The 144,179-nt window shown below is 33.0% G+C and overlaps 2 protein-coding genes, 3 long non-coding RNA genes, 1 other non-coding gene and 1 pseudogene across 6 annotated transcripts; 3 read left to right on the top strand and 4 right to left on the bottom strand.

Moving 5' to 3' along the window:
* Nucleotides 1-25,798: 25,798 nt before the first annotated feature.
* On the top strand, nt 25,799-25,904 carry LOC128042173 (small nucleolar RNA R71). The gene has a single exon (XR_008197379.1). It is a non-coding gene; the product is annotated as a small nucleolar RNA R71 (small nucleolar RNA).
* Nucleotides 25,905-43,618: 17,714 nt separating this feature from the next.
* Nucleotides 43,619-49,043, bottom strand: LOC128041694 (acetyl-coenzyme A carboxylase carboxyl transferase subunit beta, chloroplastic-like; annotated as a pseudogene).
* Nucleotides 49,044-58,509: 9,466 nt separating this feature from the next.
* LOC105774383 (deSI-like protein At4g17486) lies at nt 58,510-60,868 on the top strand. The gene is made up of 3 exons (XM_012596871.2): nt 58,510-58,948; nt 59,282-59,569; nt 60,392-60,868. Exons 1-3 carry the CDS (start codon nt 58,810-58,812, stop codon nt 60,649-60,651), a joined length of 687 nt encoding a protein of 228 aa, XP_012452325.1. The 5' UTR covers nt 58,510-58,809; the 3' UTR covers nt 60,652-60,868.
* A 2,006-nt stretch (nt 60,869-62,874) lies between these two features.
* Nucleotides 62,875-65,834, top strand: LOC128041654 (uncharacterized). Its single transcript, XR_008196593.1, has 2 exons — nt 62,875-63,013; nt 65,419-65,834. It is a non-coding gene; the product is annotated as an uncharacterized LOC128041654 (long non-coding RNA).
* Nucleotides 65,835-95,954: 30,120 nt separating this feature from the next.
* LOC128041642 (uncharacterized) lies at nt 95,955-97,046 on the bottom strand. The gene is made up of 2 exons (XR_008196561.1): nt 96,974-97,046; nt 95,955-96,680 (listed from the first exon to the last, which is right to left on the bottom strand). It is a non-coding gene; the product is annotated as an uncharacterized LOC128041642 (long non-coding RNA).
* Nucleotides 97,047-106,345: 9,299 nt separating this feature from the next.
* LOC105774694 (uncharacterized) lies at nt 106,346-107,756 on the bottom strand. The gene is made up of 2 exons (XR_001127505.2): nt 107,292-107,756; nt 106,346-107,197 (listed from the first exon to the last, which is right to left on the bottom strand). It is a non-coding gene; the product is annotated as an uncharacterized LOC105774694 (long non-coding RNA).
* Nucleotides 107,757-110,470: 2,714 nt separating this feature from the next.
* LOC105774237 (uncharacterized) lies at nt 110,471-111,994 on the bottom strand. The gene has a single exon (XM_012596645.2). The coding sequence runs from the start codon at nt 111,890-111,892 to the stop codon at nt 110,819-110,821; it is 1,074 nt and encodes a 357-aa protein (XP_012452099.1). The 5' UTR covers nt 111,893-111,994; the 3' UTR covers nt 110,471-110,818.
* Between the last annotated feature and the right edge of the window lie 32,185 nt (nt 111,995-144,179).

Here is a 144,179-nt window from a genome sequence, read left to right as displayed (position 1 = left end):
CAACATTGAAACATGTAACCCTAATGATATGTCATTTGTATCTGATATATTCCTAAGGTTCAAATGGGACTGGATAATCGTCAAAATGTTGTTGGATTCTCATCATTTCAATACATGATATATATATGTAACGCCCCAAAATGTTAATTTTGGGTATTGTGAATGTGTGACACAAACATCTGTCACCTTTAGTGGTTATGTGTTCTGGGAGTGTTTGGGAGGTCCCAAGTTCAAGCCATGCCTTTGGCGAAATTTTGGAATTTTTTTGATTAAAGCCTTATCCTTGTTCAGTGGGCTTAAGTTTAATTATTTGTAAAACCATATCAGAATGATCCTGCTGGTTCAAGTGGTAAGGAAGTTGGAGTGTTGGATGTTCTGTGTTTGAATCTCTGTGCGAGTGAGAATGTTAATCTTTTTACTCGGTTTCCTAGAAGAGTTGTGCAGAAGATGGATTCTGAGTAGTGGATTGTTAGTAGGTAGTTAATAGAGAGAAGATAGGGGAGTTGGGATTTGGGGAGTTATCAGGATTATTTTTGTTTTTATTATTATTATTTTATTTTTTTCAAAATTAATTTCTCTCTCTTTCTCTCCAAAGTTTTGATGTCGACTTTCTTCTTCACTTTTCTTCTTCGATTTTTTGCGGCTTCCTGTTGGATTTTTCAGAGTCAATCATCACTCTTGTGTTTGTGGCCCTTTTTCATCTGGTAAGTGATCTCTTTTGGCCTTCTTCCGTTGATCTAGGGTCTAGCGACATTAGTTTATGGTAGTTAATCAATGTATCATGTGTTTATAAGAAGATGAAGGTGTTGGGGTTTCCCAGTCGGCGCTTTAAATGTGTGAATTAACGTTGCTCGATCTAAGGTAAGATTTTAGTCGATTTAAGTGGGTTGTCTATCACTTTTGGTTCAGTTTAATGTCGTTCTAAGTCTATAATTCCGGGTTTTTTTGGTCAATTTTTTGTATTGGATTGCTTGGGAGTGTTTTTGTAACAAAACAATACTAGGTGTCTACCCAAAACAAAAAAATAAAGGATTCGATGAAAAGCTGAAATTGCTTGCTATTTGGACAGCAGCAGTAGGGTAGTAACTTTGAAAAATCACCATAAACTGTGGAAAATGAATTAGAGGATGAGATAAATATGGGATTAAATATATTTGAGTCTAGTTTCTCATAGAAGAAACAAAGTAAGCAAAAGAATTTCATATTATGAGAAATTTGAATTTTAGTGAGATAGGGTCAGAATGATTTTAGAATCCCCTGTCCTGACTTTAGAAAATTATTAAACATTGTATAAAAATAATTATAGGTTATAATTTATATGTTAAAAATCCTAAATGAGTTTATTTTCAAGAGAAATAAACAAGAACATCATTTGAGTTCTGTACGAGAAGATAATTAATTTTTAGTGCGGAAAGGTTGAAACTGTTAGACAGCAGAAAAGGGAAAATTTAAAGAATAAACAATACTTATTGGCTAAACCAAAAATTATGGAAATTTTATTGTAAGAAGATATGTGAGTCTAGTTTCAGGGAACTTTTACGGATCTTAATTCGAAATTTTGTATCTTAAGATACAAATAATTTAGTAATAATGACTCAAGTAGACAACTTTGAAGGATCATATAAGTAAATAGTGGAGACACATATGAATAATTATCTAGCACGGGTTACAATAAAATGGATCACGAGGCTAAGGCCAACTTGGGCTATGTACGCCACATGGGCGTGTGGGCCCACAAGGGCGAACATCATGGGCTTATAGGCCCATTTTCACTGTTTGACTGATAAGGTTGCACGGGTCGCGCAAGTCGACTGTGAACCTACTGTAGGGTTAGTAAGCTTACCTAGACCCCCAATTGACTGAAATGACTGTATGACTGATATGATTAAGCCTGATGATGTCCCACTGATTTGATACTATATGCCCTTTACATGCATGATATTATGCTATAGCATGTCATATCTGTATATTGCATTGCATTGGGTTGGGGGATTATAATGTTCGGAGGAAGTGTACTGAAAGGCCTCGAGCCTAATTTAGTGGCAGCTCTGCTGCAAACTACTGTCTAGTGTCGCATTCAGTACTACTTGGAGGGGAGAGATGGTATCCTCACATAAAGTGTAGGGTTGGACGGAGATGGTGTGTACAGGCTGGATGGGTAGGATTTTTGTGACTGCATACTGCTACTGATACTGTGATGGGCTAAAGCCCTACTGTATGACTATTTTTTTTACTGAGATGGGCTAAGGCCCAAACTGGATTGATACTGATACTGAAAAGGACTTAAGCCCAAACTGTGATTATCTGTTTACTGTCTGTTCATTTGTTTGGGGATTACACACTGAGTTTACGTAAACTCACCCCTTCTATTTAATTTATATAGGTAATCCCAGATTTAGGCAGATCGGTGTGGCGGAGGACTCAGTGGTGGCCACACGACTTCTTTTACACTGTTTAATACCTATTTATAATTTTACTTTTATTTGAGAGTATTTTGCTGTAATTATGGCCTTTACGAATTTTGGTTTAAATTTGGTTTTATACGGTTTTATGATTTAAATCTGCTAGTGTTAGGTAAAACTTGGGTTTTCAAATGAAATTAATGTTTTATCAAAAATACCACGAATACTCAAACTGTTTAAAAGCTTCCGTAATAAGAAAACATTTGAAATTGAATAACGATTTGTAAATGAATAATGTTTTGAAAACAAATGACACGATTTGAAGTTAACATAAGATAATAAAAAAATGGTTAAATAGAAAAGAGGATTTAGTGACAACATATTTTTTCAAAAAGCACTACCATGTGACATCGTCAGATTCGGCCATAACGTCTAGGTCGGGTTTGGGGTGTTACATTTAGTGGTATCAAAGCCAGGTTGCAAAAATTGACTGTGGATGTGGGTTTTTAAGACGTGATTTCTGAGAACTGATGTCTAAATGTTTTTACTGAAAGTGTGGTACACCGAGTCTCCGGCGCCGATCCTGTAAGTTTTCTGAAACTTTGAATTGTTTAAACTAAAACTAAAACTGTCTTTGATAGTATATCCTGAAACTGTTATAGGTAGTATATACTGAGGCTACTATAGATAGACTATACTGAAAACACTTAAAATAGTGTACACTGAGACTGTAGTAAAAGTGACAGACATTGATTCACATTGCGATGGATGAAACAAACTTTACACTTCTGATACTGTTTTCATAAAATATCTATTAATAAATACTGGAACTGTAAACTGATGCATAAAACTATTAATACCGATAAAACACAATTAGACAAGGAGTACCAGAGGTACTTGCGGGCGGAGTACTAGAGGCCAAGGTAAAGGCTGTACAGGGGCTCGAGCTGAGTCCTCGTCATCGGGCAGTCTACCAAATTTGGATATGAGTGAGACGCCAGTGTCGCTTGCTACTGATATTGGGTCTCAAATGGGACTGGATAATCATCGAAACGTCTTTGGATTCTCATCATTTCAGTACATGGTATATATGTAACGCCCCAAAATTTTAATTTTGGGTATTGTGAATGTGTGACACAAACATCTGTCACCTTTAGTGGTTATGTGTTCTGGGAGTGTTTGGGAGGTCCCAAGTTCAAGCCATTCCTTTGGCAAAATTTTGGAATTTTTTTCTAATTAAAGCCTTATCCTTGTTCAGTGGGCTTAAGTTTAATTATCTGTAAAACCATATCAGAATGAGCCTGTTGGTTCAAGTGGTAAGGGAGTTGGAGTGTTGGAGGTTCTGTGTTTGAATCTCTGCACGAGCGAGAATGTTAGTCTTTTTACTCGGTTTCCTAGAAGAGTTGTGCAGAAGATGGATTCTGAGTAGTGGATTGTTAGTGGGTAGTTAATTGAGAGAAGATAGGGGAGTTGGGATTTAGAGAGTTATCAAGATTGTTTTTATTTTTTATTATTATTTTATTCCTTTCAAAATTCATTTCTCTCTCTTTCTCTCTAAAATTATGACGTCGACTTTCTTCTTCACTTTTCTTCTTCAATTTTTAGCAGCTTTCTGTTGGATTTTTTGTAGTCAATCATCGCTCTTGCGTTTGTGGCCCTTTTTCATCTGGTAAGTGATCTCTTTTGGCCTTTTGTAGCACCCCGAATTTTGGGCCAAGAAGAAATAGGTTTTGAACAAGGGAACAATTAGGAGACTGTACATAAATATTTAGTTGTGCAAGGAAGTGATACAAATTGCTTGTTTGCTTCAATGGCTAAGTGATTTTGGTGTGTGTGACAGTGTTCGAGAAGCCTGGGTTCAAGTCTTGGCTTTTGAAGAATTTTTACTTTTGCTTTTAAATGAATCTGGACATTGGCATATAGGCCTTATAAATAATAGTGCTTGTTTTATGACACAAAAATAGCTTGTGGTCTAGTGGCAAGGTGGCGTGTTGCATAACTGAGAGGTCTGAGGTTCAAGTCTTGGGTTGTGCAATAGAGTATTTATCTTGCTGCTTGAGCTTTGTAGGTAGTGAAGTTGGACTGAAACACAGCTAAGGGGATTTTGAATGGAATTTGAATAGAATTGTTGGGGGAGTTGAAGAGAAATCGGTGGAGTGGTTCAAGGAGGGATAAGGGGAGAGATTTTAGGAGAAAATCAAGGGAAGTGAGGGGAGAGGAGATGTGTGCCTAGTGTGGACTTTGTTACTTAGGAAATTCGGCCAGAGGGGTACACTGCTCATTTTGGTATACCCTTCAGTTTGGTTTTGTGTATGCTTTCCCTCTTTTTGCCTTTGGTGCCGGATTTTTGAAGAGATTTCGTGTACCTCTCGGGTTTGTTGGTGTATTTTTCTGCTCCTTTTATTTTTTCTTCTTTGCTTTTTGCCGAATAGTTTTTGGTTCCCCTCTGCCGAATTCTGCTTCTTTCTTCCCCTCTTCTTTTTATTGCTTCTTTTCACTTCTCCACTTTTTCCAGACCTTTACCGAATTGTGTTGAAGTGGTTTCGTGTTGCATCTTATGTTTAAATCGCTCTTCTTTCTCAACCCCTTTTTTCACAACTGCTTGTTGAATATTGCCTTTCTCTCCTCTTCATCTCCTCCATTTTTGTTTCGGCTTGACAACTATTCTATGACGGTTCGATTTCCTCGAGGAGTAAAAGTGTAGCAAGTTATATTAAAATCGTTGAAACCTTTTTCTCATCATTCGGTCAAGGAAAGTATGTAGTCTAGCATTCTAAGTGTTGGCCGAGTGCTTTCTGTGGTTCCGTGTGTTGTCATGTCTGGATTTAAACCACATGAATAAACAATCTTGTTTAATAATCCATTTGCAATGCAGATATCTGTCAAAGAGATTGTAGTCAACCTTCGTCAGTGGTATAAGTGGGATAAGCCACTTTTGACAGTCGAGGCAAGTATTAATTTAGTGTTGGTTAAGGGTGTAAAAGAGGGAGATTAACCCTATTGTTTAGCGACTAATGAAAGCCTTGTATGAATGTAGGTTTTGGGTGCTCATGGATCTTGATACGTTTTCACAATCAGGTGTGTAAACACCCTATTGCAATCGTAGAACGGCAAAAAGCCAAAAAGCCAAAAATACAGCGTTTAAGACCACACAGGCGTACGATCGCTCGTGTTGTAAGCCCAACCCGCGAAACATGGGCGATGGACTGTAGAGGCCTCCATGAGCTTTTTCATCGGCTTAGGTCGTAATGGGCCACGTTGGGCCCAAATGGGCAGTGTGGGCTCAAAGGGCTTGTGGGCCTCACACGGATGAAATCCATGAATTGTGGCAAATATTGGACTAGATCATATAGATCCCATAGCCGTGGCAAATTCTGTGCTAAACGGGTCGGCCGAACGTGTAGGCCTACTTGGGCCAAAAAATGGGCCTTGGGCTCGTTTACACTATTTGACCATTTAGGTTACCTGAGTCGCTCGAGGCGACTACGAACCTTTTAAGAGGTTAATAAATGACTAAAATACCCCCATAGGTTAAATGATCAAAATACCCTCATAGGGTAAAATGACCGAAATACCCCTAGGATAAATTAATTGAAACACCCTCATAGGGTAAAATGATCAAAATACCCCTATAGGGTAAAATGACTAAAATACCCCTATAGGATAAAATGACTTAAATACCCTCATAGGGTAAAATAACTGTTATACCCTTAGGAGATGAAATGACAGATATGACCTTATGTTATGTATAACTGATTTGTTCTATGATATGTATGACTATGATTAAGTATGACATTCTGCATCACATATGATTTATGACATGACATACCACATGGGGTTGGGATACTGTTATGGAGGAAGTATATCTTTATCGGCTATTTTGTTGTGGATATCACATCGCGGCTTTGCTACTGCGATTGGTGTGTTGGCTGGGTGGGTCGATTTTATCCACACATGGTGCGCTGGTCGTACAGAAAGGTGTGTTGGCTGGATTGGGATGGGTTGCATTATTGCATCAGATCGATATTGTATCGGGCTAAGGCCCACATTGTTATCAGATTGGGCTAAGGTCCACACTGCATCTTTATCTTGAATAGGGCTCGTGCCCTGCATCGCTGCTTGTTGTATCTTGATTGGTGATAGGGATTACACATCGAGTTTTATAAACTCACCCCTCTGTTTAACTGTACAGGTAATCCTCAACCATAGGCGATATGGTGCTGCGAGGGACTCGAAGGTGGCCACTCAACTGCAGCTGTTTTACACTTGTGTTTATTTTAAATTTAAAGTTTGTGTTGGGTTTTGTTTATGTAATAAGGTCATTTATGTTCGTTTAAATTTTTTATTGGGCTTTTTCTTACTTATTTTAAACTGCTAGTTTAGGAGAAGACGAATTCTCAAAATAATTACTATTTTCAAAAATACGAAATCTAAACATTAGAGTTTTCAAAAACTTCTGCGATTTTAGATCAACCTTTTATAACAATAGTAGATAATAAGGCAAACGTTTTGACTAGATGATTTGTTAAATAATAATAAAGGGGTTTTTAAACTAAGAAGCGGATTTTTACCAACAAGTCCTATTTTCGAAAGACACTTTGATGTGGCACGCCAGATTCGACCATAACGTCTGGGACGAGTTTGGGGTGTTACACCTTTTTCCTTTGATTTGGGGTCTAGCAACGTCAGTTTATGGTAGTTATTCGATGTATCCTGTGCTTATGAGAAGATCAAGGTGCTAGGGTTTCCCAGTTAGCGCTTTAAACGTGCGGATTAACGTTGCTTGATCTAAGGTAAGATTTTAGTCGATTTAAGTGGGTTGTCCATCACTTTTGGTTCGGTTTAATGTCATTCTAAGTGTTTAATTCTGGTTTTTTTGGCCAATTTTAGGTATTGGAGTGCTCGGGAGTGTTTTTACAACGAAACAAAACCAGGTGTCTACCCGAAACACAAAAATAAGGGTTTCGGCGAAAAGCTAAAATTGCTTGCTGTTTGGACAGTAGCAGTAGGCTAAATTTGAAAAATCACCATAAATTGTGGAAAATGAATTAGAGGGTGAGAAAAATATGGGATTAAATATATTGAGTCTAGTTTCTCATAGAAGAAACAAAGTAAGCAAAAGAATTTCATATTATGAGATATTTTAATTTTAGCGAGATAGGGTCAGAATGATTTTAGAATCCCCTGTCCTAAATTTGGAAAATTATTAAACATTTTGTAAAAATAATTATGGGTTATAATTTATATGTTAAAAATCTTGAATGAGTTTATTTTCAAGAGAAACAAACGAGAACATTATCCGAGTTCTGTACGAGAAGATACTTAATTTTTAGTGAAGAAAGGTCGAAACTATTAGATAGCAGAACAGGGGAACTTTAAAGAATAAACTGTACTTATTGGCTAAACCAAAAATTCTTAAAATTTTATGGTAAGAAGATATGTGAGTCTAGTTTCAGAAAAATTTTACGGATCCTAATTCGAAATTCTGTATCTTAAGATACAAATAATTTAGTAATAATGACTGAAGTAGACAACTTTGAAGGATCATATAAGTAAATAGTGGAGACACATATGAATAATTATCTAGCACGGGTTACAATAAAATGGATCATGAGGCCAAGGCTAATTTGGGCCATGTGGGCCACACGGGCGTGGGGCCCACACGGGCGAACATCATGGGCTTGTAGGCCCATTTTCACTATTTGACTGATAAGGTTGCACGGGTCGCCCAAGTCGACTATGAACCTACTGTAGGGTCGGTAAGCTTCCCTAGACCCCTAATTGACTGAAATGACTGTATGACTGATATGATTAAGCCTGATGATGTCCTACTGATTTGATACTGTATGCCCTGTTTACATGTATGATATTATGTTATAGCATGTCATATCTGTATATTGCATTGCATTGGGTTGGGAGATTATAATGTTTGGAGGAAGTGTACTGAAAGGCCTCGAGCCTAATTTAGTAGCAGCTCAGCTGCAAACTACTGTCTAGTGCCGCATTCAGCACTACTTGGAGTGGAGGGATGGGTGGGTTGATTATATCCCCACATGGAGTGTAGGGTTGGATGGAGATGGTGAGTAGAGGCTGGATGGGCAGGATTTTTTGGACTGCATATCTGTTACTGCTACTGATACTGTGATGGGCTAAAGCCCTACTGCATGATTGTTTTTGTACTGAGATGGGCTAAGGCCCAAACAGGACTAATACTGATATTGAAAATGGCTTAAGCCCAAATTGTGATTATCTGTTTACTGTCTGTTCATTTGTATGGGGATTATACACTGAGTTTACATAAACTCACCCCTTCTGTTTAATCTGTACAGATAATCCACAGATTTAGGCGAATCGGTGTGGCAGAGGACTTAGTGGTGGCCACACGACTTTTTTTACACTGTTTAATTCCTATTTATAATTTTACTTTTATTTGGGAGTATTTTGCTTTAATTATGGCCTTTACAGATTTTGGTTTAAATTTGGTTTTTATGCGGTTTTATGATTTAAATTTGCTAGTGTTAGGTAAAACTTGGGTTTTCAAATGAAATTAATGTTTTATCAAAAATACTACGAATACGTAAACTATTTAAAAGCTTCCACAATAAGAAAACATTTTGAAATTGAATAACGATTTGTAAATGAATAATGTTTTGAAAACGAATGACACGATTTGAAGTTAACATAAGATAATAAAAAAATGGTTAAATAGAAATGAGGATTTAGCGATGACATATTTTTTAGAAAAACACTACCATGTGACATTGTCAGATTCGGTCATAACGTCTAGGTCGGGTTTAGGGTGTTACAATATAGCACAATTCATAAATGTCAAAATAACATCGCAATGTTAATTAAACATACAAACTTACCTCGATTACAAAGATGTCGAAATAATACTAACTAATCCGAGGCTTTAGCTTTTCCTCGATCTAGATCCGTACGAGGTTTATCTTGATCTAAATAAGCAAATTCAATCCATTTATTATTCCTACCATTCAATCCAATCGAAAATTCATACTTTTGCAAATTTACACTTTTGCCTCTAATATTTAAACTTCTTTATAGTTTAGTCCTTAAGCTCATAAATTGACATTTATGCAAATTCATCCACTTTTTATGCTAGCCAAATTACGTAAGGACTTATAAAACCTCATACAATTCAACATTTCATAAATTTATCATGTTATTTTACTACTTTTACAACTAAGTCCCTAAATGATTAGTCGTTGGGTTAGCTAGATTAAGCTACAACGACCCCGAAAACATAAAAATCATTAAAAACAAACTCAAAATCACTTACATGCAAGGTAATCAAATGACCGAAGTTTTTAGACCCTAACTATGGCTTCTTTCTTCTTTAATTTCGGCAGTAGATGGCAATTAGGAAGATGACACTTTTGTTTTTATTATTTTAACATTAACTTATTAATTGAATTACTTAATTAACCTTATATTTTAACATAAAAATCATCTAATTTATGCTCATGATTTAATGAATGAATCTATGCATGAATGGTTTAAATAAATACATATTTGGTAAGTTTAAGTTTACGTTATACGAGCTTACTAAGCACTAATTACTTGTATTAGTTATTTTCTTTCCTTGTAAACCATCATAAATCTTGGTCGGCTGGAAGAAGGTCAGAGCATTCACACTATGCATTCTTCAACTCAGTAGAATTTTAATCATTTTCAAGTTGGGTTATGAATGGCATGTACTAGGAGCTTTTAAGTTATTTTTTTATGATAATGTTGTTCAAACTTTGGTTTAAGCATACTTGTGGATGTGTAGCTATCAATTGTTTTGCCTTGTATATGTCCAAATAAGCGTCTTTGGTTATTTGGTATATGTTTAATGGAAGTGGTTGAGATATGGTAAGATGTATGTGAATGGAATGGATGAAATGGTATGTTTGGCATGTGTATAAGGTGAGAGCTTGTGATCTTTGAATATGAATTTAGTTTGGTGTATGAAATGTGATGCCAGCGAGGGCATATTGGTTAGGCACTGAGGTTGAATGTGTAGGTATGTTTTAAGCATGTTTGAAGGTGTTTTGAAGGTGTGAAATTGGTTTGGCTTCGTACCCACAGGGATTGTGAAAGAAAATATTTATGAAATACAACTTTAAAAATTTTGGTGAAGGAAAAATATGTTGATCTGAATAAGTGTTTATAAAAACTAAAAATTAATTAAGTAAATTAACTAAGAAAAAGGAAAAGTAAAAATTCTAATGCGCGATTTTTAAAAAAAAAAGACGAGTTTTAATCAATATGACATAAATGTGTTAGATCAATTACAATCCTTAACTTAGAATTACTAAACCCATGTTCATGTTGTTATGAATAATTTCACGGCAACTTGGTATTTTGTTAACTAATGCACATACATACTCACTAAATCAATTAATCTCTTGAGCATATTCCAATGTTAATTAAAACAATTAATCAATTTTCACAAGCAAGTATAAGATTAAGTGAAGTAACAACATATTCCTATATTGAAACAATTTAATCACAATAATCTTACAAGTTATGCAAGGCTAATGTATCGTTTAATACCATCGCTAATTTAACCTTCAACTACCTTAGAAGATTAAACATGCACCAATTAAATATTGTTTCAATTAATTAGAATTTCAATACGATTAATAATTAATTCATTCGTTACCTTACAATAGTAATGGAAGTATAACGTAAGCATGGTTTTATTTAATTGAACAATCTACCAATGCCTAATAACAACACAAACATGATCTTAGGAATTTAAACGAACAAAATAAAATCAATGTAACACGAATTAAATTTAAGTCATTTTAATTAAATCAAGAATAACAACACAACAAATATTCATGTTCATAATCACAATATAAATAAGAAAAATTAAAGAGAAGGGAACTAGGAAACAAATCCTGGTGTTTCTCTAAAGCCAGACTAGTGCGTTCCTCTTCTTCTCTACACATTCTGTCGATTCAATGCCCTCACAAACACTTGAATATTTCTACACCAAAGGGGATGCAATCTCTCTTTTAAGAGTGGAAATCGACAAGGGAAGAGGACCAAGGAAATGAGAAAAAAATGAAGAAAATAGAAGAGAGAAATGAAGAGATGTGTGTGAAATGAGTTGTGTCAAATGAAGAAGGGAAGAGGGGTATTTATAGGTGAGAATGGATGCTAAAAATGGCAAATAATTATTAGTCACTCCCTTTCCCTTGGTCGGTCATGCTTGGTGCAAGTTTGAGTGATTCATACTTGCTATTTTTAGCTAGGGGCTAAAAATAGAAGGCACGAAAGGAGGAGGGGTTTGAACAGAAATAAGGTGAACTTCGAGGTATGTTTTGAAATTAATAAAATTAGATAAATAATCTAATTGGGTCAGCTTATATGGATAGTTTGGGCCTCCAAATCCCCTGCTGGATCAGTCCTCTTCTTAACACAATTTGGGCCCTTTTCTTTTTTAGACTTATAATTAATTTTTAACCCAATTAATGTTGGACCAAAATTAATTATAAGATATATTCAATACATATTTTTAGACTGTCCACGGCTAGAAAATCATTTAGTCATACTCTTGTTTCACTTGATGCAAAAATTGCCACAACGATTCAAGCCTCTCGAGGTGATTGCCGAACTGATTTTCACCCTTTGTACAAAACCATTGAAAATAAACCAAGTTTGTATAAATTTATTATAAAAATAATTAAAATTAAATATGTTAATAATTTAAGTGCAAATTAATTATTTTATAATTAAAGTATGAATTTCAAAAAAAAATTACTACGAAACTGCACGAATTAGAGCTCAAAAGATGTTAAAAAGTCTATATATTTTTGTGTTTCTACACCCCAAGCTTAATTCATTGCTCGTCCCGAGTAATGCATAGATGTTAAAGAGAAATTTCTTGGAATCACCATTGAAATAAAATCTTTAGAACACATTTCCCCCACAACTATGAGTTTAGTATAATTATGCTCAAGAGCAAGATTTTTGAAATTATGCAACTCAAGTATACATATTGTTCGAATTATTCTCAATCATTACCATGATAGAAAGAATAGACTAAATGTTTTCTCAATAAAGATATGCTAATTTTTACCAATTAATTTTTATTCCCTTACTTAAAACTAAACTGCAATCACTAAGTTTAATTTATGCCTTCATATGTTGAACTTAGCAATTTCTCTCTACTAATGTAGGCAACACAGAAATCTGAATCGAAAGGTCTTTTAAATAGGTTGTAACATGGCTAGGCTAGGGGCAGGTAAAAGATAGATAAATTTAAGCTAGAAAAAACCTAGACTAAGCTTGCATTGGAACTTCGGAATAAATACCTTCAAATACACCAATTCACTTTGCATTTAAGTTCACACATGCTCTTTGTACGTCTATTTCTTTTGAGTACATATGCTCTTTCTTTCTTTCTTTCTTTCTTTCTCTCTTTCTTTTCGAGCATATTATTATATCTATTGCAATTTTTTGAGCATTTGAGACTTTTTTTCAACTCCCCCAAACTTATTTTCAGAGAATATTCTGGATAGACTAAGTCTAGTGTTTGAGACAATTTAGAGAAAATTATAAGAGAAGGGATGGCTTAATATTGCAATGGTTCAAATAAAATCACGCCATATAGTCTCAAAGTTGGGTTTCAAGGGATAAATATTCATTAAGGTTGGCTTGAAAGGCTCAAATGGTCCAAACAAAATTTTTCCTAAGCCATTTTCAAAATTTCATGCTTTCTAGGATTTCACCTCAAGAAATTACTAAGTCAATTCTAGAGACTTAAACTTTCATGCATGCCTAGCTCACCTAAAGAATTAAAAATTTTATGGTATGATTTACAAACTTTATTAAGAGTAACATTTATGTCATAGTTCAGCTAACATAGCAATTATTGAGAGAATAGAACTTTATTTATACTAGAGTTTAACATAATTAACAAAAATTCAAATTTTTGAACAAAATAGAACTTAATCATAATTATAAGAATAATGTATTATGAAAAAAAATTCTCAATTTTTGGTCCCCCCACTTAAGATGAACAATGTCTCCATTGTTAAAACAATAGAGAGAATGAAAATATAGAAGTGAATAGATACTGTACACCAGGTAGGGCCTAAGGAAAAGGAGGTGAGTTAAGTTTGACTCTTTAAATACCAAGTTTTTCCAAAGTAAATCCAATCCTAGGCATGTACATATCTATTGCCACACTTCTTATTTTGCATTTTTTTCAATTTTATTGATGATTTTCACCTCTTATTTTATTATGCGATAAATAAAATCCTAAAAGAACCTAATCCTAAAAAAATTTTAAATATAAGAAATAAAATAAAGTAAAGATCCTCCATTTTGTTTACTTGCAGACCCTTAGAATCTAACTCAACTTTTGCTCCATTGTCCTTTTTTTGGCTTGAATCGCCTCGTTCCCTCTTCGACATTGGAGTCCATGATTCAAATATAAAATCTGGAAACTTAAGCACAAAAATAAACGGGTCATGAAATATTTTCGTAAAAGCGCTTCTTATTGAGTCGTCCCATATTTTTTAATTATCTCCAATAAGTTTGTTGCTGTCATTGCATATGTTGCATTATGTCCATCAACTTTGATAGCTCATTAGGAAGATCTGGGTGAGACGAATGAGTTCTATACGTTGAGGTAGCCATGTCAAGTTCGGTTATTGGTTCAGTTGGTTCTATCTCATCAGAGATTTCAACAGGTTGCATTGGTTTGATCACTGTAGGATCTTCTTCTTCTTCTTCTTCTTCAGGATCCTCACTCGATTCAACTCGTTGCTGTAGAAAAAAATTTCCTGCTACACGAAAGAGGTCCCAATCTGTGATTGCGCCTTGGCTATACCCTATTTTCCTTATGTTTGCAAGAATTTTAGCTTTCAAGTACAAAACTGTTATCGTAAAGGGAAAGTATACTAGACCAGAACATCTAGCGGCGCAATTTCAAATTTCTCTCAGAATGATTTTTCTCACATCAATGGTCTTTATTGTCATAATTGAGTATAGCAAAACCATTCGTTCTACTGAAATTGTAGTCTCATGTGAAATAGGCATAAGGCTGAACCGAATGAAATAAAACCATACATTCTCTAATGGCGTCAAATATTCTCTGTGACAAGTGTAACTCTCATGCTTTGACACAATCCATTTAGAACCCGACACTGTAAGTTCCTCGAGAATTTCTTACAATTTTTCGACCTCAATATTTTTCATATTTCATCATCTTCAAAATCAGGTAAATCAAAGAATTCCTTAATAGTGTTTTAGTTTATTGGTACCTTGATTCCTCGGACAAAAACTTCTGTTAATTTGCTTGAGGACAAATTTGTGTAAAATTCATGGACTAGCTCTTCATCTGCAATTGATTTTTTCTCACAAAACATTTCTCAATTTAAAGCTTTAGCAACTTGTTGAATGCTCGTCATGAAATTAGTATAGTTGCTTTCTTCCAATGTAAAACCTTTTTTTGGGAGAATTTGTTGATTTTTCAAAATACTATCGTATCTTGCTTTAGCTTCTTCACTGTAGAATTTGTTTTGTAATTCTTCAACTTGGACAGAAGCACAAGTTCTTTTGTGAGGCATGATTTGACCTGAACATCACAAAAGATGGAAACAAATAACATTTTCCCAAAAATTTAATTAGCACAAAATATTAACAATTCAATAAATTGAAAAGTTAAAAAATTAGATCAATTTAAAATTTAGGAGAAATTTTTTCTTAACACTTTTGTAAAAATTAAATAAAAAGAGCATGGAGCTAAAAGTGTCGGTTTAGCGATGGTTGGAGGGTGAGTACTTGGTGACTGGATGATTGTGGCTAGTTGCGATGGTGGCGTGGTACAAAGGGTTGTACGGTTAGTGTGTGTGATGCAAGGGTGCGCACGAGCTAGAGGCAAGAAGTAGCAGTGGCGCGCAAGTGCTACTGTGCTGGAAGCATCGGTGATGGCACTCTAGGACTTGCGTGTGCGAGCAACAGGGTGCACAAGGGAGCGATGGTGGCTGTTGGGTGTGCGGCTGCTGGTAGGTGCTGTGGGTAGTTGCTGATAATGGTAGATGGGGGTTGTGACACTAGGTAGTTTGGAAGATAGATGGGGTTAAAGGTGATGGAAGAAAAAGGTGTATGGAAAGGTGGTATTTAAAGTGTGAGTTTGGAGGTGTTTAACTTAAACTATTAGAAGTAATAATAATAAAATACTATAAATCCTAATCTTATTTAGGGGCAATAACAATTAATATATAATATAAAGTATATTAATATACTACTTGGTATTATCTTATTTATTAGAAATAAAAATTTTATATAAAATAGTGATAAAATATTAAAAATTCTAATCTTGTATAAGGTTAATAACAATTAATATATATTATATAAAATATATTTATATATTAGTTGTTAACATCTTAAAAATAAAAATTAAAACCTTTATTTTATTTGTTTTAAATTTTTTACAAAAGAAGACAATTAATTTCAATATTTACAAACAAGACAATAAATTATTGCAAATAATTCAATTAAGTATATGGACTTGAAGATAATTTGAAAATTGAGTTGCAAACTAAAGCTTGAATCAAAATTGACCCTTTTATTTGAAAAATTAAAAATTTATTTTGTTACTTAGGAAATACTTTCTTGCAAGATTATGTTGGAATAAATTCTCAGGAAAGATTGGATAGGTCACAAGTGGTCCCCCTTAAGTTCTAATCTCCTAGACAGAATTTATTTTAACATACTAATCTAAAAAATATAGCATAAGTCATTTATTTAAAAGAAAAATATAAAATTAAGTATATGTTAAAATGAACGAGGTTTTATCCCGCTCAATTTTATCTTACAATAATGTTTCAAGCATTGAGCGTTAACTTTGAAATTACCTCCCTTACCGTGAAGTTCAACAACCCCGTATAGGAAGACTTGATGAATAGTGAATAGACCAGACCAACATGATTTTAACTTACCTGGAAAAAACCTTAAACTGGAATTGAACAACAAGACTTGCTGAGCAGCTTCAAATTCTCGAACTCGAATGTTCTTGTCATGCCATCTTTTTAATCTTTCTTTGAATAATTTGGCATTTTCATATGAGGAAATTCAGAATTCTTCTAACTCATTAAGTTGAAGCATCTGTTTCTCTTTTGCAAGTTTAAGATCCAAGTTTAGCTGTTGGAAAGCCCAATAAGCTTTATGTTCTAACCCAAGGGAAAATGACATGCTTTCCCAAAAACCAATCGATAGGAAGGCATCCCTAAAGGTTTTTTGTATGTTGTTAAATAGGCCCAAAAAGCGACATCCAGTATTTTGCACCAATCTCATTGGTCTGGAAAAACTACCTTCTCGAGTATACCTTTTATTTCTTTGTTCGCCAATTCAGCTTGCCCATTCACTTGTGGATAGTAAGTTATAGCAACCTTGTGCTTCACTCCATGTCTATCAAGCAACCATTTCAACCATTTGTTCATAAAATGGGACTCCTCATCACTGTTGATAGCCATAGGAGTTCCAAACCTTGTGAACACATGTTTCTGCAAAAACTTCATTACAACCTTGGTATCGTTCGTCGGGTATGCCTTGGCCTCAACCCACTTAGATATGTAGTCTACTGCTACCAATATATATTTGTAACCAAAATAAGGAGGGAACAGACTGAGAAAGTCAATACCCAAATTATCGAATAATTCTGTAATGGCCATGTTTTGATTTGGAGCTAGGTACAGTAATGGACAAGGTCAAAAAATAGTGGAGAAATTTTGAAATTTACTAAATAGGGATTTTTAGTATTAAATTAGGAAGTATTTAGACCCGATAGGAGATTAGAAAATATTTCTGAGATAGAAAAGATTTAAATAAAAGCTTGGACTAAATTTAAAGAGTGTAAAATTATTGTGGTGTAAATAGGAATTTAGAAAGTTAGGAGATACATAATTGTAGTAGAACAGAAGAAAGGATTAAAAGAAATTTAACCAAGTGAAGTTGAGTCATCCTAGAAATTATAAAAGATGAATTGGGATAAAATGGTAAATAGCTAAATAGATATTTTAAGGTGTAATGATGATGGGTAAAAGTGTAAAGATGGATGGCTTGAGGACTTATTAGCAAATTGACCATTTAATAAAAAGGTGAGATATTTTTAATGGAAATGTGTAGAAAAGTGGAGGAAAGATGAAAGATCTCATCTTTTCCCAACTTACCAAACCGTCACTCACCCCCCAAATCCATCCAACTTTTCTTTTATTTCCTTTCATGTCCTTCCTCCATTGTTGAACCATCCAAGCTTCAAACCTTTATTTTTCTTTGAAATTTCTTTAGTAAAAGCTAAAAAGAAGACTAGTGACCAAGTTTATTTCATTAGGAAACTTCCATAGATGGGTTAAAAGAGAGAAATACATAAGTTAGGGTTTTGGGTTTTCAAAAAGTTAAAGTAAGAATGATGAAAATTCTCATAACATACATGTTTATTTTAATAATCTAGCATAGAAAAGTTATTTGATTTTAGTTTTAACTTATAAATGTTATATGTTATTATGAAATTGAAGAAAAGAGAAGAAGTTTGAGGACAAAAGTGAAGAGAAAGGAAAAAAGTCGCCAATGAGTAAAAGAGAAGAAAACTCATCATCCAAATTTTGGTTGTAAGTACTTCAAGTAGTAATTTTGTTTAAGTTATTTTAATTAAATAATTATGTTAATTAAGTAGTTTAATTACTAAATTAATGATATCATAATAAGAATTTAGTAGGGTAAGTAATGTAAATGTTATGAATTTTGACTTTAGTGTACCATTATATGACGTATTGTGGTGATAATGAACAAGGACTAAATTGAAAGAAATTAAAATATGTTATGATATTATGAATATGTGGAAAGTGAGTTTAGATGAAGTGATGTAAAAATTATAGTGTTGTATGTAGTAAAAATGAAGAGAATTTACAAGTTTTAGTGTTATTATTGTATAGGGATTAAATCGTGAAAAATACAAAGTTATATTATTTTTTGTCATGTTAATGAATAAAAAAAAGATTTAATAAAAATAAAAGTCCATGCAGACGAGCCCCAAACTATTGGGATATTGATGGCATGCCATTAAGAAAAATTAGCGCGCTTATCGTATTATTTTGCACATTGGTGCTTATTGCTGTAAAAATTTGCACTTTGATGCTTATTGTTATTAATTTGCACTTTGGTGCTTATCATTATTTGCACTTTGTGCTTAGTGATATATGATATGCATTAACAATGCATTATTGATTTATTTCCATATATCCTAAGTGTTCAGCTAGTCTACATTGAGGTATAGTGTCTAATTTGATTATTACCAATTAATGGGTTACGGTAAGTAATGGTAAGTGTGATTTTTAAGAAAAATGTATTAAACATTAGGGACTAAATTTATGTGAATTATATGTCTATAAAATGAATATAATTTTATTTTATATTATTATTAGTAAATTTTAAAAATCTTGAAGTACTTACTAAGTCTTCACAGACTTATCGCGTTAATTCTCTAATGTGTACTTGAAGTAGAATCCGTTGAGCTAATATCAAGGTCGTGTGCATCCCATCTCATCACCACTCCAACAGGCAAGGTTGTATGAATGAATTTTGGGGTTAGTATGGCATGTACATAGGTTCTTGGTATAGGTGAATGTTAGATGGACTAAAATGCAAACTTTGGAAACCTTGTTATTTTGGTGATCTAATGGCATATTTTGTCAGCTTTTGAAAGGAATTTATAATAGCTTAACATATGCATGCATATATGATGTTATTATATAGATTTTGTGGGGAATTTTCATGAGTTTGAGGGTAATTGAATTGGTTTGGAAGTGTTTGAATGTTTTGAATTAGTGCAATGGGATCTTTAGCAAATTTTCCAACTATTTTTGTGTCATCATAACCCAAGGTATCAATACCTGAGGAAAAGGTATTGATACCTTAACCCAAAAATCAATTGTTTTTTAGAAACATAGAGCAATTTTGGTATTGTTTTTGAGGTGGGTATCAATATAAGCCTAGGTATCGATACCTAGGCCTAAGGTATTGATACCTTCATCAAAACTTGAAATTTTGGAGTTCCAGAATGCTATTTTGGTATCGATTTTGTGCAGTAGTATAGATACCTTGCATAAAATATCGATACCTTTTGTTTAAGTATCGATATTTTGTCCTTGTTTTGTGTAAAAACTATTTTTAAATCATTTCCAATCACAAACGAACATTTGTTAATAACCCCGGATGTTTATATTAATACTTTTTTGATCAAATAAGTTAACACACTATGAATGATTGAATTATACAATGTCTAGCCAAAACCGCTTTGGCACCAAATATAGTAGTATTATACCGAGTCCATAAAGTCAGACCGGGTATAGGGGTCTTATAAATTCTACCTCAATGATGTTTGTTCAGGTATCTCATTTTTGTTGGTGATGTTTCCAAACCTCTAGCATCGATCACAACTCTTTACATAGGCATACATATCTTTAAATAGAGTTAGCTAAAAGAATCTAGCTTGCAATACCCTTGTTGTAGTACGTGAACCTCCAAAGTGTTCCCCACTTGGAGCTGTGTGACAATGATATAAAATTCTATGTACCTCATTTTCTACCATGCATCTCTTGATTATTTGATCTACGTACCTTTTTGAACAAATACGGCTCTTCCTAGAAATAGTACTTCATATCGTGAAGAAACCTTTTCCTTTGCTGATACGTCTTATCAATTGGCATCGAACCACAAGCTAAATAGTTAGCAAAATTAGCAAACCAATGGATGTTATGGACGTGATTTACCTTAAGTATTTGTTCATCCGGGAATGTCTACTTGATGGATACAAGAGATGAAGTTCCTTCTTGTGGCTCCAACCTGGATAAGTGATCTACTACTTAGTTTTCTACACCTTTTATTATCTTGAACTTCTAGATCAAACTCTTGGAGTAGAAGTACCCATCAAATTAACCTCGGCTTGGCATCTTTTTTGGCAAGTAAATATTTAATTGCCAAAAGTAAAAACAAGATAAGATTGAAACTTGTCAAAAGCAAAAACAATAGCAAGTAACTCTTTCTCTGTTAACGTATAATTTAGTTGAGCTCCCGTCAAAGTCTGACTTGCATAGTAGATGGGATGAGAAACCTTGTTCCTTCGCTGACCCATCACAACTCCTATTCCAAAGTCATTTGTGTCACACATTAACTCAAGTGGCAAATCCCAATTCGGTGTGACAATAATTTGTGTCGAAACTAACCGATTCTTCAGATCATTAAAAGCTTTCAAAAATTCTTCATCAAATTTTAATGTTGTGTCCTCTAATAATTTTCAAAAGGTTTAGAAATTTTGGAGCAGTCTTTAATGAATCTTCGATAGAATCTGGCATGTCCCAAAAAGCTCCTAACACCCTTTACAGATGTTGGAGGTGGGATTTTCTCAATAACATCCACCTTTGCTTTATCTACCTCGATTCCTTGTCTCGTTATTCGATGCCCTAAAATAATACATTCTCGTACCATGAAATGACACTTTTCCCAGTTGAGTACTAGGTTTGTTTCTTCGCACCGCCTTAGTACCATGGCAAGATTGGCTAAGCAATCATCGTAAGTGTCTCCAAACACTGAAAAATCATCCATGAAAACTTCCAAAAACTTTTCCACCATGTTAGTAAAAATAGTCATCATACACCTTTGAAATGTAGTAGGTGCATTACATAGACCAAATGGCATGCGTCTAAATTTGAACGTACCGTACGAGCATGTGAATGTTATTTTGTGTTGATCCTCCGATGTTATTGTGATCTGATTGTACCCTGAGTACCCATCTAGAAAACAGTAATAGTCTTGCCCTACGAGTCTATCCAGCATTTGATCCAAGAACGGTAAAGGAAAGTGATCTTTCCTAGTCGCCTTGTTCAACTTTTGGTAACCTATACAAATTATCCAACCCGTAATCGTTCTGTTCGGTATCAACTTGTTATTTTTGTTCTCTAGGGCCTTAATACCTTCTTTCTTTGGCATGCATTGGACCTAACTTACCCATGAACTATCTGAGATAGGGTAAATTATACCTGCATCTAACCACTTAATGATTTCTTTCTTTACCACATCTTTCATAATGGGGTTCAGTCTCCATTGTCCATTAATCGTCCCTTTCTCGCCATCTTCTAAGATGATTTTGTGCATGCATACAAATCGACTAATACCACGAATATTGGTTATGATCCATCCGATAGCCTTCTTGAATTGTTTCAGCATTAAAATAAGTTTTTTTTCCTGTTCTTTAGTTAGCTGGGCTAAAATAATCACAGATAAAGTAGAGGCGTTACCTAAATAAACATATTTTAAATGTGAAGGAAGTACCTTAAGTTCTAATTTTGATGGTACCTCGATTGACGCTTTTGGTTGAACATAATCTCCGCTTTCTAATTCCAAAGATTAAAAATGGGATCGCGAATTAAATCCCTTCTGGTTAGCTCCTAACAAAGTTACGTATTCTTCCCCTTCTTCATCATTTGGAGGGTCTGACATCAAAACTTCTTCCAATGGGTCCTCAACAGAGTTGAGTTCCCATTCCACGGCTAATTATTCTAACTCAGATACTGTAGAAAAATTATCAACTGTGTCAGGAAATCGCATAGATTTAAAAACATTATACATTACCTGATTATCCTGAACACACATGGTAAGCTCGTCCTTCTACATATCAATAAGGGTCATTTCAGTTGTTAGGAAAGGCCTTTCTAGAATGACTGGTACCTCTTTATCTACTTCAAAGTCTAAGATATTTATCTACTTCAAAGTCTAAGATAACAAAGTTAGCAAGGAAATAAATTTGTCTACACATACCAATACATCCTCGACTTTTCCTTCTAGATGTGCTAAGAATCGATCTGCTAACTGAAGTGTGACTTTAGTAGGTCTAACCTCACCTATCCTTAAATTTTTTAATAATGACATGGGCATCAAGTTGACACTTGCACCCAAATCACATATTGCCTTACCACAATAAAATGCTCAAATGTTGCAAGGTATGATAAAACATCCAAGGTCCATCGTTGGGGGTAGTTTATTTTGTAGATATGCACTGCATTGCTTCGTCAGAGCTACCGTCTCAAATTCTCCAAGTCTCTATTTCTTGTACAGGATATCCTTAATGAATTTGATGTAGTTCAGTATTTGCTGAAGTGCTTCTACCAATGGGATGTTGATATGAAGTTGCTTGAGTACATCTAAGAACTTCTTGAACCAAAAGAGGCCATCCCTCGATTTGAGTTTAGAATTTGGAAATTCCTGACAAGTAAATTGGTTTAGTTTAGTGGTCAAGTGTTCTGGGTATGTGTGTAAGGTTCCGGGTTCAAATCCTGTTTCTGGAAATTTTATCATTTTGCTTAAACCCTTACCTTTGAATGTTGGTTTATAAGTTAAACTCAGTCAATTAATGTCAAGAATGAGCCTATTGGTTCACTAGTTAAGCTTCTGTATTCTATTTGGTCCTATGTTTGAATCACGACCTGTGCATTAGGGAATGTTTTATTTTTGCATTTCAACGGGTGGTAGTTTGTCGGTTGGTTATTTAAAACCTTCCAGACACCTCCGGTGAAGTTTCTGCATCTTTTTGCTCTTTTCTTTTCCTGCCATATTTCTTCTATCATTCATTCTCGATACTTAGTCCTTCGTTTTGGTTTCTTCTTTTCAAAGTGATAGTTCCTTTTGTTATGTTACGTCGCACTGATTCTGTACGAGATCTGACTAATTTTTCTAGTTTAATTCGTTGGTAGGGATGGGAATTCATCCTTGTTCCTCCTGCATCGAGTCCGTATCAGGTGGGTGTCAAAACCCCTATTTTTTACATTTTCAGTCGTTAGAAAATGGGACTGTCAACACCACACGGTCAGGGACATGGGCGTGTGCCCAGATCGTGTAACTCACTGTTTATGATTTAGAACCACATGGGCAGACGACATGGGCATGTGTCCAGGCCGTGTGGTATATGAATAGGATTCAAATCTTATTTTCGATGTTGTGAGTGTTGCCCAACACGAGCACTGACTTCCACAATGTATTTATAATCTGAATTTGATAGTAAGAGGACTATCTGATACTCTAATACTGATATATGAATGATATATGCGATATCTGAACGTGTTAGACTAATGATGAACAACTTGTGATCTGTACGTATATTTGTTATGTTTGTACCTAAGTGAGTAGGATCCGTCAGAACGTAATGCGCTATTGTCTATGTGTGCGAATTATTAGGTACGATCTGTACTTTGTTAAGTTTGTTGGTACGCCTCTATGTTGCTTTGTTGATGAAGAATATACGAAATCTAAACAAGTTAGACTGATTGTTACTGATTCTGATTTATAACAGTGCATGTGACTTCATGGCAATCTAATATGGTCTGTTGAGGTTTGATAAGTTTGTTTTACAAAACATAAACTCCCACATTTACTGATTCTGTTATTAAGAGATAGCATGATTTATAGGCTCATTACTCTGCATAAGCATGCCATGACACACTGCCTGGAACTTAGGTTGATGTAAAATGAGGAAGTTCTAGCAGTTTAATAATCTATATTATCTAGTGGTTTATCCACACTTCTGTCTCGGTAGTTCGACTGTACTATAGTGGCATGACCACATGTATTCGATTTGGCAATTTAACTGCAAAATACTGGTGGCACTATCCACAGTTATCTATTGGTGTGATCTGGTTGGACGAGTTCTGGGGAACTCTATTTCGATGTGTAGCGGAGTTGGGTAGGATGTTTTTGATAAATCTGTAATCTGATCTAGTTGAAAAATACTGCATCTACATAAACATACATGCTATGTTCTGTTCTGCTCTACTCTGTACCATTCAGTTTTGTTCTGCTCTATTCTGTTTTGATTTCTTCTATTGTACTACATTTGATTAAATCTCTATAAGACTCTAGATTTGTTCGTACTAGTTATACAACTGCTCATAAGTTCTTTGCGTTACTACGATTTATGTGGTATGCTCTGCTTATTTGTATTGAGTCTGGTTATACACGGTGATTGGTAACTTACCCTTTGTCTTACCCTTATCTGGTTAGGAAAACATCGAATTTAGGATTGGATGGTGTACGGGAGCTCGGATTGTCTTGCACTGTAATAACTGTGATTTGATCTTTTGTGTTTGTAAATGGTCTTTGGATTTGCCTTGTTTTCCTTTTGATAATCTCGTCCGGATCAATCAATTTCTAACATGAAACTATAAAATCACCCAAACCGACAAAATTGAATTTTTGGTTTTCAATGTTAAAGTTCCAAAAAAAATCGATTTTCAATGCGTTTGTGTAACTTGTCCAAGTTCAGCTTAAACTTCCGGGCCGGGTTTGAGGTGTTATAGGTAAGGTGATGGAGGATTCTTAACTTGAACTGGGCACTTTTTCTGTTGTGGCACTTTTACATCTAACAAAGGTATTAGTTTATCAGAATTAACTGGTTCAGAAGATACCTTATCATATTTGTAGATTCAGGTTCTCGTGAAGTTGGAATTTTAACACTTGGTTGAACTTCAACTTTATCTCGAGCATCAGCTTGCTCTTCTCCAACTTCAGTACTATTGGGCTCTAACATTTTTTCGCTCCTCAATGTCAATGCTTTACAATGCTTTTTCCCTAGATTTCTTGGATTATTCGTATCACTAGGTAAGGTGCCTTGTGGTCGATTCCTAAGTTCAGCTGCAAGCTGGCCCATTTCGTTTTCCAGGTTTTTCAATCTGGTTTTATGACTTTGGATTAAGGCATCATTTTTTGTATGCCTTCAATAGGTTTTCTAAGCAATTGAATGGTTCAGCTTGAGTTGGCTTCTGAGCTTGTTAGGTAAATCCAGAGGGTTGGGTTGGTCTGGGTTGGGTTGGGTGTAAGTGTTACTGGGTCCAGTCCCTTGGTTACTCAAAGAAAAATTAGAGTGGTTTCGCCAATATGGGTTATAAAAATTAGATTGTAGTCCTTACCTTCCTCAGTTTTGGTTTTGGTTATGCATGTAATACACGGATTTTGGGTTTGATGGGCATTCTTCGAACAAGTGTCCTTCCCCATAATAAACACAGGCTACATTTTCGAACTAATTCGGTGGCAAAACTGTAAAACTATTAAACCCGTTACTAATAAATTTGTGAAGCATTGAAGATATCGAGGATACCTGAGATGCAAGTGAAGTGAGAGCATCCACTTTATGTATTCCTGCGACTCGTCTTCCTGACGCTACTCGATTGGTTGGTCATTAGTAATTGTTACTAGCAATTCTCTTAATGATTTCATAAGCCTCATTATAAGACTTAGAAAAGAGAGCACCGTTAACAGAAGCATCTACTACCATCCTTATGTGAGCATTAAAACCGTTATAGAAAGTCTCTAATTGGATGGAATGACGGATTCTGTGATGAGGGCATCTTCATAATAGTTCTTTAAATCTTGCCCACGCCTCATACAAAGACTCGTCATCCATCTGTTGGAAGGTAGTGGTCTCATTCCGCAACTTAGCAGTCTTGCTAGGTGGGAAGTACTTTATAAGGAATCGTTCTGCTAACTCTTGCCATGTGATAATGGAGTCTGGTGGTAATGAGTTCAACTAGGCTCGAGCTCTGTCCCTTAGTGAACATGGGAACAACTTTAATATTAGTGCTTCTTTGGGTACTCCAGCTAACTTGAAAGAAACAATATGATACGAAGGTGAGGATCATTAGTCGACATTCAACTGAATTAACCCACAGTTTGAAGCATCTGAAGCATGATTGGCTTCAACTTGAATTGTTTTGCCTCGATTTCAAGTCTCCTAATACCCGGATTAAGCTCATGAAACTCTGGCATAGCATATTGTATTAAAGCTTTATCCCTATCATCAGCAATAAGGATAGGATTTTGAGCATGATTTGCTCTATTCCCTTGATTTTGGTTCTCAAGGTTCATCTCTTCAGTCCTTCTTTGAGTTGCTTGTCTTCTTCTTTGTCAAAAACTCCTTTCAATTTCAGGATCTGGAGTGAGTAAGTCGATAATTTGATCAATACTCATAAACACCTAAAACAATCACAGAGAAAATTATTAAATTAAATTGAACAGAAAAATAACTAAAATCCAAAATTAATAATTTTACAAATAATGTCTTTTAAAACAGTCCCCGACAACGGCACCAAAAACTTGGAACGACAGAATGTGCAAGTGTACACAATCGCAACAAGTCATAAAGTAACAAGTAAATGTTGAGTTATCGTACCCACAACGACTGTGAAAGAAAATATTTATGAAATGCAACTTTAAACAATTTGGTGAAGGAAAAATATGTTGATTTGAGCAAGTGTTTATAAAAACTAAAAATTAACTAAGTAAATTAACTAAGAAAAGTAAAAGTAAAAATTCTAATTCATAATTTCTAAAAAAAAAAAGATGAGTTTTAATCAATATGACATAAATGTGTTAGATCAATTACAATCCTTAACTTAGAATTACTAAACCCATGTTCATGTTGTTATGAATAATTTCACGACAACTTGGTATTTTTAACTAATGCACATACATACTTACTAAATCAATTAATCTCTTGAACATATTCCAATGTTAATTCAAACAATTAATCAATTTTCATAAGCAAGTATAAGATTAAGAGAAGTAACAACATATTACTACATTGAAACAATTTAATCACAATAATCTAGCAAGTTATGCAAGGCTAATGTATCGCTTAATACCATCACTAATTTAATCTTTAGCTACCTTAGAAGATTAAACTGCATTAATTAAATATTGTGTCAATTAATTATAATTTCAATACGATTAGTAATTAATTCATTCATTACCTTACAATTGTAATGCAAGTATAACATAAGCATGGTTTTATTTAATTGAACAATCTACCAATGCATAATAACACAACACAAACATGATCTTAGTAATTTAAGAAAACAGAATGCAATCAATCTAAAATGAATTAAATTTAAGTCATTTTAATTAAATAAAGAATAAAAACACAACAAATATTCATGTTCATAATCACAGCATAAACGAGAAAAATTAAAGAGAAGGGAACTAGGAAACAAATCTCGGTGTCTCTATGAAGCCAGACTAGTGCGCTCCTCTTCTTCTCTGCTCGTTCTATTGATTCAAGGCCTTCAGGAACACTTAAATGTTTCTACTCCAAGGATGATGCAAGCTCTCTTTCAAGAGTAGAAATCGATAAGGGAAGAAGACAAAGGAAATGGAAAAAAATGAAGGAAATGGAAGAGAGAAATGAAGATAAGTATGTAAAATGAGTTGTGTCAAATGAAAAAGGGAAGAGGGGTACTTATAGGTGGCAATGGATGCTAAAAATAGCAAAGAATTATCAGTCACTCCATCTCCCTTGGTTGGCCATGCTTGGTGCAAGTTTGAGTGATTCAAACTTGTTATTTTTAGCTTGGGGCTAAAAATAGAATACACGAAAAGAAGAGGGGTTTGAATGGAAAAAATGTAAACTTTAAGGGTTGTTTTGCAATTAATAAAATCAACTAAATAAGCTAATTGGGTCAGCTTATATGGATGGTTTGGTCCTCCAAATCATTCGGTGGATCAGTCATCGTCTTAACACAATATAGGCCAATTTTCTTCTTCAAACTTATAATTAATTTTTAACCAAATTACTGTTAGACCAAAATTAATTAGAAGATATATTCAATACATATTTTTGGACCGTCCATGGCTGGAAAAATATTTAGCCATACTTGATACGAGTCACAAAGGCCCAACCCAAGCCCAAGAACGTGATGGGCTCAAATTACCACAAGGCCCAATAACGAGATCAAAGGCCCGAAAAATGCGTTCCAAACTAAATGGGACCATTCAGGAGTTTGTTAGCAAGGCCTTAGATGCGTACATGAAAGAAAGAGAAAATCAAGATTCACTTTCTTGTTTTCAAGAAATCAAGAAACTGAATCTTGGCCCAATCTTGTTGTTTGGAGCGATTTCAAGAATCAAGAAAATCAAGATTTCAAATCTTGGAAATCTTGGTCGAAGAAACCAAATCTTTTAGCCAAAGCGCATTGGATCTCCGTTACGAGCTCAACGAACCAATTTCGGTAGAAGATAGAATACAAGCCCAAGTTCTTGAAGGCAAGACCCAATAAGATGATTCCAAGCCTAAACAAGAAGACAAACCATACTTACTTGAAAATCAGGCCAAATTATCAAAGTGGCCCAATTTGTAAAGTTTTATTTTTTAAATACTTAGTTTAAATTTTTATGTAGATATTCAGTCCAAGAGGCTCAATTAAAAGCCCTTGGCCTAATTTCCATTTAAATATTAAAATAATTAGGAGTTTTTTTATTTTTAGTTTTCTAATTAGATTAGGAAAACACTTGAGAGGCCTATATAAAGGTTTGCCCGGCCACCTTGTTATTCACTTCTCAAATATATTAAAAATTTCAGATTTGTTTAAGTGCAGAATTCTCCTTGAGTTTTTCTCCAAGAATTCTCTCTTGAATTTTCTTTAGAAGTTGTTTTAACAATCTTTTGATTGTGGGAGCCATCTTCAGCCTTCTTCTTGCCATTGATATTCCTTTGGAGGGGAGATTAGAGCCGTTTGAAGGGAGTTGTGATATCTTTCGGGATTTCAAGGCTTCTTAGGACTTATCTTTCAAATTCTTGCTGTCAACTTTTTTCTTTTAAATTATGCTTGTGTCGATTTTATCTAATCACTTTGTTTTCTATTCTTGTTGCGTTTTAGGCGTTCCAAAGCATTTGAAATCTGATTCACCCTCTTCTTTACTAAAGATCGGATCGCCCCTTTTGTTCTTGGCAGCAAAATTCGTTCAAAATCCCTAAATTCCTTGTTCTTGTCGATTTCTTCTTTTCAGATTTGGGTTGTTTTGATTGCTGGAATTTTTGGGGAAATTTAACTTGCTGTTTGTGTCTTTCTTTTCAGATTCGGCAGGTTGGAGTATTCTTTGGGGTTCAATTACATGTTCTTGATTCCCCAAGAACCTTTATTAACACTTATTCCTATTCTCAATTTGATTCTTTGCTGGTTTGGGGAATTTTATTCCAGATCTGGAAATTCAAAGTTCTAATCTTTTAATTTCTGTTTCGTTTCAGATCTCTTCGTTTAGAGCCTCGTAGGAGTTTTCTCGTGACTTGGCAACTCAATCTTGGTCCGTACGCAACCCTCTATCATTTGGTATCAGATTTTGGGCGTTTTGGGTGTTCTTGGTTGATTTCTAAATTGATCTTTATTTTTTAAACTACAAACAGCAGTTTTACCCAGAAATATTTTTCGAAAAAAATTCATTTGAATGGGTAAACATTGTTCGATTGATCTGAAATTTTACATACATATTTTTTGCACTGTGATTGAATATAAAAAAATATTTTCCACAAAAAAGTCAGTCGAAAAAGTCAAAATAATTGAAAATTACAAAATTCAATAAAAATTAAAAAAAATATTCAGTGGGTTGATTTTTGTGCCCAAACTTTCCAGATCAAAAATTCAATATTTAAGGACATTCCAAATTTAATTTCGTGGTTTTTGGAGATCAGGAACACCTCGAACGAAGTTGTCAAGTTACTCCGAAGTTTTTTGGGTTTTCTAGTTTCAGCAATTTTTATTGATTCTTAGCTATAGGTTTTTCATTTGTTTGCCTTTATTCTCCCTTTACATTATCTAACACCTTATTGTTTCTTGTGTTAGTAGGATTTTTAAAATGTGCACAATTCTTCCTCGGTACAACACGAATCAATTGGTGTCTCGTCAGTTTTGGCATCCTAGTGCAAATTAGGATTCTTTTGTAGTTCGGTTCATACACTCTCTAATTGGTTGATATAAACTCTACTAAAGAACTCACAAGACTGAATTGTACCTCATTGAGAATTTAAATTTTCTTTTTGATTGATTAACGGTGAGGTTTGCTAACTTTTATTTTTGAGTGTTGAGTGTTTATTTTGCAGGTTTTTGAAAATGTCTAAGGTTGATCAAGGTGATAATGACCATAATGATGTATATGACACATTTAAAAAATTCTAACAATGTTAGATTAACGAACAGTGTCTTTGACTTCAATTTTGACTGCTACCATCAATGAGGTGAGATTAAATCAAGAGCCTCAATATCGAGAGCCAATTAAAGAAGATATGGATAACCAGCCTCCTGCTCATAGGCGCGGTCCTCGATGTGTCCCTAGAACTGATGCTGATTTTCATGATCGTGGGCAACCCTCTTTGGCAAAACTGAAGTTCACAATTCCCCAATTTCGTGGTAAGAATGATCCAGAAGCTTATTGTGAATAGGAATCTAAGATTGAACTTATGTTTCGATATTATAAATGTCCGGATGATGAAAAGGTAGCGTTAGCAACGCTGGAATTTTCAGATTAGCATTAAGTTGGTGGACTCAATTTGGGGTGAATCGTCATCGGAATTATGAAGGTGAGATTTCGACATGGGAGGAGTTGAAACAGATTATGCGTAAAAGGTTTATTCCACATCACTACTATAGAGAGATTAAAACAAAGCTGAGACGACTTGTTCAAGGTAGTAGGACGGTGGATGAATATTTTAAGCAGATGGAGATGCTCGTTCAGAGAGCTAATGTGGAGGAGGATGAGGAAACAACTATGGTTCGATTTTTTGATGGTTTGAACAGGCCGATAGCTAATACATTGAGGCTACAAACTTACATTGATTTGGAAGAAGCAGCTCATAAAGCCATTGAGATCGAGCAACAACTAAAGGAACAAAGGTTTGGTTCCTTCTCTACTTCACAATATTACTGAGGTAACAATGCCAATTCTGATTTTAAGAGTTCAAAATCACCTTTTGTTACTAATAAGTCTTCTTTAAGTAATGGAAGTAAGCAATCAGATTGGAAAAAAGGGGCTCCTGTTAAAACGCAAACACCTTCTAAGCAGCCCAATTTAGGTGATTCGAGTGAGAAGAGGACTCGTGAAATTGAATGCTTTAAGTGCATAGGGCCTGGTCATTATAGTAGGGAATGCCCTAACACGAGATTACTTCTTCTAAAAGATAATGGTGAGTACACTTCCGGCTCTGATAAAACAGATCCAGATATGCCAGAACTTGTGGATGACAGTGATAATGGCGAAGAGTTGGTTGAACCACCAAAAGAAGGGGACTTTGCTGATTTTCAATTCCTTGTAGTTTGCCGAACCCTTAACATTCAGATGAAAGATGATGATAACCAAAGGACCAATATTTTCCATTCTCGGTGTTTTATTAAAGGTAACTTATGTTCACTCATTATTGATAGTGGGAATTGCTCGAATGTAGTGAGTAGCTATTTGGTGGATTCTTTAAAGTTGCCTTGTACCAAACACCCTAGGCCATATCACCTTTAGTGGCTTAATGAATGCTGAAAAGTTAAAGTTACGAAACAGTCCTTGGTCACTTTTAAGCTCGGGAATTATGAGGATGAAGTATGGTGTGATGTGGTCCCAATGCATGCGGCACACTTGCTCGTTGGACGACCTTGGCAATTTGATCGCGATGTTACACACCAAGGTAATCTTAATCGATACTCCCTTGTGTTTAAAGGCAGAAAATTCACTTTTGCTCCTTTAAATCCCACTGATGTATATAAAGATCAATTGAAGATGATGAAATTTTGTGAGGGGGTAAGGGAGAAAGGACAAGTACAAAAGATAGAGAGAAAAGAGGCTAGTAGTGGAAAAAGTCAAAATTTAAAAAGCCCAAAGGTGAGTGAATCCATAAGTGGTAAAATGAGAGAAAAAATCATTGGCAACAAAAAAGATGTGAGGAGAGCCCTACTCAATAAAACCTTTGTATCCTTGTGAGGTTTAGGCAAAATTATTTATCTTTATCTAACATTAACGAAAATTTGCCTAGTGTGTTTCAGTCTCTTTTGCAGGATTATGAGGATGTTTTTACTGAGGCCCCTAAAGGTTTAACACCTTTACGAGGGATAGAACATCAAATTGACTTAGTACCCGGAGCTTCAATACCTAATCGACCAGCCTATAGATGTAATCTCGAGGAGACAAAGGAATTGCAAAGGCAAGTTAAGGAATTACTAGAAAAAGGGTACATTCGTGAGAGCCTAAGTCCTTGTGCTGTTCTTGTCTTATTAGTACCAAAGAAAGATGGTACGTATTGAATGTGTGTTGATTGCTGCCCAATCAACAAAATAACGGTAAAGTATCGACATCCAATTTCTAGACTTGATGATATGCTTGATGAATTACATGGTTCAATTATGTTTACAAAAATTGATTTAAAAAGCGGTTATCATCAAATTCGAATGAGGGAAGGGGATGAATGGAAAACAGCCTTTCAAACAAAATTTGGATTGTATGAATGGTTAGTTATGCCTTTCGGCCTTACTAATGCACCTAGTACATTTATGAGATTAATGAATCATGTTTTAAAGCTTCACTTGGGTAAATTTGTAGTGGTTTATTTTGATGATATTTTAATTTACTCCAACACATTAAATAATCATGTTTTCCATGTCTGAACCATTTTGGATATTCTGTGAGCTGAAAAATTATTTGCCAACCTTGATAAATGCACATTCTGTTGTGATAAACTAATATTCTTAGGTTTCATAGTTAGTGCTCAAGGTATTCATGTCGATGAGGACAAAGTCAAGGCAATTAAGGAGTGGTCGACTCCTAAATCGGTAACTGAGGTGAGATCTTTCCATGGTTTAGCTAGTTTTTATAGACGATTTGTGAAAGATTTCTCTACTATTGCTACCCCATTAATAGAAGTTATGAAGAAATCAGTGGGTTTCAAATGGGGTGAAAACCAAGAAAAGGCTTTTCAGACCCTAAAAGCTAAGTTATGTTCTTCTCCTCTTCTTAAATTACCTGATTTTACAAATACTTTTGAACTTGAGTGTGATGCTTCAGGAATTGGAATTGGTGCCATTTTAATGCAAGATAAGCAACCAATTGCTTATTTTAGTGAGAAATTAAATGGTGCACAATTAAACTACTCAACTTATGACAAAGAACTATTGGCATTAGTTCGTGCACTTCAAGTATGGCAACATTATTTGCTGCCTAATGAGTTTGTCATACACACAGATCATGAATCCCTTAAATGGTTAAAGGGACAAGGTAAGTTGAGTACACGGCATGCCCGATGGGTAGAATTCATTGAAACATTCCCTTATGTGATAAAATATAAAATAGGTAAAGATAATGTAGTTGTCGACGCTTTGTCTAGACGATATGCTTTAATAACTACATTGAATGCTAAAGTCTTAGGGTTTGAACATATTGAGTTATATGATGATGATGCTGATTTCGGTCATATTTATAAGAATTGTGGACATACTACTTTTGAAAAGTTTTATCTTGTAGATGGCTTTCTTTTTCATATAAACAGGTTATGCATACTAAAGTGTTCCATGAGAGACTTATTGATTCATGAAGCCCATAGTGAGGGTTTAATGGGACATTTTGGAGTGGCCAAAACATTAAACATACTGCAAGAACACTTCCATTGGCCACATATGAAGAAGGATGTCGAAAAGGTATGTTCCAAGTGCATTACATGCAAACAAGCAAAATCTAAGGTAATGCCTCATGGCCTTTACACTCCTTTACCGATTCCTACTTCACCTTGGGTAGATTTATCCATGGATTTTATTTTAGGTTTGCCTCAAACTAAGAAAGGAAGAGATAGTATATTTGTTGTTGTTGACAGGTTTTCAAAGATGGCACATTTTATTCCTTGTCACAAAACAAATGATGCTACACATGAGGCAGACTTATTCTTTAAAGAGGTGGTAAGACTTCATGGCATCCCTAAAACAATTGTTTTTGACAGAGATGTCAAATTCCTTAGCCACTTTTGGAAGGTATTGTGGGGTAAGTTTGGTACTAAATTACTTTATTCTACTACATGTCACCCCCAAACTGATGGCCAAACTGAAGTAGTTAATCGGATCTTAGGGACTTTATTACGATCTGTTGTGGGAAAGAACATTAGAAATTGGGAAGAATGTCTACCATTTGTTGAATTTGCATATAATAGATCTATTCATTCTACAACGGGTTATTCTCCATTTGAACTTGTTTATGGTTTTAACCCACTAACAGTGCTTGATCTTGCGCCATTATCTCTTGAACACATTGTTAATTTAGATGGCGAACAGAAAGCTGAGTTGGTGAAATCCTTACATGAGAAGGCTAGGCAACGAATAGCCAAAACAAATGATGGCAACACCAACAAAGCAAACAAGGGGCGCAAACGGGTTGTCCTAAAACCCGGAGATTGGGTTTGGGTCAATTTGAGGAAAGAACAATTTCCTACAAAAAGAAAGACCAAGTTGGACCCAAGGGGCGATGGGCCTTTCCAAGTACTCGAGCGGATCAACGACAATGCCTATAAAATTGATCTACCTGGTGAGTACAATATAAGTTCTACTTTTAATGTGGCTGACTTGTCCCCATTTGATTTTTTAGATTCGAGGACGAATCTGTTTGAGGAAGGGGGGAATGATACGAGTCACAAAGGCCCAACCCAAGCCCAAGAACGTGATGGGCTCAAATTACCACAAGGCCCAATAACGAGATCAAAGGCCCAACAAATGCGTTCCAAACTAAATGGGACCATTCAGGAGTTTGTTAGCAAGGCCTTAGATGCGTACATGAAAGAAAGAGAAAATCAAGATTCACTTTCTTATTTTCAAGAAAATCAAGAAACCGAATCTTGGCCCAATCTTGCTGTTTGGAGCGATTTCAAGAATCAAGAAAATCAAGATTTCAAATCTTGGAAATCTTGGTCGAAGAAACCACATCTTTCAGCCAAAGCGCATTGGATCTCCGTTACGAGCATCAATGAACCAATTTCGGTAGAAGATGGAATACAAGCCCAAGTTCTTGAAGGCAAAACCCAATAAGATGATTCCAAGCCCAAACAAGAAGACAAACCATACTTACTTGAAAATCAGGCCAAATTGTCAAAGTGACCCAATTTGTAAAGTTTTATTTTTTAAATACTTAGTTTAAATTTTTATGTAGATATTCAGTCCAAGAGGCCCAATTAAAAGCCCTTGGTCGAATTTTCATTTAAATATTAAAATAATTAGGAGTTTTTTATTTTTAGTTTTCTAATTAGATTAGGAAAACACTTGAGAGGCCTATATAAAGGCTTGGCCAGCCACCTTGTTATTCACTTCTCAAATATATTAAAAATTTCAGATTTATTTAAGTGCAGAATTCTCCTTAAGTTTTTCTTCAAGAATTCTCTCTTGAGTTTTCTTTAGAAGTTGTTTTAACAATCTTTTGATTGTGGGAGCCATCTTCAGCCTTCTTCTTGCCATTGATATTCCTTTGGAGGGGATATTAGAGCTGTTTGAAGGGAGTTGTGATATCTTTCGGGATTTCAAGGCTTCTTAGGCTTATCTTTCAAATTCTTGCTGTCAATTTTTTTCTTTTAAATTCTACTTGTGTTGATTTTATTTAATCACTTTGTTTGCTATTCTTGTTGCATTTCAGGCATTCCAAAGCATTCCAAATCTAATTCGCCCTCTTCTTTACTAAAGATTGGATCGCCCCTTTTGTTCTTGGTAGCAAAATTCGTTCAAAATCCCTAAATTCCTTGTTCTTGCCGATTTCTTCTTTTCAGATTTGGGTTGTTTTGATTACTGGAATTTTGGGGAAATTTAACTTGCTGTTTGTGTCTTTCTTTTCAGATTCAACAGATTGGAGTATTCTTTGGGGTTCAATTACATGTTCTTGATTCCCAAGAACCTTTATTAACACTTATTCCTATTCTCAATTTGATTCTTTACTGGTTTGGGGATTTTTATTCCAGATCTGGAAATTCAAAGTTCTAATCTTTTAATTTCTGTTTCATTTTAGATCTGTTCATTTAGAGCCTCGTAGGAGTTTTCTTGTGACTTGGAAACTCGATCTTGGTCCACGCGCAACCCTCTATTAATACTCTTGTTTCACTTGATGCAAAAATTTCCCAAAGATTTAAGCCTCTTGTGGTGACTGCCGAGCTGAGTTTCTTCCTTTGTGCAAAATTATCAAAAATTAACCAAGTTTGTGTAAATTCATTATAAAAATAATTAAAATTAAATATGTTAATAATTTAAGTGTAAATTAATTATTTTATAATTAAATTATGAATTTCGACAAAAGTTACTACAAAACAACATGAATTAAAGCTCAAAAGGTGCTGAAAAAGCCAATATATTTTTGTGTTTCCACCCACACGGGCATATCCCTAAGCCACACGGCCTGGGCTCTAACACACAGCTTGGTCACATGGCCATGTGACCCCTATTTTTAGTTTTTTCTACATTTTTCTATTTTGTGTCAAATTAGTCCCTAATTGTTTTCAAATTGATTTTTAGTTTCCGTATACTCGATTTAAAGCTCGTTTTTTTATGAATGTCATGAATGATGTTTGGTTAGAATAAATAGTATTTAAATTAATATTTTATTAGTTTTCATGATGTTTTGAGATTCGTTATGTGTCGTAATACTCTGTAACCCTAATACAGTAACGGAGACGGGTTAGGGTTGTTACACATAACCTCTTTTGGAAGTACAAACTTTAGTCATCACCTAAAGTGAATTCACAAGCTTGATCGTCCTTAATGAGTTTTTGTTTTGCTTCTACCAATTTTCATCTTGTTGTAGTTTTCAAATCTTTTCAAGGAATGTCTATCTAACTCTCAGCTTAGCCAAAATTAAGCCATCATTCTCTAAATTCAAGTACACATTCATTACTCTCAAAACAACTAAATATTTTTAGCTTAAGGAGTCCACTACCACATTTTCCTTCTTGGGGTTATAATCAATAACAATGTTGTAATCTTTAAGTAACTCAACCCATCTGTATTGTCTTAAGTTTAGGTCTTTCTATGTGAGTAGATATTTCTAAACTTTGTGATCTGTATGAATATGGCACTGCTCTCCAAACAAATAATGCCTCCAAATCTTTAAGGTAAAGACTATTGCAGCTAACTCCAGGTCATACATAGAATAGTTACTTTCATTAGGCTTGAGTTAATGAGATGCATAAGCCACCACATTGCCTTCTTGCATTAACACATATCCAAAATTGATATGAAATGCACCACTAGAAACTACATAGTCTTTGTCTGATTCAGATTATGTCAATATCGGAGCTTCAATCAACATTGTCTTCAATTCCTCAAAACTCTGTTGGCACTTATCCATCCATTCGAACTTAACATTATTTTGACACAACTTGGTCAACAAAGCAGCAATAATCAAGAACCCTTTTATGAACCTGCTATAATATCGTGTTAAACCAAGGAAACTTCACACTTCAATAACATTCTTTGGGGGTTTCCATTCCAAAAAAAAGTAATCTTGCTCAGATCAACCTGGATACCATCCGTCCATAAGTGTCCTAAAAAAGTCACTTCTTGAAGCCAAAACTCATATTTACTAAACTTGGCATATAACTCTCTCACTCTTAATGTTTGTAGTACTATTTTCAAATGCTCAGCATGCTCCTCTTTATCCATAGAGTACATTAGTATGTAATCAATAAAAATCACTACAAATTGATCCATGGTTGGAAAATCCGGTTCATGAAATCCATAAAGGCGAAAAGTGCATTTGTGAGCCCAAATGCCATCACTAGTAACTCATAATGGTCGTACATTGTCCTCAAATTTGTCTTAAGAGCATCTGAATATTTAACATTCAATTGATAATAACCTGATCGAAGAACAATCTTAGAGAACACACTAACTCCTCTTAACTGGTCAAACAATCATCCATCCTTGGTAAAGGATATTTGTTTTTAACTATAGTCTTATTAAGTTGTCGATAATTAATACATAACCATAGTGTTCCATCTTTTTTTCTTAACGAACAGTACTACAACTTTCTATGGGGATACACTAGGCTAGATGAAGCCTCGGTCTAATAATTCTTGCAGTTGAGCCTTGAGTTCATTCAATTTAGTTGGTGTCATTTTGTAGGGTGCAATAGCAATGGGTGTTGTACCAGGAGCGACATATATAGAAAATTCTACCTTTCTATCAAGTGGCAACCCAAGTAACTCTTTAACAAATTAACAAAGACATCAGGAAATTCTCACACTATAAGCACATCTTCCAACTTCAATTTAATAGTCCTAGTATCAAAGATGTAGGCCATGTAACAGCCCACCCGGCGTAGATCATACCAATATTCTTTTAACATATAATTGAGTAAGTCAAAGTAGTAGTAAGGTGAATTATCAGGTTAAGTGTTGAGTTGATGTGTTCTTCAGTACGCCTTTGTGGGGTCTGCTTCAGTGGAATTCGTCATTTGGCGAACTCTTTTATAAGACGATCTACCAACCCTAAATGTTCTAGGAAAACTAGTTAGTTCATGGAGTAATAAGATTTCTTTATAAGGAAATGATAGCTGGTGGGCATCGTTAGAGTTCAGTTTAGATCTAGTTGGAATTGAACTAGAGTACTGTAGATGACAACTTGATATGTTTAGGCAACTGAATGACCGGTTTAGTTGGTTGCCTAAGTGTGCAGGTAACATTTTACCACTCTGATTAGTGGTAGTAGTTACATTTGGGAAGAGGTTAGATTTCAAATCTTATTAGGTAAGTTGAGTCTCTGAATTCAAGGTCAGTAGTGGAGTCTCATACCTTCCCACTAAATTTATTTATGTTGTCTGTGCTATAAAAGGGTGTCTATAACCAGCATGTTTTACTTTTTTTTCTTTCTCTCTATGTTCTTTCCTATATCTTTAATAAATTTATTTTAAGTCATCTCTCTAGAAGGGACGAGGAAAATATCCAGAAGCTTGTCAAATGTCATTGATAAGTACTAGCAGATTGGTAATTTCTAGGAAACCCTTAGGATGTTGTAGAGGAGATTTACGTCTTTGCTCTAGTACATGTATGATCAATTTATAGTAGGTAAAGGGTCTGGTAATTATGATTATTTTTTATTTAGCTCAATAAACTAGAGAAGGTCCGAGCGATTAAAGCAAAGGACCAAAAGAGCAGATTCTATCTTGAAGGTTCTAGTGAGTTTCTTTTTACTTCCTTCAGGTTTTAAAAACTCTATGATATGGAGTTGTGTAAGGTAAGTTTTCTCTGCTGAATATATGTCGATGTTTTGCGTATTAACGAGTCAGTATTGTGTGTTCATGGCCATGGTCACAGTTAATGCCTACCTTGTGTGCTAGCTTAGTACCAAACTATCTGCAATAAGTGAAAATGTGAAATGAAACATTATTTGTGATGCCAAAGGTAGGACAGCTTAATTACAAACCGAACTGGCAGATCACGCCCTGACCTTGCGGGAGAACACGTGTTAAATTGTATTTTTTCTTCTTGATATACAATCGATTGATGTATTTCTTCTTGAACTTGGTTACAAAGAAATCTCAATCCACTCTATCTTTAGGAGTTATAGTAACCCACCATCAACACACTTCTTCCTAGGCATGCAGTGCAATTCTTCAAGCTATCTCTAGGCATGCAGTGCAGTTCTTCAAGCACTCTTTGTGTATTCTCTAGCCAATACTTAGCTAGAGACGGATCATCATCTTTGTTACCTTTAAACACCTCTGCCCCATGTTTATGGAATTTCTCATACGGGGGTTGAGGTGTTGCTACTCGTGTATTTAAGTGAAGACATTGATGATAACTCGTATTAACTACTTGTGTATTTTTTTTTATCCATTGAAGTGAAGAAACACAAATTTTTGGGGAAGTTTTTGAAGTGCTGATAATTAGTAACGTTTGCATGACTGAATCAAATGTAGCAAAGTAGTTGTGTTTATTAGACTATTTTCTTCCATTATCAAACATATGGTATGGAATTTAGCATGAAATGATAAAAATCTTTAGACAAAGACAAAGGAGACGAATCAAAATTAGTAGAGAATATCACAATCATGGGCTTTTAGTCATATTTGTGAGCCTCCATATGTTTGGACCCAGATTTTATCTGGTCCTAATTTGTTTTCCACTCTTCATTACCGCCTATAACCTTCATTTACGTGGTACTAAACAATTTGATTGTGGACCGTATTCATATTATCCACTTGCTTTAAGTTAGTTTGTTCTTTTTATTTATTATTGTGGTCAAAATTTGAAGACTTGGCAAATTCAGGCCCAACTTCCTTTAATATTTTCTAAAAATAAAATAAAAACAATAAAAATAACATTTTTGACTCATGTATATTCTTTATAAGTTTATACTAGTTGAGCTGTCTTAATTCGGATTTTAAAAATTTTATTCCATTTTTAAGTATTTAAGTTCATGAGCAACAGAGAGGATTTCGCCTCCTAAAAATCATAAATTTGTAATTATATCTTTTAAAAAAATTCAGATAAAGCAATATCTAATTATATTTTTTAATTTAGTTTTTAAATTTTTTCCACATTAAATTTGAACTTGATTAATTTTCTCAATTTTGGTTCAAATGATGAAATAGCAATCTAAGATTATGTTATGTCATCACTTAAAAATATAAATTTTAAATTAAAAATTAAATGACCCGACACAATCTCAAAATGTTACATCATCATATGGACCAAAATTGAAAAATTATAAAATTCATGAATTAATAAATTGATAAAGAAAACCCAATCAGGGATTAAATGTTATTTTATCTTATTTTAAAATTATAAACCTAATTTAATGCTCAATTATGGCACTTAATTTTTTTATAAGTTTAACCTTGTTTGAGTCGGATGATTTTGGATTTTATTACTTGAATTCCAGAATATTTTTTTGCTGGGATATTTTTTTGCTCGAACAGATGTAATTATTGGTTTTTTATCATCAAATGGAATTTAAATAACCAAATATAATGTTGGGAGTTTAGATGGAAATAACAGATTGTGCATATATTTGTAGACAGAAAATTGATGGGTTTGCTAATAAATCCAGAGCTTGAGCTAAGCACCCAGCAACATGTTTCTCAACCACCGTATTCACAAAGCATTTCCTAGCTACCTATCTAACCCACTCTAATGCAATAGTTGCTGCTGCATCTCGTTCAAATTATACCATTTTCTCACTTACCTCCTTAAAAGTTTTTGTATATTTAAATTATCAATTTTATTTTATTCGTATTGCATCCAATAAAAACATGAAAAGTGTCTAGCTAATATCGTGATTTGAGGTAAAATGTGATGAAATTGATAATTTAAGTGGCTAAGTGAGAATAATGATATATTTTGAGGATCACTTCACAATAATGGCTTTGCCCTTGCCCACGGGTAAGAATCGTGATTTTCGGATTCCATCACGATATTGGCACTATTTAAGCACGTTCATCTCCTAACCCCATTTTAATTTCATCAAAACTGTCGGTGTTTATTAAAAAAATGAAATTGCTTTAAGTAGTATAATGTGTTTTGTTGGAGCAGATTGAATCAACAGTAAAACCCAATACAAATTAAACGTTATGATTTAATAAAAATTGAAAATTAAGATAAAATTATAGGTGTTCAACTTTATGAGATAATTTATTTCCACGAATCAACCGGTGTGTAGAAACCCTATTCTTTAGCAAATTTTATAAAGCCTGTTTCAGTATAATATATAGACATATATATAACATTTAAATTTAATTTATATTACTGTTTATTGATGCCTACTTATTTTCGTATACCCAATGAAAAACTCTTTTAATTTTATAAAATATATCTAAGAGAAGTCTTTTATAATATATATTTTAATATTTTTACTAATAATAAATTTTAAAAATAAGATGCCAAATTTGAAAAAGAATGTAACTTTTGAGCTTAATTTATATATCATTAAATAAAATTATTAATTAAATAGGATACTTAATACTTTTTATTGTTTATACATCACTAATTATTTTCATACGGAAGAGAGCGTATGATAGAAAATTATAATTATTTATGAAATTTTTACCTTACATTTTCATAAACATGATAATATGACACGTGCAAGTTGGAAAGCTAAAAGATCTTATTTTATTTTAGTTCAGGTATTAACCGCATACAAATAAAAATAAACTATTACCTCCTTCCACTACCAACCCTTTTATTATTTCAACTAATTCTTCGAAAGTAATTTTTTTCTAATTTTATTTACAATATGTGTATTTATTATTTAATCATCTATATAGTAGGAGCGGAGCCAAGGGGGGCTGGCAGGGACTCCGACTCTCCTAAAATGGGAATTTTCATCTTTAGTCTTTTTAGAATTTTAAAATTTTTAAATAATATGTGGTAAAATTACACTTTGGCCCCCTAAAATGAGAAAAAATTTATTTAATCCTTTAAAAATTATAAAGATATAGGCTATTAAAATGGTAAATTTTACTTTTACTATCATAAAATATACAACTTTATTCCGCCTCCTCAAAATTTTTTTGGCTCCGCCCTACTATATAGTATATTGTTTACCTATTATATTTATTTTTATTGCTTTCATCTCTTTCCCTTTAGTATATTGATTGAAATTTCAACCTCATTATAGTATTCATTCCAAAACAAGTTTTTATAGATGTAGGATTTTATAAAGGCATTGTTATATTTAGAAAATACATACAAGATAAAATATTTGTTTTCAATTAAAATTATAAATTAATTAAAATAATAATTTTAAAAGTTATCAAATAAAATATTATTATTTAATATTTAATTCAAAAATTTATTACTAATAAATTTTATTGTAAAATATTAAATACATGGATATTATTTTATTTAATAAAGGTAAATTTATAAATTATCATTACATTCCCAAGAAATTATATAGCGAAGCAAATAACTTTTTAGCAATCACATTATAATTTCATTATAATCATAACATGAAAAAGCACTAAATACTACTATATCCAAAGACATGTAGTTTTTATGTTATAACTAAATAATTATATAATAGTGTTAATAAAAATTATAAAAGAAATTGTGAACGCTCTTGTCCTAAAACATCAACTTTTGTCAAAACCTCATTAACCTCATTCAATTATTGTTTTATCATTTTCATTCTCATCATAAAAATCAAAAAACCTTAGAAAATCTTTTTCTGAATGTGCAAGAAAGCAATGGATTTATATATTTTGGTAAAAAACTTTTAATAAAATAATTTGGATGTATACTAAAAGGAAAGCCAATGGATTTAAAATGAAAAAAAACATTAAAACCCACATTCCATTATTCTTTAAACTATTTATTTAGGATAAATATCAAAATTATACATGAACTTTGATCAAATGTATAATGTCATACATGAATTTTAATTTTAAAATGTAAGAATTGATACATAAAATAACTTTTTATTTGATTGATAATCATATCAAGCGGAAGATATTTTAGCCATTTGCATCAAGCTCAAACTTCCTTCTTGCATGCATGCTCCTCCGGAAGCACACACTAGAATAAGAGGTAAAAAATTATTGGTAGCATATTCGATCAAACGGGTGATTTTCTCGCCTACTACGGATCCCATACTCTCCCCCCCCCATAAACTGAAAATCCATAACCCCGATTGCTAAAGGAACACCGTTTAGTTGACCTATGCCTGTTTGAATGGCATCGGTTAATCCTGTCTTTCTTTGATAAAAATCAATACGATCTTTATAAACCTCTTCTTCAGACTGAAATTCAATGGGATCCAGAGAGATCATGTCTTCGTCCATAGGACCCCAAGTGCCTGGATCAATCAAAAGTTCGGTTCTATCTGAACTCCTCATTTTCAAATGATATCCACATTGTTCACAAATATTCATTTTTGAATTAAGTGATTTCTTATAATTTACTCCATAACAATTTTTGCATTCGCATTGAACCCACAAATCCTTGTATAGATCGAGATCATTAGAATTTTCTTTATTAAAATTTTATACATGAAATTTTGATTTGATCTAATTTTTATAAATCACTAATAATATTATCAAATTAGCATCATTTTACGTTAATATATTGCATACACAAATAATTATATTAATCTAATATAAAATAAATATATATATTCGTTTCTTTAAACGTATACAACTGAATCGAAATCAAAGTTTTATATATACATATAAACTACAATTCAAATTTTATATGTATAAGTACGCCAAATCAAAATTCATGCATTTTAATTTTCTTGAACTTTGATTCACCTTTTTAGATGAGAATTTTTTTAAAGAAGTCTCCATTCCCAATATCCCTCCTCCTACTCTTCAATTCCTAGGATCCAACACCTTCTTGTAAAAAAAAAAAAAAGATTGGTTTTTGGGTGTCCTTTATTAATTAATTAATGAGACAAATTGGAGGTGATGTTAGGGTTAAAGGGTTGGTTGGAAAAGGCATGAAAGTTGTATGCTTAAAAAGCTCCACTCAAATCTAATCTAATTTATATTCATTCTTTTCACAAGAGAATAAATCTATAACTAATATTACAACAAGATACAGAGTAGTCCTGTAGAAGTTTGGCATCATTGTTTATTATTTCGTTTAGGTTAGAGGGAAAGGAGAAAATTTGTGTCTAAAACTCTGCACTTTTTAAACTTTCGAAATTTAGTCCCCTTCTAATTTAATTCAATCTATTGAACAAAACCTTTGAAAGTTAAAATGTTTGGTATTTAAAATTGGTACAAGTCCAATGTGTTATCAACTCTTGAAATTAAAAGCAAAAATTCAAAGACTAAACATAATTAAACCGAAATGAAAGACAAAATTCCGTAGTGTTCTTTTATTTAAAATAGTTGGGATGTTACTCTTCATTCAACATAATAAAATGTTATTTGAAACTTTATTTAAATGTTTTATTGGTGCATCTTCATATTTGATTTTCTTGCAAATTGTTTTATTTATTATTACCCTATCATTCTTATAAAACATCAAATATAGATAATGTATTTACCCGTAATTAATCTGTCTTTACTCGTGGATTGATTTAATATTTGTCCACTACTCGCTCACAAAAACAAGTTTTTAAATTTAAAATAATTCATCCTTAACCAAGAAAACCCCATTAAGTCCCTCAATTTAATTCTCACACAATTGAGCTCTTGCCCTTGACAAAAAAATATTCGATTAAGCCCCTCTATTAATGGTTTCTGTCTTTCATCACGTTGACCGTTAAAATCAAATAGTTACACTTGGCAACCCCTATTTAATCTTTCATTTTCTAATAAGAATCATTAAAATATAAAAATTATTTAAAATTAATAAAAATATTAAAATTTTATGTATACTTATAAAATTATAAAACTTATAAAAATTCATAAAACTTATAAAATTAATTTAAAAATCAAAATATTTTAAAAATTATATAAAACCATAAAAACTTATAAATGGTACAATACTTCTAAAAAATCTAAAAAATATAATAAACTATAAATGATATAAAAATCATTTATGTGTTGCTTATTTTAGAAATTAAACCCTAAAATCAAAATGAATATGTTGCATCAAAATCAACTGTTGGATAATGGGAATAGTTGCTAGATAGTTGGGGTCATTTTCATGTTAAATCAAATGTTGAATTAAGGCTTAGTTTGGATGGGCGGTGTGTTTACCTCTGGTGAGGTTAAAAACAGTGGTGGCGGTGAGATTAGTTACTGTAGCAATGAGATTGGATACTATAGCGGTGAGTTTAGAAACAACAGCGGAGTGTATGTTTCGATTCAAACGCAGCTGCAATGGTGATATGAGAATAGAAAATGACTATTAAGGACATCATATTAGAATTTATATATAATAGAAGTTTTTTAAATTATTTTACTTTTATAAAATTATAAAAATATGTAATTTATTAATTCATTTAATAAAATATTAAGATGTATCTTCCAATATTTTATTATAAATATTTTAATAAATTATATAATCAATTTAAATTATTTATTAGATAGAATGATAATTATTTTAATTTTTATAGTTAAATATTCTTTTATAACAATGATAAATATTATTTTCACAAATAGTAACATTATACTTGGATCAAATTTTGAAGTATCTAATCGGATGATTTTTAATAAAAAAAATATAATAACATAAGACATAACAAGTTTCATTATTATTAGAAATTAGGTTATGATACAAAATGTCTTTACAAATATGAACTCATTAAACTAGTTGCAATGGTTTCCCTTAACATCGCAATTTCAAGGTCACTTTCACTGTTAGAAGAACTCGATTCACCTCGATCAAAATGGCCTGAAGAGACTGGTATGTCGGGTATATTCTCAAATTATCGAAAATCCTCATCATTTGACCAAGCATGTCTTCAAATGTAATTATGCAAAAATATTGTTGTAATAACTATTAAAACTTGCTTGTTGAATGAATAATTTGGAATATCTCTTAATATTGGCGATTTTTTTTCCACACTCCAAATGTTCGTTCAATCACAGAGCGTAACGAAGAATGGACATGATTAAAGATTTCTTTTTTTTCCATATACTCAACGATTACCTTGATGAAAATCAGGTAAATGATATCGTTCCCCCTATATGGGCCTAAAAAACTTACCATTTGTGGATATCCTGAATCCACAAGATAATATTTTCCTACAAAAAAGTAAAACATAATATCAAGTTTAAAAATAAATTAAAAATTTTAATATTGTTTTTATGTAAATATTAATTAAAAAATTAAAGTTCAACCTCGTGGAGGGTGTGGAAACTTTAACTCTTGTTTTCTAAGTGCTTGCAAAAAAATTCTACTGTCATGTGTTATTCCTTCCTAACCAGGAAATGCAAAAATAAAGCACATGTTGAAGTCACAAACTGTCATAATATTTTGAGTTGGTTCACATTTCTGTTCGATACAAGATATTTGACAAGAAGGCGAAATGCATGCTTTTATGTGTGTTCCATCTATGGCCCCAATACAATCCTTTAAAATAAATACAAATAATGATATAAAAGTTAGAAATAATTTATATTTTAAAAATATAAAGATTGTGTAAATTTTACCTTAAAGTGAGACCAATATCTTGTGTCATGTCGAATATGTTTCAGTACTTCCACGAATTGACCTTTAATCGTGTCTATTCTCATTCGAGCAAATATATGCAACATATCATTAACAATTCGACTAACAGTTTCCCCAGATCGTTGAAATCACTCTACTGCATTTGAATTTGATTCTTTATTTCCAAGAATGTACAATGGTAATGCTAACTTCTCCATCGCTGATACTTTCTCATGCTTTAAGCCATAACTTGTTTGCAAATCATGCAACAAGATGTGAAACATATTTTTTGGCATCCTAAAACTATTCATGCAACGGTCATCATGCCCATTTAATACTTCGTCCACCCACATGTGACCTGTATAATTTGAATCCATAATCAGTTGCATAGTAAAATAAGTTTCATGGTGTACCAATACACTACTTAACACATATTCTTCCTCTTCATGATAATTGTTGTGCTCAACTTGTATAACAATTGTGGCTATTCTTTGTTGAGCTTCTTCACTTAATTCAAGGGTATCATAATTCATATCAAAACTATTATACATATTGTTAAATTCATCCATAACCTGAAAAAGTAATCAAATGAAAATAAATTAATATTTTGTGACATTCTATACAACACAGAAACTTGAATAAAAGCATAGCATAAAAATATGAAACATAAAAAATATCATACATTAGTTTTACACATAAAAAAGAAGTACAGTATGATTGAAAGGGAAATGAGGATGTTGCTACCAAGGATGAAAATAATGCAATTGGATTTTGTTCAGCATACTCACGTCAAAGCCACCAAACCCTAACATCTGGATCTAAGTTCAAAAACACTTCTCGTTTCACTAGTATTTGGAACATTTTGATGGCAAAATAGTACAATTCATCTATTTTTGGAATTTCATCTTCTAAAGCACACAAAGCATCCATTGCATTTGAAATAGTATATTGAGAGTGAGGAAAAATAATTTCTTTCACTGACTTCCTTGGACTAGCCATACTCTCACACAATTTCTCAATATGAGTAGTTAATGTATTTCTTAATGATTTTCTACTTGAACTTGATTTTTTTCTTTTATCGTGTACAACCCTAAGTGTTTGCTTCATTCGATTAGGAGTTTCATGAAAAGGGTTTGATGGTGCTCCATTAGGATGAATACCTTCATTCTCATTACTATGTTCATTTGAATCACCAAATCCCTCATTAGGTGTATCATCTCCTACAGGAACCCCGCTTGGAAGAACACCAGACGAAGGTGCCCATACTCATTCAATTGTGGTTCAATTCCTTTCTTCTTAAATCCTTTAAAATCAAGATTTTCCTACATAACATGGTAAATGTTAAATGTTATACTAAGATTTTTATATTTGTAAATTATTAATTTCAATAAAATTTATGCATTAAAATAATGATAAATTTAACACTAACCTGTATTTTTTCAGCCCACCATTCTTTGGTAGCATCGACGTTTTAGATGGACACTATCCTATACCTGTAGATTCCTTAAGCAACTCCCTCCATAGCCTCCATTTCTTTTTTTAATGTATCCCACTTATTTTTCAATTGAGGTTTTCCATAATTTTTTTTGTGTTTTTGCTTGAAAAAGAGCAATGACATTTTTCCATCCTTTTGAGTTTAGATGAGTTGTCGGTCAATTACCAACATTGACTTCATTCACGCAAAGTTCACAAAATATCAACGTCAGCTCATCATCCCAAACAACCTTTGTTGCTAAGGTATTATCTCCTTCCACAAAATTTCGTGTCTTTACCATCTATTATTATTTTGATTTTAAATGTCAACCGACATAAAACCATAAGTATATATCATAATAAGCATCATTTAAATATCACCATTATAACAAATACAAGCAAACATATATCTTAAGATATCATGGTATATATACATCCACGCATTTGTAAAGCTCCTTCAATATTTCTCACAAAAACTCTTTAACAATTTGATGTATTGGACTAAACAAATTAAATAGAATATAAGTATTTAATTTTCACTCATATGGGACATGCATACATGTACAACAATTCGACCTCTCAAACACAAAGATCTGTAGGGAATTGAGAAGGGTAAAATTCTTTCAAAAGGGGGATCTTTCAAAGCTGTGTTTCTCAAGATTTGTTGGTCTCAAAAGCTTACATCATTTGAAAGGAAAATTGAAGAAGCATAAGAACGTATATACCTATATGGAAAGACTACATCTCTAATATCATTAGAGCAAAACTCAATTGACTATTTAAATGCAATAAATTAATTTTTAAACAAACCCTTTATTCTTAGCCTACTAATTTTTTGTTCTTCAAGAATTTTCCCCGATTTTATCTTTTGTTTCATCATTTCAATATTGTAAGAAGAAAAACTACAATTGAGCACTACATTTCACTAAAAAGTTCTTAAAAAATTCCAACTACTAGCTAAATTTTTACATTCATTGTAGAAGTGGAAACTACAACTCGTATTTGCAGATACCCCCAACTGATCAATAATCCGATCTAAACCCGAAAAATTTAGAAACGAGACTAAAACTTAACACGAACATGATACCATACTCAACACAAATATATAAAAACTAACCTTTAAGCAAAGAAAAAAGTAGCAGCCACAACCAAGAACAAAGCAAAAAAGTAGGGAGAAACCAACAATAATCACTATTTTAGTTCCCAAATCTGAAAAACAAGTGACTTTTTTTTCCCAAATCTGAAAACAAATAAGGTTGAGAAAGAAATTAGTTTAACTTTCAAGGATAAAAAAGTAAAATAATAAATAAAAGTATGGGTATTTTTGTCTGTTAAAAATACCTACTGCTTTATTGAGTTGAACTGGTGCTAAAACCTCCAATCAATTTTAAGGCTATCAGTGTGATTGAAATAAATTTGAACGTACTGTTGATGTTGATCCAAGCAGGCTATCGTGAGGTTGATAGCAGTTATCTACCCCAACTGCACCACGATGACAATAAATGCAAACCCAAAGGAAGCCTAAAACGACAACTATGGGACCCTCTCCTTTTTATTGATATTTTTTTTATCTCTAATTTTTTAAGTGCAATACAATAGTTTGAACCTTAACATTTTCAAAATTGTTTGCTAAGTATTGTATGCTATAAAAGTATTTTTGACACGATCATATACTATAAAACCAAAATTTCAATATCCAACGATCGCAAATATTAGCATATATCGGCATAAAATATTCTTACAACTATTTTCATTATCCAATTGTTAGTTTGATACCACGTGTTCATTTTGATTTTAGGGTTCAATTTTCAAAATGATGAACCGATAAATGATTTTTTATAACTTTTGTAATTATATATTTTTAATTTATTATTTTTATAAGTTTTTATATTTTTATGATTTTTTATATTTTTATAAGTTTATATTATCTCTAATATTTTTTATTTTCTAGGATTTTATATCTTTTATAAGTTTATATAATTTTAATATTTTATAAAATTTTAAAAAATTTACATAAATTTTAATGATTTTTATGAGAATAATAAAAATTTAAATTAAGTGTTACAACATTTCTTCATCCGATTGATTCTTCAGTTAATTTTAACGTCAACATTATCAACAACGAAAATTAAATAGACTTAATTAAATTTTTTTACTAAGAGCATAAGTTGAATTAATGGTCCGTTTGTTTACCAGGAAAACATTTCCTGGTTTTTCAGTGTTTGTTTGTTTGAAAATAACTTACATTGGTAAAACGTTTTCAAAAACACGGGAAAATGAGAAAGGATTTTAGGGAAAATGTCTTACCGATTTTATTTCTGCAAGACATTTTCCATTTTTCCTCCTCCTTCTGTCCTTCTCTTTCTTCATCCAGTTGAACCAGTTCCTAAAACAAAGCTCAAGGTAACTTTTTTATGCTTTACTCTATATTTCATTCAATTTGTCGCCTCTCACTCAAATCTTCTTCTCCCAATTTTTTTTTGTTGAAGAATCTGTTTAGATTTTGCATCTATTTGTTTAATCTGTTTGGATTTTGCATCTGTCTGTTGAAGAATCTTCTACTTCTTCCTTTTTTATGCTTTATTTAAAATCTGTTTGTTTTTGGGTTTTGCATCATTCAGTTTATGCTTGCTCTTCTATTACCCTAGATTTGTTTTTTTTTTCTTTGATTTTCTGAAGTAATAGATATTTGGTAACTTACTTTCTCCTTGTTATAGTTGGTAATGCATTGATATGTTTGCAAAGATTCTTAAAACAGAACAGAAGATGCTGTAAAATTTCCCTTTTTCTCATCTAATAAAATTGAACTCTGACCTGAACTCATTTCTCATGTGATCCAACATATGAGTTCATGCATAAGTTATTAGCTATATATAGTCAAACAAATGGTTTTCTTTCTGATTTTCTATTTCTCTGTTCCTCTTTATAAAGTTAAATTACCCTTAATAAGTGTTAACAAACAATAGAACACTACGGTTTCCACGTTGGGCTAAAATCAATCCTTGCCAAGCCAAAAACATTTTCCACTTCAATGGGTTTGTCTGTAAGCTATAAAAGACAAGCCTCACCACAAGTTTCTTCTAGTGGGGAATCATTTTCAAAACTAACTACTTCTAGGGATTGGCTAATTCAGTCAGCAGAAATGCCAAAAGAATCAATGATGCATGATCACACTACTAGAACTTATCAAAATCAAAAGTATAACTGCTCCACTCACCATGAAGTTCAAAGAAATTCATATCCTGGTGAAGTTAGAAATTGTGGATATAATATATACTAAATTAATGTATTTCTCATGTCCATGTGCATCAGTTTAGTAGTTAAAAGTTGGCCACTGTCAATGCATTTTTTGTATTGTTTTGAGAGAAGTTGTATTGTTCTGAGTTTTAAGTATATGCTAGCCTACTTTTTTATTATTTCAATTTCAGCTTTCATTATGGATTAAAAAATTTTATCTGTCAATAATATATTATCATACATCATTAACGCAATGTTTTTATCCACAATCATCCTTTTGTTAACTCTTAACATTATCCTCTCTTTTATGTGAATTTTGATATTATGTTTCTTCTTGTGAATTCATATGATAATATAAAGGTTGACTTGTGTATCCAATTGTATCTACAACTGAGATTTTAATTGGAAGAGCCAAATTGATACAAAATGTAAACATTAAAGTCTAAATTTGATATTTTGCCTATCTTTAATGTTTAGCCGAAAGATACAATTAAAAACATTAATTAGAAGAATTTCACATTAATAAAAAAATGTAATGAAATAATACCACCATTAAAATAAATTAAAATTTAATATAATAAAATATTTTTACAATTTAAATATTTAATTTTAAAAATTATTTTGACATAAAATTTAAAATAATTAAGTCCAAAAATTTTGAAGTAAAAAAATCTAATTAAATCATATGTACGTTCAAAAGGTAAAGTGTAATAAAAATATTAAATAAAATAACATTTTTACTACGCTATTGTACATCATGTCATCTACAAATAACTTAAAAAAAGAAGAGGGAAGTGGTTGCAATATTTATTGAAGAATAGAATAACGATATGAAATGATGAATAAGTATAGATCCGTGTCCATTTTCAACATTACATATGTACATTATATTATGACCAATCATTGGTTTATTCTTAAATTGAATCATATCTAATTTTAGTTGTGTCACTAACTTGGTACAAAGAAAGTAGTTGATACTTTTTAATTTCTCAAAAATTTATTAATGCAATTATAATTAGCTTAATATGTATGCATGCACTTTATTCATGGTAACTTTAGTCATATATGTGATCTTATGAAAATCTTGCATCTTTTTTGTAGTGATCAAATATTTATGTGGCATTATTTTGTGTAGATGGATCGCAATCAAGATCAAAATGCAATTGTCGGAGTCGTGGCTTCAGTTTTAGCTTTTGGGGATCTTTGGATTAAAAAATTAAAAACTAGAAAGGAAATTGCATCTCACCCTTGTGTGAATCGAGATTATGAAAGAGAAAGTTATATTAATAGTATTTTATATAGTGGTGACCAGCGTTGTGTTGATGTGATAAGGATGAGACCAATTGCCTTTTTTAATTTGTGTGATATTCTTAGTAGAAATAATTTGTTACAATCAACTAAATCTGTGAATATTATGGAGCAAGTAGTTATATTTTTACATATAATTGGTCATAATGTAAGGTTTCGAGTGATTGAGTCTAGATATTATAGATCAACTGAGACAATTCACCGTTACTTTAGGGTTGTATTGAGAGCTATTTTGAAATTATATAAACTAGTTATTAGATTACCTGATGAGTCAACTCCTAGTGAAATCAGAAACAATCCAAGGTTTTATCCTTATTTTAAAGATTGTATTGGAGCATTAGATGGAACACATGTTCGTGCATCCGTTCCACTTAGCATTCAAGAAAGATTTCGTAGCCGGAAAAGGGGGACGACACAAAATGTATTGGCTGCTATTACATTTGATTTGAAATTTTCCTATGTTCTAGCTGGTTGGGAAGGTAGTGCACATGATTCTCGTATTTTAAGTGATGCACTTTCACGCCCAAGAGGATTAAGAATTCTAGAAGGTAATAATTATCATTAAATACCAAATAGTTCTAGTAAGCTCATAATTTATTAGTATTATTTATGTTTTGTAAAATTGTAGGTAAATATTATCTTGCTGATGCTGCATATGGCATCCGAAATGGATATATTACCCCATATCGTGGTGTCCGATATCATTTAAAAGAGTTTAGTGCTCAGGGGCCTGAAAATGTAAAGGAACTCTTTAATCTTCGTCATTCATCATTATGAATCACTATTGAACGTGTTTTTGGGATTTAAAAAAAACGGTTTCATGTATTAAATGCTGAACCATTTTGGAATTTTCAAACTCAAGTAGATATTAGTTTTGGCTTGTTGTATCATTCATAATCATATAATGGGAGTTGATCCTAGTGATTTACTTAATCAAGGATTATACGAGGAGCCTGAGTCTAATTTGATAATACCAACTCTTACAAAGCGAGAAGAAAGAGAAGAAGCAAGAGAATGGTCTACTAAAAGAGACAAAATTGCACAAACTATGTGAACTAATTATATGGTTAGAAATATTAGGTAGGTTTAGGGCTTAGGGTTATTGTTTCTATGTTATGTATGTTTTAGTAATAAAATTGTTTTTTTTGTTAATGTTGGTTGGATAATGATATTGAAATTTTAGTTTGTTGGATTTTGAAATTATTATGTCTTGAATTTGTTAGATATTGATTATGTTTTAAGCTTGTTAGATATTGAATTTATTATGTTTTAAGCTTGTTGGATATTTAATTTATTATGTTTTAAGCTTGTTGGATATTGAAATGATTGACAATGACAATTATCAATGTAGAATGGGTAAGGGCAACAAAGAAGGGACCTCCAAGCAATTCAGGTGGACAAAATCGATAGATCATCTTTTTTCTTAAAATTCTAGCAGAGGAGGCCTAGAGAGGAAATAAGCCTTCTAATACTTTCAAAGCAGTTTCTATTAATCGAGCTGCTGAAGCTATTTCTGAAAGATTTCAAGTCCAATGCGATGCGAAGCATGTGGAAAATCATTTGAGGAATGTAAAAAACCAGTGGCAGATTATATGCACAATTTGAGGTGAAAGTGGTTTTGGATGGGATGATAACATGAAAATGATCACATGTGATAGAGCGACATATGATGCAGCAATGATGGTAATATATGTATATATATGTTAAGTATATTTCAATTGCTTTTTACTTGTTATTCTAATTGTGTATAATATCCAACAGGCACACAAGAAGTATGAACCATTTTTGAATAAAAGCATTGATCATTATAATGAAATGACTTTGGTTGTTGGCAAAGATATGGCAACAGGGAGTTTTGCTAGAACATTTGCTGACATAGATTTGGATGATGGTAACCAAGATTCAGTGTCTATAGACTGCGACAATGAAAAGACTGAAGAGGTAAGGACAAAAGTATCTTCATCTGGCACATCCAAACGTAAAAGAAAAAATGTTCAAGAAAGTGTCGTTGATGAAAAAATTAAATTAGTGGGTGAACAACTTGGCAAAATTGCTAATGCTTTGAAAAAATTTAATACGGATAAGACACCACATCTTTACGAAAAAGTGATGTCGATGGAGGAAGAAGGATTTGATGATGACTTCCTGTGTTCTGTGTTTGATTATCTAGTGAGTCATGAATCCGAGGCCAAAGCTTTTTTAGTTAAAAGTAAAAAGCATAAAAAAAATTTGGCTTCAAAAATTTTCTCAAGGTTTAAGATATTGATACTTTTAATGTGGTGTAATATTAGTTATGCACTTGGACAATGTTGTTGTTATTATGTTGTGTACTACTAATTATGCATTTGGAAATATTATTAATTTCTAGTATTAATTGTGGTTTGGAAGCTAATTTATAATTATTCAATCCTTGTTTTTTATTTTTTATAACACAATTACAAATAATTTATTTGACTTTGTTGTTTTCAATTTATGACGGTTAATATTTTAGCTTAATAATTGAGTATTATTATATATTTAATTTGATTTATTTATTTATAAATAAATCATTGTTATATATGTAAAAAATTAAAATATAAATTTATTAATATATGTAAAAACAGCTTTTCCGATAAATATTTTCAGTAAATCTGCCAAACAACAAAAAATATTTTACACAGATTCATCTAAACACCATAAAAATAAATTATTTTCCATAAACTATTTTACTGACAAATAAATGGAGTCTAAGTGCAAATTAAAGTATACTTTGGATGTTCAGTTAGTTCCATTTTAATGTGTTTCAACTACTCTTTGAGTTGAATCTCAGTAGCACCAGTTGACTGTTGCTAACTGTGCTGCGCCGCATTGGGAAAAATTTTATTTCTCAACATTGCTTTCTTTCTCAATTTTACCCATGTCCTTTTTAACGTTTTTTCAGCCTTTTATTGTCTGAAGTTGAAAAGCTTTTATCTCTTGGTTGGGTAAATAACTAAATATATTTATTTCATATAATAAATTAATAAATATTATAAATCACCGTTGAGAAGAAATATAAGGGTTCTTTTTTTTTTTTAATATTATAGCCATCATTCAAATATATACAAATATCTTATTCATTTTTAAATTTTAAATTATTTGCTGTTAGTTTATTAAATATAATTCTAATACGTTTATTAATATAAAATTTTTACTAAGGAAGTCTATTAATTATAATTTATTAAATAAAACGATCTTAATTAAAATATTATTTCAATAAAATATTTAAATTTCACATAGAAAGTCTATTGATTATATTTTATTAAAAGAAAATTATCTTTTATGAGTAGGGTTAACGATGTTAAGTTCCACGTCATGAATTTGGAACATCATAAATTTATAAATTGATTACTTTAATTTAAGAGCTCATGGTAAATTATTTAATTTAATGTGATAACTCACATCGATTATTTAACTTTGTTAGATTTATGAACTTCATAATTAATCATGTGAAAAATGTAAAATAAAATATGCATAAGAACAACAATACATGCACTTGTTATACGCCTTTTAATTTTGTTGATTTGATTCCCACTTTTTTTAAAAAAATAATTCACATTTTTTTTTATTTGATAGAAATTCACAATATGAATTCTATTATATGCTTATCTCCCATCTAGAGGCAATACTCGTTTATTTAGTATTGGACCGGCTACAGCAGTCATGTCAATTTTACTAAGTATTTCCAGTAATTCCTTTTAGCTCTCGCCTTATTTTAGTCAATCTCAATATCGGTATTTTTTTTATGGATTGCCATTTCAAGTATTGCTCTCATTGGAACAATTAGATCTCCATAACATGTTATTATAAGTGTATAACAGGCAAAATCTTGATAGACAACTGTGGTTGTTATAAAGATAGTTGGCTTATATATATTAAGTTTCTAATTGAGTTAATGTTACGAGTCAAACGAATACTAATACAATTAAGTAATTGCCAAAATAACATTACTTTATAAAGTAAAAATATATATTTTAGGGTATTTTTATCTTTTATTAAAAAAGAAAAATACATATATTTCTAGTTTACCATTTCAATTAAACCTCATTTATTTTTTATATGAATTTTAAAAATATATTTACTATATATCTCTGTTATTCAAGCTCTATAATCTAATATTTACTTAAATCAGCTTAATTTAATTATTAAAATTAAAAGCTGAAACTCGAAAGTAATAATCCAGAATAATTATAACCCGGAAAAAAATCAAAATTTTAAATCTAAAAGTAATTCAATTATAATAATAATAAAATAACTTGATTTTTAAAACTTGAATTAATTATATTCAGATTTTTAAATCAAAGAGTCCAATTCACAACTCTACCCTAAGTTTGTCAAAAGTAAGTAGAACTCCAACCGAAAACGCATACATACACGCCACGGGATTTCAATATAAAGAAGAAAAAAAGCACAATGGTAGTTGGGAGTAATTTTCCCAAAACTCTGGGGTTTCCCTCAATTTTAAACAACTACATTTATACTACTATTATTTAAAAGCTGTTTGAGTCAAATCTCATCCATCAACTGAGTTTTAATTTTTCTATTTTTTTAAAAAGGTGTGTTTATAAACTAAAGATTTAAAGTGTCAAAAAAAATTAAGTATGATAAAATTTTAAGAGTTGAATTTATATTAGAAAACAGTTTGTTAAATTAGTAATATAAGTACTGTTTGACAAAATTAAATATTAATTTTAAAATATTCTTAATTTTTATTTTTAATTTTATTATTATATTTTATATTATTTTGATTGGTTTTAGATGAAAGATAAATATGGTAATGTTGAATATTTCATTCTTTTTAAGCATAGCTAAATTAAAATTAAAATTAAAATTTTCTAAGTCATAAGTAGTTACCTACCTGTTGAAGATTTTGTTGTTGAAAATTTTATAGTAAGTAAAATTTTAAAATAATTATCAAATATATTTAAAATATTAAATGTTAAATTTCTTTTATTTTATTGAAAATAATTTTTTAATAATTTACAAACACACTCTTTATAATAAAATTATCCAAACATTATATTAAAATTTTTAATAAGCATGTATGTGAGTATTTTGATTCTTTAATATTTTATATAAAATTTTAGAAAATACATATAATTAAATTTGAACTTGGAATATTATTATATAATAAAAAAAGCAATACTTTTATATGTAATATGAAATAATATATATATATATATAAAAAAAAAAGAGAGAGAAAGCAAGCATCAACCACGAGGACGAGGAGGATCCTTGAAAGCAAAAGGTGATGCTATTTTGCTTTGCTTTCGGCTCTCTCGTTCGGTACAACCCAAGTTACAGATTTCTTCCTTTTTCATTATTTTATTTATTTATTTTCAATCGAAACAAGGAAACTAATATCGAATTTCGGCGCTTACCCATACCAGTTTCTCTTTAATTATTTTTTCTATAATACCCCGTCCCCATAGAAACCTCAATTATCTCTCTTCTTGTAAAAAAATCTGGCTTCTTTTTATTTATTTATTAAAGTTAGCCTAAAAAATGCTGTGCACAATGGTGTTGATGCCCCGGAAGAAGAAAGTTGGATCGGTTCCGGTTTATTTGAATGTATATGACTTGACTCCGATTAATGGTTATGCTTATTGGTTTGGCCTTGGGATCTATCATTCTGGGGTTCAAGGTTTGTTTTCTTATTTTCCTTTGAATTTAGTCAAGTTTTTGTTTTCTTTTTTGGGGTGTTGCTGGAAAAGTAATGGAATTTTTTTTTAGTAATCAACAAGACTGGAAATTGAAGGGAAATTTTTGAAAATTTTTCTATGCAAATTAAGGTTGTTGTTGAATGTTTTTACGGTTTAATAACACTAGTCAAGTTAATTCCCTTGAAAGATTGATTTTTTATGTATATAAGGAATAAGAATATACATCCATGATTTTAGTGTGTATGTATATAAATGTATACATGTATATTATTGTACAAGTTGATTTTGAGTATGCTGATTCTTGCTGTATGCAGTTCATGGAGTTGAATATGGTTTTGGAGCGCATGAGCATTCGGCGACTGGAATTTTCGAAGTGGAGCCCAGGCAGTGTCCTGGTTTCACGTTTAGGAAATCTATTTTAATTGGAAGGACCGATTTAGGTCCGAAAGACGTTCGTTCGTTTATGGAGAAACTCGCTACAGATTACTCCGGGAACACTTACCATCTCATCACAAAGAACTGTAATCATTTCTGCAATGATGTGTGTATCCAATTGACAGGGAAACCAATTCCTAGCTGGGTTAATCGACTTGCTAGACTTGGTAAGAAATCCACTTCTATCCTTTTAAACTTAAACTTTACTTCATGATCTCATTGTTTCTTCAGAAGATCGGTATGTGAAAATATATTGAAAGGAAAGTTTTGCGGCATTTTTGTAGTTCCTCTGTTTAGCTTATTATCTGATTTTAAAGTAAAGTAGCATATAGAAAAGAAAATTAATAGTAACAATAAACGAAAGATAAGTTATGTTTTGCTTTAAACAACTTTTCGAAGATAAGAAAGAAGTGGCATCAGGCATCTGCTTCCACCCACCATTCCCACTGAGGCATTTGACCAAACCTGTTACAGTGCAAGCTTTGTCGAATGCCATGGTGGGTCTACCAAATTTGAAAGGACAGCCATGTAAATCATCTTCACTGCCTGTTGGAACCAATAATTCTCTTGCATATTCGTACCAAGACTGCCATGGTCGCCATAGTTTCTCACGTTTTTTACAACTTGAACGATGTTTGTTCTGTTTGGTCGTACTAATAACACTTGCTAGTTTCAACGTCTTCACGTTGATATGTTTTGTCAAGTATGAAACGATAACCCTGAAATGTACTGTACTTGATCTTGTCTTTGCTCAGAGAGCTGGAACTTGTTGGGAATTTTATGTTGGTTAGAATTCACTGTGATAACGTGAATGCATTAGGTTCATCCAACATCTCTATTTCAGTGATGAGGACATGGTTCTTTCAAATATGGACTATACTCGCATCCTGTTTGAATTTCATCTGTTCTCCTATTACCATCTTGTAGGATTTTATAGGTTCTTTCTCTGTAGACTATTGATGATGATGGTACTTGTGATGAATGTATAGGTTTCCTTTGCAACTGTGTTCTCCCAGCAGAGTTGAACGAGACGAGAGTTCGCCAAGTTAGATCAGAAGGTAAGCTTCAACCGGTAGAGAAGAAGTTAAGAAGCCAACCAAGTAAGTTCGTACCTTCTTCTAAACCTCTACCTCCTTCATTGAAATCTTGCCCTCCAGGCCCTGCCATGAGTAGTAGACAAAGGCGATGTATTCCATCGTCGTCTTTGATTCATAGTTCTTCGACCTCGACTTTGAGTTTGAAGCTTTAGTTAGAACTTTCAAGTATGGTACAGTTTTAAGGTTTTAAATTTTGGGAAGTCCAACAGTAGTAGATGAAATTACAAATGCAAATATTTTTATATCTCACTTCTGTTTCTACTCGGTTCATGCATAGAAACAGGTGCTTGGAAAATTTGCAGCATTTCAATTTCTCTGTAATATGCTGTTTGATGTGGAATTGAATGGAAAAGATCCTTGTATTTTGCACACTCTTGCACTCCGTTTTGCCATTTCATTTACTCTTTATCGAACTTGGTACCTCAAAGCTTGTAGGACCTCAACCTTGCCATTGAGTTTGTGATTCTAAAAGCGTACGTCAAAATCATGTTCCGTTAGAGCCGTTAGATGTTTGGAAACGGAACTCAACTATTAGTGTAAAGAATAGGGACCCATGAAACAGTAGTCTTTGGCTAATGTTGAATGTGAATGATGAGGGCCCCTGCCATTGGACCAGTTGGTGAGGATGGGAACATTGGTCCCTTTTATTATCATGAATTTGAGGATGGTCCCTTACTCCATGGAAACAAGTTTTCTTGTCGGCTATGGTTGAAGGAGGATCCCAGGAAAGTGACCCCCTGCCCTCGGGGGTGAATTTTCTTTTACTAAATTTAACCCGATTATCGATGACGTCAAATTTTGCTTGCTATGATTTGTTTATGAAATCGAATAATACCCCAATCTAATTAACCAAAATTTATAAATTCTTATTAACCGATGGTTAATTGATTTAACCAAAATTTATAAATATATATATATATTTCAAACAATTTAAAACATAAAAAATCTATGACAATTTTTTCTTTCTTTTAATTCAAAAAGTTTAACTGAAATTTAAAACAACAAATAACACAATAATAACACTAAATTAAAACATAATAACAAACCTTACATTAAAAACATCAATTTTAAAATTTTTATTCTGTGTTATTTTGTTTAATTTTAGTTTCTTTTTCAAATATTTTTAGTTTTTATAATGTTTTTCTAAGCTCATTATAGAAATATTTATAAATCCAGTAATTTTATATATTGGGCTTATGTAATGTATTAGACTTATCTCTAATATATTGGATCTATCTATAATACATTAGGCTTATAAATTATTAATAATTTTAGTTAATCATTTAATTCAGTTAATCATTCTGTTTCGAACCAAATTAACCGATAATTAAAAATTTCAAAACCCTTTAATTGATCTCGATCAAATTAGATTCGGTGATCGACCAATTAAATTAACTAATTTGGTTTGATCTGTTAATTCGGATAAACTTAAAAAAAGCACACCCCTAATTGGTATGATTGCATCAATCAGGCTAGGAACTTATTAACAACAAAGGCTAACTTGTTTAAAATCTCGTGCATAATATTTGATTGCATCATATTCAGATAGGATATTATATTAACTCTCCAATATTCAATATTCAAATTTGTTTACATCTTGCGGATAATGAATTCAAATTCACTTTTGAAAATAATGAGTTTGGATATTGGAATCTATTATCTATTTTATTTTATTTTATAATTTTCTTTTGGACATACTGAAATTCGATATTTAGTGAATTTGGATATTTTGTTTTAATTCAATTAATTTGCACTTTTATTTGACCAATTATATTTAAATTTTATACTAATAATAAATATATTTGAATTTTAAGGTAGATTTATAAATTTGAGTTTAGATTTCATGAAAATTTCAAATATTATTTGAATTGTTGAAACCTTTGTTATAGATAAAAGGTTAAAAAAAACATTGGTCCCTTGAACTTTAAAATTATAATTAATTAAGCTCTTTGACCATTAAAATTAAAGGTTAAACGTTACAAAGTAACAACAATTGTTTTCTTCTGGACGTTTTTGTCACGTGGCGATAATCATTATTGTAATAGGCCAATTTAGCCCGAGCTCACAAAAAAATAATAAACCCAAAATAATAAAACAAATTCCAAGTCCAGTCCAAAATTGTATCATTTGACCCGATTGGAATGATCCATTACTTGAAAAATGATATGCAATCTTAGATATAATATGCAATCTTAGAAGATAAGATTTTGTAATCTTAAAGATTTAATTTGTAGATACCCTTTAAATCTTAGCCGTTGATGTAATTGATCTATACCGTTGGATTTGGGGAGGCTCAACTATAAATAGAGGCCTCTCCCTTCATTGTAAAACACTGGAGTTTGGAGTAATAATAATTCTTAAGAGCATTCACTCAAATTTCTCCTTCTCTTGCGTTCTTATTTTCTGTGGCTTGTTCTTATTTTGTTTTTTTGTTCATCTTCGTTTCTTTTTAAGTTGCTTTCATTTGAGTTGGATTTTGGTGGAGGAATTTCGTTAAATCTTCATATTGTGGGAGTAAGGCTGACTTAAGCGTTTTTTTAACCTTTTTTATTTATCTATTTAATTGTTTAATCATTAATTATTCTTTTACTTTTATTTGTTTATTTATCCATCAACTTTCTTATTTACATATTGTTCATTCATTTAACCATTCTTATTATTCTTTTATTTTTTTCCATTAATTATATACTTTATTTGTTTTAATATTATGTCACACATGTTGTTTATTTTTAAAACTCGTATTATAAATCATCCATTTTAAATTGTTTGATTATTTGCTTTAAATTTTTTCCATATATTATCAATTGCAATTTCTTTTTTATACTATCTATTTTTTCCATATTTTGGCCCTCAGTTTGGTTTTATTCTCATTTTTCCTTTTAATTTCTTTTAAATTCAATTTAATCCTCACTAGTTTGATTTAATTTGCTTGTGTTTTATTTGTTTAAGTATTGATTATTATGTTTTTTTTAATTTTGAATCGATATTATTTGAATGTTTATACTTACTATTATTAAATTAATCATTAATATTATCTAAGTGTATTGTATATTATTATTTTAGATTTATCATGTTTTATTATTTGTAATTTGTCAATATTATTATTTTAAATTCATTGTTAACATTATTTTAAATTTATCATGTATATCTATTTCAAATTTATCATTAATATTTTTAAATTTATTATATACTATTATTTTGGATTTATCACATATGATTATTCTAGAATTATCATCAAAATTTTAAATTTTATATGTATTATTATTTCAAATTTATTATATATTATTTATTGTAAATTATCCAATTCATTTCAAATTGTAGATATTATTTGTATTAAATTGTACATTCATATATATTATTTGTTTTAACTCATATATATTGTTTATTTTAAAATTTTGAACGATAATTTATTGGTTATAATTTCTCCTTTTGCCATTTATTTCTTTAGTATATCTTTTAAAATTGATTATTAATTCATTTAATTTTAAAATATTGATATTGGTATTTATATAATGTATGATTGAAATTATTGTTGCCATGCATGTTTATATTTGTTTATTAATTATTTGTTATTCGTTAGTGTATGATTCATTTACAAATTATCCTTTTAAGTCAGTATGTTATCATTTAATCACATTACATTTTATTCAAAAGTTTATAAAACAAGACTCGATATTTAAGATTTTCGAGAAGATTATGCCTTAACTTACTGGGCTTCAATTTTCTCGTTAAATTCAAAATAGCCGAGTATCCCTTTTTCAATAAAATCATACAAATTTCAAATAAAAGCTTATTCTCGAAAATTCAAAATGTTATATCCTAACTCACTGGATACGACGTTTTGTTATCACAAGATGAGATTTTTAATAAAAACAACTTTGTGAGTTGTCATCGGAACTTCAAACAATCGTACCCTAACTACGGGGTTTCGATTTCTTCATTAAAGTAAGATGGCCAAATTTTATTTAGCTTTCAAAATAATAAATTTCAATAAGGATTTTAAAAGGGGAATTGTTTTGATCTCTTCAAATTTTCAGTATTCGACATTAAGACATTAATTAATCAACTAGGTACCAATTTTGGGCGTTACGAGGGTGCTAATCCTTCCTCGTACGTAACCGACTCCTGAACCCATTTTTCTGAATTTTGTGGACCAAAATTGTTATTTTTAATAAGATCAAATCGTTTATTAAAAACAACTACTTTTCCAGGTGACCCAATCACACCTCATAAAAATAGATTGGTGGCGACTCCATTTCCGTTTTTAAATAAAAGTCGACCCCGTTTAAATAAAAATGGTTTCGACAGCTTGGCGACTCCACTGGGGAGATGTTAGAGAGTCGAGTCGTAAATTGATTAATTTTTGTCTTTCGTTCGAGAAATCAAAATTTGTTTTAAAATCACGATTCCCCCCTTATGCATTATTACCATGATTTTGATCATGGTATGTTTGTTTGGTTGGTCCAAATATGTTAATGTGTATTTGCATTTTGCATTGCGTGGGTTGGTCAATTTTACCCCTCTAAGTGGGAGCGAGAAACTAGTCCCTCGTGAGGTGTTCACCTCCGTGTAGGATAGTGGACCGCTTTCGGGATACATCTGTACCTATGTCTTCATGAGATTTCCATCTCGTGCAGCCATAGGGAAATGTATTCCCCTGAACTGAACTCGGTCCATATGAGCCTATAATGGGTGAGGATTGAGGAATCTGCTGGTTTGGGTACCTTTGCTCTAGAAGCCAAACCTCATATAGTGAACCTTAGAAACTCACCCTAGGTAGAACTACACTGAACCCTAGTAGATACCCGAATAGGTGTTTTATTATTTCTTGATTGCATTGGATTCTACGTTTATACCTGATACTAACTTGTGTTTGTTTTGGCTGCATGACATTTTGACTGCATGGCATTTCATCATAGAAAAGAGGTGTTGATTCATGTTTAGTTGCTAAATAGAGAGCTTGTCATGGAAAATGGATTTCTTGATAAAGTGGAAGTCAATACGGTTGTCCAAATATAGTCCAAGAAAACGTGATGCGAGAAGTGTAACAAGAGGAGTATACGACCTTGCTGCGTTGCCTGAAGATTCAAGTTAGCAAAGATTCTTCAAGAGTTGTCAAACATCCCAACCTTTTTAAAGAAGATCAGGAGCATGAGTGAGCAACGAGTTGCGACCTGGATCAAGCAAAAGGAGCTAGTAGATGTCTATTGAAAAATTCGCGAGATGCATCTTAATATCCAGATGATCGAGGGCGAAGTCGTATATGTATCCGCTTTATGTAAAGAGATCTGTTTTCTAGTAAAGTTATTTTAGTAAAAAATTGAACCAGAATCAACGTCTCTTTTTGCATTCATTTCATACATTTGCACTTAATTTCTTCATATGCATTAAAATCCATTAAAAGAGTCTAATTGATTAAAGTTATTTCAGTTAATCTGGAAAGCCAACACCCTTACAATACCCAAGCAAAGACTAAGGGAATGGACCAAAGGTTGGAGAGATTAGAGCAGATACAAATAAAGATGCTAGAGCAATTGACCAAATTTTAACAAGATATGAAAGATCAGATGTTAGAATTCCAAAGAAATGTGATAAACCAGTTAACCTAGTTATTGGCTAGAGGGTTAGAAAGAGAGCAAAGCCCAGTGGTCCACTTTGGAGAGGATAATGAAGACCCTGTTTATCCCTCAGGTTTTACCCCGATAAATGTCCAACCAGATATGCGTCCACAAGGGGCACCCCTTACTATCAAATCCCAACAATATCAGACCGGTACCTTAACACCAATGAATCGCCCGATAGGCTCAAGATCCAATCTGAGGAACAATCTAGCCAATCCTATTGCTCTTGATAATCCAGAAGAAATAAAACAGACGAGGGTAGAGTACCCAGATACTATAAAGGCCCCAAAGAGGAAGGGGAATAAGGGGGATAATGCAGGAAAATATAACAAGGGCCACTCAAAACCAATCGCTGTGGACCGACCAAAGACAGAAACCACCAGCCATCAGGGCCCTTTGAAGCGAGAATCTTACATGAAGGCAAATACAGAAAGGCCTCAGTTCACGCCTATACCGATGTCATATAGCGAGCTATATCAAAGCCTATTTAATGCACATATGGTGTCCCCTTTCTACTTGAAACCAATGTTGCCTCCATTTCCTAAATCGTATAACGCAAATGCTCAGTGTGAATACCATGCAGGAATTACGGGGCACTCGATAGAAAATTGCACCGCATTCAAAAAGATAGTTGAAAGACTCATTAATATAGGCATTGTCAAGTTCGATGAGGTCTCCAGTGCAGAAAATTCGCTACCCAATCACATTGATAATGGGGTGAATACGATGTATGAAGAAGTTTTAGGAAGCGTTTACATCAACACCGTATATGAAGACAAGGCTAAAAGAGGGACTTTGTTAGAAATCTGCCCTTACGAACCTGAGAGCGAGCTAAATAATTAGACTGCGGAAGAAATCCATGTAGTCTTTAGAGCTTATTCAGAGTAATGTTCAGAACAATTCTTGTTGTTTTTAGCCTAAAAATGATAGGAATTCCTTTGTGAAACAGGCTCATGTCTGAACGTCGTTGTTCTAATAAAATACATCTTTGCATTTATTTTTGAGCCAATATTCTTTTATTCTTTTCGAATAATTATTCTTTCATTCTCTTGGATTTTCTTCCATATCATTCTTTTATTCCTTCTTAATCATATTGTACAAATAATTATTCATAAATTCATACATCCTTTTGTATATTCTCTGATACTTACTATAGGTCCCCAGATATCAATGACATGAGTGACGCTGCTACAGACTCAGAATTTCCTTTTGAGTGAGGCATGTGTTTAGAGGGATCTCATGACTTTGAAAATGACATAGATTGTAGCCTATCCTCGGACTTGTTGAGGATGGTAAAGCAAGAATGAAATTTTACCTCCTGAGGAGACAATGGAGATTGTGACCTTAAGGGAACGTGCATAACCGAAGAAGCGAAGCAAGACATTGTTAAGTTACTTCAAGAGTTTAAAGATGTCTTCGCAGGGTCATAATAGGATATGCTCGGGTTAAATACTGATATTGTAATTTGAACAACAGCACGATATCAGAAATTTGTAGTATGTTAAAGATTAACATCATGAACGATACAGCGAAAATTCTTTACCGGGACAACGCTTTTCTCTTTGATTTATCATAGCTTTGCCCATTGAAGTCAAGTTGCCATCTCTCCGCATTCTTTACTGAATTTTACCCTAATTGAAAAGGAAGATTCAAAGTTTTTTTTCATAGTCAAATGCTCCAAAAGTAAATCTCACCCAGAAAGCTCTATGAAAGAAGTTTGATACCAAATAAGATCATTCGCATACAAAATTAAAGTGGATGTGAAGGATCTTGCATAAAAGATTTTATTTAGAAAAGCATTTATTCTGATCGAAAGGGATAACAAAGACTTGTCTAATCCTATGGGTTTCAAAAAAAAATTAAAAAATAAAAAAATGAAAATGAAAATGAAAATGAAAATGATGGAAAAATGAAAAAAAAAGAAAAGGAAAAGGAGAGGCCAAGGCGAAAACCCGCAAAGGGCGCTTTGTGACCAAAGGTGGATTTGAGTTGAAAACCTGAAAAGGGCGACTCAAATTTTGAGCAAAATCGGGGCCTGGACGTCATCATCATCGAAGGCTTATAATGGGCATTGCTTCATTTTTTACTTCATCGAACGGGTAAAGGCTGCTTCATACGCCAATGTTATCATATGCCGTTATAGAATTCCAGAGAAGATGGTATCGGTAAATGTGTTATCACGATAGCTGAGGTCTATAATCAATTCAAACTCAGACATCGCGATTCATCACTGTATCGCCCAGGAATAAATAATAAGAAGATTGCGAAAAAATGACTGAGACTTACAAGGGCTGGCATGAAAAATTATCATTTTCCCTCCTTACTTGTCGAACATCTATCAAGACTTCCACTAGGGCAGCATATTTTTCTTTGGTTTGTGGTATGGAGGTAATTTTACCCATTGAAGTAGAAATCCCTTCTCTTCGGGTATTAGTTGAGCTAAGAGTTGGATGAAGCAGAATGGATCCAATCACGATGTGATCAGTTGAATTTAATAGAGGGAAAAAGGCTAAAAGTTATTCAACACGGGCAGATGTATCAAAGGTGAATGATGCGGGCCTACAACAAAAAGGTTCGTCCAAGAGAATTCCACGAGGGGGACCTAGTATTGAAAAAGATCATTCCTATACAAAAGGATTTTAGAGGGAAATGGATGCCAAATTGGGAAGGCCCATATGTTGTAAAGAAGGCCTTTTCCGGAGGAGCTTTAATCTTGAGTGAGATGGATGGCAAAAACTTGCCAAACCCTGTAAACTCAGATGCAGTCAAGAGGTACTTTACCTAATAGGAGAGGGAATCAAGGTGAAAACCCGCAAAGGGCGCTTTGAGTCCCTAATAAAACCTTAATAAACTTTGAGGTTTATAGTGGGGCAATCTGATTAAGTTTCTGGATGCTGGCCGAGCAAGAAGGCGTTATAGCACGTTAGTGATAAGACCTTAATAAACTTTGAGTAATGACAACCTAAGTGAAAAAGAATGATCATTCTAAAAAAATGGCATTCTGAATTCATGCAAACATCATTCATACATGTCTAGTTAGGAGCATTTGATTCATTCTGATCATGACACTAGGCATAATTAGGTTCATAAAATGAATTATACAGGTCATGTTCCCCAGAGAACAGATCAGTGAAACCACAAATCCTATCTCTCCAAAGTTGCAGTGAAGTGGATTGAAGATAGCAAATCTTGTCTTACTGTATTGGCAGCGAAGTAGATCAAAGATAGTAGATCTTATATTCCTGTATTGTTAGCGGAGCAGACTGAAGATAGCAGATCTTGCTTTTCTGTACTGACAGCGAAGCAGATCGAAGATGACAAATCTTATCTTCCCAAGGTAGTAGGGAAGCAGATTTAAGCAACTAGTCCTATCTCCCTGAGTAGCAGTGGAGTAGGTTGAAGATTTTAGATCATGTCTCCCAGAGCAGTAGTGGAGCAGATCGAAGACAGCGAATTTTCCCTGACGCAGCAGTGGAGCAGATTAAAGCTAGGGGTAGCAAGTCTTGTTTCCCTGGCATTGCAGCAGAATGAGTTAATGCTAGAGTAGAGCGGATTAAAGCTGTGGGCAGCGAATCCTATCTATTTAGCCTTATAGTGGAATAGATTAAAGCTAAAGGTAGTGAATCTTCTTTCCCTGGCGTTGCAGCGGAGCAGACTAAAGCTGAGGGCAGCGAATCTTATCTCCCTGGTGTTAAGACTTGGAATAGCTGAGGTTGAGTGGATTAAAGCTGCGGACAGCGAATCCTATCTCTTTGGCATTATAGTGGAACATATTAAAGCTAAAGGTAGCGAATCTTGTTTCCCTAGCGTTGCAGCGGAGCAGATTAGAGCATAGGGCAGAGAATCTTATCTCCCTGACATTAAGACTTGGAATAGCTGAAGTGGAGCGGATTAAAGCTGTGGGCAGCGAATCCTATCTCTTTTGCATTACAGTGGAACAGATTAAGGCTAAAGGTAGCAAATCTGGTTTCCCTGGTGTTGTAGCAGAGCAGATTAAAGCTGAAGGCAGCGAATCTCATCTCCCTGGCGTTAAAATTGAAGAAAGCAAGTCTTATCCCTTGAAGGTGCAGTGGGGCAGACTAAAGATGGTAGATCTTATTTCTCTAAGGTTACAGTAGAACAGATTAAACCTTAAGGTAGCCAATCTTGTTTCCATGGCGTTGCAACGGAGCAATTAAAGACTGAAGATAACCAACCTTATCTCTCTGAAGTTACAGTGGAGCCGGTTGAATATATCAATCTTATCTCCCTAAAGTTGCAATGGAGTAGGTTGAAGAAAGTGAGCCTTATCTCTCCGAAGCTACAGTGGGTCAGGAAGAGGCTACTTGAAGAAGAAGCGCACCAATGTCCAACACGACCGGGCAAAATTGGCCTTCTTTAGTCTTTGCTTCATTTTCGTTACACGACAATGAGCAAAGAGGGGCAGCTATAATAGGCCAATTTAGCCCGGGCTCTTCAAATTTTCAATATTCGACATTAAGACATTAATTAATCAACTAGGTACCAATTTTGGGCATTACGAGGGTGCTAATCCTTCCTCGTACGTAACCGACTCCCGAACCCATTTTTCTGAATTTTGTGGACCGAAATCGTTATTTTTAATATGATCAAATCGTTTATTAAAAACAACTACTTTTCCAGGTGACTCAATCACACCTCATAAAAATAGATTGGTGGCGACTCCATTTTTGTTTTTAAATAAAAGTCGACCCCGTTTAAATAAAAATGGTTTTGACAATTATTCTATATTTAAATCATAAAAATATGAAAACTATACAATAATTTGAAGTGCAAGAAAAATAAAAATATAACAATTATTATAAATGACAAAAATTATATAAATGATAAAAAATTGCAAAAATTATTAAAATGATTTTATATAAATTATAAAAATATAAATTACGAGAAAAATATAAAAATTATAAAAATATGAATTTTTAAAATAAAATTTATTAAAATTATATAAAATTTAAAATATATATTATAAAATATTGTAAGAAGCATAAAAATATATAATAAATTAAAATATAAAAATATATATATAAAATAGGCATATTGTAACAACTCGTTTTCAGTGAAATCGGAACAGTGGTTTCCGAACCACAAATCTAAGGTCGAAAGAAAATTTATTTTAATATTATTTTGTGGTCTATGGTATAATAGAAATTTCGAATGAAAATTTCGTTAAGAAAATTTACCGATTACATGTCTAATTAGTTAAAAATGATTAAATTGAAAAATATGTAAAACTTGCTAACTATAATAGTTAAGTGATTAAATAGCTTAACTAGTAAATAGGGAAGGACTTAAGGCATAAATATGCCTAAAATGGGTGGAAGAGGGGGCATAACCTGGAAAATTAATAAAATAAAAATCAATTGTAAATTTTGCCAAATTAAACTATAACAAATGGAAAATTAAAGATTTCTAGACATTTCATTATCATTTTTGGTTCTAAAAGCAGACATTGAAGAGGGTTTAGGCTGGTTTTTCAATTTTTGCTCCATGTAAGTTCAATTCTTACCCGTTTCTTGAAATTTTTATGTTTTTTATATTGTTACAATTAGGTCCAAATAACCTTTACCTTAGTTTTTGATTTTATTGAAAACCTTGGAAGTTACCATTGATGAGTTCATATGATTTTAGCTATTAGATGATGAATTTGAGATGTTGATGGGTATTTAAAAGTATTTTCTTAAAGAATTTTGATGAAATCATGATTTAGGGATTAAATTGAAAAGATGTTGAATTCATGGAAAATTCTAAATTTTATGGAATTCATGGGTTGCTATTGTTCTATATGAAAATTTCTAGTCTTGGGATAAAGATTAAATTTCATGAATTTCTTTTTCCAAGCCTAGGGACGAAATCAAAATTAATTAAAAGTATAGGGGTAAAATGGTAATTTTACCTAAAGTGTGAATTGGTTTGAATTGAATGTAAATTGTATTAAATTAATGTTAAATTCATTCGTATAGATCTGGATAGATTGAATACGGTATTAAATCGAGGAAAAGAGAAAGTAACGGATTAGGAACTTTTGTGTGCACGAACATTGTCGAGGTAAGTTCATGTAACTAAGTTGTATATTTATATTTTTGAATTGAATGTTGTGTATGTGAATTAAATTGTGTAATTGACAAGTATGAAAATTGAACACACATCCAAATATATCTGACAAGTATTAAGTCTCGTTTGAATAAATGAAATTCGATGGATACAGAGTTTCCGATTGGTTGTGGTCTTGCATGTGTTCCGGACACACCATAGCTCGAAAGATCATCCCGTTATTAGCTCTCATGAGCTTCCCGTTATATGGTTATTGCGAGCTTCCCGTCAATAGCTCTTTGTTGCATCCCGATTTGGTTGTGATCCTACATGTGTTATGGACGCACCGCAGCTCATATGAGCGTCTCGATATATAGCTCTTCATAAGCTTCTAGTTAATGGATCTTCGGAGCTTCTCGATATTGGTTCGCTTGAACCTTCCCGACAATTGCTCATATGAGATTCCCAATAATGGCTCTCTTAAGCTTCCCGTTACATTGCTCACATGAGCTTCCTGTTATATGGCTCGAAAGAGCTTCTCGTTTATGTGCTCGTATGAACATTTCTGAATATGAATTGACGGAGTACAGATTTTGTACACTTCGTGTATATTACCCGGGTATCCATCGATATTTTAAATGATTCAACGGGAAAAATCCTAATATGAAAAAAATAAATTAATTCAAAGTAAATCGCTATTTGTATATACACGAAATACATGGAAATTTGATATTTGATGAGCTCATACATGATTCTTGAAATTCATGTGAAATAAGTGACTAACATGTTTGATGAAGTTGTGTGTTTAGGCTATTAGCCAAATTTCTTGGATGTATTTTGCATGTTTATTTTAATGAAAATGAATGGTAAGTTAATTTCCCGTTATACGAACTTACTAAGCATTAAATGCTTAGTCTGTTTTATTTCCTCTATTTTATAGTATTCGGAGGCTCGTAAAGGTTGGAAGCTGGTCAGAGCTACATTACACTATCCCTCGGAATCTTCAGTATATATATAGCAAACTAATTTTGGTTATAATGACATGTATAGGCTAAATATGACCAATGATGACAATGTAAATGTTTGTTTGTAATTAGCTATTGAAATGACTTGTGAATGTCATATTTTGATGTGTTTATATATGGACATAATGTGGTTGATGAATCTTTGAATTGGTTAAATGATGGAGAATTATATAGGTTCATAAGTAATTGGTTTGAGTTAGTATAATTGGTAAGATATGCATGTATGTGAATTGGGTTATTTAAGGGAAATTGAATACTTAGACATATGGGATGTTATAACATGTACTACACTTGGTATTAGCTTGATTTGGAATGATTGGTATTGCCTTGTGAATGTGTTAAGGTGTTGATGTAGGTGGAAGACAAATTGGGTGAGAAAAGTGGCATTGAAAATAATCTATTTTCGTCCACACGACCTAGCACATGGGCGTGTGGTCTGGCTGTATGTCCCCTGCATCTTAAAAATTGAGAAACATAATGCTCAAAATTATCCACACAGGAGTGTGGCTTGGCCGTGTGACCACTGAATCTAATTAATGTAAATTAAATTGCTTACACGGGCGTGTGGCTTGGCCGTGTAACCCAAAGCAGAGAGTTACACAGGCATAGACATGGGCTAGGACAATGTCGTGTGCCCCACTTCGAATGCCAACACGGCCTGAGACACAGGCGTGTCTCTTGTCCGTGTGAACAACACGACCTGACCAGACGGGCGTGTCTCCCCTGCATCTAGGAAAAAATTTAAAATTTTGCGAAAAATTCTCTGAGCAACTGGTTTAGTCTCGACTTGTTTTTAATGCATATTTTGGGCCTCGAGGGCTCATATAAGGGACAATATGATAGAATATGATTGACTTGTTATATGAATGTTAAATTATATGAAATAACTGTATTTGATCTGTAAATTCTTGTAATACTTCATAACCCTTTTTCGGTTAAAGATATGGGTTAAAGGTGTTACATTTGTTGGTATTAAAGCTACGGTTTAGCCGATTCTTGGACTAACGTAGCAAATACGAGTCTAGCTATACATGTCATTTTATAACATGTGATAGTGTGATATCTCCTGTGTAACCGTCGCCGAATTAGGGTTAAGAGGCATTACTAATCAAAGCACAAATCAAAACAAACATTCATTAAAGTTTAATTTTTTTTTAATATTAAACATGCAAAAATTTAAGATTCTCTTTTGACCATTTTGAACGAAACAAAGACATTACAATACAAATGAACCATAAGAAAATAAGCCATTTTCGTATGGCTATTAATCTCATATACAATATATATAGAAGTACAACCTTCAAAATATTATCTAGCTTGTACATGCCATAAGTTAAAATTTAAACATTTTAATACCAAGACAGTAGATAGAGTGATGATCTTGCTGACAATCCCCGAACTTGAAGCTTGATCTTTAAGTCTAAAAAAATAGAAAGACATAAACAAACAAAGTAAGCTTTTATAGATTTGTAAGTCTATAGCATAACTAAAATATACATAAATAATTATATAATTTCTGGTACACTTAATGAATTAAGTAATATACCATATATGTTATCATTTGAATAATTACTATTCATATTCATCTTATTTATAACCAAATATATGAACTCATAGAATTCATATCAATGAGTACATATATATATAAACAACATGCATACAACCAATTGTATATATAAATACTCATCAAAATCTTATAACCAAATACATTTACATATCATTTACATATAGTCAAATGCATACATAATTATCAACACTTAAAACCGAATGCATATACAATTTAAAACATGAATAGCAGAATGTGTATATACATATATGCTTAACAAATATTATCATCAAATGTATATACACTTTAAACATGAATAGCCGAATGCTTATACACATAACAAATATTATCACCGAATGTATATACACTTTAAACATAAATAGCTGAATGCATATATACATATGCCTAACAAGTATTATCACCGAATGTATATACATGTTCTTAAAATACATATGACATAATTCATATGCATATCCATCATATTTAAACACATAATATAAACAGATTCACCCGCACTTAGCCTGCTAGGTTTTAAAACCTGTTCAATACACCAGCTTTTAGCCTGCTAGACTTATAGTCCGAATTGTTTCACCGGCATTAAGCCTGCTAGACATAAAGTCTGAAATATTTCACCGGCATCAGACCTGCTAGACGTAAAGTCTGAAACATTTAATCACCTTATAATGATCCAAACTAATAATTTCATACCTTCAATTCCATTCAAAAACTTTTACATGAATATATATACATAATCGAATTTTTCATATACATATATAAATTTCATACTTAATTCATTACAAGAACACATACATGTATACCTGCATAATCGAATCTCATATAAACTTATATAAATGTCCTTCCTAAATTCAATAAAAGAACATATACATATATGTAAGCATGCTCATTCGAATATAGCATATACATATAAATTACAACTCATATATACATACCTATTCAAACTACATATACAATCATAAGTTACATATCTTTAATCAAATCCAAGAGTTTATACATGTACATATCTATATATATATTCGAACCTAATATATATATGTTATACATACATTTGATTAAAATCAAGAATTTATACATATACAACATTCATACCATGAACTTATATATATATGTATATATATTCGAGCATTATATACATATATATACATATATACATACTCATACCTTTATCTAAATTCAAGACTTGTTCATGTATTTACATATATATTTGAATCTAACATATGCATATATAACTTTCTTACCTAAATTCAATACAAGAAATTTACATATATATATATATATGCATGCTTATTCAATATCAACTATACTTATATACATTTCTTACCTTTATTTCAACTCATAAAACTATACAAGATTATACTTGTATATTCAAACATGCTATATATATAAATATCATCCATACTTCAAAACTTATTCAATCAATATACCTTTAATTATAGCACAACACAAAATGCAATTAGTATACATGTATAAATATTAAATTAATAACTTTTAATTGCTAATAGACTTACATTGGACAGTGTAAAATCGAAACTGGACGATTAGTCGACGACTTTAGGTTTTCCCCGGTCCAACTCCGATTTCTTTGGTTCTTGATCTAAATATATTCAAAATGAGCTAGTTTAAATATTATCACATTCAATTTAGTCCAAAAACACATAAATGGGCAAATTACCATTTTACCCCTAACATTTACACTTTTTGCAATTTAGTCCCTATTGCATAAAACACAAAATACACAAAATTTGTCCACACTATACAAGGGCCGAATGTACCTAGTGCTCATGCAAGTCCACACATTTCATTTATTTCACATTTTTGTCCCTCAAAACTTTAATTTCACAATTTAGCCCTAATTACTCAATTTCACCAAAAATTCAAAGACAAAACATGTTAATCTTTCACATATCTTTCATTTTTCATCATCAACTATCACAAAGCTCAAGCATTCATCAATGGCACATTTCAAAATCATTAACAATTCACAAAATTAAGGCATGGGTTTTGAAGTATTCAAAGCAAGGATCTCAAAAACGTAAAAATTATCAAAAATCGAGCTAAAATGAACCTTAATCAAGCTTGAATATGGCCGAATATATGCTTGTGTTTTTCTTTTATTTGTTTTCTCTAGTTTCAGCTAAACATGGATGATAACAATTGAATTTTTACTTTGTTTTTAATTAACATATATTAGTATTTTATTTATTTACCTTATTAACCTTTATTAAATAATTTATATTTCATATAACATAAGGATAAAGTTGTCCATATTCACCCACTATCATTTAAATGGCCTAATTGCCATTTAAAACCCCCATTTTTTAAAAGACAACAACAATTGAGTGCTTTTAGATTTGACCCCTAAATTTTTATTTTACGCTATTAAGTCATTTTATCAAATTAAGCACTCAAACGATCAAATTTTCATACGAAATTTTCACACATATTAATTCACATACTGCAAATACTAAAAATAATATTAAAATATTTTTCTGACTCAGATTTGTGGCCCTGAAACCACTTTTTCCAATTAGGGTCAAAATTGGGTTGTTACATCCTGACCATTTTAAACATGTTTTTCATATAGTAATGTCGTCCAACCGAGGTGAATCTGAAGAAGCTAAGAGCAATGCTCAAGCTTTAGTTCAAAAAGCAGCTTCAAGTAGTAGAAGGCCCGTACCTGAAGACCAAGGAGAAAAGGCTAAAAAAGTCTTCTTTCAAATGATGAATGAATGGTTTACAGAATTTCTAAGGACAAATCCGGCTGTACAACAACCTTCCCATCCTATCTCTCAACCGGTTCCTGATATGCCGCAAGGTACAGAATTTGTTAGAATTGCTAAGCCTCAGGTAGATAAAATTCGTAAATATAGGGCAAAAGAATTTAGAGCTACCGCTGAAGACGATCCAAAAAGGGTTGAATTCTAACTAGAAAACACTATCAGGGTTCTAGATGAATTATCTTACACACCAACCGAATGTCTGAAATATGTTGTATCCCTGTTAACAGATTCGGCTTATCAATGGTATAATACACTAATTTTTGTTATATCAAAAGAGAGGGTTACATGAGAATTTTTCCAAACGGAGTTCAAAAAGAAATGTATCAGTCAGAGATTCCTGGATCAAAAACGGAAGGAATTTTTAGAGCTTAAACAGGGGAATATGACAATATCTAAGTACGAATGAGAATTTGTCAGACTGAGTAAATATGCTAGAGAGTGTATCCCGACTAAAATTGCCATGTGTAAGCGGTTTGAAGAGGGTTTAAATGAAGACGTCAAGTTGTTGGTTAGGATTCTAGAATTAAAAGAATTTGTGGTACAGGTCGACCGAGTTCATACAGCTAAAAAACTAAGTAGAGAAAAGAGATAGGCATAGATGAAATCCCGAACTTCAAGTAAAAGATTTTCGGGAAAGTCACAATAGTCAGCTTCAAAGAAATCGAAGAAATATCATGATCTTTTTATCACATCTACTGGGTACTCTGGGAGAGACTGAGGTATTCAAAGTTCCAATCCGAGATCTCAGGCTACATCTGTAACAAGTGCAGGCAGTGTTGGAAGTCCCAAACCCAGATGCAAACATTGTAATAAACTGCATTTTGGTAAGTGTTGCATGAGAAGTGGAGCATGTTTTAGATGTGGTTCATTTGACCGCTATCTCAGGAACTACCCAGAAAAGCCTGAAAAAGATACTATTCAAACTTTAAGGTCGAGCAACCCTGCTACGAGAGGTAAACCACCTCGTAACCTTGGTAATGTGAGTGGTAGTCGAGGTACGACAAATGATTCAACCGTCAAATCTAAAGTACAAGCACTGGCAAGGACATATGCTATTCGTGCACGTGAGGATGCCTTTGCACCTAATGTTATTGCTGGTGTTTTTCTCTTCTTCATACTGATATAACTACTTTAATTGATCTCGGATTAACTCATTCATACATATTCACGAATTTAGTGTCTAATAAAAATTTATTTGTTGAGTCCATTGAATTTATGGTTAAAGCATCAAACTCCCTAGGCCAGTATGTGATGGTGGATAAAATTTGCAAGAATTGTCCGCTAATGGTACGGGGTTACTGTTTTTCGACTAATTTGATGTTATTGCCATTTGATGAATTCGATGTGATTCTGGGTATGGACTGGTTAACGCAACATGATGCCGTGGTAAATTGTAAACAAAATCATATTCTATTAAAATACCAGAATGGTGAAATACTCTATATTGAATCAGATAAAATGGATGGGTTGTCTAATGTAATATCAGCCATGTCAACACAGAAATATGTCGAAAAATGGTATGATGCTTACCTTGCTTATGTGTTAGACACTAAAGTATCGGAGTCAAAGATTAAGTCAGTGCCAATTATTTGTGAGTATCCTGATGTGTTTCCGGATGAATTACCTAGATTACCGTCGGTCAGAGAGGTTGAATTTTCTATAGATCTTGTTCCGGGCACAACATCAATATCTATAGCACCATATAGAATTAAAAGATTTGAAAGCACAGTTGCAAGAATTGACTGACAGAGGTTTTGCTCGACCTAGTTCTTCACCTTAGGGTGTGCCGATTCTGTTTGTTAAGAAGAAATATGGATATTTGAGATTATGTATTAATTATCAGTAACTCAACAAAGTCACAATTAAGAATAAGTATCTACTGCCTCGTATTGATGACTTGTTTGACCAGTTGAAAGGTGCTACAGTATTTTTGAAAATAGATCTCAGTTCTAGCTACTATAAGTTACGAGTGAAAGACTCGGATGTGCCAAAAATAGCCTTCAGAACCAGGTACGGGCACTATGAATTTCTTGTGATGTCGTTTGGCTTGACAAATGCACTTACAGTATTTATGGAATTAATGAATAGAATCTTCAGACCGTATCTAGATAGATTTGTTGTTGTATTTATTGATGATATTCTGGTATATTCTCAGGATGAAAAAAAAATATAATGATCATTTGAGAATTGTTTTACAAACTTAGCGTGAGAAACAATTGTATGCTAAATTTAGTAAATGTGAATTTTGGCTTCGAGAAGTTAGTTTTCTTGGACATATAGTATCTGTTGAAGGTATTAGAATGGATCCGAATAAAATTTCAGCAATTGTTAACTGGAAACCACCGAAAAATGTGTCTGAAGTTAGAAGTTTTTTGGGATTAGCTGGTTACTATAGGAGATTTGTAAAAGGGTTTTTGATGATAGCTTCTCTGATGACACGGTTGTTGTAGAAAGATGTGAAATTTCAATAGACCGATAAGTGTCAGCAGAGTTTTGACAGATTGAAAACTTTGTTGACTGAAGCAACAATTCTAGTTCAGCCTGATTCGAGTAAGGAATTTGTAATTTACAGTAATGCATCATTGAATGGTTTAGGCTATGTTGTAATGCAAGAAGGTAAAGCAATAGCCTATGCTTCTAGACAGCTAAAACCACATGAAAAGAATTACTCGATACATGATTTAGAATTGACAACCACTGTATTTTCGCTGAAAATTTGGTGACACTATCTGTTTGGTGATAAGTGACATATATTCACTGGTCATAAAAGTTTAAAGTATCTGATGTCACAAAAATATTTGAATCTGAGACAACACAGGTGGCTTGAATTGTTGAAAGATTATGATTTGGTTATCGATTATCATCCGAGAAAAGCCAATGTAGTTGCAGATGCTCTAAGCAGAAAGTCTCTATTTGTTTTGTGAGCAATGAATACCTGGTTGTCATTGTCTGATGATGGTTCAATCATAGTTGAGCTAAAAGCTAAACTGACATTTCTACAGCAAATTTGTGAAGCTCAAAAAAATGATGAGGAGTTACAAGCTAAACGGGTACAATGTGAGTCAACATTTGAGTTAGCATTTTGGACCCAATGATTGTCTGTTGTACAGAGGCAGAGTATGTGTACCGAGAAATTCAGAGCTTGTACAGAAGATTTTGCACGAAGCTCATAATGGCTATCAGTCAAGTATTAAAATGGCACTGTACGAGGCTCTGTACAGTCGTAAATGTAGAACTCCGTTGTATTGGACTGAGCTCAGTAAGAAAAAGATACATGGAGTTAATCTTATCCATGAAACCGAAAAAAAAGTGAAGGTGATTTGAGACAGCTTGAAAGCAGCTTCTGATCGTCAGAAATCTTATGCGGAAAAGAAAACTGGGTCCATGATTTATCAGGCCATATGAAATCACTGAAAGAATAGGACCTGTTGCATATTGGATGGCTTTATCACCAGAACTAGAAAAGATTCACAATGCTTTTCACGTGTCTATGTTACGACAGTATCGGTCAGACCCTTCACATGTTATTTCTCTGACATATATTGAAATTTAGCCTGATATGACTTACAGTGAAGAACCAATCAAAATTTTGGCATGTGAAACGAAAGAGTTAAGAAATAAAAAGGTAGCTTTAGTAAAAGTTCTTTAGCAACGACACAAATTAGAATAAGCTACCTGGGAACCAGAGGAAACAATGAGGAAGCATTATCCAAACCTCTTTACTGGTAAGATTTTCGAGGAAGAAAATTCTTTAAGTGGGAGAGTTGTGACAACCCGTTTTCAGTAAATACAGAGTTAAACCGAGGAAAAGAGAAAGTAGCGGATTAGTAACTTTTGTGTGCACGAACATTGTCGAGGTAAGTTCATGTAACTAAATTGTATATTTATATTTTTTAATTGAATGTTGTGTATGTGAATTAAATTGTATAATTTACATGTATGAAAATTAAACACACATCCAAATATATCCGACAAGTATTAAGTCCCATTTGAATAAATGAAATTCGATGGATACAGGGTTCCCGATTGGTTGTGGTATTGCATGTGTTGTAGACACACCACGACTCAAAAGACCGTCCCGTTATTAGCTCTCATGAGTTTCCCGTTATTTGGTTCTTACGAGCTTCCCGTTAATAGCTCTTCAGAGTATCTCGATTTGGTTGTGATCCTACATGTGTTGTGGACACATCGTAGCTCTTATGAGCATTCTGATATATGGCTCTTCATGAGCTTCCCGATTAAATGCTCTTTGTTAGCTTTCCGTTAATGGCTCCCCAGAGCTTCTCGATATTGGCTCGCTTGAACCTTCCCGACATTAGCTCATATGAGATTTTTGATAATGGCTCTCCGGAGCTTCTCGTTACATGGCTTACATGAGCTTCCTATTATATGGCTTGAAAGAGCTTCCCGTTTATGTGCTCATATGAGCATTCCCGAATATGAATTGACAGAGTATAGATTTTTTACACTTCGTGTGTATTACCCTGGTATCCATCGATATTTTAAATGATTCGATAGGTAAAATCCTGATGTGAGAAAAATAAATGAATTCAAAGTAAATCGTTACTTGCATATACACGAAATACATGGAAATTTGATATTTGATGAGCTCATACATGGTTCTTGAAATTCATGTGAAATAAATGACTAACATGTTTGATGAAGTTGTGTGTTTAGGCTATTAGCCAAATTGCTTGGATGCATTTTGTTTGTTTATTTTAATGAAAATGAATGGTAAGTTAATTTCCCGTTATACAAACTTACTAAGCATTAAATGCTTACTCTATTTTATTTCCCCTGTTTTATAGTATTCGGAGGCTCGTAAAGGTTAGAAGCTGGTCAGAGCTACATTACACTATCCCTCGGACTCTTCGGTATTATATATATAGCAAACTAATTTTGGTTATAATGGCATGTATAGGCTAAATATGACCAATGATGGCAATGTAAATGTTTGTTTGTAATTAGCTATTGAAATGGCTTGTGAATGTCATATTTTGATATGTTTATATATGGACTTAATGTGGTTGATGAATCTTTGAATTGGTTAAATGATGGAGAATTGTATAGGTTCATAATTAATTGATTTGAGTTAGTATAATTGGTAAGATATGGATGTATGTGAATTGGGTTATTTAAGGGAAATTGAATACTTAGACATATGGGATGTTATAACATATACTATACTTGGTATTAGCTTGATTTGGAATGATTGGTATTGCCTTGTGAATGTGTTAAGGTGCTGATGTAGGTGGAAGACAAATTGGGTGAGAGAAGTGGCCTTGAAAATAGCCTATTTTCATCCACAAGGGCAGAGACACGGGTGTGTGTCTCAGCCATGTGTGACACACGACCTAGCATATGGGCATGTGGTCTAGCCGTGTGTCCCCTGCATCTTAAAAATTGTGAAACAGAATGCTCAAAATTATCCAGACAGGAGTGTGGCTTGGCCATGTAACCCTTACACCTAATTAATGCAAATTAAATTGCTCACATGGGCGTGTGGCTTGGCTGTGTGACCCAAATCAGAGAGTTACACAGGCATAGACACGGGCTAGGACACGACCATGTGCCCTTGTTCGAATGCCCACACGGCCTGGCCACACGGGCGTGTCTCCCCTACATCTAGGAAAAATTTTAAAATTTTACGAAAAATTCTCTATGCAACTGGTTTAGTCTCAACTTGTTTTTAATGCATATTTTGGGCCTAGAGGGCTCATATAAGGGACAATATGATAGAATATGATTGACTTCTTATATGAATGTTAAATGATATGAAATAACTATATTTGATCTGTAAATTCCGGTAATGCTCAGTAACCCTGTTCTGACGACAGATATGGGTTAGGGGTGTTACACATATTGACTAATTTGGCTCTCCAACTTTACAAAAAAGTCCTTTGATCCCTCTAATTTAATTTTTCTCATCTTTTATCTCTTGAACTTGCTGGAAACTTTAACATCTATTAACTTTGCTGACGTAGCATCCATGTGGAAGTCCACGTGTAAGCCATGTTAGTAATTAATTAATTTTAAAAAAATAAAAAATATTTTTATAATTTTTATAATATTTTGAATGTTTATATTTAAAAAATAATTAATTGCTAACGTGACAATCCACGTGTATGCCACGTTAGCAAGGTTAACAAATGTTAAATTTTCAATCCATTTTGGGGTGATTTAATAAAGAATGTAATTTTAAGGGCTAAAAGAAGTAAAAAAAATTAAATGGAAGGCTAAAGTGATTTTTTTTTTTAAATTTGGAGGGCTAAATAAGTCATTATGTCGAAAAACATATTACTTTTCATTTGCACACTAATCATCGTTAACACTACGATAACTACTAAATTTTATAAAATATTTATTTGATCCATAAAGCTATTTGTTGTGCTCATCCACCGTAGATCTCCCCAAAGCTTGCACTCTTTTTATCCATCATCGTTGACAGGAGAGTGTTTTTGAGATGTAAACTAAGGTGGCAAAATGGGTTGAGAAGGCAAGTGACAATCGAGGATATATATAAAATTGTAAACATTTTTATATTGTTATATTTTATATAATTTTATTCTTTTATAATTCTATATTATTTTGAATAATTGTAATAATATTTTTTGTAATTTTCTATATTTTTATAATTTTTACGCTTTTCTATACTTTAAAAATTCACTTTTTACAATTTTTTATTTTAAATAATTTTAATGTTTTCTACATTTTAAAAAAATTCATTTATAATAATTTTTTATAATTTTCTATATTATTATATTTTGCACTTGATTTTTATTATAATTTTTAGTATTTTAAAAAACTATTATAATTTTATGATTTTATACAATTTTTTAATAATTTTTTTATAATTTTTATGATATATTTTAAATATAAAACACCAGTTTTTGTCACATGGCATAATCTCGACGTGCCATGTGAAAACACCAAAAAAATAGTTATGGATACGTTGTAATGGTTGACTATAAACTTTAACGATGAAAGAGCTTAATTGATTTTATCTTGCTGATGCTAAAGTCAACTAATGAACACCATGGTGATCCGGGAACACTAGAGGAGGAACGAATGACGAAAAAAGTCAAAAATAGAGATGATAGAACCCTTAGTGAGGAGAGTACTGGCACGTTAAGTCTTGTTGTTTCTAAGGCTTCGTTCTACGACACTGTAATAAATGGTTCATGGGTTTATAACAATTCCTCTGATGAAAGGGTGATGGAGGAAGAGTTAATTCTTTCTACTGAGAATGTGCTTATGGATACAGATGAACCCTATATGGAGATCTATTTCTCAAATTGAGTACACGACATCATTGATAAAACTATGACCAATGTTGTCATAGTTTGTCTTTTGGGTAAGGCGATTGGATATAAGGATTCAGTGAATTGTTTAACTCCATTATGGCAACCAGAATGATCCCTTCAAGTGGTGGACCTGGATAACAACTACTATGGTGTTAAGTTCAATTGTGTGAAGGACTATACCAAATCTCTTTCTGAAGGTCCTTGGATGATCTACGAGCACTATTTGATCATCCAGCCTAAGAGTAGAGATTTTTCAACTACTGGGAATGCACCATCCAAGATTGTTGCTTAGATTAGGTTGCAGAGGCTATCGTATCAGTACTATACAAAAGAAGTTATTCAATCGATTGCGGCGGTCATTGGAATGATTATTTGTATTGATTACAATATTAATATAGGGAATCGAGGTAAGTTTGCTTATGTTGTCATCGTTGTGGATCGCAATAAGCCTCTCATTCCATATGTAGGAATCGATGGCAGGCCGCAAATTATTGAGTACGAAGGATTACCCACCATTTGTTATAAATGTGGTTGTTATGGCCATACTAAGGAAATATGCACAAATAAAGGGATTTAAGCAGCATCAACACAAGGGGCCGAAAAGTGAATAAGTTAAATGACGGGAACTCAGGAAACTCGGGGGAGGAGGCCATGTTCGGACTATGGATGCAAGCTTCTAACTGACAAAGGAAACCTTTTAATTTGGTCATGGAACAAGACTTGAGTTTACATATTCTTCATCAATCGCCTATAGAGCTTTAGGCTAAAATACAAAAGGATAGATAATGGAGAGTCATTATAAGACATTGTAAACTTTAGTTCTATGTTTCCATCTCTGCTTTATTACCAAAATTAAAGATCAAATAAAGTTAAATCTTAAGTAGGCATAATGACAAGTTTAGCCCTTAGTCTATACTTTTTTTCACTTTTGCTCTATTTTTGGGTTTACTTTAGCCTTCAACTTTTAACTTTTAGTTAATTTGCTTTTATTGGAGAAAAAACCTGATTGAACAGTTAAAATTTTAATGGAATTGATATGGCAACCCGCGTGTAGTCCACATGTACTTAATTGTTGACATTGATAATTTTTTTTATGAACTTTCATGAAAATTTTTATTAATTTTTATGTATTTTTTAATTTATAAAGTGCAGACAGAATGCCATACGAGCTATCATATAATTGCCATGAAAATCTTAACAGTTCACTCAATTTTCTACTCAAAGAAAAGTAATTTGACTAAATTCTAAAGGTTGAGCCAAAGTAATAAAAAAAAAGAATGAGGGGTAGAGTAGCAAAAGAAATAAACATTAGGGTCAAATTAATCATCTAAAAAATGACATAGAAAATGTTTTTTTTTTTATTTCAGTTACAAAATCATAAAAATTTTAAAAATATTAACTTTATAAATCCTTTTAGCGGTAAATGTAAATTCTATTAAAATTTGATTTTATTGAATTATGTTTAATAAAAAATAATTAAGGGATTAAGTTAATAAAATAAATGAATGGGCCAAGTACTCAAAAAGTGGATGAGATTCCATGATTGATTAATTACAGTTTTATATGAAGGATGAAGAGAACCGTAATTAAGGCCCCACATCTTCGTTGAACGAGAGAAAGTTAAGCCCAATAGTTTAAAGGCTCATGGAGGTGTGGAAAGCCCAATGCTTCTACAAATTGTTTCCAACTTGCTTTAATGTATACCTATCAATGCAGTATCTCGGTTGATTTTTTCTCACATCAACTCCAATTTTAAAATTTTCAAAAGGTTGATGTTTAAATTAGTTCATGTTTGGTTAAATTTTTTTATTTTTATGATTAAATTATTTAATTTCAAGTTAATTAGGAAGAAATTTCAAGCCCGAATCGAATTGTTTTTTTTAATATTTTTAATAAACATCAAGACTATTGTTATTAGGGTGAGTATTTGATTTTCTTGTTCGTTCAAATTTTTTTAAATTTAACCGATTTAACCAACAACTTTTAATACTAATTGCACCAACTGATCAACAAATTGGATTGACTTAATGTCGATTTTTGATCATTTAATTTGGTTAGCCGACTTGTTTTATATATAAATAAATTATTTATATATTATTTAGAAAAATATTTGAACTGATAAGAATACCTTTTATTGTTAATTATACTACTAAATTGACATTAGAATTATAATTTATTAATATTATTATGGGACAATAATAAAAATAATATTATTTAAAATGATAGTATATTAATGTAAAATTAATTAATTTGATCATATATTTTAAAAGCTCTAGTTAAAAAATAATATAATATATTATCAATTTATAAAATTATAAATCTATGCAATCATTTAATATAATCGGATAAATTAAAAATAAAAAAACCCAAATTTTTATTAAATAAATATAAAATTTATATATAAATATGATTTTATTTTAAGTATGATAATAATTAATAATGTTAAAATTATTTTATAATTAATAAAAATTAAATGTGTGAGATTAATATTATATATATAAATAATAATATTAATATATTGGTAATCTAATCTATAATCTATAATTTTGTTTATTTATTCTTAATTTTTATGTCAAGAGGCAAAAGAAATTAAATATATTTTATAATTAAATTAAATATTAATTTTTTATGAATGTTAATTGGGTCTAATCAAATCGTTTGGTTCAATGAAATCTCAACTCGACAAATAGTATAACTCATATTTATTTGAAAAATTAAGATAAAAATTCGATTAATAAAGAATTAATACTTTGTCTTATCTATGTTTCTCGTAATTTTTAAATCTACAAAATCAATAATATAATATATTTATTTTATTAATAAGAGATAAATCTCAAAATTATATATAAACTTTAAGTTGGTTCAATTGAACACATGAAACTTTGGTTATGGCTCAAATGTATACATAAAACTTTAACATTGATTCAATTATACACATTTAAATAAATAAATAAATACATCAATTTATTTTTATATTGGATAAATATAATTATTGCAATAAACACAAAATTATGTTATATCAGTAATTGTGTTAATAGTTTGTGAGAATTTGATCAAATCAAAATTTCATGTTTGCACAAAATCAAAGTTGTGGTATAAAATTACACATAAAACCAAAGTTCATATGTAGTTTTGACATTTATCCCTATTAATAATGTTTCTGTTCAATCTTGAATATAAAATTATGTTTGTAATAGGCCAATTTTGGCCTGGCTAAAAACCAACATCCCAAATACATTTGGCCCAATTGGCCCAAAATTAACCCTAGCCCACAACATGTTTTCAGTAGCAATGGAAGTAGAAACCGCAGATCGCGCCGCTCGCACGTTCTCCATTTGCAGCAACGGCCCCATCACCCCACGTTCAGCGATTCCTCGCATCCACCATGCATGTTCATCCTACAAATGAACCAAGAACAGTATTATAGAAGAGAGAAAAAGGGGGGGGGGGGTTGAGTGTTTTGCTTCTGTAAAGAGTGGCTATAAAAGCCAATCGATTTTGTAAAAGTGGGGGGAGGATGTGTTGAAAAGTATTGAAGAAAACAGAAAAACAGAGAATAAAAAAAAACAATTTTGAAGGTATTGAGTGGGTTCCGTTTTTCCTTTCTCTTTACTGTTTTGTTCCTTTTTTATTTTCTTCCTTGTTTTTTAAAACAAATAAACGAAATAACGAGGGAAAAAGAGAAGTTTCTTACCAGTAGAGGCACGCCGTCGGGATTCTTGCTGGTTCTCGGCGTGAGGAGCGGGGAATGGACTGGTTGCTGTGGCTGCATTTGAAATAGAATAATTTTTAGGGTTTGAAATGGGTTTTATTGGATTTTAACTTTTAAACATTGATCGGTTATTTGTGTTTTAATCCTTCCATTTTATCCTATCATTTCAAAACCATTTTTTTGTTTTCAAATTTTTCCATGAAATATTGAATCTGTTTTATTTTAGTCCAGTGCTGTGCAGTGTTTTTGGGTAATTTTCTCCTTCGGCCCTCCCCCTGTTACACGTGTTTTAAATTACTCCCTTTCTTGTTTTGATTTTCAAATTCAGCTCTCAAATTCAATTTGTTTTTTAATTTAATCCTTAATTTGTTATTTTTAGCTTTTTTATTATATTGTTAATACTGTTTATTTATATTATTATTAGTTTATTATTATTATATTATATATTATTATTATACTTACTTATATATTATTATTATACTTACTTATATATGCGTGTATGCATATTAATACATATATATTTTTAATTTTTAAATATATATACTATATACATATTTTATTATTATTTTATTTTCACAGTTTTTATATATATATACATTTATATTTCATAATCTTTATATGTTTTCCCAATTGTATAATTTATATGTTTATACAATTTTTATAACATGTACATATATATTTTATACTCTATTCAAAGCTATTATAAATATTTTCCACGTTTTTATATTTACTAATACATTATACTTATACTTTTTTTAAATGTATGAATATATTTTATATGTATTTTATTATTGTTTTATTTTTATGACTTATGTATTCATATAGATATATGCATTAACATTTTATAATACTTATGCATTTTTTCCTCTTATATCCATACACATATTTGCAAAATTCGTTTATATATCATACTTATGTATACATATAATTTAAATTAAAGTTTGTTTCATATTGTACATTAACTTTTTAACATACCTTTTAAAAATATATATTTTGGTTTCGTCGAAACATTAAAATCATTTTCTTTCGATTCAAAAGCTTTAAAATAATGCAATAATCGATATTCGGGATTTTCGACGAAATTGAGCCCTAACGTATTGGGTTCTGATTTTCTTTATTAATCCTAAATAATCGAGAATATTCTTTATTCAAAATGCATAAGTATACAAATCATTTTCGGGAATTTAATTTGTTGTGTCCTAATGTATTGGGCATGGCATATTGCTTTCTCGAAATGAAGATTTTCTTATAAAATAAAGCGATATTCAAAGTTTGGGGATTTTGAGAAATTGTACCCTAACGTATTGGGTCTCGATTTCTTCGTCTGACTTAAACATTTGATTATCCTTTTTAGATTTCATCATTTGAGTTTTTTTTTTTAAAATCTTTTTACCCTTGACACTAAGACATTAAATAATCAATTTGGTACTGATTTTTGGGCGTTACGAGGGTGCTAATCCTTCCTCGTGCGTAACTGACTCCCGAACCTATTTTCTTAAAATTCGCAGACCAGAATCGTTTTTAAGGTGAGCCGATCACACCTCAATAAAGGATCGGTGGCGACTCCAATTTTTGTTTTTTTTTAAAAAGTCAACAACTTATTTTTTGTTTTCAAAAAAATGGTTTCGACAGGTTGGCGACTTCGTTGGGGACCCTAGAGAGTCGAGCCATAAATTGATTAGTTTTTGTCTTTTTGTCGGAGAGATTTCAAATTTGTTTTAAATCACGCTTTCCTCTTTTGCATTCATTGGTTTTTATCAAGATATGTTTGCTTAATTGGTCTAAGTTTGTTAGTGTATTTGCATTTTGCATTGCATGGACGATTTTACCCCTCTAAGTGGGAGCGAGAAGCTAGTCCTTCTTGAGGTTTTCACCTCCATGTAGAATAGTGGATCGCTTTCGGGATACATCTGTACCCATGTCTTCGTGAGATTTTCATCTCCATGTAGCAATAGGTAAATGCATTCCCTTGAACTGAACTCGATCTATATGAGCCTATAATGGGTGAGGATCGAGGAATCTGCTGGTTCGGGTACCCTTGCTCTAGAAGCCAAACTTCATATAGTGAACCTTAGGAACTCACCCTAGGTAGAATTACTCTAAACCTTTGTAGATACCTGATTAGGAGTTTTTATTATTTCGTTTAATGTTTATACCTGATACTAACTTGTTATGTTTTGTTTTGACTGCATGACATTTTGATTACATTGCATTTGTATCATGGAAAAGAGGTGTTGATTTACGTTCAATATCTAAGTAGAGAGCTTGTCATAAGAAAACAGATTTCTTGATAAAATGGAAAATAATACGGCTACCTGAATATATTTCGAGAAACACAAGAAAGGCGACGGAAGAGTTCGTGACTTTACTTCGTGGCCCGAGGATTCAAGATGATTGTCTAAGAGCTTTCAACATTCCAATTCCCTTAAAGAAGCTAATGAGCATTGCGAGGATAGGCAGACAATGGATTGCGGCCGGAATCAAGCAAAAGGAGCTAGTAGTGATATCCATTGGAAATTCGCGAGGTTTATATTAACATCCGGATGAAGAAGGAGAAGATGTCTTTGCCTAGAGTATGAGGGAAAAGCCGTATATATATATTCGCCTTATGTAAAGAAATTTGTCTTCTAGTAAAGTTTTCTAAATGGAATTGAATCAGAATCAACGTCTCTTTATGCATTCATTTCATGCATTTGCATTACATGACATCATACGCATTTAAGTCCACTAAAAGAGCCTAATCGATTAAAGTCATTCTTCAGTTAACCTGGAAACCAACCAATCAACCAAACACCCTTACAATACCCGAGCAAAGTCAACAGGCATGGACCAAAGATTGAAAAGGCTCGAACAGTTCTAAAAAGAAATGCATGATCAACTTCAATAGCAAATGAAAGAGCAGCTTGAGAAGATTCAGCAGAATATGATGGATAAAATGATGGAATCTCAAGAGAATATGATGACCCAATTAACTCAACTATTGACCAGTGGAAAAGAAAAGGGAAAAGGCCCTATGGTTAATGTTGAAGAGGTAGGCAATAATGGACCTCTTTATCCTCCAAGCTTTACTCCTCTACGTGTGCAAGCCCAAGTTGAAGTATACCCATTCAAATCTTCTGCTACAATTAGGCCTGAGCAATTTCAGGCCAACACTTCAAGGTCAATGAATTTCCAAGCCGGATCAGGCTCTAGCCCTGAGAATAATCTTGTCAATCCTGTTGTTCCTGATTTTGATGAGGCAGTTGAAAAAGAAAAAACAAAAGATGAATTACCAAAGCAACTAGAGGAAAGGTGGAAATAGATTGAAGAGAAATTCAAGGCAATGGAAAGCACCGAGAGCTATTGCGGGGTTGACGCTAAGGATTTGAGTTTGGTCCCAGATTTGGTGCTCCCTCACAAGTTCAAAATGCCAGAATTCGAGAAGTATAATGGGACCAGTTGCCCTGAAGCCCACATCACCATGTTTTGTAGGCGAATGACTGGGTATGTCAATAATGATCAACTATTAATACATTGCTTCCAAAATAGCCTCACGGGGGCAGCGTCTAAATGGTATAATCAATTAAGCTGTGCTAGGATTAGCTCTTGGAAAGATTTGGTACAGGCTTTTATGAAGCAATACAGTCATGTAGCAGAAATGGTTCCTGATAGAATCACCTTGCAAAACATGGAAAAGAAGTCGAATGAAGGTTTTAGGCAGTACGCACAGAGGTAGAGGGAGGTCGCCGTCCAAGTTTAGCCACTGCTCTTGGAAAGAGAAATGACAATGCTCTTTATAAATACATTGAAAGCCCCGTTCATCACACATATGTTAGGAAGTGCCACAAAAAGCTTTTCTGACATAGTCATGAATGGTGAAATGATTGAGAATGATGCAAGGAGTGGGAAAATTGATGCAGAAGATGGTAACAATAGGTCAGCCTTAAGGAAAAAAGAAAATGAGGTGAACAACGTGAATTCGTACAGTAAATCGATTACGGTGAATCAGCCAAGAAAGGTGGTTGCTAATCAGCAGGGTTCATCAAGACAAGACTCAGGTGTGAAACAAGGTACTGAGAAGCTCCAGTTCACACTCATCCCAACGACATATGAGGAGTTGTATCAGAAAATATTTAATGCACATGTGGTATCTCCATTCTACTCAGAACCTGTGCAACCTCCGTATCCCAAATGGTATGATGCGAATGCACAATGCGACTACCATGCGGGAATTACGGGGCACTCAATAGAGAATTGCACTACCTTTAAAAAGCTAGTTGAAAGACTCATCAACATGGGTGTTGTCAAGTTTGATGATTCATCCAGTACAAAAATTCCACTACCCGATCATGTTGATGTATGAGGAAAAGTTAGAAAGTGTTCATATCAATGCCATAGACACAACTGAAGGAGGGACCTTGTTAGAGATCTGCCCTTATGAACCTGGGAGCGAGCAAAATAATTAGACTGTGGAAGAGATCTCTGTAGTATTTAGAGCTTGCTTAGAGTAATGTTCAGAACACTCTTATTGCTTTTTTAGCCTAGAAGTGATAAGAATACCTTTGTCAAATAGGCTCATGTCTGAACGTCATTATTCTAATAAAATACATCTTTGCATTCATTTTTGAGCCAATATTCTTTCATTCTTTTTGAATAATTATTTTTTCATTCTTTTGGATTTTCTTCCAAATCATTCATTCATTCATTTATAATCAATTGTACAAATAGTTATTCATAAATTTATACATTCTTTTGTATATTCTTTGATATTTATTATGGGTCCCCAGATATCAATGACATGAATGACGCTGCTACAGACTCAGAACTTCCTTTTGAGCGAGGCATGTGTTTAGAGGGATTTCATGACTTTAAAAATGACATAGATTCTAGCTTATCTCCTGATTTGTTGAGGGTGGTAGAGCAAGAAGAGAAACAAATTTACCTCATAAGAAGACAATGGAGACTGTGACCTTGAGGGAACATATATGACCGAAGAAAAAAGTAAGACGTTGTTGAGTTACTTCAAGAATTCGAAGATGTCTTCGCATGATCATATCAGAACATGCCCAGGTTAAGCACTGATATTGTAATCTGAGCAACAACACGACGTCAAAAATTTGCAGTATGTTCAAAATTACCATCATGAACGATGCAGTTAGAATTCTTTACCGGGGCAATGCCTTCTTCTTTGGTTCATCATAGTTTTCTCTGTTGAAGTCAAGTTGTCATTTTTCCGTATTATAGAGGAAGACCTAAAGTTTTTTTTGTCATAGATAAAATTCGCCCTAAAAGGCTCTATGAGAGAAATCTGATATTAAAGAAGATCTTTCGCATACAAAAGGAAAGTGGAAGATCTTATGGGGAAGACCTTATCTGGAATAACATTGATTCTGATCGAAAGGGATAACCAGGATTTACCTAAATCCTATGAGTTCAAATTCAATCAAAGAAAAATCTAAAAAAAACAAAATCAAAAATCAGAAAAAATCAAAATCAAAATAAAAAATTAAAATTGGAAATAAGAATGATGAAAAATAAAAAGAAAAATAAAATAAAAAGGAGAGGCCAAGGCGAAAACCCACAAAGGGCACTTTGAGACCAATGGGGATTTGAGTTGAAAACCCAAAAAGGGTGGCTCAAATTTTAGATCAAAATGGGGCATGAGATGATCAGAGTTACTTAAAAGTTGATCAAAATGGAGCGTGCGGTGATCTTGCTATGCCTAAGACGGCAGGAAAGGGTACGCGACATCTTGAGGCATCGACAAAGTAATGTAGATCCCCTAAGCATATGTCAAACTCAGAATGGTCTTCAAAAAGTTTGTACAGAGAAGTTCAAGCTGTAATATCTGGGGCACCTAATTTTTATACTATTTATATTTGCTTATTCTTTGAATACTTCATTCTTTTTCAAGATACAGGTCAATTTCTATTTTATTCTCAATATTCTTGATAATTTATTCATTACAAGCTATGCTTTCAAATCAATTCTATTTTATTCATCGCTTTGTTCTTTTTGCAAGCATGTTGTATTAGAATAACGATTAATGGACTAATAAAACTTTCACAAGGGAAGTTTTGCATATTACTCTAGAAGTTTCTAAATAATATGGGAATCTGAAACAGGACTATTGTTTAGAGCGCACCAAGTTTAAAGGTTAGAAATCTGAGAATGAAGAGTCTAAAGAATGAAGAGTCTAAATTAAGACTTTCTCTTTGGATTTTGTTGTTAAAAGCATCAATTGAACAAAGTGACAAGATGTTGTGTTGGTGACAAAGCCTCATTGAACAAATAAGCAGTGATCACCTTGTGATAGGAAGAGGTTTTCGTGGAGAAGAAAATCCTTCATTGGTACATGAGCATTTGGCATGGCGCCCTAGAATTGGTGTAAAAGACCAAAGAGCTTTACATTCTGTATCCTTGATTTACGATAGGAGAGGATTGAGAAAAGGCCAGATTTTTCTACCCTTGGGTTACAGCGGGAGAAAGATGGTACAAATGTTGTATCCCAGTGGATTGAACTTTGAAGTTCACAGTGGGGGCAATCTGATCAAGCGTTTCTTGGAGATGCGAGCTGAGCAAGAGGACGTTGTAGTGCGTCAGTGATACGGTCTTAATAAACTTTGAGTAATAACAACTTGAGCGGGATCATTCTCGAAATATTCTACATTTATTCAAATATTATTCATACATGTCTAGTTAGGAGCATTTGATTCATTATGATCATGACATCCTAATCACTAGGCATAATTAGGTTCATAGATTTGAATTATCCAAGTCATGTTCCCCAAAGAACAAACCGGTGAAACTTCAGCCTTATCTCCTGGGGTAGTAGTGGAGTAGGTTGAAGATGACAGATCTTGTCTTCCTATACTGGCGGCGAAGTAGATCGAAGACACCAGTCTTATCGCCATGACGTTGCAATGGAATAGATTGAGGTCACAACGGTGAATCTTATTTCCCTGGCGTCGCAGTGGAGCAGATTGAAGCCACGACGGTGAATCATCTCCCTGGTGTTAAGGCTTGGATTAGCTGAAGTGGACTGGATTGAAGATGTGGGCAGCGAATCCTATCTCTTTAGCATTACAGTGGAAAAGATTGAAGCCACAACGGTGGATCTTACTTCCCTGGCGGTGTAATGGAACAGATTGAAGCTACGACGGCGGATCTGGTTCCCCCGACATTGCAATTAAAAAGATTGAAGCCACAACGACGGATCTTACTTCCCTGGCGGTGTAGTGGAACAGATTGAAGCTACGACGGCGGATCTGGTTCCCCCGACATTGCAATTAAAAAGATTGAAGCCACAATGGCGGATCTTACTTCTCTGGCAGTGCAGTGGAACAGATTGAAGTCACGACGGCGAATCTTGTTTCCTCGACATTGCAGTTAAAACAGACTGAGAAAGCAAATCTTATCCCCCTGAAGTTGCAGTGGGGCAGATTGAAGATGGTGAATCTTATCTCCCTGAAGTTGCAGTGGAGCAGATTAAAGCCAATAGTCCTATCTTCCTGAAGTTGCGGTGGAGTGGATTAAAATCACAAATCTTATTTCTCTGAAGTTGCAGAGGGCAAATCGCATTTAGTCTTATCTCCTTGAAGTTGCAGAGGAGCAGACTAAAAAAACAAATCTTATCCCCCTGAAGTTGCAGTGGGGCAGATTGAAGCTACAAGTCTTATCTTCCCGAAGTTGCAGTAGAGTAGACTGGAGATAGAAAATTTTATTCTTTTGAGAAGCTACAAGATACAACTCCTATCTCCCTGATGTTGCAGTGGAGTGGATTGAAGCCCCAGTTCCTATACCTCAGAAGATGTAGTAGGATGGAATGACGCTACTTTAAGGAGAAGAGCCCCGAAGCCCAGCACGACCAAGCAAAATTGGTCATTTCTAAAGTCTTTGCTCTGTTCTCGTTACACGATAACGAGCAAAGAGGGGCAGCTGTAATAGGCCAATTTTGGCCTGGCTAAAAACCAACATCCCAAATACATTTGGCCCAATTGGCCCAAAATTAACCCTAGCCCACAACATGTTTTCAGTAGCAACGGAAGCAGAAACCGCAGATCACGTCGCTCGCACGTTCTCCATCTGCAGCAACGGCCCCATCACCCCACGTTCAGCGATTCCTCGCATCCACCATGCGTGTTCATCCTACAAATGAACCAAGAGCAATATTATAGAGGAGAGAAAAAAGGGGGGGTTTTGAGTGTTTTGCTTCTATAAAGAGTGGCTATAAAAGCCAATCGATTTTGTAAAAGTGGGGGGAGCATGTGTTGAAAAGTATTGAAGAAAACAGAAAAACAGAGAATAAAAAAAACAATTTTGAAGGTATTGAGTGGGTTCCGTTTTTCCTTTCTCTTTACTGTTTTGTTCCTTTTTTATTTTCTTCATTGTTTTTTAAAACAAATAAACGAAATAACGAGGGAAAAAGAGAAGTTTCTTACCAGTAGAGGCGCGCCGTCGGGATTCTTGTTGGTTCTCGGCGTGAGGAGCAGGGAAGGGACTGGTTGCTGTGGCTGCATTTGAAATAGAATAATTTTTAGGGTTTGAAATGGGTTTTATTGGCTGCAAATGAAATGGATTTTAACTTTTAAACATTGATGGGTTATTTGTGTTTTTAATCCTTCCATTTTATCCTATCATTTCAAAACCATTTTTTTGTTTTCAAATTTTTCCATGAAATATCGAATATGTTTTATTTTAGTCCAGTGTTGTGCAGTGTTTTTGGGTAATTTGCTCCTTCGGCCCTCCCCCTGTTACGCGTGTTTTAAATTACTCCCTTTCTTGTTTTGATTTTCAAATTCAGCTCTCAAATTCTGTTTGTTTTTTAATTTAATCCTTAATTTGTTATTTTTAGCTTTTTTATTATATTGTTAATACTGTTTATTTATATTATTATTAGTTTATTATTATTATATTATATATTATTATTATACTTACTTATATATGCGTGTATGCATATTAATACATATATATATTTTAAATTTTTAAATATATATACTATATACATATTTTATTATTATTTTATTTTCACAGTTTTATATATATATATATATATATATACACATTTATATTTCATAATCTTTATATGTTTTCCCAATTGTATAATTTATATGTTTATACAATTTTTATAACATATACATATATATTTTATACTCTATTCAAAGCTATTATAAATATTTTCCACGTTTTTATATTTACTAATTTATTATACTTATACTTTTTTAAAAAAATGTATAAATATATTTTATATGTATTTTATTATTGTTTTATTTTTATGACTTATGTATTCATATAGATATATGCATTAACATTTTATAATACTTATGCATTTTTTCCTCTTATATCCATACACATATTTGCAAAATTAGTTTATATATCATACTTAAGTATACATATAATTTAAATTAAAGTTTGTTTCATATTGTACATTAAATTTTTAACATACCTTTTAAAATATATATTTTGGTTTCGTCGAAACATTAAAATCATTTTCTTTCGATTCAAAAGCTTTAAAATAATGCAATAATCGATATTCGGGATTTTCGACGAAATTGAGCCTTAACGTATTGGGTTCTTATTTTCTTTATTAATCCTAAATAATCGAGAATATTCTTTATTCAAAATGCATAAGTATACAAATCATTTTCGGGAATTTAATTTGTTGTGTCCTAATGTATTGGGCATGACATATTGCTTTCTCGAAATGAAGATTTTCTTATAAAATAAAGCGATATTCAAAGTTTGGGGATTTTGAGAAATTGTACCCTAACGTATTGGGTCTCGATTTCTTCGTCTGACTTAAACATTTGATTATCCTTTTTAGATTTCATCATTTGAGTTTTTTTTTTAAAAATCTTTTTACCCTTGACACTAAGACATTAAATAATCAATTTGGTACTGATTTTTGGGCGTTACGAGGGTGCTAACCCTTCCTCGTGCGTAACTGACTCCCGAACCTGTTTTCTTAAAATTCGCAGACCAGAATCATTTTTAAGTTGAGCCGATCACACCTCAATAAAGGATCGGTGGCGACTCCAATTTTTGTTTTTTTAAAAAAAAGTCAACAACTTATTTTTTGTTTTCAAAAAAATGGTTTCGACAATGTTCATAACAAATTATTAATATAGAATAATTAGAATTAGAATTATTTCATCAATATTGTTTTATTATCAATGTAGCAGTTATTATCACTTAATTAGTATTATAATTATATACCAATTAAAACTAATATTTAAGACTATAAATATATGCATTAGCAATACATTTTCATTCAAAATAACTTATAAATAAGTACTAGAAAAATCATATTTTAGCATCATTTAATGAGTTTTGTTTCAATCACCAAAAAAATGTATGATTTTTCATTATTATTTGAGATGTTTAATTATTATTATTTGAAATCCATTAGTTTTACTATTTTCTTATTTTAACAATATTTGCATAATTATGCATGTTATTTACCATTATGTTGTGAAATATCACGTCAAAAGCAATAAATTATTAAAACAATGGTTCTTTGTAGGACAAAATTTTACTCATAGTCAAATAACAAGTTATTTTATCTAATTACTTAATGTTTTAATATCAATATCTCTCACTTTTTATTTCCATTACTTTTAAAATGTTATTTTATTCTCTCAATTTAAAAAAATTAATAGACTTTTATTATAAATTAGACAATTCTTATTTAATTAGTAAATATACTTTTCTAAATTATAAGAATATATCATTTAATAATTTTAAAAATAAATACGTAAAATTACGTGCAACACATGACATGGGAACTATTATATTTAAAATAAATAATCTATACTATATAAATTAAGAGTTTGACTAAGTTAATATCACCCATTAATTGAGTTCCAACTCAACTACGAAATTGCCAAAATTCATTTATTATTTACAAGACAATAAATATTGTTTTGAGGAGTTTTGTTTCTTCTTATATTATTATATAAAATCTCGAAAAAGCATATATATGATAAGTAGAGTTGTCCAATGACCAAGCAAGGCAACCCACTTGGCCCGATAGGCTTAGTCCGATTTGAGTTGGGCTTGGACCATTATTTTATTGTCTCAAACTAGCCTAATCCAACCTAAATTTGATTTAATTAATTAAGATTATTTTTTAAATTTTAAATTTAATAATAAAAATATATAAATATTAATGTAAAATATATTTCAAAATTTTTATTAATATTATGAACAATGAAACGTGTTTATGGGTCTAGCTGTCTCAAAAACATCCTTGAACTTAAAATTTTTTCTTTTTCAATCGAATAGTGACCCGGCACATAAATAGTTCTAATAATAAAATTTGAATCTAAAATAATATAGTTTTTATTTATTTAACTTCACTATTTCAATCAAAATTATATTTATTTATTACATAATTATTTTTACCTAGTGTACCATAATATAATATATATTAAATCTGAATTTGATTATAGATTCAAGTAATCAATCAACTTAACCGAAACCAGAATCGATTAAACTAATTAAATTAATTTGGCTGACTTAACTTTAACCAAATTATGGTGGTATGATACATGTTCTTTTTCTTTGAAACCTTGGCACTAAAACATGAATACCCGGAGGGATTTTATTGGTTCCTCGTTTCAAAATAATCTTTACCAACACCTGAAAGGTACATATATTAAACGTAATTAAAGGATTTTTTTTTTTTTTGGCTTGGTGTTGGTTGGTACATATTGAATCAATCCATAGAGGAAGGACATGGAAATTTTGGTGAAGTAGATGGCCCCAAAATTGATAGCTATGGCTTCCTAAAAGCATGTGGAAAGTTGGGGATTGGATAAACCTAAATGATTACTTGAATAAATTGATTAACCGGTAAATTTATCAAAGTTTGGATCAAGAATTAGTCCTCTATCACTCCTAATATTTGAATTCTAATCAATTGGACTGAAAATCAATTAATATATTAATTTGGATATAACGGTTAAATTAGTTTCTAAGTGAATCATTTAAAATTGATAAAAATTTGAAATTAGAATAAAAATCGACGTTTGAACTGGTTGAACACGTTCTATAAATTTATATTTATTTATTGTTACTCCATGAATCAAATCAATTGAATTAAATATTAATAATCTAATTTATTCAATCACCGATCCGTTTATTAAAACATTACTCCTAATTAATATAAGTAATAATACAATTTATTTATATTTGATATGTGGTACATAAATTTATATATTGATAGTGAATATATGTTGATAGGTCGCTAAAACCCTTTCAAAATAAGTATAATTAATTAATTTTGGCTTAAAGTTAGAAAACCGTCTTAGTAGAAAAATAAAAAGCAATTAAGCTATAAGGAAAAAAAGTTCATCCTATCAAATCCTTAATAACTCTTAAAAAGTCAATTAGATTTTTTATTAACGGAAATCGTCTATTAACTGGTTTGATCATTAATAGAACTGACGTGACAGATGATGTTGATATGGTAGACATATTGATGTGACATATTGCGTCAAAAAAATTTAAATTTTAAAAATATTTTTTAAAATTAATCAAATATATATACATCTAAAATGAACTTGAACAACAGTTTGTCCAGATTTAAATGAATCTAGACAACCGTTTATCCAAATTCATTCAAGATGAGTGTAAAATTATGAAAAATTTAAAAATTATTGTTAGAGTTGTGTGACCCAAATTTCTGTTAAAGAAATAAAATACAGTGACAAAATAGAGAGATCTGTGGGGGCGAAGCTCGAGGGTCGAAGGTGTTTCAACCTTACTACACAGCTTCTATTTGACATTGATTAGAATAAGGTTTTTTAACCTATAAATAGATGTAGTCTAAAATCCTTTTGTATCATTCGAATTTGACATTAGTGAATTTTCTTCTCCTCTGTCCGTGGTTTTCCCCCAAAAGGGTTTCCACGTAAAATCTGTGTGTTCTTATTTTTTTTCTTTCTTATTGCTTTGCGATCATTCTATATAATCATTATCGACGTTCAATTTTTACAATTATAAAGTTATTATAAATATTATAAAATTTTAAATATGTAAAAGAAATTATTACTAATTTATATAAAATTGTAAAAGAAAAAAGCTTTGCATGTTTAAATTTTTTACAGATTTAGTTTTGCATAATTAAATTAAACAGAAAGTCTCAACTTCTAAGGAGGAAAAAGTTTTAGGTTTTGAGGGAAAGTCTGATGGATAGTGATGATTCAATTCAAGCCTAGGGAATATTGAGCAGGATTATGTTTAAGCTTGTACTCTAATACAACACAAATACATATATTATCAAGTCTTTCATATGTATGTATGTTTTTTTCTTTTAATTATTATTTTATTTGTTTGGTTTTGGGTATATATGGGGTTTACTTTTCTTTAAATTTAAAAATGCAAAACTAGTATAAATTTGTGGGTGAGTTAATTTGATTTGAAATAGTTATTCAATGAAGGTGCATTAAGTAAGCATTGTAGAATAAAATTATAATCTATATGAAATATGTGTAATCTTTGATTACTTTAGATTTTTTGGGTTTACTTTTTAAAAATTTTAAATAATAGTTTTGATAGCAAAGTTTGTCTTGTGTCACAGGTTAGGTTTTCTCTGTCTGCCTTGTTGCACGAGTTTCGCTTTTGGAGTTTTATTTGTTAGGGTTTTGTTGCCTGCGGGGTTCTTGGTTTCTAGGTTTGTGGGTGCAACATGGCTAATCTCAATATGATGGATACAGATCTGGCCAATATTAACATTATAGATAAAGAGGAAGATCCCATGGAGGTGGTAGGGGACGATATAGCTGTCTAGAATATGAGTTATGCTTGGTAGGTTGAGTTCTCACGGATAGTATTGTGAATTTTCCATCATTAAAAAATATTTTGGTTGATTTGTGGCATCCGCTGAGAGGGATGTCTATCACAGAGATTGAAGACAATCATATTTTGTTCCGATTTTATAGCGAGATTAATTTGAAGCGAGTTATGAATGGTATGCCATGGTTTTTCAATCGACATATTATTGTGTTCCATAAACTAAGAAAGGGTAAGGAACCATTTACAATTCCTCTCTGGACTACGATTTTTTGGTGCATATCCACAATTTACCCGTTGGATTTATAACGGAAGGGATGGCAAGACAATTCGGGGACTTTATTGGAGAATTCATGGAGTATGAGGCATCGTTGGTGACAAGGGGGATAAGCAAGTTTACGTAGATTAGAGTTGTAATTGATATTAGGATCCTACTTAAAAGGAAGAAACGGTTTGGTATTGGGTAGAACAAATTTATATATGCGTTGTTTCAATATGAAAAATTGTCGTTGTTTTATTTTTTTATGTGGCCGTCTTGGTCATAGAGAGGGCTTCTATCTAGTTAGATTAACTTTAGGTAATCAATAAGTGGATTTTGGCCGAGACTTATCTTTGAGGGCTATGCCAAGGAGGGGAAGGCAGTTGGTGAGTAAATGGTTGCGGGAAGAATCAGAGAATGATAGGTGGGCAAGTATGGAAATTGATGGGGAAAGTAAAAAGAGGAGTTTTGGCACTCATGTAACCAATTGAAGTGAACATAAAGGAGGTACGGGTTCGTTAGGGCGCTTTGTGCGACATATAAGGAAGCCCATTGACATAAGGATTGAAGATAGGATGGGGCAACTTGAGAAAAGGGGAGATGGATCAGAGTTGAAAGATATGCCTGTCGAATTTGTTGATGGGAAGAAACGGCAGAGATTTAATTTAGAAGTAGGTGTTTTAGATAACAATAAAGGGGTTGTTGGAGTTGGGAATGGAAAATGCAATATTGGCGGCTGCTAACAAGCAGCCAACTAGACACAATGAAAATCTTCAGTTGGAATGTTCGTGGCCTGGGGTAACCACAGACAATCAGACGTCTCAAAAACAAGTTGAGGCACATTCGACCTCAAATTTTATTTCTTATGGAAACAAAGGTTTCTAGTAAACAAATGGAGAAAATAAGACGGCAGTGTGGGTCTGAGCATGGAATTGATGTTGACACGGAAGGGATGATAAGGGGCTTATCGTTAGGGTGGAGGGAGGGGTTGAATTTATCTTTAAAATTTTTTTTGAAGTCTCATATTGATGTGGAGGTGGATGAAGGAAATGTGATGGTAGTATGGAGATTCACGGGTTTTTATGGAGCGCCTATGGAGCATGGTAAAAAGGAGTCATAGGATTTATTAAGGCATCTGAAGCGTAGGAAGAATAAGCCATGGTTAATTTTGGGAGATTTTAATGAAATCCTATTTTCTTTTGAAAAACAAGGGGGTAGAATTTGTGAGTAAAGACAGATGGTTGCTTTTAGAGCAGTGCTAGAAGAGTGTGAGATGAGTGATTTAGGTTTTTCTAGGCAATGGTACACATGAGAGAGATGTAGGTTGGTCGGAAATAATATTAGGGAAAGATTGGACAGAGGGGTAGCTAACCCAGAATGGTGGGATCTTTTTACAGGGTACTCGGTGAGTCATTTACAACATAGTTTTTTAGATCATTGTTCGGTAGTCGTAGATACAAATGGGGATGAGAGCTTACGATTCAGGGAACGACAATGGCAACTTCGTTTCAATACCGATTGGATATTGGATAAAGGTTTTGAGGAGCAAGTTGAACATGGGTGGACTTTAAATGAACAAGATATTTTGGTGAAGCTAAAGGAGTTAGGGGTAAGTTTGAGCAATTAGGCAAAAAAGGAGAAAGGATTACGAGAATGTCGAACAACAGAATTAAATTCTAGACTGTTTGAATTGAGTGCTGATGAGATTAGTGATGCAATTTTGGCGGAGATTACAGAGGTCAAATTGGAGTTGAATTTCGAAGCCGATAGGGAGGAACTATTTTGGGAACAAAGGGCGAGAATCAATTGGCTTCGGATGGGGGATAGAAATACGACATTCTTTTATAGGATTACTTCCTACCATAAGAAAAAGAGCACGGTTAAGGGGATGGAAAATGATTTTGGGAATTAGATTAATGATTTTGACGAAATTTCTAAAACTGCTACAGGGTATTTTAAAGATTTATTTTCGTCAAAAGAGGTCGACAATTGTGATAAATTACTCTCGGCAATATCACCATGTATTACGGAAGAGTTTAATGAGAAATTAATGGTGGATTTTAAAGCAGAAGAGGTTGTTGAGGCAATGAAAACCATAGCTCCTCTTAAAGCATCGGATAAAGATGACTTTCTGTAATATTTTTTCAAAAGTGTTGGCATGTAATAGGGGATGAAGTTACTAGGTATTGTTTGGATGTGCTAAATGGTCGAAGGAACATAGAGGAGGTGAACCATACAAGTATTGTTCTTATTCCTAAGGTGAATTCACCGAAGTCTATGAGTCAGTTTTGTCCTATTAGCCTTTGCAATGTGATTTATAAAATTATCTCAAAAGTGTTAGTCAACAGATTTTGTCAAGTGCTTCACTATTATATAGATCACACCCAATGGGCGTTTGTACTAGGAAGGAAAATCACAAACAACATTTTTGTGGCATATGAAATTTTACACTCGTTCTAGAGAAGAAGAGGGAATTCAAATAGAGGTTTTTCTTTAAAACTCGATATGAGCAAAGCGTATGACAGGGTCGAGTGGTGTTTTTTGAAGAAAATGATGCGTAGAATGGGTTTTTGTGAGGAGTGTATTTCACTTATAATGAGGTGTATCACAAGTGTATTGTATACACTGGTGATTAATAGAATACATGGGGAAGAGTTTTGGCTTACAATAGGATTAAGGCAAGGTGACCCTCTAAGCCCGTATTTGTTTTTAATTTGTGCGGAAGGATTCTCACGCTTACTTGACATGGCTAGGAGGGAGGGAAGGCTTTTTGGGGGCAAGGGTAGGGAGAAGCGGTATTTCGGTGACGCGTTTATTTTTTGCTGATGATAGTGTGTTGTTTGAAAAGGCATCAACTGACGGTGCAAATATTATGAAAAATATGATCAAGGAATATGAAGCGGTGTTGGGACAATTGGTTAATTTTGACAAGTATCTAATCTATTTCAGTGGTAATGTTGAACAAGAAATACAGGAACAGGTGGGTAGAATTTTGGGAGTGCGGATTTCTAATAATCTAGATAAGTATTTGGGATTGCCAATAATGGTTGGATGTAGGAAAAATCATGCTTTTGTTGAAATTAAAGAATGCTTTGTTAAGATGATGAATAATTGGAGTGTGCACTATTTATCTGCTAAGGGTAGGGAAGTATTTCTAAAGTCCGTTTTACAAGCTATTCCGATCTACGCGATGTAATGTTTTAAGTTACCAGTTTTGTTTTGCCGTGAGCTTGAGAACATAATGTGCAAGTTTTGGTGGTGTAACTCCAAAACCAACAAAGGCTTTCATTGGTGCAAATGGAGTGATATGTGTATCCCCAAAGCAAAGGGAGGGATAGGTTTTAAGGAACTATCAATTTTTAATACAACCCTATTGGCGAAGTAGGGGTGGAAAATTATTATGCAGCCTAATTGTTTGTTTGCACGTGTAATGAAAGCAAAATACTTCCCAAAGGGGGAATTCATGAGTGCAGGGTTAGGTTCTTACCCTTCCTATACCTGGCAAAGTATATGGGGAGCTAGACGACTCATTGAGGTGGGGATGGAGAATCGGGGACAGTAAGGCAGTAAATATTTGGAATGATGCATGGTTGCTGGGACCTGGAAATTGTAGGGTGCAATGGCAACATATTGATATTCTATACACTATGGTGTCAGATTTAATTGATAGGGATTTTGTTACCTGAAAGCAGGATGCTATTCGTTCATTATTCGGCGAGGAGCAGCTGGAAAGGATCCTTTTAATCCCGTTGGCAAACAGTGAACCACAGGATGCGTTAATATAGAGAGGCGATAATTTAAGAATTTACACAGTCAAAAGTGGTTATAAGTGGCTAATTACAGGGGAGGGATCTAGGATACAAAATAAATTTCTATATCAATTCTTTACAAAAATATGGGCTCTTAATGTGCCAAGCAAGATACATATACATATGTGGAAGGTTGCTAATGAATTTCTGCCTGTACTATATAATCTGAGAGCCGTAAGTTGGTGGTAAACACGTTTTGTCTAATATGCCGAGTAGAAGAAGAAACGGTGAGCCACCTTTTTCGGGATTGCAGCTTTACTCAACAGGTATTGGGGGATTTGGGGGTGGTTAATCCAACAAACAACAGAGAATCCAATTGGAAAAATGGTTAGCATTAGAGTTTGAGAATCATAGTAATGAAAAATGCAAAATTAGAAGTATTTCTTACTGGGCTTTATGGTACAATCGAAACAGAATCTACCATGAAAGGACAAGGGAACGAGTACATGAAATTGTGGGATTTATCGGAGCATATTGCACAGAAATAACGCAAATGGGTGAAATCTTGAAGAACGTGCATGAGATTAATAGCTATGTGTGGAAACCACCTATTGATAATGTTATAAAAATTAATTTTGACGCTTCGTTTAATTAGCATTCTAGAAGATCATATTCAGGAATCATTGCGCGGAATAAGGAATGATTTGTGATGGCATCGTGTACTTACCCATGGGAGAATATTTCAGATCCGATTATGGCTAAGTTGAAGGCGTGTTTGCAGGCTGTTACTATAGCAGAAGAAATAGGCTTTCAAGATATATGTGTTGAGGGAGATGCGTTAACTGTAATCAGAAAACTAAACTCTGTAGAAGAAGATAGATCATGTATTAGCAGTCTGATCCAAGAAATCAAGGGGAGAACCCCCCAAATTTAAAAGATTGCATTTCAAATGCGTACCAAGGGAAGCCAATAAAGCAGCACATGGGATGGCATTGGAAGGGCGAAGATATGAAGATCCCCAATGCTGGATGGAAAATGTATCGAGCGCGGTGGAAGGACTGGTGAAGCGCGATAGGAGTAGCGGCGATGATGGTGGATGACTAGAATTGTTGAGTTTGGACTATGTGCGTTTGGTCAGTCCGATGAACTCGTGGAGATTGACAGAGACTAGGGTTCGAAAAGTCAACTTTTGGATGTTCATGGGTAATCGGTCTCTTGAATGGCTGATGCACAAAAGAAGTTGCTTAAAGTGATAAGAAAAGAATGGGATTCCAGGCCTTTTTTCTTTTTCTTTTTGTTCAGCTTGAGTCTGTTTGTTTCCTTTTCCAAGTTTGTTTTTTTTTTCTGTGTGCTTTCCGTTAATTATATTTATGATTTTGCGAGTTTCGAAGCACCTTTCCAATGTCCAATTAAAGAAGGACAATTGAAGGGTCATTTGTTTTAAGGTCTGTACCTGATTCAATTTCTTTTATATTTAATAGCATCAGTTGGCATTCAAAATATATATATATACAAAACTATTTTTTATAATTTTATATAAATTACTAATATTTTGTTACATATTAAAATTTTTATAATATTTACAATATTTTTATAATATTTAGTAATTTTAATATTTTTACAATGTTTAAAATTTTTTATAGTTTTGCACTCATCTTGAATGAATCTAGATATATAATTTTTATTTTTAGCATGCCACATCAATGTAATCTACCATGTCAACATGTCATGTTAGTATCATTTGTCAAGTTAGGTCATTAATGGTCAAATCGGTCAACTAATAGTTTTTGTTAATGGAAGGGTTGAATTATTTTAATAAATTCAATTACTAAATCATTAAAATGTTAATCATACAAAAACATATGGAAGGGTATAAAACTAGTTTTAAATATATTCAAGTTAACATATTTTTAATATTTATATATTATTATATTCTTACAAATTTAAATTTATGTGACAAATATTATAAGCACAAAATAAATTGGTTCGTACTTAACTCAAGTCTTGAATATTAAAACTTAAACTCGATCCATATTTTAATTTTTAAACGAAGTTTTTGGTATTGAATTTTAAATTTAGGTGGATAAGTGATAGATGTGATGACTTATAAAAATGGTATACGGAAGAAATGGCATCACTTGACCCGTGAGGAAGACAATGTGATTAGATACCATTTATTGAAACAATGGGTATGTGGTACGTGTTTCTTTCCTTACATTTGATAACCCAACTTGGGTTTTATCAAATGATTGGAGCCAACTCAATTTGAAGCTTGCAATACAAGGGAGAAAAAGGGGTTGTTTAATTCTATTGCTTCAACTCTGATTTCATTACAAACACCCCTCCAAATGATTGTCTTTTTCTATACTTACAAAATCACTTTACTGCATATAAATGATGACTCCTAAATCAATAATTTAACAAAGGGACTAAATCTCAACTTTTGCAAAGTAGGAAGATGAAGTTGATAATTAACCCATAAACCTCCAAATCAATTGCAATAGCAATAATACCAGAAATTCCAATGATTGTTCATATTTAGCATCTCTTCCTTAAAAAATAAAGTATGTTATTCGTATTGGAAAAAATAACGTCAATAAAAGAGAAGAAGAATTTTTTATTTGTATGAATGAAACAAGTGACAGCCTAACATATAACTTTATTCCTTTCTCATTTTAAATTGAAACGTTCAAAAGCTATTATCACACCACTTAATACCATTCCTTTCAAACAAAAACCCCAGCAATTATGTCCCACGTACTTGTACTTTTACTTAAAAGTTTCAAATCCAAGGGGTAAATCTCAGAACTTTGGCTTAATGTGTAATTGTATACATGAACTTATAATTTGATCCAATTCTTGTAAATTGTTGATACAACATCATTTTATGTTGATTAATACATACATCATCATACCAACATACACCAGGCCATATGTCACATTGACAACTTTTATAAGAATTTGTAAGGTGAGCAACAATTGAATTAACATTATCGAATATAAATATTTATATTTTATTTTGGTATTGTATATATTGGAGGGCAGAAAGTTGTTAGCAAATTAAGGTGACAAAAAAGTGGGTGTCAAGAAAAGATTAAAGAGAGAATGAGAGCAAGAGAGTTGAAAGTCTATTTAGGAGAGAAATTGTTTAGTCCCTTAGATCCAATCTCTGATAATTTTTAAGATGCCACCAGTCGTTCATATTGGTTTCAAATTTCTTACAAGTTATTGTAGCTCGATTTTCGATCTATAAGTGTCTACTTATAAGGTTTTATTTAATCAAAATTATTAGCTCATAAGATCACAATTATGTAAAGTGAACTTGTATAAAAAATATAATTTGATGTCCTTTTTGTGATAAGACTATACTTTATCTATTATTTGGTAATATACTTAATAAAATGAAGAGATTTATGAGAATTCATATTCTCACTTTAAGGGCAACCGTTGTGGAAATCCACAAAGAAAGGCAACATCAGAGAAAATCAGTCATGTTGTCAGATTGACACGGTCAAGCCCGACACAGTTGGGTTACTTTTCATCACCTTGGGTTGCCGTTGTGGATCAAGTACCACATTTCTTGTCACTCTCACTAACCGACCGACGAAGTAACCTTTCAGTTTTCAATCAGAGATCCAGGACACGTTCAACCTTTTTTGTCGGTCGCTGATCTCAATCTGGGTTCACACACCCCAGACCCACATCTCACATGCAAGCATTAACATTTGGAAACTAATAACAGTTTTCTGTGTTTAATCCCTGATCACTAGAATTAGAAGCAAAAACAACAGAACGTTTGGAAACTAATAACAGTTTTCTGTGTTTAATCCCTGATCACTAGAATTAGAAGCAGGGACAAAGTCCTCCCCTAGATAAATGGGATGATTTCCTTTTTAGTCCTTGCAAATTTAAAATTTAATTTTAATCCTTTTCAGCTTATCAGAAATTGCATATTTGATCACTCCAAAGAACTATTCATTCAATTTTAGACCACTTTAACATAAATTTTTTTTAACCTTGACCTCCAAATTCTTTTAATTTCTCGACCTCTCTCCCTGATTAAAAGTCGAGCACTCCACCAAGTCGGTTGGTAAAATCAAACAAGGAACAATTTCATGCCAACGAAAAAGGCAAAATCAAGCAAAATTTTTCTTCTGCTCATTAAATCTCCGCCTATGGTTCCTGAGACTACAACCAAAGGGCTCAAATTTACAACTAAAAAGTTACAAAGAAACTAGCAAAATACAACCATCTTGTTGGGTGGAGTTATGAGTGATAAGGTATGCGAGGTCTCTTACGCGCAAATCTTTTGGAATTCAATTCAATCGGGATCGAATGTAGCTACTAAATTGGTAAAAGGTTGAGTCATGGATCTCTACAATTATAATTTACTTACTGTGCTAAGTTCTAAAAACAAATGGGGTTAGTGATAAATAGAGACTAATAATGTTATGAACACACACAAAAAAAAAGGCACAATCTTTTCAGTTTCTCCAGGCATAAACAAGCAAAGAGAAGCCCATGGGAGCACATAACTCACTCTCCTCAACGCTTTCCCACTCCATTACCGAAGAGCTGCACCCCGAAGAAGCCGAAGACATCGAAATGGAGGAAGACGAAGAACTCCTAGCACTCCTCAACAAGCTTCTCCTTTTCTTCTTCCATTCAATCCCATCACTACACGGACTTTGCTGCCCCAAAACCACACCCTCCTTGAAAGGATCCTCCATGGTTTCAGTGCCTTGGTTCTCGAACTTGAAGATGAAAACGGCTGGACGCCCATTGTTGCCATCTTTATCGGACAACCAGCTGTAGACATCCCACGAGACTCCTATCCATACCCCATCCACTTCAATCCTCTCATTCCCTCTAAATTTCCATTTAAGCCGCTTTATTTGCAATACCCTTTTGTTATCCACGCTCAAACACAGCCTCGCATCCTCGTTTACCCTACAATCGATCGAGATATCCCTTAATTTGCCACCGAATCTGGCTTTTGTGTTGTAAACTCTGTTCCCCAACACGTGCTCTTTTCTCAAAACAAGAGTTTGGCTGCCTCTACTCCCAGGGTTTTGAGCTCTAGTTCGAGTATAAGCTTCCTTGGTAGCATCGCCGACGAGAAGCGTCATTTCACCGTCGACAACGACGCCAACGAAGAACCCAGAGTCGGGTTCTGGTCCGGATCCGAACTTTGCCCTTGAAAGGTCCCAGAAAATTTTCACATTAGGGACAGTGGCGCTGGTGAGTTTTTTACAACCTTTTTTCTTCCAAAAAGCAAAGGATTTGATATTGAGATGAAAATGGAGGGCAGAGGATGAAAGGACGGAGAGAGGAGAAGAGGGAAGGCGGTGGTGATGTTGGTGGAGGTGGAGGGAGTGGCCAAGGAAGGTGCGGGACCAGGTTAAGGAAAAAAGGCCTATATTTGTGTCGTAGAGACTTGTAGCGAGGCTAGTTTTAGCGGCGGATTGTGGCGACGGCATATGGCGGTTGTCTGCGGCGGCGGAAGGGCGGAAGCAAGAAGGGAAGGGCGGAAAATGGCGGTAGCGTTGGGGGGACATTATTTAATTTTGTTTGTATGCGAATTTGAAGGGGGCCTTTTTATGGAAGGTATATATGGGGATTGGGGATGGACAAAGAAGGAGACTTTTCATTTCCTACCTGACAATCTAATGACTTTTTTATCATTAATGTTTTAATCACAAAGCCGGATTAATGAGTTAAAATAATACTACAAGACACAAAACCTTTAGTTATCATACCAAATTTCTTTCTATTAACTATTATTTAAAGATAATTCTAGATCCAATTTCAACCCATTTTTTAACCTCCGATTATTTATATGGTTAAATTAAGTTGGATTTGCAGTTATATTTTTAAGTTTAAGTCTTACCATATTTATTTATTTCGGTTTTAGTCCATTGTGTTTTTGTTATAGCTACTCTTAAAATACTTGGAAATGAGAACTTGGCATCTTCTCTCAATTTGATTTCTGAATTTTCTTTTGTCCACCTTTAAAATATATATAAAATCTAAGAAAATCTAAAATGATATTTAATAGACTTGCTTTACATTTGCATGCTCATTTAGGGTTGTATAAGCGAAAACTCAAAATCATTATATGCAATTTGCGTGTAATTAACAAATAACTCAAGTTATTGATTTATTTAAAAGAGGACCATTTTTACCTTTTAAAAGTTAAACGGATGAACCTACTTTTATTACAACACGTTTTTAATCCATCAACCAAAGTGTTCATCACGTGACCAAAACTAACAACTAAAATGGATGGTATGATATTGTAATTACAAGATTTGGATTTCTCTTCAATAATTACCATGAATTATATTGGATTTGGTTAATTATATTTTAATGTAAATTTTAAAAAAATTTAAAAGTCATCATGATTAACTATCCGTGTAATTTTCTATTCTCACCCATTTATCTCGAGAACGGAAGAATGTAATTTGATGGTCCAATTACTCAATTCAATTATTTAGTTGCTTTCTCAATACATGATGAGTTTCTTTTAATTTTGAATATTTGATATTTTAATATTCAAATATCTTATTTAAAATTTAAAGTTTCAATGTTAAAAAAATTTAAATTTAATAAAAGTCAATTAATAGTATTATCCATTTGACGTTTATTTTTAAACTTGATAATTGCATCAAACATCCCATTATCGAGGTTATGTAATTAGGTTCTTCCATTATATCGTTAATTTAACTATTAGATGTCACATCATATCTTGTTTGACATAATTTAAAATGAATATTGTAAAATAGATATTTTAAAATATTAGTTTTGAGGTTTTGAAGACTTTATAGAAGCTTTTAGTTTTACCTTTAAAAGTTATACAACAATGTTCTATTTTCTTTTTAAATTCAACTACATAAGATTTAACGTGTCATTTAACAATTTTAATTACGAAAGGGCATGACTGATACAACATCAATAGTTTAAGATGTGGTTAGAATGCTTTGAAGTGAGGGCATAGTTTAGGGATGTCTAATGGAATTAACTCTTTTTTAAATTAGATAAATAGAAAGATTAAATTATTGAAGTTAAAAGCAACTGAATCTTTAAATGAAAGAATGGTTGAGGAAGGTGTGAAAATATCTGAAAATTAAGGCCAGGCCAGCTTTGTTGACTTAAGAAGGGGGTAATTTCCCATAATGATATTGGTTGTTTATCACATGCAAAAAAAGAGAAATTTGTGTTTATGATTAATGATTTCCCTGAAAATATTTTGGAAACACTGCTTGAAATTGCCTAAAATTATTGAAGTAAGACCACTTTAGATTACGGTGGATTTTAGTTTTCCTTTAATTGTTGAGTAATTTATTTAAGGGTAAACTATAAAATAATTAATTTTGTTTGCATTAGGTTATATTTTAGTCGCTTATATTTAAAATGCTATATTTTAGTTACTTGTGTTATTATTTTGTTTCAAAATGATCACTCTACCGTTAAATTTCGTTATCTCCCTAACGATAATCCTATGTAGCACTCCAATTAGATTTTAAGTGCCAACTTAAATTTTCAAATAGGATAAAAAATATTTTTAATTAAATAAATTTTATGAAAAAGGTAAAAAGGAGTCGATTAATCTCTTTCATTACCGAATATTCCCCACCTTTCCTCACCATCACATTCTTCCCACACAAATCCCCCCAAATTCACTCATTCCATATCTCCAATCCCTCTCTCGCCCTCTCTCTTCTCTTTTGTTTTGTTTTCTTCACTTACCGCATCAAACATCTTTCGCTTTCTAGCATAACTGAATCCTTGCCGAGAAAAATGATATCCTGACGGCAACTGGGTGCGAAGGTTCTGGTCTCCTCTGACAATCCCAATGTTTGGATTTTTGGATGATTATGGTTTGTGAAACCCTTGATGATATCAAGATGCATCTCTCCGACACCGAGTACGACCCTTATCTCCAAAACGGTAAGTCTGTTTCATGATCTTCAATTTAATTGCTTTTTTCAATTACAAATCTGGTTCTTTACTAACATTGTAAGGTATTTGCAGTAAACAATGTAGGTACAATAAATAAAAAAAATAGAATTTGGGAGGTTCCTGTTGAAGAGTATGATATTGTGATTGATGTTAATGTAAAAGGGATTGCAAATGTGTTATGCCATTTTATCTCGTTGATGCTGCCAAAAAGTCGAGGGGTTATTGTTAATATGTCTTCTGGATGGGGAAGACCTGATGCTGCTTTGGTAAATTCATGATTTTCATCTTGTACACATTTTTGTACATCTTGAATTGTTCTTTTTTAAATATCATGTTTAATACAGGAAATCATCCAAGGCATAGCTAAACGAAAATTCAAAGTTGTTTACATGAAATGAAGGAGCCATTGTCGTAAACAACAAAAATGAATTTATAAGCAGTTGAATGCTTTTTAAAAGCTTTTAGAAGGAAGCATGTAAAGTCGGGAGTAATTTAGAAACTCAGAGAATTTTTCGAGAATATTAAAAATTTACAAAGCGGTAGGGTTCACACGGTCATATGGCTAGAATATACCTTAAATAACAAGTTTATCATTCCCTGCAACCTTGGACATTAAGTAATTCAAAAACCATTCGTTTAACCAATTCAAAACACAATCAAACACATTTAAAACATATCAAAATAATCATCCTAGGTGCCTAACCAATGTACCCTCATTGGTACAACATTTATATCATCAATTTATATTATCAAAACATAATTCAAATTCAAATTATAAACATTTTACCTAGTTTATGAATATTTAAACATCAATTTAACATGCCATAATAAAATTTCAAAAACAAACACATGTTTATATGTATATACCAAACCAATATTAAATTTATAACCTCATTTACATTTAATCCACAAAATAACTATTATTTAGACACTAGGTACATGACGACACAAAAGGATAAACATCACCACATTTGAGACCAGGATCGTTGTTGGATGTTGAATTGACGATCAAAAGTTAAGTACCTAACCTGCACACGGAAAACAAAATCGTACGCTGAGTAAAAACTCAGTGGTATTTCTATAATCCGAATATTTAAAAACAAAATAATATAACAGACACAATTAAATTATAAGGATATATTAATGTCTAGTATCATGACTATCATTTTTCATTTATTAAACAATATCCTAATTTACACAATTGTTATATAAATGGTTATTCACATATCAAACCATATTTATTCATATAATGGCATTAGTCACACAATACTCACTTCATGAATACATCATTTCATACCATACTCAATTCATGAGTATATAACTTATAGATTCCATGTATTGCCAACATATTTACATTCTATTTTCCATTCACTATATCACTTCCATTTCTCATACCATGCCATTTCAATTTCAATTATAAAACATTATTATTTATTTACCCCTATTAATACGACTCGAACTCGGACGGATACACAGATCCAACCAAACACACCAGTTTGGCACCCAGTACCTCATTGGATAAATCCGAAGTAATAACTGCACCCAACACTATATAAATTTGACACCCAGTGTCTCATCGGTTAAACCGAAGTAAATTGACACCCAGTGCCTCATCGACTTGAAGTTGAAGAAATCTCTAAACTCTTCAATCCTATGACATGCCATCTATATCTGACTCAGCCCGATACAGTTAATAAGGTTCCAATTCACTTTTCAAATACAACCAATATCCAATTATCATATTTGCACGTTATCATATTTACACATATATATTCATTTCAATTCAAATAATCAATACATTCATAATATATATACCAATTCAATCCATTTCTATCAACTTTAATTCAATTCAATCAATATAAATTCAATAAATTCATCACATACAAATCAATCCATTTCAATTGTAAAACACAATAATTCTCATTTGAACGTTTACCATATACATTAAATTGAATTATAACAATTAACAACTAATTTCAGATTATAGAAATACAAACTAAGAATTCCGAGCTATTCGACGTTGACTTTATCTTTCCCCTTTTTAGTCGAGGATTCCGGTACGACGTTAGCTACGGAATTAAAACAATTAAAATTCATCAATATAACACAATTCAATTTCATATTTAATATTTCAATTTTGACTCAATATTTGCCTAACTTTCAATTTAGTCCCTAAACCAAGACTAATTTTTATTCTTCACAATTAATGTTATATTTCTACACAAATTTCACTTTAAACTAAATTTAACTCCCTATTTTCACTTAAACCCATAAATTTTGAATTTTTCACAATTTAGTCCCTATTACTCAAAGTTTACAATTTATTTTACAATTTAATTCTTTTTCATTCCTAGCTTAAAATCTATCAATTTAATCCCTAATAATAAGATTATTCAACATAAACACTTAAAAACTCAATAATTTCTAAAATTTCGACATGAGTCGTAGTATTTAATCTGGAATTCCAAAAACATAAAAATACAAGAAAAAGAGACTAAATTGACTAACCAATTGAACCTAGAAACTTGCCTTTCGTCTTCTTCTTTCTCCATTTTCTTTCTTTTCTTTCTATTTCGTTTTGGTTTTCTATTCCTTTTCTTTTATTTATTTATTTATTATATAATAATATATATACTTAAATATTAAGTAACATATTATAATATATATTTTAACTTAAAATATTATAATAATTTCACCCTTATGCCGCCTCATTTATAAACTATGACAAAATTGCTTCTCTAGTCCTTTTAATTTTTTATCTATAATTCAACTTTACTATATATGCAATTTAGTCCTTATACCTAATTACTCTTAATTCATGCAAATTCACTTAACCAAAACCTAATTAACTACAAAACTAGCATTAAATATTTTTAATAAATATTTACGAGTCTGATTTACAGTAACGGAGTCTCGAAAATACACTTTACGACACCCGTAACTATTGGGTCGTTATAGTCCTGGTGTGATAAATACCGAGATGCTTTAATCTTGCTTCGAAAATCCAACCTTGGGATATCAGACATCTGATGCATGGTATGTTTTTTTCCTTAGTTTATGTAGTTCTACATTTATGCCTTAATACCAATTTTATTATATGATGCTCACATATGTTCCTCTTCGTTTTAAATGCGTCAACAACCCATAAATTCTAATAGTTTTTGGAAAATTGATCTTTTAGTTCAACTCATTGGAAGATAGGTCTTTAAAGGCAGCTACAATGATACTCAACCTTACTGTAGCAAACAACGGTGTGTCTCTCACCGTTTGATGAAAATACAGTTGCCATTTTTAGATTCCGTTCATCTCGTAGTTATGATATAAGCCTTTGAACAATCAAATGACGAATTCCCTTGCATTGCATATGAACAAATTGTATCATTTTATATCCGTCCCATTTCTTTACCCGCATGTCTCATTATTCGTTAGCATCAATTTCTTACATTACTTAGACATTGTAAGGTCTTTTTTTGGTTGAAAATTATAAGAGTTTACTTGCAACGACTCATTTAGTATTGCCAGTACATCGAAGATAAATTTGTATCAAACTTTTTCGTAACTTTGAAGCTAGTTACTTCGGGTATGGATAATTGTATGATAAAATATTATGTTGAATTCTGATGCTTTTGTAGATCTTATTTATTTACTTGTTGCTGTCTAATCATATGGTCATAGTTTGATGCTATGGAATTTATCTCTTGCACTAGATAACCTTATTTTGGAATGCCAGTTATTGAAATAAACCCATATTGTGACCTATAATGGTACAGAAATGTCAAATTTGTTTTAATTTTTCAATGTATTTGGAAGATCTTTGAAATGTTGTATTTTTATATTCATGTTCAAATACGTGCCAGATATAACATGGTTATTCCATTAAAAATAAGGAGGGAAAGAATAGTTTGTATTATCTAGCGTGTTACTTTAATTTTTTTAACCAATTTTAAAGTTTTAAGATACCATTGGGTATTATCTAGCGTGTTACTCTATTGTAAACTCATTCTCTCTAGCTTGACTATGCTTCTTTATTTTGGGTATTAAGTTTGTTTGAATGTTATATCTGAAATGCTACTTCATGTTAAACAATTATCCCTATGACTATAAGGAACTTGTTGTGTGTGAGGATATTGATCAGGTTTGTTTCACGTATTATTCATAGATGAACTACTTTGAGTTCTTAGTCTTTTGCTTCATTTGTTGTCTAGGTCCGTATTGTGATAGAAAAATATCCTCCTTACCTATCAATTTTCTCCAAACTATCTTATGAAGAGCGCCAAATGCTTGACAATGCATTTTACGAGGAATAAGTGAAAAGGTCTTGCCTAGCTTTTGAGCAACAAGTTTATATTTTATTTCTCAAGCATCAAATTATCTTTGTTAATAACAATAATCAAAGAAAAGCACAACAATGTCATATGATTGCTTTTGTTTCTTTATATTTCCTATTTTCTTCATCAAATAAATAAAGCATCAAATTTCACTTGTAGTTCCATTATGGTGTTTTCTTTGTGTACATGAGATTAAAAGAGTAAGATATTAGGAACTTGATGTGGATTTTTGAATGTGTGGCTCAAAATTATAAGTCTATTGTAACGCCCTGAATAATCTATTTCTATTTCTATAAATATCTGGCACAAATGTGTATTTGCTTCAGTGGTTAAGTGTTCTGGGTGTGTGTGTGAGGTATTAGGTTCAAGTCTCATTTTTGTCAAAATTTTTTATTTTAAATCCAACTCTTACCCTTGTTGAGTGGGCTTGTATAAAATTATTTGTTAATTCATATCAGAATGAGCTTGTTGGTTCGAGTGGTAAGGGAGTTAGTGTGTTGGAGGTCCTGTGTTCGAATCCCTGTGCAAGCGTGGATGTTAATTTTTGCTTTGTTGACTGATAGAGTTTCGGTTGAGCTAAAAGTCTGAGGAGGTTGTGAGTTAGTGGGTTAGTGGGAGGAAAATAAGGGATTTGTAGATATCTTTTATTTTTATTTTCTTTTTGTTAAATTTTCTCTCTTTCCCCCAAAGAAAATCTGACGTCAAATTTTTTCTATTTTTCCCCCTTTCTGACATTTTTCTTTCTCCTTCTCTACAAACACCTGCTTTGTTTCTTATTTGCTTCAGTTCGTGAATCCGTTGTTCGATTGTGCTGTTGGAATTATTAAGTTCTCCGTTTGGTTTGGTTTGGTTTGGCATTATCGTAAATTATCGGGTTCTGAAACTGTACTGAGTTAGTTAGAGACTGAAACCTTTGAAAACATTTCTAAACTTCTAATAAATTACGCATAAAATATCCGCTAATAAATACTGGAACTAATGCATAAAATTTTATAATGTAGACAAATTTGAATTATGATGAGCGCTTGTGGAACTCGCAGTCGTGGTATTTATGGGCGTGTAGAGGCTGTAGGGGGCTCGAGCTAGTCTTCCTCTTTGGGCAGTATGCCAAACTTAGATACGAGTGAGACACCGATTTCGCCTGCTATTGAGACTAGGTCTCAAAGCTGTTCTGCTAGGGACGACGCACTGTCCTAAGCCATGCTGAGGGTGTTAGAGAGGGTCGTTGGACCCCATTTTAGATTTGGGGGCCGTGGGTCAGTAACTGAATGACTCCGGTCCAATAGAGCTGAGCTGTTTAGGGGTGTCACTAGAGTCGCCCCTACTGTGACCGAGTATTGGTTGGAGGCCACCGAGAGGATCATGAATGATATTGACTGTACACCTAAGCAGAAACTTAAGGGTGCAGTCTCTTTGCTTCGCAATGAGGCTTATCAGTGGTGGTTATTGGTTGAGGAGGGTACTCAGCCGGATCATCTAAATTGGGATTTCTTTAAGACTGCATTCTAGGGGAAATATGTGGACGCGAGCTATGTAGATGCCCGTAGGCGTAAGTTCATGAATCTCACACAATGTGATAGATCTGTGGCCGAGTATGAGGTCGAGTTTCAGAGGTTGAGCCGTTATGCTCGAGGCATGGTGGTGTTTGAGTATGAGAAGTACATCCGCTTTGAGGATGGCTTGAGGGATAATTTGAAGGTACTGATTACTCTAGAAAGGGAGTGAGAGTTTGTGGTTTTGGTTGATAAGACGAAGATCACCTAAAAGGTTAAGCGCGTGGAGTGCCAGAATAGGGTCGAGAGAGAGGTAAGAATAAGAGGGATTCAGAACCCTCTAGTTTTTTTCAGATGCCTAAGAACGAGCCAGACCTGATGTGCCAGTTAGAGTAGGAGTTCCTATTGCTTCTACTAGGATTCAACCTTGTGGGAATTATGGTAGGCTCCATTTGAGCGAGTGTTGGAGGAGGTTACGGGCTTGTCTGACGTGTGGGCCTTTAGAGCATCGTATTCGAGAGTATCCATAGCGGGCTGATCAGATGTAAGCTTTGGAACCGGGTTCTATACAGCCTCAGAGGACAATTCAGCAACCACCTAGGAGCCGTGGACCGGCTAGGGGTGGTAATGGTTTAGGCCTAGGACAGAGAGTACCAGGCAGAAGTGCTAGTCAGACTGATGTGAGACAACTTGCACTGGTCTATGTTGCTCGACGCCGAGAGGATAGAGATGCTCTTGATGTTATCACTGGTACGTTCTTTATTTTTAATATACCTTATAATGCTCTGATAGACATAGGTTCTACACATTCCTATATAGCTAGTATTGTTTCTGAAAACCTGAGGATTTCTGTTGAGAGCACTTTTAGTGAGATTACTGTACTAAGTTCATTGGGGTAATCTGTTCGGGTTATTATAGGAATATTCCGTTAGAAGTGCAAGGGGCCGTATTTTTGGCAAATCTGATGGAGTTACCGTTTAAAGAGTTTGACTTGATTCTGGGTATGGATTGGTTGGTTGAGCACCGAGTTATTTTGGATTACGCGATTAAGAGGGTCGTTCTGAGGACCGAGGATGATAAAGAAGTGGTGGTGATCGGTGAGCGTCGAGATTATCTGTCCAATGTGATCTCCACTCTTGTGGCTGAGAAATTGGTTCGAAAAGGGTATGAGGCGTATTTGACTTACGTCAGTGTTTCTATTTCTAGGGATTCTTCTGTCGAAGATATCAAAATCGTGAGGAATTTTTCAGATGTCTTTCTTGAGAAGTTACGTAGTTTACCTCCGAATTGGAAATTTGAGTTCGGTATTAAGCTTCTACGGGGTATAGCTCTAGTGTCTATTGTTCCATACCGTATGGCACCGAATGAGCTTAAGGCTCAACTTTAAGAGCTTCTGGATTGTAGTTTCATCCGTCCTAGTGTGTCTTCATGGGGGCACTAGTTTTGTTTGTTAAAAAAGGATGGGACTGTGAGGATGTGTATTGATTATTGGCAACTAAATAAACTGACGGTGAAGAATAAGTATCCACTTCCGAGGATCAATGATTTATTTGATCAGTTCCGAGGAGTTTTTGGGTTTTCAAAAATTGATCTCCATTCTGGGTATTATCCACTTAGAGTTAAGAAAGCTAATGTTCATAAGATTACATTTAAGACTTATTATGGACATTATGAGTTCCTAGTTATGCCTTTTGGTCAGATGAATGCTCTAGCTACATTCATGGATCTGATGAACTGAGTCTTTCAGCCATATCTGGATCAGTTCGTCGTAGTTTTCATCGACGATATTTTGGTTTACTCTAAGACCGAGGATAAGCATGATGAGCATTTTAGAGTAGTGTTCAGATACTCTGAGAGAAGCAACTCTACGTTAAGTTGAGCAAGTGTGAGTTTTGGTTTGCGAAAGGTAACTTTTCTGGGGCACATGGTTTTTGCTGAGGGGATCCAAGTTGATCCAGGAAAGATCGAGGCTGTGCTTGATTGGAAATAGCCTAAGAACGTATCTGAGATCCGTAGCTTTCTGGGTCTTACGGGTTGTTATCGATAATTTGTCAAGGGATTCTCTCTGATAGCAGCTTCTTTGACTAAGCTTTTGCACAAGGGTGTTCCTTTTGTTTGGACTGATGCACAATAATCGAGCTTCAAGAAACTTAGGTCTGTTCTAACTGAGGCTCCTATTCTAATACAGCCTAAATCCAGTAAAGAGTTTGTGGTGTACAATTATGCGTTGCACGTCGGTTTGGGATGTGTACTGATGCAAGATGGTAAGGTTGTGGCATTTGCGACCCTACAACTTAAGACTCATGAAGGGAATTATCCGACACATGACCTCGAGTTGGTTACTGTGGTTTTTGCGTTTAAGATTTGGAGGCATTATTTGTAGGGTGAGAGGTGTATCATCTACACTGATCACAAGAACCTCAAGTACCTCCTTACTCAGAAGGAGTTAAATCTTAGACAGGGTCGATGGATTGAGCTGCTCAAAGATTATGACTGTACGATAGAGTATCATCCTTGTAAGACCAATGTGGTGGTTGATGCTTTCAGTCATAGAGCGATGACTGATTTGAGGGCGATGTTCACTCGTCTTAGTTTGTTTGATAATAGGGGTCTGTTAATCGAGTTACAAGTTAAGTCGACTTGGATTGATCAGATTCGGTATAGGTAGTTAGGGGATGAATCTCTGGGTTTGCGATTCCGTAAGATTGAGAGTGGCAGTACTTCTTATTTTTGGCTGAATAAAGATAGAGTTCTGTATTTTAGAGGTCGGATCTGTATGCCAAATTATTCTGACCTGAGGCAGTCAATTCTGAGGGAGGCGCATAGTAGCCCTTATGCTATGTATCCTGGTGGTAATAAGATGCATCGAGATCTCCGTGAACTATATTGGTGGCTGGGGTTCAAAGATGAGGTTACGAATTTCGTTGCTTGTTGTTTGATGTGCCAGCAAGTTAAGACTGAGTACTAGTTGCCTTCGAGTTTTCTACAACCCATTAAGATTCTTTTATGGAAGTCGGAACGAGTAACGATGGGCTTCGTTAGTGGGTTACCATTGACACCCACTGAGAAGGATTCTGTTTGGAACATCGTGGATCGATTGACTAAGTCCACTTATTTTTTTTGGTTTGGACGGACGAATTTCTGTAAAAGTTAGCAAGCTCTATATCTCTAAGATTGTAAGACTACATGGGGTTTCAGTTTCGATAATTTCTGATAGAGATCCTCGCTTGACTTCTCAATTTTGGAAGAAATTACACGAGACTCTGGGTTCGAGATTAGACTTCAGTACTGTGTTCCATCCTTAGACCGATGTCAATCTGAGAGGGTGATTCAGATACTGGAGGATATGCTTCAGAGTTGTGTAATAGACTTCCAAGGTAGTCAGGAGGATTATTTGCCGCTAGCTTAGTTCGCCTACAATAACAGTTTCCAGCCTAACATCTAGATGGTACATTATAAAACTTTGTATGGTCGTAAGTATTGTACTCTTCTATGTTGGACTAAGTTAGGTGAGTGTCGGGTTTTTGGTCCTAAGTTGGTTTCTGAGACCGAAGATAAGGTTAGACTGATTCGGGATCGTCTGAAGGTAGCTTCTAATAGACAGAAGTCCTATGCAAATTTAAAGAGGAGAGATATCGAATACTCTGTGGGTGACTTTGTTTTTCTTAAGGTTCCTCTATGGAAGAAGGTTTTGAGGTTCAGTCGTAAGGGTAAGTTGAGCCATAGGTTTATTGGGCCGTATCAGATTATGAAGAGTGTGGTACTGGTTGCTTATCAGTTGGAGTTACCTCTAGAGTTTGACCATATCCACGATGTCTTTCATGTCTCGATATTGAGGCGGTACCCGTTTGATCTATTTCATGTTGTTTCGGTTGAGGAGATCGAGACTAGAATAGATTTAACTTTTGAGGAAAAGCCGGTTCAAATTTTGGATCATGATATTAAGGTTCTGAGGAGGAAGTCCATCTCGTTAGTGAAGTTTCTGTGGCGGAATCATGACACTGAGGAAGCCACGTGGGAACTTGAGGACTCGATGCGTCAGCAGTATCCTCATTTGTTCTAATCAGGTAAATTTCAAGGTCGAAATTTCTTTTAAGGGGTAGAGCTGTAATGCCCTGAATAATCTATTTCTATTTCTGTAAATATCTGACATAAATATGTATCTGCTTCAGTGGTTAAGTGTTTTGGGTGTGTGTGTGAGGTCTTGGGTTCAAGTCTCATTTTAGCAAAAAAACTTTTATTTTAAATCCAAGCCTTACCCTTGTTGAGTGGGCTTGTATAAGATTATCTGTTAATTCATATTAGAATGAGTCTACTAATTCGAGTGGTAAGGGAGTTAGTGTGTTGGAGGTCTTGTGTTTGAATCCTTGCGCAAGCGTGGATGTTAATTTTTACTTTGTTGACTGATAGAGTTTCGGTTGAGCTAAAAGTCTGAGGAGGTTGTTAGTTAGTGGGTTAGTGGGAGGAAAATAAAGGATTTGTAGATATCTTTTATTTTTATTTTCTTTTTTTAAAATTTTCTCTCTCCTCTAAAGAAAATCTGACGTCAAATTTCTTCTATTTTCCCCCTTTCTAACATTTTTCTTTCTCATTCTCTGCAAACCTCTACTTTGTTTCTTATTCATTTCGGTAAGTAGAACTCTGTTGTCATTAACGGTTGGTTTTGAAATATTAGCGGTGTTAATTGGCAACCTTTAATTGGTGATTAATCGATGAAATTTATGTTTAGGTGAAGGTTGTGAGGCAGAAAGCTTCACTGCTACGGCTTGATTCGAGGTCGTGGTTGTTTTTGTTAGCGGTGAGTCAGTTTTTGTGTATTTGGTTAAATCGGGTTAGACTTGTAAATTGGTTGCTAAAGGTGTTAGGTATTCTGTTTTAGGTTCCGAAGGCCTTGAGAGTGATGTCGCACAAAAATCGTACCAGGTGTGTACCCGAAACGCAGAAAATTAAACTTTGACAAAAGCTAAAAAACCATTCTGTCTACGCTGCACGAGCGTGCGCTTGGCCGTGTGATTGGTTGTGTACGAGACACGGCCATGTGATTGACGAAGGCATGGTCGTGCACAAGACACGGCCGTGCGGTGGTGTGGGTGTGGCCGTGTGGGTCATACGGGCTAGGCCAAGTTGGGCGTATGGGCCACACGGACTAGGCCGTGTGGGCCACACAGGTAAGGCCAATCTGGGCGTGGGCACTTGGGCATGTGGGCCTATAAATTTAAATTTTTCCCTAGTGTCGCACGGGTCATTCCGATCGACTATGGGTCTACCATAGGGTCAATAAAGGCTAATTAAACCCTAAAACTTATGTGATCTGGTAATCAGATATTCTGTTGTGGGTAGGACACTGTTTGCATGTCTGATTATGTTGATAAGTATATACATATGACCTCTGTATACGAGCATGCTATGCATGATATTACTGTATCTGTTGTTTTTATATCTGTGACTGGGGTAGGATTTGTATATGTAGAGGAAGTGTTTTGTATGGCGACCTCGCCTATATTTTGTTAGCTTGGCTGCGTATTATCTGATATGTGTCGTAATGACACAATGTGGTGTGTAGGTATGGGTGGGTGTTTTTATTCCCACATGGTATGATGGGATGGTCGGAGTTGGTGTGTAGAGGATGGGGGTAGGATTCCATATTGGTATTCTGCATATCTGATTCTGCTATCTATATCTGTATTTGTATCTGTAAAGGACTTAAGTCCGAGTCTAAATCTAAATCTGACTGTGAATGTGATATCTATTTGTAATGCATGTCTATTTCTGTTGGGTTACACACTGAGTTTATGAAAACTCACATTTATTTGTCTGTTATGTTCAGGTAATCCACAGACTTAGGCGGATTAGTGCGACGGAGTCTCACGGTGACCACGAGTTCGTAAATTGTCTTTAAATATTGGTTTTAATTAAATTAAGGATTATTTCTGGGAGTTTTGTATTTATTAGACTCTCTGGACTATTGGTTTTTAATTTGGTTTTGGATACGTTTTAATTCTTTTAATGTGACGTTTGATTGCAATCTAGGTTTTACGAAAACAAATATTTTTCTAAAAATACGAGCTGAATTTCTAAAAGATAACGGTTTTTAAGACTTTCGCTGTAAATTATGATTTGACAAATAAATTAGTTAAATAATGTTTTCAATAAAAGTTACATTTAATGGAAAATGGGTTATAAAGCTTGAATGGTTCATCGAACAACTATATAAAGCTGTAACGAATTAGCACCATTTTCAAAACCCTTTACTGTAACATTACGAGATTCGGGCATAACGTCTAGGCCGGGTTTGGGGTGTTACATCTATGGTTCATGTACTGTTTACTATTTTACTCCCCTTTGAAATAGTATATGAAGTGAGAACTGAAAACAATGTTTGAAGCTACATTGATTGCTAAGATATTATAACATTTGTACCCTTAAAGGTTGGAAAGCATTGATTACATTGCAGTTAAAGTAGATTTGTGTAACTTTTACTTATAATCAAGTGAAATCAACTTATTTGCTTTTTTTTACCTATTTGATTCCTTCTCTGCAATCATTTGATAGTTCTTAGAACTCTATTATGGTAGTAACAGAGATATGTAAATTGTTTACTTACCTCAAGGATATGCAATCATTTCTTAAGTAATTGTTCAATAGTTTAACATTTCAAAAAAAATGTTTGCAAACCCTAAATTAAGAAAAAAAATGTATAATCTAACTATTGTTAACATGATTCAACAACCCTTCCGAAAAGATATAATATTTGTCCACAAAACAGATTTCCCCAAACAAAATATACTCCTAACTGTACAACAAAATGAAATCCAATTCAGTTAAAGCAATTGATCCATCCTTAGGCGTTTTTCAGATTGTGATAGTTGTGTTGGATTGGAGTCATTGATCTATTGAGTTGGCATCCATCTGACTGTTGTTTGTTGACCAAGTGGATCATTCCTTTTGAAAGGTAATTTGGCCCTAAAATTTGTTGTAAGGTTTGAGCTTTGTTGGGTTAAGGGTGGTTGGCTTGATGTGTTATCCATTGAAGTGGCTTGGTTTGAAATTTGTAGGCTCGATGGTTGGTTTGCCATTTGGTTTCCCCCAACAATCCCTTTGCAATTCCTTGTATTATGGTGTAGTTTGCCACATTTAGTTCAGTTAGCTTATTGTCCTGTCTTGCTTAGTTTTGATCCACTTTTTCTTGCTTCATCAACTTTCTTCCTCCTTGTTTGTTTGGGTCTTCTTGGGGGCCTTCTAATCAAAAGAGGAATGGGTTCCATGTCTCTCACATGCTAGGACCTATACGCAAAAATTTAAAGATGTCAAACACATTTTACAAGTAAGTAATATTTCAAAAAGGTTTAGGGTTTTAGGGCTATTACCTTTTACAGGGTTAATCAAGCGGTTGTAAATATTCAACTAGGTAGTGATAGTATAACATGTATTGATATAAGTTTCAGGGCTTACAGTAAGTAGTTGCATGCAAGAAATAGCATGCTTACATGGGAATCCTAACAAGTCCCATTTTCTGCATGAACAGGAGGAGTTGAGGAGGTTAACCACATGTTTCTTACCTAATCCACAGTCTACCTCATACTTCTCGTTTCCAGCATATACTGGCCATACGCTACAAACAAAATAACATTTTAAAGTTAAAAATTTTGCATCCAAGTAACAGAATTCAAGCTAAGTGAAAAAAAGTTAGTTGAATTTACTTATTTGACTAACCAACTAACAATTTGAACCTTACCTTACTTAAACACCACCTAAATAAAAATCTTTGAACATAAATTTGGTTACACTACATTGTCAAACCATGCATGGCATTTTATTCATTCAGGTATTCAAAAGAAGTCCAAGAGAATTTACAAATTCTCCCATAACAATGTTATATGAATATAATATAATTAACCTTCATGACTTATTTTTAGGTAGCTTTACTTGTTTAGTTAGTCTTTATGGGTTCTACTTACATCTTTACTAACTTAATTAACCAAATATTACTAGAAAACAAGTTTTTAAAATCATACGTAAATAATTAAATAATTAAAGGCCCTAAGTTTAGTATCACCTAAATTAAGTCTATAAGAAAATAAATTAGGTTGTGACAGACAACCTCCAAGATACAACTTCAAAAACGTGAAGTAAAGACATCAGCAAAACAAGAAATAAGAAACTAAATAACACGAAATATAAAGTCTGACATAACCAAACATATCTTTTTTTCTTTCATATAATTGAACATATCCTGTAACGCCCATAACAATTTACTAATAAAACACAACAATATAAACTGATGAAAATGAAGTAAAGAGCAACAAAATTAGAGGACTTGCATAGTTATAAGCATAACTATGGCAAAAACTATGACTTGAATACATGTATGTCAAGAAAATGTCAGACAACTACATTTGTAATCCTTTGTAAAAACCATTTACAGATTGTTTAGCTATCAACACTTTCATGATAAAAAACTAAAGGATTGTATTACTAATTAATGAAACTTTCTACAATTATTAACATTTCCTTTCCATACTTTCACGATAAGAAACAAAGTGCTACATCCTTCTAAACTATACAAGATTCGACCACATGGATATTTACTAAATATTGGATCTTTTGGGTTATTTTTAAGGGTTTCTTCTTTTGTAAAGAAAATATCATAAAGGAAAAAAATATTAAGATTTTTAAATTAGGGTTTTCATTAAACAATAAAAATCTAATCTTTTGTTTTCCCATGTTGAATAAAAGGGATAGACAGATGCAAAGAAGACATACCTGAACCCTCCATTGAATCCATCTTTTGTTTTTCTATGTTGAATAAAAAATACAATCAAGTGATGAAGCAGTCAATTTGATTTTTACTATTTTGATTCAATAAAGATGATAATAGTTTTTTTTCAATCAAATGAAAAAGAAAACTAAAAAAAAAAGAGGCGAAAAAGAAAACTAAAAAAAGAGAAGAGATGGACGGTTTTTTCAATCTAAGGTTTAGGGTTTAAAATTTTAATTAATTAAAAATCTATACTTATCCCATTTAGAAATCCAAGTTGGCACTTAAAATCTAGTTGGACTACCACGTAGGATTATTGTTAGGGAGATAACGAAACTTAACGGTAGAGTGATCACTTCATAACAAAATAATAACATAAGTGACTAAAACGTAACTTTTCAAACATAAGTGACTAAAATGTAACTTGAGGCAAACAAAAGTGACTATTTTTGTAGTTTACCCTTTATTTAATTTAGTGCTTGTATTAAATGAATGTATTACGACTTTTATAACTTTACAGCACGTTTGGTTAGGGTGAATGCAATAGGGCTGTAATCAGTAATTCAATTGTTTAGTTCAATAGAATGGAATAGAGCTATAATAGTATTATTATGTTTGGTTGAATGGAATATATGTTATAATAGCATAAGGAAAAAGACTTAAATGACCAAAGTACCCTTAGCAAAAATTTTAGGTAGATGATTATTGTTATTATTATTAAATTTTAATAAGATTATTATTAAATATAATTTAATAAAATAAAATAAATAATTTTATCATATTTTAACATAATTATTATTAAAATATGAATTAATAAGAATCATAATATATAATATTATAAAATAATATATAACCTACTTTATTATTTTTAAACTGCAATGCATATTTAATATACTAAAATATCATTATCAAAACAAATAATTTAATTATCTTCTAAACTAAAAAGCAAAATATTAAAAGTAATGAATAGGTTGAGAATTATATTTTACATCCAAACAAATATTCATACATTAACAAAAAGTTACATGATGTCATTAGCTTATATGTCATAATCCATATGTTAAATTTTACAACATCAAAGAGTTACAACTGTTTGTGGCATTCTATCATGTCATTATACCATCCAAATATTACAAATACAAAAAGTTACCAAAGCATCACCAACGCAACCATGGTTTTTAGTAGTCAGAAAGAAATCTTCTCACCCATTTCAATCGCATAGAAGAAGGTAGACTAAAAAAAATGAGCATTTGCATTGGATGGTCTGGAATTTTGCTCAATGTACGATAGTGCTCATCCTCAATTAATCCTTCTATTTCATATAAGACCGTATATAATTTTTGAGTGCTTTCTTGAAGCACTTTCTTGGAGGCAATTGCTCCTACTTAGTTCTAGGCCAATAGTCCGTATGTTTTCCCTCAATAACACGACAACATCAGTAATTGAAGTAGAAATTTGTTCACTTCCATCATAATTTTTTTTCTTCTTTGAAAATGTGGAACCATCTTGGTGTGGCTTCGACAGTTGCGATTGTGTAGCCGAGACATCCATCTCATCCAAGGAAACATCATCTTCGTATCCATGGTAGTTGTTTCCTTCTTCAAGATTATTTGCAGTAGCTACATCCTCAACATCTATTTCTTCAACAATATCTGCAGATGTTTGAGCATCTTTCCTAGTGGCTCGATCTTTTGCATATATGGAAGTAAGTTGATCATAATAAGGAAAAATGCGATGTCTACATTGACCGGCTATTTTATGACTATAAAAAAAGAAGGACTCCACATTAGATATAAGTTTGGCCAAAACAAGATAATAAAGACATGAAATAATTCTTACAGTTATATATGAGTTCCATACATCATCTTTAGCAACAACCATATGCCTATGCTCGTCCCAACCAAAGTCGTTAATGTCTTTTCTACTGAGCATGTCTTATGCTGGGAACGAAAAAATTATAAGTTATTCATTGTATTTATTGAATAACCATTACATGGGCTAAGTGCCGACTAACCATTCAACATTTTTAACGAATGGAGCGGGAATAAAGATTACATATTCTATGGGATGATTTGAACCAAAAAATGGAATGGTGGTCCCCTCAGAATTTGGATGTAACTACATAGCAATTCCGTTGAGGCAAACATGATGTTAAATAATAAAATTTCAAGTTAAAAGATGTTTAGAAGTGACGGGAATGATGCTAATGGTTAAGCATGCCTCAAATCTGAAGAATCAATTCGATTAATTTGATGTCAAACCTAATTTGATTATAAAAATCTCGATAACATAAAATTATTTAACTCGAATTTGAATACATAAATCAGAATAAATTGAACTAAAATTATTTGTACTTGAAATAATTCAAACAAGTAACTTAAAAGCGATCTATTGAGCTGGTAAAACAATCCTGAGCTAGCTAAAGAACATTTGAGATTGAACCCAATATGATCTAAGCTAACTTAAAAAGTCAGAATCAAAGCCACTAATGATTCAAAGTAATCATGTAAAATAAAATATTTATAACTTGTAAAATAGACTTATTCAAGTAGATGTGAGCTTGAGATAATCTGAATTTGAAACAATTTAAAATCCCTTAAGTAACCTGATTTGAAACTACCCTAAACCCCACATTTGCCACCTCTATTGAACTTAACTCGAGTGTCAATTTAAAAAGCCTAATTACCTGATCTCTTCGACTTAAAACTGAAATTAACTTTAACTTAGAAATTATTCAAATTCAAAATAATTAAAATCTTAAATTATTCAATCCCAAATAATTTTTTAAAAAAAGTTAAAGTTTAAATTAAGCGGATACAAATTAACCCAACCTAATATGAACCCGAAAAAACCCATTCATCCGTGCTTTAAAGTTGTCTTTCTACTGTGATTAAACAAAATGTAGCTAATAAGTAATAAAGGCTCTGCAAGTTGCATTGTTAATCGGTATTTAATCAAATTCAGCTTAAACAAATTTAAAAATAATTGGCTACAAATGACGATAATTAACAGGCAAAATTGACTGAAAAAAAGAGATCACCAAAGCCAAAAAAAAAAAAAAAAATCTTATAGGTATCCAAAGTCCTTAAAGAAAAAGAAATCAATTAAACCGTTAATTCGTATTTAATTAATTATTTATCATTAATAAAAACTAAATAAATATTTTCATTAACAATTTTAATCTTTAACCACATTAATTGTTAAAATAAACAGATTAACTAATCAAATGACAAAACATGGCAATCCTTAATTTACTTTTCATTTTTCTAATAAAAAATCAACAAATCATAAGAATTATAAAAACTTATAAAAAGTATTTAAAATTCACAAAACTAATAAATATTATAAAACATATAAACTTTTTAATAAATTACAAATAATTTATAAAAATAATAAAATATAAAATATACTAAAAATTAAAATGATATATAAATTTATAAAAATTATAAATACTTGTAAAAATTCTAATAAACTATTAAAATTTTATAAAAGTTATAAAAAATCATATATTGGTTCCTCATTTTAAAAATTAAACTCCTAAAATCAAAATAAACATGTAGCATAAAACCAATAATTGAATAATGGGAATAGTAGTCATATCGTAAGCGTCATTTTCTTGTTAAATCAAATGTTCTCGACCTTCCATTGTTAAAACAACAATTACAAGATCATTTCTTTTTATTAATAATTTATTGTTTTTATTTTTAAATTTGTGATCTTCAGATTTGTAACTATAATATAATAGTTTGAACTTTGAAAAGTTAAAATTGTTTGCTAACTATTGCATGTTATACAATATTTTTGGTACGGTTAGATATCATAAAACTAAAATTTCATTATCCAACTATTGCAAATATTAGCATATGTTAGCATGAAATATTCTTACGACTATTCTAATTATCCAACTGTTGGTTTGGTGCCACATGTTTGTTTTGATTTAGGGTTTAATTTGTAAAATGAAGAATCAGTAAGTGACTTTTTTTATAATTTACATGTATTTTATAATTTTATAATATTTTAGAATTTTATAAGTTTTGGTAATATTTATAAGTTTTAATAATCTTTTATAATTTTTTCATTTTATAATTTATGACAACTTTTGATAAGCTTTATAACATTTACAAGTTTTTATGAACTTATATTTTAATATTTTTATAAAATTTTATTTTTTAATATTTGTATAACTTTTTTATGATTTTTATTAGAAAAATAAAAGATTATATCAAGATTTGTCACGTCTTTGCCATCCGATTGGTCATCAATTTATTTTAACATGATTAAAGATGGAAGTCATTAACAAAGGGACTTAATTGATTTTATTTGGTTAAAACAAGAACTCAATAACGTGCGAATTAAATTGACGAGCGTAATTAATTTTTTTTATAAAAAACTTTTTATATCTATAAGTAAGAAAAGAATGTTACAAAACTTAAATTACCCAAAAAGATAATTCTTAAATCCTAAATTACACATTTAAACATATTAAAACTCAATTATTGCAAAAACAAAGATGTGATTAAAGCTAAAAGTCAATCATAAGCCAAAAAAAAAAAAAAACTTAACCCGTGATGAGGGAAATAAAATCAAAGAAGCAAAAGAAATGCATACCAACACCCAAGTGGTCGTAAGTAATTCAGACGGCGTCATAAGATTCAGGCTGATCTTCACCAAAACAAATATTTTTGACCCCAAAACACTTTGGTTTTTTTTGGCAACTGACCTTTTCAATTCTCAATGTTTCTAATTACAATATTAAATGGTCTACTTATACCTCATACCTCTGGCTCTCTATTTTCATTTCGATTTAAAAATTAAAGTTGAACCGATAACTCTATTAACAACTTTTGTTAAATCAGAATATAGTCCACCCTTTATAACAACATTTCACTATAACAATTAAATTTGTTGTAGAATCCATTTTATATGTTTTACCTTTTATCATTTATAACAACTTTTCACCTATAACAACAATTATAAACTATGAATTACACTTTTACTAAATCAATTATCTATAACAACCTCTTGTACTAAATTTTAGTGAAATTAATTCTATTCCTAAGTAAAATAAAATAATATATTTTAGTTGAGATGTTATTTCAATAAAATATTTAAATTCTATTGATCATATTTTATTAAATGAAAATATTTTTAAAAAAATATAATTACATTTGTAATTTTATTAAATATGTGATCTAAATCTCAAATGTTGTTATAGGTGTATAACAATTACTTGTCTATAATAGCTCAAATCTTGAAAAACAGATGGAGCTATTATAAAGAGAGTTTAGTAGACCTTTGAATATTAAAATACAACATATTTGAATGTAATATAAATTCATTAATAGTATTGTGAATTAGACTTTAATTTTTAAACAAGTATGAGGACTAAATTTAGGGTTGAAAAAAGTTTTGAGAGAAAGTGAACTCAAAAGAAACTTCTTTTAGTTGGCTACTCATATTTGGCTCTGATGATGTCATTACATGATTTTAAAAATAAAATAAAAATTGTTAATTTATAGTTAGTGTAATTGTCTCTACCAGTCTTTTAATTTCTTTATATGGTTAATGCTTTTACTATGCTAATTAAAATGAACAACTTGACGATTTGTTGAACATCGACTACCATGTTGGTTTTTCGTTTTTCCTTATAAATTTTTAATTTATCAAATTAGATGTTAAACTTCTGTTATTAATATCATTTGTGTCCCACCTCAAAATTGGGTCAAGATGAAATAACATAAAATTTTAGTTTTTATCTTCCTTTTAATATAGGGTAAGGGAATTAAACTTACTAGTTTAGTGGTAAGACCTTAACCCACTTACTGGTTTCAAGTTTTAACCCCTTATTGAGCCTTTAACCAAAGTTTTTTTTCCCTTATTTTTGCCTCACCAAAAGTGATGAATTTTAAAATAGCCCAACCCAAAAACTGGTTTTTTTTTAAAAAAAAAAATTAAGTTAGTGATTTAAAATTTTTCCCAATCTTACATGAATTATTAAAACCTATTCCAATTAGGAAAAAAATAAGTATTATAAATAACCAAATTCAAAACAAAACCTAGAACTTCATCCAACAAAATTTCAAGAAAACATCTATGAACACTTTCTTTCCAAATCAAACTTTCAAGCTTAAGGAGCCAAAATCATCCCTCAAGTAGATCTTCAATCTCCTCTCCAAAAACTAAGGTTTTAAGTCTTCAAAACATGTGGGATCTAAACCTAAATCTTTGTATATAATTGAAAATATTAGAAAGTAGAGAACAAAGATTAAACAAACCTAAGAAGAACCCCCATATGTACGAGCCATGCGTGAATCTGTGTGAGAGGCCTTGTGCGAACCCCCATGCATAACCATAGAGGATTACCTTTGCGAACCCTAAATATATTCATGTGAGCCTTGTATGGTTAACAAGTGAACCCCAGTTTAATATGTGTGAACCATAAACTATTATACATGCGAGCCTATGTGCTATTATATGCAAACTTGTATGTTATTACTTGTGAGTCTAGATGATGCAAACCTGTATATTGTTACCTGCGAACCTTGCATGCATCATGTGCGAGCCTTGCCTTATGCGAACTATATATGTATGTGTGAACCCTAGGAGATTGTTTATGCGAAAAGTATATTGCATGAAAAACCTATCTTTTATGTGAACCTATGTGTTAGCAGTATGCGAACTATATATATATATGCATATGCGAACCCTATACATGATTACTATGCGAACCTTATATATGTGTAAATACGAACCATGCTTATTCGAGCCTTTCGTGTTAAAAATGTGAACCCTGTATAAGAGTTATGCAAACCCTGTATATGTTAGAATGCGAACCCTAGGTGCGACCCCTTAGTGCGAACCCTAGGAATGTGAGCCTACATGACCATGCAAACCCTAAGTACCTGCAAGCCTATATGCCATGCGAACCCTAGGTACATGCGAAGCCTATAAGTCATGTGAACCTGTATATATTATGCTAGATGACTAAGCCTATTAGTTTATAATAAATCCTATACATCTAAGATTGTTTGTTTTACTTGCACAAATTATAGGTGTATTTCTGAAATTGATGAATGCATGAACACATGCTACTTACATGCTAAGTATGAGATATTGAATGTTGCATCAATTGATGATAAAAAGCATAAAACATGCAAAGTATATGTGTATATTTACATAAAATTGGGTATAGAGGATGGAGGAGTTTCGTAGGAGACAGTGGCAAATTAGGTCCATATAGAAAGTCAGTACTACATGAATTAAGCAGTAATGTCATCTAAACCGGATAGGATGGGATGATAGTTTAAAAACACTATTAAAATCGGACCAAACCAGGATGATAGTTTAAAAAGCCATTAACACCGGGCAATCGAGATGGTAAGTTATTGTAGTAAAAGTCATCAACACAATATGACAAGTGAACGACCATCGTCATTAGAAATTAGAACTGGGATGGTCAGTTATTAATGTGGGTTTTTGGAGTGTCGAGCAATGCTTGAGGACAGATAGGATGGATGGGTGGAAACTTGATCTATAAATTGCATTACATCCCATATAACTGTTATACATTGATTAAAATCATGTCTATGAGAAATGATTAGTTTACTACTATGCTATTGTATGCCTTATTGTTTAACAATTATATGTAACGATTTAGAATTTAGTTTTACACTGAACTATTGTAAGCTCACTCCCCCTTTCTCTCCCCTTTTAGGTAACACAAAGAATTAAGACTCAAATCGGCATTGGAAGGACTCAGACTCGACGACCATAGTTATTATTCTTTAAGCTTCCATTTAAGTTTCCTTTAATCAATTTATTTTAAAGATTGTAATTATTAATTATTTCTACCTCTATATCATAGGATTAGAACTATTTTGTTTTCTTTCCCAACTAAAGCATGTCATGGTTAAATTTTTGATAATTGGATGAAATTTTGGTTTAGAAAACTATTATTTAAAATAAATGATTTATGCTATTTTTCAAAATAAATGGGCATATAAATCTTTTTTCCGAAAACCTTAGCTGTTTTCAAGATGCCACGAGTATAATGACGAAATTGAATCCTTAAGTGAAATTGACTTAAAAAAATAATGAATGTTTTCCTAAAAACAAAAAAGTGATTTCCTTACAAGGTAAACAAGTGGCTTTTGAGGATCATGGTGGTGTAGAGAAAGCCAATTCACCCAAAGAGATTAAGGCTTCGTTTGTTTCAACGTAAAAGCTTTTACGGAAAATATTTTTAATCTTTTTCGATGTTTGTTTCATGTAAAATAGGATGGTCAACGTAAAAAGTTTTCCAGTCAACATAAAATTACCCCTATTCCTATAAAATGTCTAACCAATTTTTTTCTATCAGACATTTTCCAAACCGGTAAGGCTCTGTTCACTGTAACACCCCCATACTCGACCCGGACATCGAGTCAAAGCACTATAACGTTACATTCTCTACTACATTCTCCACTTATCAAATATTTTCTTATAAAGTTTCTTAACTTTTCAATTTAGTCCCTTTTTGTCATAAAAGTTCAATATTCGCTAACTAAACATATTAAATCAATTTTCTTTGTTGTTACACTTTAATCACATAATTTATCTCAATATCTTATTTCACATATCAATTTTCTATATATTTAACTTTTATTATTTCATCCAAATATTTTCTCAAGTTTAACTGTTTAGTCATTGTCATCATAAAATTTCATATTTTTAATACTTTATGCATATTTCAAAGATCTCGTAACGCATCCATTAAACTTTTATTATAATTTCCTTATTCACATATTAAATTGTTTCATGCTTAAACTTTTGTACATTTTTCAATTTAGTCCTTATTGTCATGTAATTTATTTTTCACCATTAAGAATTTTAATCAAATAATTCATTATAATATCTTATTTCACATAACAATTTTTCAAGAATATCACTTGTTTCAATTATAAATTTGACAAAATTTACAATTTAGTCCTTAACATCATGAAGATTTATTATTTACTATAATTTCGCATTAACATCACTTTGTAATTAATCCACCACTTTATTTAAACTCTTTATCATTGTAACACCTTGGTAAATTTATTTTTGTTTCTATAAATTCTGACACAACTATGTATCTGCTGAAGTGGTTAAGTATTTTGGGAGTGTGTGTGAGGTCTTGAGTTCAAATCCCACTTTTGGCAAATTTTTTTTAGATCCAAGCCTTACCCTTGTTGAGTGGGCTTATATAAAACTGTCTGTTAATCCATATTAGAATGAGCCTGCTGGTTTGAGTGGTAAGGAGTTAGTGTGTTGGAGGTCCTGTGTTCGAATCCTTGCGAGAGCGTGGATGTTATTTTTTTTGTTTCGGTTGGATGAGAGTGTTTGGTTGGGAGTGGGAGTCTAAGTGAGTGGGTGGTTGTGGATGAGAGAATAATGGGGAGTTGGGATATAGGGGTTATATGATATTATTTTTGTTTTTTTTCAAAAAAATTCGATTTTCTCTCTTTCAAAAAAATTTCTGACGTTGTTTTCTCTATGACTTCGGTCCATCAAAAAGTTCTTTTCTTTTTCTTTAGTCTGCTAAAAATTATTCTTCCAAAGTCGCGGTTATACGTTCTTTCGACTCTTCGCGTGTTAGGGTAATTGAAGGTAATGAGTTTTTGCTCGTTCTAGAGGCAACTGTTAAGAATTATCTTTATTAGTTTGCGTTAGTTTGATATTTGGGTTTTGGCAGCAGCAATTCGTGCAGAATGAGACTTTCCTATCACAGAACTGTAGTCTAAGTCGTTCGGTGTATTTAGGTAAGTGTTGAACACTAGAGTTCACTGTTGTTGGATCTGTAAGTTCGGTTTAACCTTGAGTTTAGACTGGTTTTAGAAGTTTTGTTGTATCGATTTTAAGTGCTTGTTGGCTTGAGAGTGTTTTCGCATCAAAACCGTACCAGGTGTGTTCCCAAAACACAGAAAAGCAACCTTCAGTGAAAACTAAAAACCTTACTGTCGATGCCATACGGGCGTGTGCCTGGCCGTGTGGTTGGCCGTGTGCGAGACATGGTTGTGTGTTTGACGAGAGCAAGGTCGTGCGTAATACATGATTGTGTGGTGGTGTAGGTGTGGCCTTGTGGGCCACACGAGCTAGGTCAATTTGGGCGTGTGGGTTTTAGGCCAGATCGTGTGGGTCACACGGGCAAGGCCAATCTGGGCATGTGGGCCCACACGGGCAAGGCCAATCTGGGCGTGTGGACCCACACGGGGCGTGTTGGCCCACACGAGCAAGGCACACGTGCATGTGGACCTATAATTCTAAAATTTTCCCTAGGGTCGTATGGTTCGTTCCGATCGACTGTGGGCCTACTATAGGGTCTATAAGGGCTAACCAAATTGTAAACTATGTGATCTGATATTTTGATAGTCTGCCTTATGTAGGATATTGATGAGTATATCTGTTCTAATTAAATATATATGCTATTTGTTTATGAGCATGATATGCATGATATTACTATATCTGTTATTTCTGTATCTGTGACTGGGGTGGGTTTTGTATATGTGGAGGAAATGATTTATACGGTGACACTTCAAATATATTCTAACAGCTTGACTGCATATTATCTGTAATGTGTCGCATCGACACTATATGGTGTGTAGGGATGGATGGGTGTTTTTAACTCCACATGGTGTGATGGGGTGGTCGGAGATGGTGTGTAGAAGATAGGGGTAGAATTCTACATATCTGTACCGCTTATCTGATTCTGTTATCTGTATCCAAAAAAGGACATAAGTCCGAATCCGTATCTGACTGTACATGAGATTTCTGTATGTATTGCATGTCTATTTCTGTTGGGTTACACTGAGTTTATGAAGACTTATATCTGTTTGTCTGTTCTATTCAGGTAATCCACAGACTTGGGCGGATCGGTGTGACAAAGCCTCACAATGACCACGATTTTGTAAACTGTTTAAGTTTATGATTTTTATTTTAATTTAAGGATTATTTTTGGAGTTTTGTAATAATTGGACTCTCCAGACTATTTAATTTAATTTTGGGATTTGAATTTTTGTTTTAACATTTTATTTGCGACGAATATCTAAAACCATGGTTTTTACTAAAACAAAGGTTTTCCAAAATTACAAATGGGATTTTCAAAAACAACATTTTCTATAAATTTCATTGTAAATCATGTTTTGGTAAATAAAATAATTAAATAACGCTTTTGACAATAGATATAAGCAAATATGAGTTAAAAGCTGGAATGATTTATCGTAACGACTTCGTTTTCAAAACCCTTCTTTGTGTCATCTTTGGATTCGGCCATAACGTCTAGGCCAGGTTTAGGGTGTTACATTTAGTGGTATCAAAGCCAGGTTGCAAAACTCGGGGTGTGAATTTTGGGTTCTAAAATTGTGTTTCAAAAAGAACTGATTTTCAAGTAATTTCGATAATTTGAGAAAGTATGTGGTACACCGAGTCTCTGATGCCGGTCCTATAAGTATTTCAGAATTTAGGTAGAATTCTCTAGAAACACTATAGTTAGCACTTTCTGAAAACTATAGTTGGAGACTAAAATCTTTGAAACACTTTTGAAATTCTGATAAATTACGCATAAAATATATGCTAATAAATACTGGAACTGATGCATAAAATTTTATAATGTAGATAAAATTTGAAATATATGATGAGCACTCATGGAACTCACGGTCATGGTATTCGTGGGTGCGTTAGAGGTCGTTGGGGGTTCGAGCTGAGTTTTCATCTTTGGGCGGTATGCCAAACTTAGACACGAGTGAGACACCGATTTCACCTGCTACTGAGACTGGGTCTCAAAGCTACTCGGTTAGGGACAACGCACTATCTCAAGCCATGTTAAGAGTGTTGGAGAGGGTTGTTGGACCCCATTCTGGATCTGAGGGCTGTGGGTCGGTAATTGAATGACTCCAGTCTAATGAAGCTGAGCTGTTTAGGGGTGTCACTAGAGTTTTGCCTACTATGGCTGAGTATTGGTTGGAGGCCACCGAGAGGATCATGAATGATATTGACTGTACTCTTAAGTAGAAACTTAAGGGTGCAGTCTCTTTGATTCGCGACGAGGCATATCAGTGGTGGTTATCAATTGAGGAGGGTACTCAGCCGGATTGTATGAACTAAGACTTTAAAACTATTTTCTAGGGGAAGTATGTGGGAGCAAGCTATGTGGATGCTTGTAGGCGTGAGTTCATGAGTCTCACGTAAGGTGATAGATCAGTGGTTGAGTATGAGGCCAAGTCTCTGAGGTTGAGCCGTTATGCTCGAGGCATGGTGGCGTCTAAGTACGAGGAATGTGTTCGCTTTGAGAATGGTCTAAGGAACAGTTTGAAGGTTATGATAGCTCTGCAGAGGGAGTGTAAGTTTGTTGTTCTAGTGGAGAATGCGAAGATCGCCAAGGAGGTTAAACGCGTGGAGCACCAAAATAGGGACCGAGAGAGAGGAAATAATAAGAGGGATTCAGAGCCCTCTAGTATATTTAGAGGCCTAAAAAATAGGCCAAACCTGATGGACTGGTTGGAGTGGGGGTTCCTGTTGCTCCTACTGGGATTCAGCAATGTGAAAATTGTGGTAGGTGCCATCCGGGCGAATGTTGGAGGAGGTTAGGGGCTTGTTTGAGGTGTGGGTCTATGGAGCATCGTATTAGAGAGTGTCCACATCGGGTTGATCAGATGCAAGCTTTAGGGCTATATTTTGTACAACCTCAGAGGGCAGTTCAGCAGCCACCTAGGGCCCATGGACCGACTAGGGGTGGTAATGGTTTGGGTCGAGGACAAAGAGCACCTGATAGAGGTGCTGGTCAGACTTAGGTGAAGAAGCTTACATTGGTTTATGCCACTCGACGCCGAGAGGATAGAGACGCTCCTGTTATTGTTATGGGTACATTCTTTATTTTCGATGTACCTTATATTGCTCTGATAGACATAGGTTCTACACACTCCTATGTAGCTAGTACTATTTTTGAAAACCTGAGAAACTCTGTTGAGACCACTTCAAGTGAGATTATTGTATTGAGTCCATTGGGGAAATCTGTTCAGGTTAATAGACTTTATAGGAATGTACCATTAGCAGAGCAAGGGGTTGTATTTCTGGCAGATCTCATGGAGCTTCCGTTTGGGGAGTTCAACTTAATTTTGGGTATGGACTGGTTAGTTGAGCACCGAGTTAGTTTGGATTGCATGAATAAGATGGTCATTCTGAGGACTGTGGAAGATAAAGAAGTGGTTGTGATCGGTGAACGTCGAGATTATCTGTCTAATGTGATCTCCGCTCTTGTGGTTGAAAAATTGGTTCAGAAAGGGTGTGAGGCATTTATGGCTTCTGTTAATGTTTTAGTTTTTTAAGACTTTTCTGTCGGGGATATCAGAACAGTGAGAAAATTTTCGAATGTCTTTCTTAAGGAGTTATCGGTTTACCTCCAAATCGGGAAGTTGAGTTCAACATTAAACTTCTACCGGGTACACCTCCAGTGTTTATCACTCCCTACCAAATCGAAAAGTTGAGTTCAGCATTAAGCAAGTGTGAGTTTTGGTTGCATGAGGTAAATTTTTTGGGGCACGTAGTTTCTGCTGAGGGTATCCGAGTTGATCCCAGAAAGATTGAGGTTGTGCTTGATTGGAAACAACCTAAGAATGTATCTAAGATCCATAGTTTTCTGGGTCTTACGAGATATTATAAGCGGTTTGTCGATGGGCTTTCTCTAATTGCAGCTCTTTTGACTAAGCTTCTGCACAAGGGTGTTCCTTTAGTTTGGACTGATGCGCAGCAATCGAACTTTGAGAAGCTTAAGTCTGTTCTGAGTTTGGTTCCTATTCTGATATAGCCTGAATCTGGTAGAGAGTTTGTGGTGTACAGTGATGCGTTGCACATCAGTTTGGAATGTGTACTGATGCAAGATGGTAAGGTTGTGGCCTATGCGTCCAATCAGTTTAAGACACACGAAGGGAATTATCCGACGTATGATCTCGAGTTGGCTGTTGTAGTTTTTGCGATAAATATTTAGAGGCATTATCTATATGGTGAGAGGTGTATCATCTATACTGATCACAAGAGCCTTAAATACCTCCTTACTCAGAAGGAGTTTAATCTTAGATAGCATCGATGGATTGAGCTACTCAAAGATTATGACTGCACGATAGAGTATCATATTGGCAAGGCCAATGTAGTGGCCGATGCTCTCAGTCGTAGAGCGATGACTAATTTAATAGCGATGTTCGCTTGTTTTAGTCTGTTTGATAATGGCGGTCTGTTAGTCAAGTTGTAAGTTAAGTCGACTTGGATTGATCAGATTCGGGATAAGTAGTTAGGAGATGAGTCTCTGGGTTTGCGTTTTCGTCAGATTGAAAGTGGCAGTACTTTTGATTTTGCGCTGAATAAATATGGAGTTCTGTGTTTTGGAGGTCAGATTTGTGTGCCGAATGATTGTGATCTAAGGTAGTCGATTCTGGGAGAGGTGCATAGTAGTCCTTATGCTATGCATCCCGGTGGTAATAAATTGTATCAAGATCTCCGTGAGCTGTACTGGTGGTCGGGTTTGAAGTGTGAGGTTACGAATTTCGTTCCTCATTGTCTGACATGCCAGCAAGTTAAGGCTGAGCACGAGTTGCCTTCAGGTTTACTCAAACCTGTTAAGATTCCTTTATAAAAATAGGAACGAGTAACGATGGAGGTCGTCAATGGGTTGCAATTGACACCTACTAAAAAAGATTTTGTTTGGGTCATCGTGGATCGATTGACCAAGTCCGCTCATTTTATTTCGGTTCGAACGGACTACTCTTTGAAAAAGTTAGCGAAGCTCTATATCTCTGAGATTGTAAGACTGCATGGGGTTTCTATTTCGATAATTTCTGATAGAGATCCTTGCTTCACTTATCGATTTTGGAAAAAATTGCACAAGGCTCTAGGTTCGAGATTAGATTTCAGTACTGCGTTCTATCCTTAGACCGATGGTCAATCTGAGAGGGTGATTCAGATATTGGAGGATATACTTTGGAGTTGTGTAATAGAATTCTGAGGTAGTTGGGAAGATTTTCTACCGCTAGCTGAGTTCGCCTTACGAGTTGTGTAACAATTTCTATTCTAGCATCCAGATGGCACCTTACGAGGCTTTGTATGGTCGTAAGTGCCGTACTTCGCTATGTTTGACAGAGTTAGGTGAACGACAGATTTTGGGTCCTGAGTTGGTTTCTGAGACCGAAAATAAGGTTAGACTAATTCAGGATCATCTGAAGGCGACTTCTGATAGGCAGAGGTCTTATGCAAATCTGAAGAGGAGAGATATTGAGTACTCTGTGGGTGACTTCATTTT

This window comes from Gossypium raimondii, chromosome 6, assembly GCF_025698545.1.
Source record: "Gossypium raimondii isolate GPD5lz chromosome 6, ASM2569854v1, whole genome shotgun sequence".
Classification (NCBI taxonomy): Eukaryota; Viridiplantae; Streptophyta; class Magnoliopsida; order Malvales; family Malvaceae; genus Gossypium; species Gossypium raimondii.
This window is presented reverse-complemented; position numbering and strand designations above follow the sequence as displayed.

Coding starts and splice junctions, on each gene's coding strand:
- LOC105774383 (XM_012596871.2), top strand. CDS start 58,810: ATGCTGTGCACAATGGTGTTGATGCCCCGGAAGAAGAAAGTTGGATCG. Junction 58,949..59,281: donor CTATCATTCTGGGGTTCAAG/GTTTGTTTTCTT, acceptor TGCTGTATGCAG/TTCATGGAGTTGAATATGGT. Junction 59,570..60,391: donor TAATCGACTTGCTAGACTTG/GTAAGAAATCCA, acceptor ATGAATGTATAG/GTTTCCTTTGCAACTGTGTT.
- LOC105774237 (XM_012596645.2), bottom strand. CDS start 111,892: ATGTCCCCCCAACGCTACCGCCATTTTCCGCCCTTCCCTTCTTGCTTC.